Source organism: Spea bombifrons, chromosome 7 (assembly GCF_027358695.1).
Source record: "Spea bombifrons isolate aSpeBom1 chromosome 7, aSpeBom1.2.pri, whole genome shotgun sequence".
Taxonomy (NCBI): Eukaryota; Metazoa; Chordata; class Amphibia; order Anura; family Pelobatidae; genus Spea; species Spea bombifrons.
In genome coordinates this window covers 14,825,316-14,969,494 of record NC_071093.1, presented here as the reverse complement: position 1 = coordinate 14,969,494, position 144,179 = coordinate 14,825,316, and the positions used below count along the sequence as shown (strand labels likewise).

The 144,179-nt window shown below is 39.0% G+C and overlaps 3 protein-coding genes across 4 annotated transcripts; 2 read left to right on the top strand and 1 right to left on the bottom strand.

The window, feature by feature from the left end:
- Positions 1-45,884: 45,884 nt before the first annotated feature.
- On the bottom strand, positions 45,885-50,147 carry DUSP19 (dual specificity phosphatase 19). The gene is made up of 4 exons (XM_053471001.1): positions 49,832-50,147; positions 48,454-48,500; positions 48,003-48,155; positions 45,885-46,572 (listed from the first exon to the last, which is right to left on the bottom strand). The coding sequence occupies exons 1-4, from the start codon at positions 50,055-50,057 to the stop codon at positions 46,348-46,350; spliced, it is 651 nt and encodes a 216-aa protein (XP_053326976.1). The 5' UTR covers positions 50,058-50,147; the 3' UTR covers positions 45,885-46,347.
- Positions 50,148-59,704: 9,557 nt separating this feature from the next.
- NCKAP1 (NCK associated protein 1) lies at positions 59,705-104,952 on the top strand. Of its 2 annotated transcripts, XM_053470443.1 has the most exons (32): positions 59,705-60,047; positions 72,740-72,757; positions 73,737-73,847; positions 77,646-77,738; positions 79,336-79,392; positions 79,995-80,137; positions 80,234-80,324; positions 80,811-80,948; positions 82,022-82,070; positions 82,544-82,700; positions 84,031-84,087; positions 84,446-84,542; positions 84,937-85,043; positions 85,786-85,918; positions 87,339-87,420; positions 88,052-88,110; positions 90,320-90,465; positions 92,295-92,427; positions 93,773-93,892; positions 94,216-94,355; positions 95,739-95,870; positions 96,313-96,531; positions 97,656-97,786; positions 98,512-98,609; positions 99,919-100,012; positions 100,242-100,324; positions 101,127-101,207; positions 101,860-101,953; positions 102,260-102,376; positions 102,978-103,087; positions 103,556-103,645; positions 103,979-104,952. In XM_053470443.1, the coding sequence occupies exons 1-32, from the start codon at positions 59,940-59,942 to the stop codon at positions 104,093-104,095; spliced, it is 3,405 nt and encodes a 1,134-aa protein (XP_053326418.1). In that variant the 5' UTR covers positions 59,705-59,939; the 3' UTR covers positions 104,096-104,952. The 2 variants fall into 2 exon arrangements, with proteins under 2 accessions (XP_053326418.1, XP_053326419.1); XM_053470444.1 differs by lacking the exon at positions 72,740-72,757.
- A 25,213-nt stretch (positions 104,953-130,165) lies between these two features.
- On the top strand, positions 130,166-138,327 carry FRZB (frizzled related protein). The gene is made up of 6 exons (XM_053471796.1): positions 130,166-130,634; positions 132,926-132,985; positions 135,386-135,451; positions 135,965-136,169; positions 137,146-137,209; positions 138,032-138,327. The coding sequence occupies exons 1-6, from the start codon at positions 130,166-130,168 to the stop codon at positions 138,125-138,127; spliced, it is 960 nt and encodes a 319-aa protein (XP_053327771.1). The 3' UTR covers positions 138,128-138,327.
- The last annotated feature ends 5,852 nt before the right edge of the window (positions 138,328-144,179 follow it).

The window sequence follows — 144,179 nt, the reverse complement described above, 5'->3', positions numbered from 1 at the left end:
GTTAGACTGTAAGCTTTGACAAGAACTTGAACAAGCCTTAAAAAGAGGCCTAAACTATCTTGAAAGCTTGCACTCTAATTCTTCCTCGCCAATAAAGATATATAAATTTGACTCAACTTTTTTGTATATTTCAGGCACTGATTTAAAGGGAATCAGTCACTTTTCCCAAATCCTATACATTACTGTTCTGTACATTAAACTAATAAGTAATATTTATCTAAGCATTAACTTAATGCTTTTCCCAGTATGCAGTAAATCCAATGTGTGCTACAGTTGAGTGTCTCCTGTCCTAACCAGACTTCGGACACTAGCCTGACCTGACATCAGAAGCATTGAACATGAAGCCAGAGTATTTTCACAAATACAGATGCATTCTGCCATTTATGTGACAATATGCGGCTTGCGTAAAGACTTTGACACCATCTGCGGCATCTGTATTTACATGATTACGTTGCACTCCACTTCGCATGCGGCACAATTGACTTTCAAAAGGCTTCTAGATTGTGAGAACCAGCTTCTCGAATAAAACAGTAAAAACAGTAAAACGGTAAAAATTTTTACATATGGGACAAATATTACATACATATTCCTTACAACCATAAGACAATAATAGAAGTATATAAAAGTATGGCGGAAGTTCTCTGTGGCTCCAGTGGAAGGGTTGCCACCTGATCTATTATAGATAGCCACCTGGTTTATTATAGTAAACATATAAGACAAAGCTATCCCATGCAAGGAACTATATGAATGGGTGGCTTGCCTTACAAGCATTTATTTTTAGATTTGATTGTTAATACTGTTTAAGGCCAACAATATCATACTCCAAGCTACGAACGCTCCAATGTAAATAACATGCTTGGCTGGCCAGAGCTCCCAGTGTTTTTAAATAACAAAGGGTAAATCTCCACCCCCCATATTATCTGGCAACCAATATTATATATATATATATATAAATATATATATATATATATATATATATATATATATATATATATATATATTTTCATGTTTAGCTCCTATAATTGTATTCCTTAATATGCAAAAGGTGACAGGCTCACTTTAATGTTTATATCCCACATTCCCTTTGCACTGTGGTTGCCCAGCAACAGAATTTCAGGAAAATGCTAGCATGCTATGTGTGTATATGCATGTTAATATTTCCATAAACTAGAGCTGTTTATGTATTTCACAGAAGCAGACTCATTGTGAGACAACTTGCAGAAAAAGACAATAACTTTGGAAAAGACATGTACTCCTTTTAAGGCGGATGAATAAATAAATATATTAACACAGATGGGACTTCCTCTTGTCCCTCATGATTGGGGTTAGGTCTACGTTTTACAATATCATAAGTTTCATAAGGGTCAAGTTGCTGGGAACTCTCTGGGTTTGAATCGGAGAAGTGGTGCTGCAAATCCTCCGGGTCACAGGAGCGGGGTCTTAACACGCCCCGCTCCCTGCCCATTTTTCCTTTAAATGGGGATGTTTCAATGGGACTGCTCACTTCCGTCACGGGACCGCCCACCGACATCACAGGACCGCCCGCTGACATCAGTGGGCAGTCCTGGCCGCATCCCGCAGGTATGGTAATTTGACAAATGTTTTGTGTTGGGGCCACCAATGTTTGATCTAAAAGCAGGAGAAGAGTTACAGTAGAAGAGGGGCTATCATGGTACCAGGCACAGGCAATCATTTGACCCAGAGTTTGCGTGCACATGAAAAATGCTGTGGCATCACAGAACATTAACAGAAACAAATACAACAAATAAGACAAATAAAAACAATATTTTCTTCTGTTCAGAGGAAGCCTGTCCATTAAGCAGTATGTTAATGTCTTTCCTCTTTAACAGAATTGCTTGTACTGTGAAAATACTTCTACCTGGAATAGCTGCAGGGATGGCTCCCAGCACAGAAGCCATTGTGATGCATTGTTGAAACTTTAGCCCTTTTGGGCCAGCCGTATAGCGCATACATAGCTGGCATTAAAGTGTTATTTAAAAATAAATATTTGTTTAAAAATAATTGTCAGGATGCAATCACGCCCTCCACCCCAACACCAAAAAACCCATCAGAAAATCATAAGTACTTGCATACTGATTGCAGAAAATGAGGAGGTCTTTCCTCCTGACCTTAGCGTGACTCTGTGTGAGAAGACCTGATGCCATGACAAATAGCAACAAGGAACAAGCTTCTCAATCTGAGAACTGTCCCCTAAAAAATGGGGACATCTGACTATGACTACACCCTAAGTATGTAACACACATCTCACTGTTTCAAATGACCAAACACTGACACTTGTTTTAGGGGATGCCTTTAGATACATGGCTAGCTGGGGCAAAGACACTGACAGACCTACACATTTACTGTAAGGAAATCCTGGAAACACACAGTGTAGAGGGTAATAGTGGTATATTTGTTTTCAGACCACACACAGTCTGTTTGAATCAAACCATCCTTAAATTGCAAATACTTTAACTGAGATTCTAATCTTAAGGTTTCGATGCTATCCACAAATCTGCCCCTTCGTTGTTAACGATAGCTATGTAAATATGTCCACTTTTAGATAAGAGAGGTGATGTATTGTAAACATCGGGCACTGCGGTGGCGGCATGTATATTGTGCATGCTTATAATCTATGTTTACCGCAAGGGTACATGTCTTTTCAAGTTTGCTCTAGTACAAAAACGGATACTTAAGTTCCATGAATAATTTTAAAACAACAATGGATATGATATTCAAGATTTCAACCAGCAGTGGTTGTATACTAGGAACACATGACTGTGTATTAACAAAATATTTAAAAAAAAAGAAAATACAGTTCCAGTGTAACAACTGGACAAATGGTTACATAAAAAATTCACATCAGTCTTACAAAGCTGCAGTGTCGCACAAAAATGTGGGGACTCCTTGTTGCTTCTTGTTGCCACAAGTATAACCTGCCCACAATTCCCATCCACACCATGCATGCCCTATAAAAAGGGGAGAGATATTGGGAAAGATGTAGGGAAGAGTTGGGAGAGAGTGAGAATGGGTAGAGATAGATAGCATAAAATAGTAAGATAATGGAAAATTAAAATGGAAATATACAGGAGAGAGATAATGAGGAGGAGAGAAGACGGGAAGAGATAAAGCTGTGATGGGGAAAATGATGAAAGAGGCGAGATAGGGAGAAAGGGGAGAGATAATGAGAAAAGGCAGAGAGAAAGAGGAGGAGAGATAAACAAAAATGGGAGATATGGACAAACAGCTAGTCTCTGCTTCATTGCCCTCAAGCAGGTTGTCTGTACCTTCTTTGCCCCCTCCAACACACACTCTGGTACGGATATGTAAAAACACATACAAAAATGTACACATGCTAACACGAATACACATGCTTACACATACACACTCATTCTAACACGCACGCTCCCTCTCACACCTTATGTGCCTTATATAAACACATTCTTGACATTCTTGCTCACACACAACACATACATATCCACACTAATACATAAACACTTACACATTAATGCTAAAACACACTCCATCTCAAACCATTTATACAGTACATGCTCACACTTACACATATTGGCCAGCCTGGTGAGCAATTGCCCATCTCTTAAAGATATATACATTTAAATATATAGAGATGAGATTACTTCTTATGGCAAGTAATGAAAAATAAATCTAATTACATTTGCATGAAAAAAGTTGCAGACTCACAAACACTTTCAGGACCTCAGAGGTCTACTCTTCTAATTATACTAGAATGCCATCTGAAAAGACCACAAAGAATTTGAAATGAAATATCCAGGATGACATCCAATCAGCTTCGCTGATTTGCACCTTGGGGTGAACCCTCTTCATTTATTTAAGTGTTCTCTATGGTAGACTTGGATAATGATATGCCTACCTCCTGCAAAGTGTTCTTCACTTAGCTGGATATTGTGAAGGTTTTTTTTTATAACTATGGAAAGATCCTTTTCTGGATATCTAGGCCTTTTTGTGTTGCAGAGCTTACCAGTGCATTCTTTTTTTCAGAATGCACCAAACTGTTGATTTGGCTGCTCCTGATGTTCCTGCTATCTCTCTCTAATGGATTTCTTACATTTTTGTAGCCTAAGGGTGGCCTGTTTCACTTGCATTGAGAGCTCTTTGACTGCATGTTGTGGGTTCACAGCAACAGTTTCCGAATGCAAATGCCACACGTAGCAGACCTTTTACCTGCTTAATTGATGAAGAAATAACAAAGGAATAGCCCACAGCTGGCCATAAAACAACCTTTGAGTCAATTGTCAGGTTCCCTTGAATATCTCAAATTAAAACTTTAAGTCCATATTCATTATTTAACTGGAACTTGAATTGATTGTGGTAAACAGACGAAATAACAAAACTTGTGTCAGTGTCCAAATATTTCACTGTAGCAAGAGAGAATATCATTAATTTGGTCTTCCATTTTGCACTTTTTATTTTGAGCCATTTTTATGTAAATCTATATTTTGTTCTTTTCTCAGTCCGATATTGGCTGAGATCCAGTGTCAGGTTGGCTTTGCCTGTGTATGACCCTTCTTTAACTGTAGGTATTATTTTTCTAGCCCTTGTGGAATGTGTTTTGACATTTATGTATTTTCTCTACTGCAGTGAAATTATATTTTATAAACTTGGCTGTTAACTCATTGGGTGGGGAATCCTGCCAGTCAGCCAGTAATATAAACGAAATCATTCATGCTCACAGAGAGCATGATTGAAAATGAAACAAAAGCCACAATAAAACTATAACATAAGTCCAAAAAAAAACGAAATTATATTTGGAATATGATCAAAGAACAACTGAATGTGGAACATTATGGAGAGAACGCTGACATTTGGGAGGTGGATAAAAGATGCCTACTGCACACAGCCCACAGATGGGGTGGATAAGATGCAGACCCTAATCTATATTGGTGGTGATTAGGGCAATTTATTATTACAAGAATAACTTAACAGTGGTAGACCAACTTAATTTGACCACAGTATGGTATAGAACCGTAGTATGTTTTGCCCTGCACAAGGTGAAAATCGTTCATCAGTAGCCGTCTAACTTTACATAACCATCCAAATAGATTGCAGATAACGCAATGACCTGTGATGGAAAGAAGTCTATACCGTTGATATAAATCAATCTTCTTCTTCGTTGTCTTTGTCCTCTCTTGCAATGCAGGAACTTTTAATGAAGACTGCAAAACGCTGAGATTGTGCTGAGTACACCACCAACCAGCCATTCAATTGATCGCTTAAAGTTCTATATAAAGGACACACTGGAGTGTGGGCATCGATTATATAAAACAGCCTAGTGCAATCATTAAACATTCCTTTCCTTGTTTAACCCTTATTAGTATTAAGAAACACAGCAAGAGATGAAGCAGTATTTTGCACAGTACACTGCAATTCAAGTGGAGCCCACTAATTGTACAAAACCCCACTTACGAAAGCAGGGAGAGCGTGATAGCTGTTTTTCAAGATTATGCATACACTTCCGGGTAGTCTGGAGTTAAATGAGATTAACCACAATACCCCGCAAAAATTTGTTATGGGTTAACTGCTGCAATTGTATGATTAATAGTAGCATATAAGATCTGTATTGCTGCATGGGAGATCCCCCTTTAAAGATGTCCAAGGATGTTTGTACCCGGGAGATGAAGACACACACTCAAAATCTCTCATGCTAAAAGAAGGTGCATGTTACAATTTGGGCAGAAGACAGTAATTTTTAATGATGGGCCATAGGATATAAAGGTACTGTAAATTAGCATGAAATGCCTTGGCTAAGCCTTTGGGAGATGTCATATCTGGAAAATATAAAAATAACTGAAAACAAAGAATTAAATAAAATAAGTCAAGTGATAGATGGGTTTTAGTGCTGGATTAAATTATACATTTAAAACATTCATGTTGTTTTGTTGCAAATAAATTGGCCACATACCATGTGCATTTACACGTTTAAATAAGTTATAGATAGATTAGATATGTATATATATTTTTATGTATATATATTTTTTTTCCTTATAATTTATGATTATACTTTTTATTTGCTGTTCTGCATGTTAAATTTGCATTGTGCTTTAACGTTTCAGAGTTCATATATCTTTGAAGTAATTTATTTAGTTAGAGTTGAATTATTGGTTGTAAGTCAAATGTGTAATTTAAAAAAAAATATTTAACAATGTTTTTCTGGGACTGAAGAAGGGTTATTATAGGCTGGAAGTTGACCACTGCTAAGATTAACTTGTGCTATAAATGTTCTAGTTTCTTCTCATTTATTATGCAAATTGGGACTTTAGGCAGACCTTTAGCAGAAAAGTCAGAACGTAAGGATAACTAGGCCCTGACAACTCACGTCACGCTCAGACAGCTTCAAGGACGAAGCATATAATCTACCTGCTGTGGAACACAATAGCTATCACGCTCATACAAACCTTTGACAGAATCCATAATTGTAAACATCTTATTACCAGACCCATGATGGGAGTTGTGACGGGACGCCCTGTACCCCAACTGGGTACTTCCGCCAAATGTTGCTTCCTCCTGCTGGGACACTATTAACCCCGTCAGCACCAGACAGAACCAGCATTGTAGAGAGAAGGGGGGATGCCGCTGCACCGGAGCTGCGTCGGCACCGTGGCTAGCCGAAGCTTAGCTACACAGTGTGACTGTTGTCCTAAAAAGGACAATAAAGTATCATAGCAGCCCACCCCAAGCATCAGACACCACTAATGTTGAGGTGAAAACAAGACTCCATTTATGTGGAAACACAGGGGTATTTAAACAGAACAAGGAGTAATTTACATACAATAGACACAACTAACCACACAGCTCTCCATCAGGTCCTCCTTTGCACACGGCTCAGTATTTGCACTCAACCCACCTCAGCCCAGTAGAGGGTCACTATTGTAGTCTGTGGGGAGCAACAAAACGGGCGTTTCCCTGATTGTTGGGTAAAACCTACTGGATATCAGATCCTGGTGCAAATACTGTCCATGGAGCTCTCTGTCCTGTAGGTCCTGACCTGATGAAGTGTAAAACACCACACATAAGCCCCTTCCCACATTGCAGGTGCCCCAAGTCCGTGTCCGAGCTCCACAGTCTTCAGAGTCTCTGGTATTTGGGGAGACATGGCACTCTGTACCAGGGGTTAGAAATAGTCCCAATGGACCCTGTGTACCCACCTCCCCAAAACCAGAACCCCCTCCAAGGCCAGGGCCCATAGTCTGTAGGAAAAAGATTGTCTGTCACAGTTAGATTTTTACACTGTCCAAGAAATAAAACAGTTAATCTTGTAATACTTGTCTGGAGGGAATATAATGAAGTAATTAAGTATTTTTGCATATGTGTCCATATGGCTCTCAAATATTAATGACCTTTGTCATTAACCAGCTGGATGATTGGTGAAAGGAAATCTATAAACTCAATACATTCAATTTGTGCTGCTCCTCTTTAAGGTTTTTTAAGTGGGAACAAACCACTTGCAGAACCTTATCTGTGCTACATTAAAGAGAAACAGAAATAGAGTAGAATTTATCTTACAGCACCAACTTCAGGGCACTCTCATGTGGCTGGGCATTGAGCAATTTTTTATGTTTTTTTTCTTTTGCACTGTAAACCCGTTTTTGTCACCCTTATTTTCTTTTTTCACATCAAAGCACTGACCTTGGGGCTTTAATGAGCAACAAAAACAAAATGTCTGGCTATAAGGACTCATCTGGCAAACTTGGTTGAGCATAGCAATTATACAGTTATAACCGTCCTTAACTTATTAGGAAATCCCCACACCACGTCTGCCATGGTTATACAGTCATGTACAACCTCAGATGAACAACAACACAAGACATAGTACACTGTGTCATGATTTATCCAACAAAAGCCATCTGTGAAAAACGAAGAGCGCCTTACGATCTGATAGCTGATAGAACCACCTTTAGCACCAATAACTGGAAGTAATAGACTTTATCAGTATCTCACATTGCTGTGGAGGAATTTTGGCCCACTCTTCCTGAGATTTGCAGGCATTAGATTGTGCACAGCTCTCTCGCCACAGCATTTTAATCAGGTTGAGGTCTGGACTTTGACTGGGCCATTGCAACACCTAACTTCTTTTCGTATTCAGCCATTCTGTTGTAGATTTGCAGAATGATCTTGTGATCATTGTCCTACTGGATGACCAAATTTTGGCTAAGCTTCTGCTGTCAGCCTTGCTTTGCAAACCATACTTTTTGTAACTCTACTGTCATGAACTTTAACATTTAACATGCTGAGGCCTATGTTTTTTGTTTGAGCATTGCATGCTCTGACCTTGGGGTGAATTGGTTGGGACCTCCATTCCTGGGAAGATTGGCGAGGAGCAACAACTGCTTCTCTAAGATCATTGCTGATGTCCTTCCTCTTTGGCATTGCGTTAATACACACCTGAATGCTCAAGACCAGCAAACTGCTTAAACTTCATCTTATATAGAGGGTGTCACACTTGTTGATGATCAATTAATGCAGGGCAATTGATTAGAAGCACCTGTCTGCTACTTAGCATCTTAATTCCTTTTCACACATGGCTTCTCAGTTTTGGCTTTATTTTTGTTGAATAAGTCATGACACTGTGTAATATGTCATGTGTTGTTGTTCATCTTAGTGTTGTATTTACATAATTGTTATTATGTCCTGAAATGTATAGGTTGATTATAACACAGGAGAGTCTCTGCTGGGGGCAAAAGGGGTTGCAAGGTCATGGCAATAATCCTCTCTGGTATGCTCCCTAATGTAAATCCTTTAGTTCGGCAGTGAGCATGGTTAATGCCAGACTGCTTACCTTCATCCTTTTTTCCTCATGACTTTGTAAGAGGTCATAACTGTCCACAAAGTAATAAAAACAGCTCATTTTCCCCAGCGCTCTGAATCTCTACTATAGTTTTACAGTTGGTATGTGGTCTGTTTATTATAAATTCCAAACACATCTAAACAATCCTCAGCCTTTACATTTCACAGCTGTATATAGGCACATTGGATTGATTGCAGGAAAGATAATTTTATCGCTGCGGCTCCTTATCTGTTATCACCTATAATACTGTGATCTTAAAGAGGAACTCTAAAAATAATTTTAATTAGTATCAGGTTAAAAATAATTCCAAAATTATACGTGTTTTCAGTTCTAGTTTTTGCATACATTAGTACATTAGTCATTTTAACATGTTCGAGCTATGTTATTTTAGCCCAGTCTACACTTTGACACCATACTGTTATAAAACAATAGACTATCTCAGTCTTAATCACCAAGCCTATCACTAATGAAAGCATGTGGAGCAATTTTACAAATATTAAAGGAATAAACCTAGGTAAAGTTATCTTGTTATCTTTAAAAAAAAGACCCATTTTCTTGGTTGTCTCTTTCATGTCAACATTATTTTAATCTAAAGGGAAGGTTTTCTTTCATCGCATATTTCTAGTTTGATGATATTTGTATGAATATGAAATATGTGAAAAGAGACTCTCATGGGCACCCAGGTCTTTGGTGCATGTGTTGAAGCTGGTGGAGCACATGTGTAAACTCCATAAGGTTGGATACATGTGCAATAATGTTGGTGTGTGTGTGTGTGTGGGTTTACACAGAGGATGGTGTAAGCTGGGAAGTCACATACTACAATGTATCTATATAGAAAGGTACTTCTGGTACCTTTGTCTTTTCTAAAATAAAACAAAAGTAAGTAACAAAACCTTGAATTGGCACAAGGGAAGTCTGACAGGATTTATTTGCTTATTTTCATTCAGATATACTGTATATTAATCCACCTCATGTATGTAGTAATGGGAATCTGGTGTCAAAACCTCAAATCGCTTGACATGAACAAAGAGAACTCCTACACATGACCTTTGTGGTTGTTTTATGGGGCAGAGCTAGATAGTATGCACTGATCTTGTTGCCTTCATATTGTATTTGGGCAATTTGAGTGATCTTGATCCTCAATCTGACAGCTGTAAACCATAGCACAAAAAATATATTCTAGCAGCAACCTGAGAATCTGAATTTTTATGCCTTTCACGTTGTGCGCTCTCCAGTTTTTGTATATTTTGCAGGTTCTGATGAAACCTATGGGTTTAGCAGCCCTCCCTGCCACACAGGTTCCACACTAAAGGTGTCCAGAGGATGCTTTCAGTTGCTTGAGAGTCTCTTTTGGGTTTAAATGCAAAGCAGTCCCACTGATTCAGGTCCTCGATAAACAATATAGCCATGAAAAAAAGATAGGACTCACCAAAATTGGAGTACTTTGACGTAGTGGTGGACTAAGCAAAATATGACCATATAGTGGGACGGAATGCCAATATTTATGCCTCAGATAGGTGTTTTGTGAATGGTGCTTGCTTGGTGTGCAGTGAATGTTTGCTTTGAGTTTTCAACTACACCTTGACAGAAAAGTTATTCTATAAAAGAACTTTATAAAGGTAAATATTATTTTTTACCTAGTGATTCTGAACTGAACAGTGACCCTGTGCTGAAAGTGTTAGCACCATGCTGCTCCCAATGTCAACTCAATTCTATTTTATCTTTTAGTAGGATGGTTATGGCTTAAACTTTAACTTATGAACATTCCATAACAAACTGGAGAACAGACAGTAACATTGTTTTTGACCTTCGGCTATTACGTAGGAAGTAACAAGATATCTAAGCATCTGGGTTTCCAGTAAGATTTGATAAATCCTTGAAAGGACAGTTAAAGTTTTGGGATTATGGAAAACAAACCAGATTTCTAGCCAACAAAGCCCAGCTATCTGTTTTTCCCAAGAGTTGAGCAAATCCATATCAAATACGATGGAGCGACTATAATAGCCTTCAGGGCATGATCTCAAACAACCAAGAACTGGCAGCACAGACAAAACTGAATTTATGGACTTGGTATTGCAATCTTAAGGTACATAAGAAGAGCAATGAATCTGAAGCAGATCTGTCATATACCTAGACAAATGTCTGAAATTCCTGACAACGACCATAAAATAGGACGGTGAGAGGAAATTGAGTTTCGCTCTGGAGAGGCCGATCACAACATTTTAAGCAGGAGATGAAAGGTGTTAAAAAGAGAGAGATGGAGAGAGGGGTAATACATTCCACTTATGATGCACACAGCACCATGGGAATCATTTTAACCAGACAACTGATGTTTTGCGCATAAATGCAATGCTCTGAATATACTTTACTATGGGTTGCAACAGAAATGTGTTTTCCCTGCATATCTGGTGACAAGACAAAACAAAGAGCAATACAATATTTTAGTCTATAATTTAATTTAATTAAGAGAAAACATATATGATGCAATTGGAATTTTAGTGTGGAATTGGTATGGGTGATTGGATTGAAGCATAAAAGCACGTTACCAGACAGCGGTGACTGATATTTTTTTGGTGTTTGCTGCAATGAAAAGATGCTTTCAACAAACATATATTAGTAAACAAGTGTCTGTTCTTACGGATAAAATAATGATTTCTTCATGTTTTTTCGTACTTCGTAAAAGCACTATAAAAATAATCATCCCTGCCACTGCAGAGAATTGTCAATATTTAAAAAAGTAATAGTATGTTTGACAAATGAGACAAATACAGAACCCATGTTGGGGGCAGGCGTAATGTTCTAGTTGAAATATAAATCTTAGTATATGTAAGAATGATGGAATTGTAGTCCACAACTCTTTTATTATTGCCAATAGTCCAATTCACAGATTGGCCAATAGTGCCAATAGTCCAATTCACAGATTCATTGGTCCATTTGGGGGCACATTATGGTGATGCTTTGAGTGAGGGGTAAGGTGAGCACCGCCTGTTTGATGGTGCAGGTAAGAACATTGATCAACTTTACCATATGGAACATTTCATTGCACTTTTTATTATTTTCATTGGTTTATGGCTGGAATATTGTGGATTATGTTTTATGATGCTTGTTGGTTGTGGCTTCTATGGCCTTTTATGTAAATTCTATTTTTTTGTTATTTTTATGTGTGTAATTTTTGTCACTGGAATTGCCACAGTGGAGCAGTGTCTATGAAGACCTGGTTATTGGTTGACTAGTTGAGTTGGCCTTTGAGGGGACGAAGAACAGCCAGACCTTCTTCTAACTTCAGCTGGGGAGTGAAGGAAGTGACCACATGTTCTCAAGGGGCAAATGCAATTTCAGACGATTAAGATTGGCTTCTGGCACTTCTGAATAAAAGCATGAATGGAAGTATAACACCTCAGGCTTTAGAATAAAGGGGGACTTAAGTGAAAATGCCTGTGTTTAAAACAAACATTCTACCATGTTCTAAGCAGAATTGCAGTGCTTTGTCACCATCATCCTTTTGGACATACACTGAAATCATAATAGCCGAACTGGCTTCCTGCACAAAAACTGAAACCTGAATGTAAGGCCAGGGGATGGATACCTTTTATAAATTTTTTATAAATTCCATCTGGTCCTTTTTTCAGACTTGTCCTAAACAAAGTTCTTATCTTACTCCCAGCAGCAATATGCCAATTCTAGGGCTTGGGAAAATCAGCATATGAAAATATACATTCGGTTTTATTAATGAACAATAAACAATGAAATAAGTATAACATTAAATAAAATGAAATAACATACTTTATATGGACAATGATAAATATTGTGGGTTTATGAAAAAGTATGTAAGGCATTACAAAACTAATGTGCAGCCTATAGCAACATATTAAAAAAATGCATTATTAACATTTCACCAAGTGTATATCCACTCCTTTGTACAAAAAAGATATATATTATAATCAGGAGAATAACAATTGTAAACTCACTCACTTGGAAATGTTACTTTAAACAACACAACACTTAAAACATTTAAAACTATTTAATTATAAATCATGTTATATTTTACTTTAAGAGTGTGATTAAACCTGTTATAAATGAATACTCCAATAATGGTGAATTTGATATTGATGTTGTCTACCTTAAACCATAAAATAGACCTTACAATTTCCAGATAATGCCTGGATCTTAAAGTAATGCATCTGGCATGAGTTTGTTTATAGAAAGGCTAAGGGACGTTTATTTTGAAGAAAAGTAAAAATTCAGCCTATCTGTGAATCTCCGGGAATTGTGTTTAATGTTAGGTCTGGTTTCTCAGTCTTGATCCTGGATTTTTGTATTATCGTTTGCCATTGCTCTGGAAGACCCTCTCCGCACATATAAATATTTACATGCTGTTCCCTACCGGGATGAAAAATAATGGTGAAACGCGGTACAGACCAGTACCACAGATCATACAGTTCCAAAACAGTTTGGATTTGAAAATGCATTAAAATCAGCTTTGTGACAAGGTCAGAAATACACCACATTAAATGTGTGATTGAACTCTGCAAAATTATAAACAACTGCGATGGATGGAGTTACTTAAACACTAAGCGAGGAATACATAACAAACTTGCCGTACAGGTAATATAAAAATATAGAAGCAGGCATGATTTGAATTTCGCAAATATGTTTCTGGATTGCAGCACTGCTCTTAAATAGCCTTCTAATGGCATGTTAAATTGCAGGCTGGTTATAAATGTTACCTGGGCAGTTTGACGTGCTAGTGACTTTTGTATTGGTGATAAGGAATAAAAATATTGTCCTAATATACCACCGATTTTCACTATGCTGTCAAAATTTGTTATGATGTGTCAAAATCAAAGGGTTTTTGACAGATACCCTTTCCTAAAAATAAGAACCCTAATATTGAACAGGAAAACATGGTGGGATTATATTTATTAGCATGTTTTAAAACAATAACATTGAGAATAATGGGGCGACATTCAGGTAACCTTGAGACAGTGTGGGGTAGTTTTACAATAAATTAATATCAATAAAATTATAACATGGCATTATAACACACAATTGTTGGTTACAAACATTCACATTCTGGTCCAGTTAGATTATTTTTTTATATTACATAAATTACATTTATATTACGGTATATAAAGCATGGATTCTCTCAAACTAAACAATATAGATTAGCTTTTTTTTATTAATGTCCCAATATAATAAAATCAAATCTGATAGCTTTGACTGGTGCCTCTCTCAATACATACAGAGTAGTTATACGTTTTTATGACTTATCGCTAACTCCATAGTTACATAGGAGGTAAGATTAAAAAAGACAATTCCATCAACCTTCCCTGTTACCTCCTTTGGTTGATTCGTGCTTTTAAGATATCATTAATCTTCGGAAGCCTGGGCTTTAATCTACTCAGGAAACCAAATATTAAATTGTGCTCCATGAATCACTAGCTCATCATGATATCAAAATCCCATGCACAATGGTGCATATAATGCACATGCGATATAGAACAAGTTTATTAGCTTTAAAATTCAATTTCTTTTATACTATTTTTATAGTGGAAAATCTATTATCCTTAATTGGACATACTTATATGGAAGAATTTTTCCAACATTTGAGTTTGGTTCTTAGTGGGTTAATGGGTGCACATTGATTTTTGATGGCCTGATCTTGAAAGCTTTCCTGGACAAAAGCCAGCTGCCAGCGAAAACACACTTTTGGGCAGAACAAACAGAAGCTGTAACATAGTGCGAGGTACAGTATCACTGTATAGTTGTATTAGCTTGTATGCCTTAGAGTTGGAAGCAAATGACAACTCTTGCTGTTATTCAACAATTCAATATCAGCCGATCTCTCAAAAAGCTCTTTGATTTGGTCAAAGCTGGAAAACATCCTGTGCTTTGATTAACGCTTTCTTTCTTTTTTTGCCTAATTGATTAAAGGCCCAGCCAAATTCATTTTTGTTCCATTTCAACAGCCTGCTCTAATATCCCATGGGTCAGTGAAAGTATGAAAGCAGCATTATGAGTGGCATCTTGTCACAACAAATTGTCTGTGATGGTTTTCAATAAATAAATGCTTAGGGATTTCATACATTTAGGCTCTTTACACACACTTTGGAGACATTAGATCGGAGAAATGGCATGAGCCCACTGCCAGGATCTAGTTATGAGAAGGAAATACTTTTTTTATGGAGCCTGGCATACAGAGCTTGAAGGAAAGCATATGAAAAAGACTAGAGAGACATTGTTATATCAATGTAGCAACTTTTAGGGGTGGGCTGACAGGACGCCACATTAAAATCTACATTGATATCATTTCCAGCAAGGCCTTTTGGCTATTACTATGTGCTGCCTGTTGTAGTCACTTTTGCATACCTGGGTACCTTGTTGACCCAGCAGTCCCATTTTCTCTATATGGGGTCGGTAGGGAAAGCCGGTTGCAGGTGTTGGCAAGATAAGCTGCTCATGGGAAGTGTGTTGGGCTTGAATTCTTTAGAACTGCATGTGTGTCCTTCAATCTCTGTATATCTGGGCTATTTGGCTCATCTCACAGGCAGAGCTGGGTGAAAAGTGAAATGCGTTTCCCCTGGACTTACCATGGAAATCTAATGATTTTGTCCCCTTCCATGGTAACTCTCATAGGAACAAAAATACACGACGATAACCACTTTGAAACCTTAAAAATACTATACAGAATAAACTGCATATATATATACAATATATGGGATTATTTATAAATGTTAAACAGAGAATGTGAAAGTATTCTTTATAGTGGGATGTCGTATAAGAGGATGTACATAGTTAGATTCTTATCACTTACTACATATTAATGGCACTTAGCTATTAAACACTCTGACTCAGTTCTGAACAAAATATACTGTGCAAAATTCTTAAATAAAAATGCATTCCAGCTGAGATCTTCAGTCTGCTTTTCTTGTGATTCCTTTTCTATTGTGGCACAAGAGTCCTTTTTTCAATTCTTTAGCTTCTTCTTTTTAATACTTTAATTAAGCTGACTGCCAGCTGCGGCCAGCTATAGTCCAGGAATCTTCAGCCTAAAACACATTGTTCGATCAACTCTTGGTTCAATTCTTCCCTTTATTCAAGGAAGCAAAGACTGCATAATACCAGTTTAACACCACACACAGTAATGACACATGCATACAAAATCACTTGAAAGATAGGGTGCTGATCATGAAAAGAATCAGTGGCTTTATTTTTCACATAATATTTTCTTTGTGAAGAAGGGAATTTTTTAAAATTATTTTTCTGTTTTAACACTGAACAATGGGTATTTAAAAAAATATTTTTCCATTGGATTAAAAAAAATAACACTGTGATAATCACTGCCTTTAATAATTGTCATAAAACATGCATGCCTAAGCTTAACCCAAAAGGTGTAGAAGACAAAATATAGCATGTCCTGTTATATTGTATTATAATACACACTCATTCTTCATGTGACCTAGAAAGAAGAAAAATGTATAATATTCTATATTTATGGTGATGTCAATCAAGGAATGTTTGCTTGAAATAATGACTGTATTATGATAGTATATTAACAATCCAGATTTAGCAAATATAAGAAGGTACACAAAATGTTCTTTGACAATTTGGCCCAGAAGGGGAAGAATACCTTATGACACAATGGGCAGTCAAAATAACCATTGGATCAACACATTTTCAATTATTATGCATCCTCCTGAATACCCTTCCTTGCCATACACAGATCAGCCATAGCATTATGACCATCTGCCTTATATTGTGTAGGTCCCTTTCTTGCTGCCAAAACAGCCCTGGCTGTCGAGGCATAGACTCCACTAGACCTCTGAAGGTGTGCTGTGGTATCTGGCACCAAGATGTTAGCAGCAGATCGTTTAATTCCTGATCGGACTGTGTCCAGCACAGGATTGAGATCTGGGGAATTTGGAGGCCAAGTTAACACCTTGAACTTGTTGTTTTCCTCAAACCATTCCTGAACCATTTTTGCTTAGTGTCAGAGTGCATTATGCTGCTGAAAGAGGCCAATGCCATCAGGGATTACCGTGTCCATGAAATGGTGTACATGATCTGCAACAATGCTTAGATAGGTGGTATGTGTCAAAGTAACATCCACATGAATGGCAGGACCCAAGGTTTTCCAGTAAAACATTGTCCAAAGCCCCACACTGCCACTGCTAGCTTGCCTTCTTTCCATAGTGCATCCTAGTACCCTGTGTTCTCCAGGTAAGCAACGCACACACCAGGACCATGCACGTGATGTAAAAAAAAAACCAGGATTCATCAGACCATGGTCCAGATCATAGGCACTTTGCCCATTGTAGGCACTTTGGGTTTTGGCAGGAGTCAGCATGGGCACCCTGACTGGTCTGCAGCTATGGAACCCCATATGCAACAAACTGCGATGCACTCTGTGTTCTGGAACCTTTATATCAGAACCAGCATTTTGAGCTACAGTAGCTCGTCTTCTGATATGGAGCATTTTAAACTCAAACAAGTTTTAAACATCTTTTGCGTAATGATGTAGAATACGTCCCCATTTCCTTGAAAGGTGCCAATTTTCACCACATTTTAGAAAGTGATCAGATAGTTGAGGCTTGTCTTTGTGTTCATTTTTTTTACTTTCTGTGATGTAAAGCTTTAACTGCAGAAAACAGCTTAGAGCTAAACACTGTTGTTTTGCCTATTTAGCTACTCAGCATTAAATGATTATGTTTTACATAGTGTGTTAGATGTCTATAACGTTGTTTTATTAGGTTATAACAGAAATATTAGACAAACTACAATGTTATTTGGCAGTAAATGATAGAGATTCCTGACCACCATAACACCCTTGATGTCAAATGTAGCAGTTTGCTCACTATTGCTTGTATCAAATTTAGTTTCTTCTGGAGGCGATTGACTATCATTCTACAGAGGATTATCTCACATGGGCATTATCACTGCCTGCCAGCCTGTGTTACTGGAACTCGGTAATTTCCATTTAACACTTGCTGAAGACACTTGTAAAGTGATAGTGAGTAAATTACTGAGACAGGAAATAATTACCTGCTATGCGATAGGTGGAAAGGAGAAGACTTCTTCAGCTACTAAACACCTTTTAATAATTTACTAATTGTAAGAACTCATGCAGTGCCTTGTTTGTAGTCACTGCTGTATCTTATTAATTACAATGAACTGCTTCATTATCAGGAGATCTAAAACGCAACTGATATGCATACAAACATTAACAATATACCCCACCGTCAGTTCATCCAAAACTAATATTCCATAAAATGTGCATTTTGTTGCAGAAAACATAGAATACGCCAATGTTTGAGCAAATATACATGCAATCAGATTTCCAATAAGCAGTAAGACCAAAATGCTTATAATATTAAATTGAAGCAATACCAAGAATGAAATGCTTTCTATCAGCGGTTAAGTGTATGGTCAAAAGCCTAGGAGTAACTTAATTAATGGTTTCTGCATTCTGTAATGGCTGTAGTGGTTATTAGTTCCACAACATTCTGAAAATGAAAAATGATATAAACTTTAGTTAGATGGAACAATACTATTGAGCATTATGGGCTGTATCTAGTATTTCACTAATCTTATATACACTCACTGGCCACGTTATTAGGTACACTTTGCTAGTACCGGGTCGGACCCCATTTTGCCTCCAGAACTGCCTTCATTCTTTGTGGCATACTCTTTACAATGTGCTGGAAACATTCCCCAGAGATTTTGGTCCATACGGACATGATGGCATCACGGAGTTGCTGCAGATTTGTTGGCTGCACATCTATGATGCAAATCTCCCGTCCCACCACATCCCAAAGGTGCTCTATTGGATTGAGATCTGGTGACTGTGGAGGCCATTAGAGTTCAGTGAACTCATTGTCATGTTCAAGAAACCAGTTTGAGATGATGTGAGCTTTGTGACATGGCGCATTATCCTGCTGGACTTAGCCATCAGAAGATGGGTACACTGTGGTCATAAAAGGATTGACATGGACAGCAACAATACTCAGTTAGGCTGTTGCGCTTAAACAATGGTAAATTGGTACTAATGGGCACAAGGTGTGCCAAGAAAATGTCCCCCACACCATTACAACACCACCAGCCTGAAACGTTGATACAAGGCAGGGTGGATCCATGCTTTCATGTTGTTTACACCAAAGTCTGGCCCTGCTATCTGAATGTTGCAGCTGGAATCGAGACTCATCAGACCAGGCAACGTTCTTCCAGTCTTCCATTGTCCAATTTTGGTGAGCCTGCGCAACTTGTAGCCTCAGTTTCCAGTTCTTATCTGACAGGAGTGGCACCTGGTGTGGTCTTCTGCTGCTGTAGCCCATCTGCTTCAAGGTTCAATGTGTTGTGCATTCAGAGATGGTATTCTACAAACTTTGGTTCTAGCAGGTGGTTATTTGAGTTACTGTTGCCTTTCTGTCATCTTGAACCAGTCTTCCCATTCTTCTCTGAACTCTGACATCAACAAAGCATTTTTTGTCCACACAACTGCCGTTCAATGGATATTTTCTCTTTTTTGGACCATTCTCTGTAAACTCTAGAGAGGGTTGTGTGTGAAAATCCCAGTAGATCAGCAGTTTCTCAAATACTCAGACCAGGCTGTCTGGCACCAACAGCCATTCCACGTTCAAAATCACTTAAATCCCCGTTCTGATGCTCGGTTTGAACTTTAGCAAGATGTCTTGACAACGTCTACATGCTTTAATACATTGAGTTGCTGCCATGTGATTGGCTGATTAGCTATTTGTGTTAACAAGCAATTGAACAGGTGTACCTAATAAAGTGGCCAGTTAGTGTATGACATAATTCAGATATTTTTTTTATAAAACCCAATTCAGTGCCAATTTTAATTGCTATAATAAAAAAAGTTCAGGACAGCAAAAAGTTTGGTAGTACAAGTTAAAAAAACTTTGTAAAAAACTTTGGATCCTAGAAAGCTTCTAAAAATGTACCTAAATTATTAGAATACACATGGAGTGGTAAATGTAATAAAGATTTCTAGTATGTCTGAAAGGTATTAACCTAGGCGTGTCCAAACAAATTATTGAGGGACATCAGCGGTATATTCTGATGTTAGGCGTTAGGCTTAGGGTGGCACTAAAGGTTAATATGGTCCTGGGGAACAAGTGTTGTGGATTCCAAGATGGTGGAATGGGCATCAAGAATTTACAAGGATAAGGCTCAACTATTACTAATCAGTTTGGTAGTATTTATACATGTAATACATATTTGCTAGATTTTGTCATAAAATATGTCTAGTCATCTTTCTTTCCTTTTCCCCCCCTAAATTATGTTTAAATGACCAAAGGGCAGCACAATAGCACTGCAGGTCTGATTCACGCCAAGACTGTTACACCAAGAGGTGTCCTTTAAAAGACCATTCTTATTTTTTTTTGTAAAGGTTCTGTTATTTGTATGGTGTTCATTTTATTTTAAATTGTATCTTAAGCTGTACTTAAAATAGGTTAGAGATGAATCTATAAAAAACAGATGTACACATTCAGTGATTTTCCTTTATTATGTATGAGGCCTCAACATCTAATTTCATTTTAGTTTTGTAATTAACGTCTTCATTGCCAGAAACATTATCAGCTTGATCTATATATCTTGGTAGGGACTTTGTTCTGAAACATAATTGTCAGTGAACAGGAAGTGACCACATGGGGGCACCAGTATTAGCTCAGAAAACTGAAAAAAATGAACACCCTGATCACGTAACCATATATCGTTATACATTTTTTCTTTCCAAACAAAAAAATACATTTCACTTATTGTTTAAAAGAATACATGTTCAACACAACATTTCCCAAGAGAGAATGAATGTACAATATACAATGTAAGAAATGTTATTGTATGGAATGTACTGTACATAGAGGTGACTCTATAAAGGAAAATCTGGTTTGTTTCTCAGCTCTGCAAATATCTTCATAGAACAATGTGGAATATAAACAGGAGGTCCCGTATAAATGGAGACTGTAAATCACTCGCACACGTGAGGGAAAACAGGCACCAGAGAACAGACTGGGAAAGTTATTGTCAGCCTATAATACTGGATGAAAATAATTAAAGCGCACACTAGCACTGATAACATAAATGTGTATATTTGTGATGTATGGCAATGTAACTGTTAATGATGCACTGAAAGGATTGACTGAAGAAGTACTGTCTGCTTCTCAGTCTAGATCCCCATGTGGATATATGTGGAATGGCATCTAAAAATGCTACTGCTGGTTACAGATTCTCAAGCCCCGGCAGCTCTTATGTCTTCCATGTCTTCCTGTAGCAAATTCTAACTGACTACCCTGTTGATGATTTATGACAAATATATGTATTACAAACACAGATCTGTACAGGAACTTTGGTTTGGTACCCTACACAGGACTCAGGAATCAGATTTAGCATATCCAGATGAAACTAGGTGGACCTCCAGGACAGAGGTTTGGTTAAATTACATGCTGCTACCTACTAAAAAACAAACTCACTCAAAAACATTTTTCATCTTCTTCATTACCTCTTAGTAAATAAACCCCAAGCCATTTAAGGGATCTACATCCAATGCACATCCGTATTCACAGAGGAACCATGTTTTTTTTCTAGCATAGTGATATTTTATTAAGTGGAATCATAGAATAGGGTTGGGTTTTGGCTACCTCCAGCTACTGCAGACTGTGATTCTGATCACCCTGTCATCCTTCTACTGGCTGATCAACAAGAGAACTCCTGCAAGCATCGTGCTATTTCATAGCCATGTCACCAATACAGGCTGAAATCAGACACAAGTGAGAATTGCTTTTGTAACACATTATAGTGTTATTCCCTTTGTTCCATTCTCAATATATGCAGTAAAGACAATGTGATATATGTATCATGTGTTCGACTCACTATGAGTTCCAACGCTTGTTTTAATCTACTACACGCTGCAGCTTCCCGAATTAATTCAGCCCTTGGTTTACCTTGGCAACAGTTTTACTTTGATTAATTTCTGGCCCATACAAGAATATACCATAGATGCCTGGACCTGCATGTGGTAATGTCAGAACCTTCATTTCAAGCACGCGTGGTATTTAAGAGTTCTTTTATAATGTTTTTAAAAACTAACAACATTTTTCAAATTGGAAGAATTGCTTTCAGTAGTTATTGGACAAAGCTCAGTGGGTTTCTCATCAACCAAGTGACAAAAGACTATGCCTACAATTCTGGTGCTTTTCAGCCTCTCTCTGACGTATGCATTAATAGTACAGGATTGGGGTATTTCCAGAGGCCATAATGAAGAATCACCATGAGGTCTTACACAAACATCTGGCTTTATTCCAGTTTGGGGATGTACTGCTGCAGGCTTAGTGCTTCTGTTTGTGCCCTGTTTTGTCCGCTTCTCTTTGATTTCTCCATCTGATCTATTGTGTTGGTGATGTTAGAGGCCTGAATTGTATTTTTTTTTTAAAAAATTCCTGTTCCATTATTTTTGCAGTCAGACAGCTCCTATAGTTTGGTGACAAATCATTGCTGGACGGCTAAAAACATTTTCCATTGAAACCATCCAAAATATTGAAACTACTATACACGGCACACATACTAAATTCATTCCTTTAGATGCAGTTTTGCAAAAATGTAAGCAACAAGCAAAAAAAAGAAGTATTTGACTATTCTGCATAAAAATGCACCTCTTTGATGTTCTGTCTTTAGGAGTAATTTTTTTATATATCTAATTCTTTTTTTAATTTGCATTTTAAAAAGAATTACAAAATCCAGACAGTTACTCGCATTAGTTCAAGCACAGTTCAAGTATTTAACAGTTTGACATTAATTTATTAACAGGCTGTAGACAAACACATGTAGTCTACATATCCACTGTATTTTTGTATTGTAAAATGATGTAATCTTCTGTATTAGACACATCATTAATGGATATTTTCCAATTATCTTTCTTTTAGACCATGGAATGCATAACAAAAATCCATTAGACAAAACAATATAAATCAATCAACAAAACAGTAAATGTCCACCCATTACTCCCTTTTGTCTTCTGTCCAGTCACTTTCACCTCAATCGTATCCCAGTTAAAACCATCCAAAGCCCACGTGACATCCTATGTTGCTGATAGAAGTGGTCTACCCCTATTCGCTCTAGTTCAATACCTGTCAGTACAGTAAAAGATCAGTTGGTGAGTATTGCCTTTTCAGTCCTAGTCATATCTGCACCACTTTTCATACTTTAACCCCTTAATGACCAATGACATGCCTTGTACGTCACATAAAAATAGTCAGTTAATGACCAATAAAGTACCCGGCATGTCATGGAATTAAATGAGCTCTAATGCCTTAGGAAACAACTTGACAAATTTATGCATGAGTGGTATCACTGTAATTGGGAGATGTTACTGAACACATTTTGGGGTGTAATTTGTCAGTGACATATAATAACAGTTATACCTAAAGTACAATGCGTGTGAAAAAACACACAAAAATTACGATCACAAACTTTGACAAAGGCTGGTAGAATACATGCATTTAAGAATACCCTGGGGTGTATAGTTTTCAAAAATATATGGCTTCATGGGGTAGGCAGAATTGGGCAACTTTAAAGATCTCCCACAGATCAAAATTCCAAGTTGAAAAATGCAAACCTCCTAAATGTGGCATTTTAGCTTCCAAACAACCCGTCAAACCTATGCATAGGTGGTATCCCTGTACTCAGGAGATGTTGCTTAACAAATATTAAGGTATTGTTTGGCAGGGACATATACCAGGAAAATATACCCAAAAGATTAACAACCCCACCCCCAACAGAAAAGGCCTGCACTATACCATTCTGTAATCCATTTAAAAGACCTATGGGGTTCAAGTGAACTCCATCAGTACGATTGGGGGGGTCATTGTCACCTTCCAGCTGCCTGTGTCAGAGTGATTGGAGTTGGAGTTCTGGATATTAAACGTGATGTACGAGTCTCTGCAAGCCTCTGTGCATCACATGATAATTTTTTGGCCTTCTTTTGTAGGCCCCACTCTCTGTAAATGCATATACCATTGGGTTGGCTTTTTTTAGGTACTTCTTCCACCGGATTAGAAGGGCTGAGCCGGGAAGACTGGGATTCATTTGGAATTGAAGCCTCAGCCGGAGGTGTTGCAGATTGTCCTGGAATTTAAGACAGAATCTCCTGCAGCCATCCGTAGCCATCATATGGAATTTTTGCTGTGATGAGCTCAGCCAGGTCAGACATTGAGGAAGAGGTAAAGAAAAACAAGAAGAAAGGCAATATTTCCCTGCTATCTGCACCTCCTCACACGGACCTGGCTGAGGAAAAATAGTCACAGTGTCTCCTCCCCTTAGCCTGAACAGGCCAATCAGCTTTGCCTTACTTGCCAGTTATGTAGCCCCTCCCTGAGGTTTCCAGGGCTCCCATCATAGTAGGGGAAATGTTAAGTGAATATAGCTAAACTGGATGTTTAGGAATGCGGGTACCCACATAGTCATACCTCGGCACTCTCAAGGTTTGGCTCCAGGAGAAGCACCTGGGTTGGGGAGTGGGGTCCTGACACGCCCCACTCCTTTCCCGTGATGTCAGCAGGGATGCCCACTGATGCCGGGAGGAACGCCCCCAACATCAGTGTGACCATGTCTAGAAACTAGACATGAGCCAAAAAACTATTCGGACAAATTTTTAGGCAATACAAGTTTTAAGGCAATGATTTTCATTCCCTGCCCATTCAGTTCGGCTGAAAATTCGGGAGCAAAATTTGTTGCCCAGTGCCCCTCACACTCCCACTCTTTTTCTCGTTTTCTCTCTCTTCCACTCCCTAAATGTTTCCCTACCTTCTCTGCCGACCACTTCCACCTCTGCATCTTCTTTACCAAAATTTGTACTAATCCAAAATGCACAAGTCTACTAGAAACTACTGTGACCCACGGCTGTCCTCACCAAAACATTGTAGTATCATTGTGGTGGCAAAAAAGTCTGTAGATGGCTGCAATTTTACACCTCGATTCAATAACGTGATAAGTCTATATAAAGTGACCTTGGTAGGATACTTAGGTTGTTTTGGTAAAGAATAGTGTGGATTTGTGTAAACAGGGTAAGGGAGAACAGCAGTAAGGGTGAACTGCAAGATGTGCATTCCACAGCAGCTGTAGCAAGAATCCATAATGTTATAAAAAAATAAGCATCCCAGGAAAGTAAGCGCTCAATAACTGGAGTTTCAAAGGTTAAAATATCACACTGGCTAAGAGTAATGGAAATGTAGTCTCAACAGCAGGAGTATTAACTAACCCTAGCTACAATACATGTTTGAAATAAACTACCTTGTGTCTGCAGCATGCAAACTGTGTCTCTGGTCAGACAGGCGGTGAAGGAGCAGCTGTCAAAGTAAATCGCAGGAGACCAGCTAGAGGGAGAGGAAGAGAGCAGACTAAACCACTCTAACAGCAAGGGGTGTAAGGAATTAAAGAAAAAACTATTTTTGCACTCCCCTGACTATCAGGTGTTTTTTCTGCCTCTATGTCTAGTTAACCTACTCTAAACAGCCTAATGTTTCTCCTTCCCCTTCTGCTGCTCCAATGGACATTTTGGAATTTCCGGAGGAGCCAATTATCCCCTCTTCCCTCTTCCAGATGGCCATGTGTGAGTATACGAGGAAGTTTAAGGACACGTCTGTATGTTGAAGACAATAGTTCACATTTGAGTGCACATATACAGCTTGCTGAAAATCACAGTGCTACTCACTATCTGACAGGAATAGATACAAGTAGAAGGGGTACGCCAGCTTTAATGCAGCACGCGCCGAGCCAGACCCCAGGCTCAGCACCGATGCGCGTTCAAAAAAGCCAGACTTGCCTGAAGAATAATGGAGGTTCAAAATACAAAGTAAGGAGGATTCGTTTGAGCTGGTCCTGGTCGAGCTAGGCTCAAGCCCAAAATGGCTCTCTCAGCTATTGTAGGCAGGAAATCAACTGGGAGAGTGCCATTATTTGCTCACATTCTTAGTCTGATGAGGAATCACCATACATGGTGATATGTCTAGCCTACATTTCTCTATATTTAGACTGTGTAAACTTTGTTGCAGTTCCATAATAACTGTGCTTACCTTTATCACTAGGGGTTAATACATGGCCATACTTTGTATTCATGGGAGGGTAAGTTTTACCACACAGGGACCACACAGCTATCATATGCATCAACGTGCATGTGGTATTATTGTATTACAGAAATCTATGTGAAATTACCTATCGTTGCCTATACTTTTGTAAACGCAAGTCCAGAATAAAAAGTGTTAAAGCATAAAGTGCATATGATAGCTGGAGGATACCAAAGCAGAATGAAGCTAGTTTTTATACATATTACAAAGACAGCAGCAATAGCGGGTACTGTGACAGGTAGATTGAAATGCTCTATTTAAATATTTATAGATTTGTTTAGATATATACTTTATGCTAACGTGGGATGGTGTTTTACTGCAGAGCAGACCTTTGCGGTTCTGTTACTGTTCTAACAGGAAACAGTTGTTTAATCACATAACTTGGCAGTATGATGACTTATTGTATAGTGCTTTCCAAATGTATTCAGTGCACTTCTAGACCTGATAGGATTAAACTACGTTAGTGATTATACCTGCTGTATGCTGTGATTAGTGAAGGCTCCTACAGTGTTATTGCTTTGAGGTGTCTTCTGCACCACTGTATCTGTCTCAGGCTGCCACACAAATTGTGTTTCCTTGACATATTATACTGGTTTTTTCCTCGACATTTCTCCAATTTGATTGTGCAGATGAGCTTCTTCTGTCTCTATTTGTGCTATGATTTATTTTTTCTTTTGAGACTTTTGTTCTATATTTCGCAATATACCATATATGTAAAAGTACTGTATCTTTTGGTATGTAAAACTCTTTTGGAGGTAAAATGTTGGTTTTACATCTTAAATAACAAATAAATTGTTCTACATTATATTTTGCTTCTTAAACATTTGGCTTGCTGCTTATCTCACTCTACCTTATTACATATAACAATACTGCAAATATATCTAGGGATACCTACCCTTTTTAACATATGTCAGATATGTAACACAATACAACTAAGTAAACTAAATATTACGTGTATACAATATGTGAATTTCACATTCACAGCACATCTGTGTGTGAGTTTAAACATATATTTATGAAATTATTGGCAAATTGTATTTCTACCATGAAAAATGTGATCAATGAAATTGTCTTACTCTTCGTATGAAGACATTCTAATAAAACAAATTGTAATAATTTCTCTGGCCTGGTTTATACCACAATAAAGAGGAGTGATGGTTGTTTTAACCTGAGAGATATGATTATTACAGCAATATATCTTGCTAAATGATATTTTATTTAGTGCTTATTTTCTAAAGACTTGCATCGCTCTGGGGTGGGCTATAATATGTCATCTCAGATTCATCTTGGATCTTTTTGGCCAACGGCTTTATTCAGAATGCAATAAAAATAACTATTACAGTTACTAAACTGTGGAAACAAGTTTCTTTCCTCGCAAAACATTTCGAGCCGTCATGGTAACTGTGAGTATGGAGTAAATAATTCTGAGATCTTTAAATTGAATGTAGAAAAGAAAGTAATCACAATTGCAGGATGTGGGTTTGATCCAAATTCTGACTTCCACCCTTTGTCCTGAGGGGCAGCCAAATTGTTTGGCAGGGTTAGACTCACTGACATCTTACAGTGACCTTGAGAATAAATAATTAATGTTTCATTTTCTGTTATCCTGTACATTCAGACTAAATCTCCAAACCCGTCATACTGTTATACATAAAGGGGAGCGAAGGGAGAATGGAACATGATATCTTACAAAGTTATATAAAATGTTTTCTGAGCGGGCCTGTTTTAAGCAAAAGGGTGGAATTATGCTAAAATGTATTTGCTAAATGTTTGATCAACTTTGCGTACTGTTTTCAAGTATATATTTGCCATATATTCTGTACTAGAATGTCAAGGTCAGTAGAGAGGTAGAAACCTACAGGGTTTATTTTCTAAAACAAACGTTACCAGCCTATATGACTTTGGCTCTTCACTCGGCATTGTTGTAAGCTTACTTTCCCCATTTGATCACTAATGTCCTATATTCTCTGGATTGCAGGAATAAACACCAATGTCAACTGCAGCCCTTGTCAGGCTGTAGGCAAGGCGTCATATTAACAGGATGTTGTCAAGGCCCAGTGTTATCTCCAATGGCACTCGTCAGGTATGCCCTTTGTCTCCTTTATTATTTATCCTAACACTAGAGACGGTTATGGAGGTGATTAGGCAATGCTCAGCCATATAGGATCACACTAGGAGAGTACCACATTAAAGCATCAGTGTACGTGGATGATCTGCTTTTGGAAGTGTCTCAGCCAGAGGTATCAACCATATTACAGTAGTAGGACTCACCTAGGGTATTGCGTACAGTTCTGTCAACCTCATCTCCAGAAGGACATTGACACATTGGAGAGAGTTCAGAGGAGGGCTACAAAAATGGTAAGTGGTTTGCAGTTTGATAAATATCAGTAAAGACTAAGGGATATATGTATAGTTTGGAGGAAAGAAGAGGGAGGAGATGTAATATGAACATTTAAGCAAAGTGCAGGATGCAAGTTTATTTGAAAGGAGAAGAAATTTTAGACCAAAAGGTCATATTATAATACTAGAGGGACAGAGGCCTAGAGGCAATGAAGGAAGTTCTACTTTACTGAGAGTGTGGTAGAAAAATGGAACAATCTCCCGTGGTAGAAGCTAATACACTGAGGGAATTTAAACAAGCATGGGATAGACATAAAATAATCCTCACTATGGGACCAGACTAAGGACTGATAAGGGTTTGAGTCCTTTACATCAGGAAAAATCGATGGACCAGATTTTTCTTATCTGCCGTCAGATTCTATGTTTCTGTCTTTAATTTTAATCTTTCCTCTAAAAGTTTAATCACATACAGTAAAAACAAAACCGAAACATATAAGTAACTTTTTTTAGTTTCTATGGCACTAACCAATCAATATCTATTTTTGCAAAATGTTGTTCTGTGTTCATAGAAAGGAATCACTTTGTATTAATGTGTAATTATATTCCAAACTCATCTAGCCTGTGAGAACAATAGATAAATAGATAAAGACCGAGAGAGAGTGCATCACAGTATGTACTGCAATGAATCCCAACAGCCTAAACCTATGATATTAATTAGAGGGATTGTATTGCTGATTAGAACTTCGATGCCTGCGTTGTCTGCAGTTTGACATTTTATTAAATGATGCTATTTGAGGTTGAAATACATTCAATAAAATGTATGAGTCAACTGGGTCTTTTCAAGCCAGAACAAAAAAAAAACAAATTCCCAAATCTTGGCACAATTCAGTGTGGAAAACAACCACTGGAAGAAAGAAATCTCTGGCAGAAGGAAAGAAACCATGAGTGTGTATTTAATTAAAATAATATATAAGTATTCAGCAACGCTGCTTGGTCAGCAATAGAGTAAATGTAATCCCATTTTCTCAGCTATGGGTTATTGATGCACAGTTGTTTAATGTTTTAAAGTCACAGCATTGGATAATATATGTGCATATCTATCAGCTGGTACAGAAAAGAATTATCTACATATTTGTCACTGTTCCATTTCCAATTTTTTTTGCAGTAAAAGGTCCTTTACCAACCCCTTGAGTGCCAGGTGTAAAAACAACACAAAGCTTTACAGATTCCTACAATCTTTGCGACGTTAGGTGACCTGTTTCCCCCATGCACTCTTCTGTTTTGTTGGCCCGTTAAGCAGCACCTCAAAAAACTCATTACAAAAAAAAAGTATCCTGGTGGCTAGAGGAAGGCCGCCAGGAATTATCACTGTGGTGAGGGGGATGTAGAAAGGCTTTACAGGTTAAAGATGGGGGCTGTATGGGTGAAAGATGGGGCGGTAGGAAGGCTGTATGGGTATATTAACTAAATGCATAACATAAATAATGATAACACTTGCTATATTACCTAATAAAGATTACTTTAGTATAGTTATTTAGAATTAAATATTGTTGGACCTATACCACAGTGTATTAATATTTCTGCTACAGCTTTCTGGGGTTGGAGCTTGGAGGCCCCCACCATCAGTCTCGCCTTTTTTGTTATGCCTCTGGCACTCAGGACAAGGAGAGGCCCTTCAAGGACAAAGTGTTGAAAGGGACTTTAATTGCCTGGACAAAGAGAATGAAGTCTTGGGGACGTTTTCCAGAAATTGGCTTAGTTGAGTCTGGCTAGAAGGTAGATTTAATGGAACATTTGGGTTAGCCAGCCAACACCAGCCAATGTAAAGGCGGACAGGACGCCAGTAGGAGTTGAGCTTTATTTTTATCTATCTTTTTATCTAGGGAGAAAGTAGGTTTCAAGGTGCACATCTGTTGCCTGCTCCCTCTTGGGCTGTGCTTGTTGTGCTGAATAATCCCAATCAGTTGCAGTTCATGCTTCCTCCAGCTAGTCAAGAGAAAGACATACCGTATTGGCTCGAATATAGGCCGCACTTTTCCCCCCCACTTTAAGTCTTTAAAGTGGGGGTGCGGCCTATATTCGGGGTCTAGCGCCCGACGCCCGGGACTGCATATCGGGCAGGCAGCGGGGTTAGGATACAGATCCCCCGCAGCGGTGCAGGGGACCTGCATCCTACTCCCCGATACGCTCAGACAGCCTCCCCTGCCAGCACTTCCCACGGGGGGGGGGGGTGCCGGCACGGGAGGTTGTCTAAGCGCATCGTCCGCACGATGCGTTTTACCACCCCCCCCCAGGACTTACCGGAGCAGACTCCCGGGTGTCTTGCGGGGCCGGCGGGGGACATCTACGCAATACGCGTATACAACTTCCGGTACCGGCACATCCAGTGCCGGCACCGGAAGTTGTATTGCGTAGATGTCCCCCGCCGGGCACGCAAGACACCCGGGAGTCTGCTCCGATCACCCAAGAAAGCACTCTGCTCCCTGGTCACAGTGGGACATGCCCCTTCTCAGTACTTAAAAATGTTCAAATACAATATTGTTGAACCCCCTCTTCTGCTCAACATAACATTTCATTTTGTTTTGTACAGGAGTGAGTTTTCTGTGCATGTTATAAAATACCTGCAGAAGATTTACAGGGGTTATTGCATTACTTGACTGGCGAGGCTCCAGCTGAAATGTCTTTTTAAAGTTCTAGCCTGCAGAGTGGAAATTAAGCAGATTCATCAATGTGTCCACAATGCTTTCCCCTGACATTGTGAGTCATAGAAGTACCGAGTACCCAGTAACCAACCTATCGCCTGAGAAATGAGCCATTTGAAATTGAAGTGTTCTCTTTACCCAATGCACACTGTCCACAGAGCAGTGGAATTTTCCCTCACTGTATCTTATTAACATTTCTTGACACTTTAAAGCACAGAGGAATATGTTAACATGATTATTTTACGCGTGGTAAGTTGACCTCTGATTATAACCATGAGCCCATGTGACCGTATTAAGTGATTACCTAGACGCAAACTGTCATAAATCAGAGGAGCCCTGCAAGGGGTGAAATCCTGGGCAGGCCGGCATGACTGGGGCAGGATAAGGCTTGGACAATTTTGGTATGGTAGGGGTTAATTCTAGGATGCTTGGGCAGTCTGTCCTGATAGGTAGGGTTAACTAAATGGCTGGAAAGCAGGGAGGGGGAAGTTTTTGAGCTCTTTCTCTGAAGAATTTAACCCCTTAAGGAAAATGGGTGGTCCCTAAACCCATTGAAAACAATGCATTTTGAGCCCATCCATGTACGGGCTTTGCCATTAAGGGGTTAATTTAACAGCGATTGTATTAATATTGTAAGATTATATTAATATTGTATGATTCAATGTACACGTAACTAGACATGAAGTGTAGTTGCTTTAGAACATTGCCTGGTAGTAAACAACGTCCTCACACTCTAATAATTCAAGAGAGAGATTTGAAGATTTGGGCAACTGACACAAAGTTGGTTTTCTCTTTAATTTTCGTTCGATCAGGATATCTAGCATTAAGACTTGCAGCCAGCATTTGCAACCTGTCTGGATCATACCTGTGCTCCTTTTGTTTATTGTATCTGGTGTCTCGCTTGGTGACTGTGTATTGGCCATGGCTAAATAATGTGTGTGACAGAATGACCTGTCATACAGGGGCCCAAGGTAGTCAGAGATGGCTCCAGCCTGGCTGCCAAACAGGCAGGAACTCCATTGTTTAATTAATCCCATCAATAGGATTGCTGACTGGGGATTAAAGGTTGGGTTGAATACATGTATCTGTTAATTTATGTTAATGAAGTTCTGTGGCTATATCAGTCTATGTTTTACTACAATAAACTGTTCATTCCTGCTGTACTCAGTTCAAGGTAGTTGTGTCTACTTATTGGGTACACATAGCAGGGTTCCAAGGTGCGCATGCTGACTGGTGCTGGAAGTGATTCCGGGGACAACAGGAGGATACATGTGGGTGATCTCTGGGAGTTACTACAGCTCTCTTGGTGAACCCGTTACAATGTGAATGGAAGAACATTGCATATTTTGGTTGCTGCTACATTACTGGGCCATTTGGCCAGGCGTGCCAGCTCACCATCTCCTATGGTGTATGATATTAGGTATGATATTAAGGTGTCCCTTTAATATTCACAGTTCTGGGCACATGTAATATAAATGGGGATAAAAACAATCATCTGAATGTTCCTTTTCTAGAATGGTATAATTATTTAAACACAATCTATTTTTGAATCAATTTTGTTAATCTAAATAATGATGCATATTCTGTGCTGTGATAATAAAAATATTATTACAGACATGTTCTCCATCTGCTGTGTTTTCTCTTAAGTTCTCTAATTGCTTTAGATTTCTATATAAGAAAAAGAAAAATATTAATATGGAAGAAGCACGTAAATGAGGTATACATATGGAGACATTTAATAAAGAAAATTCTGCCTGGTTGGAAAATATTATTAATTCCCAAATTAATATTTTTTTACTTAATTTGACACTCCAATGTCCCAGGCAGCTTCCTCAACAAAGAATGCAAATGAAAAGAATACTTTAATACGTATTTACTGCAGCATTCATAATAAAAAAAACTACTTTGGGAAAAGCTGCATCTCCAGAGCTGCAACTCAATGCCCTTCACTGCAGTCTGATTTGTCATGTCACTGACTGATATCACACATAAAAATATCGAAGATTCACTTAATGAATAATCAGAAAAAAAGGATCTGTGCCAAACAAGGCACGGAACCATTGCTTGGAATGGTTAAATTGATGCTCAGTAAAAAACTAAGATATATCCCTTAATCCCGATATTCTGTAAAATTATTATTCTTAATACTAAATAGATTCAGACAGATTGATTTACTGGAGAGGACAAAGCTTTGTTTCCTCTGCTAAGTGTTCCAGACACTCTTTTCATCTTAATATTTTTCCTGTTTTAGGTCTATGCCGTTCTTGTTTATTTAATAGTGTAAGAATAAAGTCTCTCTCTACTCCCTTTTACCAACTGGTAGAAATGCAACTATTATTCAAAAATAAAACAAAATGTAACAGGTAAAATACAAATATGCTAAGGCCATATAAAATATATTTTATTTTCCTGGTCCATAATGTTTAACTGTCTATAAAATATTATTATCATTATGGATGAAATGTTTGATTCTGAATAATAGTGTTAATAATCAAATTTGCCTTTTCTTAACATTATTTAGTATCTAAACTTTAAATAACAGTTTTCAAAATCAGCCATATTGTATTCTTCCCACAGATAAAATGTATTGCACTGTACAGCAGGTTAATTTCCATGCTCCTTCTTCTACAGTACAGAGGGGGGCTTCTACATTAAAGATGATGCCTATTAAGTCGTTAGCTTCCAGTGAGAGGAGAGGACAGAAAAGCCTTATTTACCAAACTGGAGTATTAAGCATATCAATGGCATCAATTACTATCATTAGCCATTGCAATTAGCCTATAACTACATTGGGTCAAAGGAAATAAATGCAAAGGCAAGAGTTTACATTCTGATCATTCTGCTATTCAGACATGCAAATATTTTTCACAAAAGAGAATTTGTACATAAAATTGTGCTCATCTAATGGTGTAAATACTTTTAACACTTACACCAGAGATGCCGTCTTCCAGGCCTCCACACCCTTTAGGTTTTAAAGGGATATTAACTCCTAGATTGTGTTGAAGCAGGGTCTTCTTTACCCTTTGTCTCTATAAATGAAAATTGTTATATTATGCACTACTCGCTATGATCTGTTTCCTAATTGTACAGAGCTGTGGAATATGATGGTGCTATGTAAATCAATAAATAATAATAAAAGGGCATTGTCCAAGGTGGTCACCTCGAGTACGCATATCTTCTGTAGGCAGGGGTGTAACTAGAAATCACAGGGCCAGGTTTGAAAATTGTCCCGAGCCCCCAACTTCACTGTCCTACAGTGCCACCTTTGCCTCCTTCATTTGCCCACAAACAGCGTATCAGTGCATCCAAACAACCTGCCTGGGCCATCTTTGCTCCAGCTTGTCAGTGCCCCCAAACAGCTTATCTGTGCCATATTTGCCCCAAACAGCTTGTTTGTGCCATCATTGCCCCTTGCCACCTCCCCAACATACACTCTAGCACACATATATAAACCCACTTACACAAATTTATACATGCTAACACACACGCTTACTCATACTCACTATTATACACATACACACTAACTCTTACACACACACTCTATCTCATACCACTGACATATCCATGCTCACACACAAACACTTATACATATCCACCCATGCTCACATGAGCTTATACATAGACATCCATACTCACATACACCTCTAGATAGACATTCATGCTCACATACACCTTTAGATAGACATCCAGGCTCACATACACTTATACCTAGACATCTATCTTCACATACACTGAAACATAAAACATTCATGCTCACATATACATAGACATCCATGTTCACATACACTTATACATAGACATTCATGCTTACATACATAGAAACATATATACCATATATGATATATTTACAATAAGGAACATTCTTTGTTAATTCATATAGGGAAAGGCTGAGGTTTAGCTTCCCTTGAAAAATATACAATGAATCTGTAGAAGTTTAAATTACAAGAAACGGAATTTAATTTAACATTGATTTTCCCTTTTTCTGAGAGAATCCCCTATATCTGGATTCATTATTGTTGCATTAAAATGTAACTGATAAATTGTTTATTGTATGGATTTGTACTGCTATGGAGTTCAGGGAAGAATGTTCTGTATCTACATGACTTCGCACTAGTTCATCTGTGTTGTTGTTTTGCTTTCGTTAAAAACCCGAGGATGCAATTGAAATCCTCATTATTCCTCTGACAGCAAATTTATTTCAGAGTGTAGTGTTGCTGAGAGGCTCCGTTCTTGGCTAATACATCCCAGGGGAGGGCAGGAAGAGGGAAGTGAACCTCAGCCACTCATATATAGCAAAAATACACACTAGAGCTATTGGAAGTCTTTGAACAAACAGGAACACATATAAGAATACAGCAGCCTACTTCCTCAAACAGCCTCACCAACGACGAATGCTTATTAAAGTGATTTGTGAATAATTAAACTTGAAAAACATGCTTACTTTGCTAAAGAGTGTCAGTTCCAGTGCTGTAGCACACTGCTAGGGTTGCCACCTTTTACCAAGCCATTTCCTGTACAATCTTTGAATGATTGCACCTGGGGATGTGGCCAGAGTGTGATTAAGGTTGTGGCTGGGGTGTGGTTTTATTTATTTGATTGATTTAGAGCAAAAAATATCGAGACAGGAGACATAATAAAACAAATTAAAGATACTTGATAAGAGAGACGGTGACAAAAAAAAAAGAAAAGATAAACAAATAGAAATGAGAGGAAAAACGAAAGGAGACAAAATAGAAAAAAGACAAGAGGAAAGGGGGAATGGAAGGAAATAGGAAAGAGAGATAAGAAAGACATGAGGAAATGGAAAGGAAAAAGGGGGAAGAGAAGAGACAAAAGAGAAGAGAAGGGTGGGACAAAAGAAAAAAAGGTAAAGAAAAAAGGGCAGAGAGAAAGATAGAATATAGAAAAATGAGAGGAGAGATGAGTGAGTTACACATCAAACTCTAATGAAGTAGTAAAAGTATGACCGCACCTCTACTCTCCAATATCCCTGTCTGGTATGGCTGCTGGATATAGCCAATCACTAAAAATGGATTTTCCAACAGGAAAATTATTCCATTAAAATCAATGGGCACACAAAATACACATACGTGTGGGGAAGATCTTATTAGATTGAAAGTATAGAGAGACTGGCATAACTTGGACCTGCCACCATGGGCCTAGTTGGCCAAGGCCAGAATATGTCACTGAATTTGATTCTAAACACTCAACAACAATCTGACTGCTATAAAGATATTTAGATTGGCAGTAGCTGGTAAGTGGGCAGGGAGATTTCTGGAGGGGAAAGTACTATGTAGGGTGTGGGTGAGAAGGTGGATGGATAACACTCGTGAAACTTGCACAAACCCTATTAACATTAAAGACAACCCTAGTAGACAGCCACACATGGATTGGAAGATAGTTTCATGTGATACATTATTGCAGTATTGTGTGGGTACAGATTATTGAAGTTTTATTTTTGGCAGACAAAAAAAAATCTCTTACAGCATCTTCTCCTGATGTTTGAAATTTAGATTTTGTCCTTGGCTTTGATCTTTGAAATGTGTCAATGGACCTGTGCATGTGTAACTTGATCTGAGAATGCAACTCCCTAATTTCCTAGCTCTGCCCCCAGAATTTGTAAGACACACTGACCTTGAAACATGATCTCATGCTCTGATTTCATTCTAACAGCATTGACATGATTCTGTGTATTTGAGTTAGGACACTCCAGCAGCAAACCAACCACATGGTTATAATCTGTGGTTATGTATGTCTTCCCCTGTGAAATACAAACAGTGCAAAGAAACCTGTCTTCAGGCCGCCATGCTTTCATTGAGGGAATAGAGGTGGTAGAGCTTGGACGCCTGTGGAATAGAGGTGACAAAGCTAATGAGTACATAAAATGTATTGCTCTATTACTATTGTCAGTGGCTTATTTAACTTAAGCCCTGCCCTAGGACTAACCCAGGGCACCATCACCTGCCGCTACCTCCATGTTACTGTCCTTTCTACTAGACGCGTCGGCATATGGCGTCATATCCCACCACCAGGAATCGTGGTGTGAAAGGAAACTATGGAGGACTGTGTCAACTTTGTTGTTAACTGCCCCATTGAGCAGTGGAGTTACAGGGAGCCTGATCTCCCAAATAGGTTTCCTGTTATCTAAAAGAGGGGCTGCCTCCCTAAGCCTCTGCCTAGTCAACCTAGGCCAGAATACACCACTGACTATTGTAATAGAAGTAGTGGGACTAGAATGGCACAAAAAATAGATATATGTACATAATGGTGTCCCAGCAGTTTTAACTTCAGCCAGTCATGAAAATGTCATCAGTTAGCAAATTTGAACTTGGTTCAAGGTTTATACATTGGTTCATATATTTTATTACAGATCGCTTTAAAATAAATTGTCATAGCCTTTTATTTGAATCCCTCTGTGTCTTTATTTTAACATAACTTAGTTACCATATTGACATTGTCCCCGTCAAGATTTCTCTTTGGAACCTTGTTCCTTTAATATCATGCTATTGAATTTATAAAAGAAAGACCTTAACATTGCAGCTTTTCACACAAACACTGGCAATTTTCTCATCAATTTTAGTATCTTAAAAAATGTGAGATATTAGTGCTGGGTAATAATTTGGAGGTGGCTCATATGCAAATACTGTCTCTATGGATTTTTTAAGAACCCAATCGGTGGAGTGAGGTGAATTGAGAAGAGTAGCATCTATAAATAATATATATTTTTAAATGTTGGCTATGATAGGGATCAGCCAGGCACCAAAACAGCTCTAAATGCCCCTAATACCAGGATCCACCAGAATAATGCAGGTAATCCACCCCTGGTGTGAGTAACCAAAATGTTTTACTTGTAACTCATAGCTGTGTTCATAGAGTGCACATCAATGACAAAAATGCTGATCATATAGTAAAAAGTAGTGCTGGTACTATCAAAGTATCCAAAATACAGGAAATAAAATATTAGTAATAAACACACACTCGAATATGATTCATAAATAATATACCTTTTATTTATCACAGGAACAACAAACAAAATACTCAAAAAATATACAGAGAGACAGAAAGAAAAATGAGCACAAGAAATGTATTTAATACATATTAATGTGAAAAGAAATCCTTTGTGTTTTATTTCATTTAATCTTACATAGTGTATACTTATCAACGATATTTTAATCATAAGTGTTAATATTAAGTATCTGTTTAAAATGTTGGGAAGCTTCTTCTGCAATAATAACAATAGTTTAATAGTAAGATCATGGTTCATGCAGTGCTACTGTTTTGCCACTAGAGGACCGAAAGACTACTGAGTGCAAAATTCCAAAGAACCAGAAGTCATGAGACCTATCGAGTAAGTCTGATACTCTGAACAATAACTCTCAACATAAATAATGAAAGTCGTATTTCAAAGTAACTGGGGTGTGAGGCACCACTGGAAGCCATTTGCTTTACTTGGAGATTTATCTCATACAGTGCAGTCTAAGCAGCGCAGTACCACCAGCCTCCTAGCAATAGGACTAAACTGCAGCAAAAAAAGTGTATTTAAACTGCACCAGACAATAGTTGATCCAATAATCAGCACAATTGAAACAAATGGCCCTCAGTTTAGCAGCCCATTGGATATTTACCCTGTGTGCCCTAAGCTCAGCCTGGGCTTGTTATCAGCATGCCAAAATATTTTGTAGGTGGTGAAAATCACACCGCAGGTTATAAGTTTCTCCACTAAAAGAAAAGCAGGAAACCTCACCAAATCAGCCAGATACTGACAAATGATTATTTTATTAATGACTTATTTTATAGGTAATATAATCTTGGCAAATACTAAATTCTATTTATTACGGGATCTCCTTAGATTATGTCATTTTCTCAGAAGCCAGCAGTGATTTTGCTATGAAGCATATCTACTTTCATGTGCCAGATGTTCTAGGGTATAATGTTTGCAGAAGACATATTAAGAATTTGAACGTGTTTGTGCTGCGTGAGTGTAGCGGATAGCTTATTGGTAAGCCGGCAGCACCACCTAGTGGATTTAAGCTACTACTACTACTGCATTGGGATTCTAAAACAGATTTGAAGATGGAAGCGCTTTCTTTAAGAGCTACTGTAAGACAGGTTTTCAGAAAGTTTATATTTTTTATGAGACAAAATTAACAGAAAACGTGGATTTTTTTTAAAAAAAAACAAGTATAGTAAAGGGTGTTTGGTTTTTAACCATAAAAATCAGTTGCATTTTATATTGCACACTTTATGGTGATATCCACAACTCAAACAAATAGATTTGGGGAAGGACCTTGCGCAGGTCCTGCAATAAGGTAATTTATATACAAATCAATGCCTTAATAGTAATAATGCAAAAAATGTAGATGAAAAAACCTTTATATTTCAGCGTTTAAAGCTGCGCAGCATCTCACAAGTCATATGTCTCACTGCACAAATCCTTGTCCAAATGAACACATTTATATCTATACTGTGACCGAAATACAGCTGTATTTCGGTCATAGTATAGATATAAATATCTAGTATAGATATAAATGTGTTCATTGACATGTTTGCTCCTTATAGGCATCCTGAATACCTGAACTAGCAAATATTTTAGGAAAGATTCTAAAATCTGTCTTTCAGTTTTCCAGGTTTAAAAACATATCCTATCAATATGAAAGACACTAAGTTCGAAATATTGTTTTTTTGATTGTACTTTGTGTTTAACTATTTATTTATAAATGTGTTATAAATGCTTGTTAAAAATGCCCCCAAAATACCACAGGTCTCTAATCACAAATATAAGAAAACAATTAAGCAGAGGTAATGAAACTCCTTCCAGAATTGGCTGCATTTTACTCTTGAAATTCAATCATATGCACATTAATGCTTAACTCTGAGAGCAAAGGAAAACAGATTCAACATACAGCTATGTGGCTTCCTGCTGTGAAAATACATACAAGACATATACTGTTTATTTGTCTCACTACTGAGATTACCCCCTCCTTTCCTGCATATATACATAATCTGTGTTTATTATTGTAGGATCCAGAGAAATAATGTGATGGATTGTTTTTGCTTTTTTTCCACCCACCTGTAAGAACAAAAAATACACAGCTGGATCATACAGGCAGTTTCCCTGCTGGCCCCTGATGTTCCTGCAGGTGTAAGTCCCCAGGCAAAGATTACAATGTTTTTCTATTTGCCAGAGAATAAATACACAAAAGACACGAATTGGGCTCAGGAGGATTCCATGCACAGAATTCCCAGTATCTTTATTACACTTTGAAAAAACTCATCCAACTACAATGTAATAACTGTAGACTGTTTAGAGGATCATGTTAAACAATATGTGATGTTATATATGTTTCCCACCAACTTTAAAACAGTGTACTTTGTATAAGATTTTTTTTATTTACCACAATAAACTATAGGAAGCAAAGCTTATGTGTTTACCATATAGTAAGCCCTTGTTTGGAAGCATTTGAAACAGAGCGGAGAAAATCATTTCCATCAGCACGTCAAATGTTCAAGGATATCAGAGGTGTCTCTCCAAGCAAAGAGTGCAAAGGTTTCACATGCAGCCTTTTGCCCTTTTTTGCTTTTAGAGAGCCCCCGAAGTATCTCAAAATGTCTTTTTAATTGAGCTGACTTCTGAATTGTTTGAATTTTTAAGAAAGACCTCTTTATCCATCGGGATTGGTAGTTCTCATGTATAGAGGATATATGCCTTGCTTTTCAGTCTTGACTATGTTTACAGGTAGAATCAACCTGACTGAACTGTTGCCTCCCGAATCACAGCAAGTGTTTTCAGATGCATCTGAGAGCGGACAGATTATAAAGCACGCTAACATGTTTTGACACTAGAGTTAATCTAGTTTCATACTAGACTTGTGCACAAGGCCTAAAATCATTTCGGAGAAATTTGGCATATCGTTTTTGGTTCATTCATCTTCGAACAATTATTTCTTCTCTCTATCTATTCTCCACAGACTTCTCTGCCCACCTTGCCCTGTCTGTGCTCTTGCATCTGGCCCCTCACCTGATCGCTCACTCACCTTCTCTAGCCTTTGTCTGTTCTCCTCTGATTTCTCTGTGCAGCTGCAGAGACAATACTGAAAGCAGAGGTGGGGAGAGGGAGGGAGTTAGTGTGTGTGAGAGAGTGTAAAGCAGCAGAGAAGATACTGACAGGAGTGATGGGAGGGGGAGCATGAGAGGCAAGGGATGGGGTCAGTGTGTGAGAGGGTGAGACGAGAGCACAGTGCCTCCAGTAGAGGCTGTCTTAAATTATAATTAAATTATTATTATAATTATTATATTATAATTATAATTAAATTATAACATTCTTGTCTGTACAGGTAAATTAATGCACAGCTTTTTTTTTTTTTTTTTTCAGGCACTGAAATGGTTGCACATTGATCATGCTCTGTTAGGTAGTTTTTATAAGATGTTTTAGTTTGACAACATTTGTTCCCCTTCCCATAAAGTGTATGTGTCAGGAACTGCCTTCATCCAGACTTGAGCCATGAGTTCCTTGTGACACTCAGCCTTAAGCCTTTCCCAACCTGTTCTCCATAGCTTAGCCTCAGCTCTGGTAACCAAGACTCCACAAGCCTTAATATGATTGCCGATTCTCCTCAGCTGTGTCTGCTCTCTTCCTATGAATAACACTTCCTGTGACTGTGTCAAATTATTCTGGTTCCTGTTTGCCCTTTAACTAAGGCCACCACTACTGCTATTGCCTCTCATACTTATCTGTTGCTGATTCTAGACTGTCTTACCTTGCTGCCTTCTCTTACCCACTGACCTTGGATTGCATGGCTACACTCACTACCAGGCCCGGACTGGCCATCGGGCATTTGCCCGGTGGGCCGGGCCGGGGCCGGATTGACTTAGGGGCTAATGGAGCTGCAGCTCCAGGCCCCTACCTTAAAATAGGCCCAGTCAGGACCGGACTGACTGGGCCTATGCGGCCGTCCTTAACGCAAGGCAAAAGGGGCACCTGCCCCTTAAGCCCGCAGGTCCGCAACTCTAGCAGCGGGCCCGCTACTTACCTGGCAGACGCGCGCGAGCAGCGTCTCTTCTACCGCCAGGGGGACGCAGAAATACAACGGAGCCATGTGACGTACGACCCTGCTGCGCGTCTGCTTCCCCTGTGCAGATCCGCGGAAGTCTGCGAGCAGCACGTACATCATCAGTTCAGGTAAGGGAGGCTGTATGGAGTATGTGAGATTGAATGAAAGAGTGAATTTATGAGTATCTGTGAAGGAGTGACTGAATGAATGTTTGTGAATGAGTATATGTAAATGAGTATCTGAATGAGGGAATTAATGAGTATCAATGTATGAATGAATATCTGAATGAGTGAATGATTATCTGTGAATTAGTGAATAAATATTTGTGAACGAGTGAATGAATATGTGTGCGTGTGATAGCATGGATGTGTAAGGGGGGCAAAGATGCAACAGGCAGGCTGTTTTGGTGGCAAAGATGCCACAGGCAGGCTGTTTTGGTGGCAAAGTTGCCACAGGCAGGCTGGTGATGTGTGTGTGGGTGTCAGTGTAGCAGAGCCTGTCCTGGTGTGTTTGTGTATGGGTGTTGGTGTGACAGAGCCTGTCCTGGTGTGTGTGTGTTTGGGTGTCGGTGTGGCAGAGCCTGTCCTAGTGTGTGTGTTTGGGTGTCAGTGTGGCAGAGCCTGTCCTGGGGTGTGTGTTTGGGTGTTGGTGTGGCAGAGCCTGTCCTGGTGTGTGTACGAACACAGAAAAGAACCCCAGCACTTCAATCAGCTTTCAATCCATAGGTTACTTTATTCAAAGAAAGCAAAACAGAAAAGCAACGTTTCGGCCAAACAGGGCCTTTGTCAAGCTCAAAAGGCCCTGTCTGGCCGAAATGTTGCTATTTTTGTTATACTTTCTGTTTTTGTTTTGCCCTTTTTTCCTGCTAGCTCCCAGCTTCCTGGGAGTTGAGTGCTGAACCATTTCTTTTTTTAACTGTCCTGGTGTTTGTGTGTTTGGATGTCGGTGTGGCAGAGCCTGTCCTGGTGTGTGTGTGTCTGGGTGTCGGTGTGGAAAAGCCTGTCCTGGTGTGTGTGTTTGGTTATCCGTTTCCTTAATTTACAGTAGGAACTATTTCATTTTTACTTATCCAGAGATAAAATGCCCTCCTGAATTTGTAGTGACTTCAGGGGACAAAACATTCAAGGCCCTGAAATCATTTAGTGGAAAAGATAAGGTATTGTTATTTACTCTATAAATATCTATTTCAAGGATTAGTCACACTAAATTGTGGCTTCAGGCTTCCCATGTTGAATGACCACGTATTATGTATATGTATGTACATATATGTTTTCTCATAAAAATGGGCTGCTCAGTCTGAAATGCCCGGGCCTATTTTTTGTCCCAGTCCGGGCCTGCTCACTACCCTTCTGTTGCAGCCACCCTGCAGACCCAGCTGCTGGACTCCAAACCTTCTTAACATCAGTATGTTTAGCTCTAATACCCAGTATTATGGAAAGGTGTACCTACCTCATAGGAAACTGTCCCTGGAATTTATAATGTTGTTCCTTTTTTTTGTAGCGAAACATACAATAATTCACAGCAGACAAGGCCCATTCAGTCCAGCCTGTTTTATCTGCTGTAAAAGCTCAAACATTTATCAGTCTATCCTATGCATGTTTACATTTCCTTACTGTATTCTAGCCATGCCTGGCTCACTATATAATGATAGGAGACATGCTGTATCACTGTCAGTGTCTGCATTATTGTATAATTGTAGGAGCCTGCTATACGACTGTCTGTGTCTGGATCAGTGTATATTGATAGGAGTTATGGTGTCCCGCCATCTGTGTCTGGCTGGCTATATGATGATGAGCGTTATGCTGTACCACTGTCAGAATTAGTATATATTGATGCAAGTGTAAGTAAGATTGCGTTAGAGCATGAGTTAGAGTCAGTGAGAGAGTGTTAGATTGAGTGAGTGTGAAAAAAACAACAGAAAGCAAACAAAAATTATGATGATAGAAAATAGGAGTATTGCTGGACCAATGTCATTATATAGTGATGGGAGTTGTGTTGGACCACTGTCAATTCCTGTTGGAATTGGTAGAGAGGTGACATGGTGGGGTTACCTGTAGTGGAACAGAGTTGCATTATGTGCACATAAGGTTTGGTGTGTCCTTTTATCAAAATTATGTGTTTCTTCATGCAGGTTAACAAATCATACATATGAATTTTGATTCTATTAGTCTCTTGCTTATGGAAACAGTTTATTATTATTTAATTTGGTTCCAGTAAACCTTTATATTCAGACCTGGAAGCAGCTATTGTAGATAGTCAAATCAGGGGCGTACCCAGAGTATTTGGCACCTGGGGCGGATCTTGTATGTGGCACCCCCCCACACACACACACTTTAAAACTGCATAGCTTCTATCATTAGGCAAACATTGACAGGGGTACAACATAACAGTTATCATTATATACCGAAGCAGACATTGACGCTGGTACAGCATAACACCCATCATTTTATACTAAGGCAAACCATAACGGTGGTACAGCATAACTGTTATTATATACTGAGGCAAACATTGACGGTGGTACTGCATAACTGCTATCATTATATACTGAGGTAAACATTGATGGTGGTATAGGATTACTGTTATCATTATATACTGAGGCACGCACTGACGGTGGTACAGCATAACACCTATCACCATATACTAAGGCAAATATTGACGAGGGTACAGCATAACACCTATCACTATATACTGAGGCACGCACTGACGGTGCTACAGCGTAATACCTATCACTATATCTTTAGCCAGACATTGATGAGGTATAGACCTACCACTTCAGTGTCTGGCTTAGTATATAGCAGGGATGCACTGAAATGAAAATTCTACACCGAAACCGAAAATTCAGCATTCACTTAACCAAAACATGCCCAGGTTCTAGCATGTACTGGGCTGCCTGGGCATGATAGGAGTGTGATTGCTGTTAGCAATCATATATATATATATATAATTAATATTGTTATTGATTTTTTCTGTCCAATTTTGGTGTGTTACTTACACTTAATAAAAGTGTGGACCAAAATTGGACAAAAAAATCAACAATACTAATATATATATACAGCAATCACACTCCTATCATGCTCAGGCAGCCAGTACATGCTGGAACCTGGACATGATAGGATACAACCTCCCTATGCCATGCTTACACATCCATGCTATCACACACACACTCATTTACATTCAGCATAAATTACAGCATAACAACCATCACTCTTACACACTTACTAATTGACTCTCACTGAATGTTTTCCTACCTTTTTTCTGCCACTTTCCCTCCTCCTCTTCCTTCTTCCTCTTGGCTCTTCTTCTTCTCTGTCCTGTCCTTCCGGTGCAGTGAGTGCGGAAGGTGGTGGGCGCGGCTTCAGTGTTGCGCGCCACATTATGACATCAAATCCCGATGCACTCAGTTGCCACACGCGTTGCTAGGGAGCAGGCTCAGAGGTCTGCATTAACAGACCACCTTTGATCTCCCCAACCGAGCCTGCTCCTCTAGAGATGGACATTACTGTCCGTCTCTGGAGGGGTGCCGGCGTAGTGGCACCCCCCCGATCAGCAGCAGCCGATGTTTTCTCCTCAAACACCACACTGAGCTGATGCTTTATAGCAAAGCTAATGAAGTTCTGTTCACTTTACATAATTTCCTCTACAGACTTTCATGAGCACAGTAAGTGGGTCCCTCTCCCTGTGTGTTATTAACACTTATTGTTAACTGCATGGCAGTGGGAAAGGCAATCGTGTATTCATCTCTTAGATTGAACAACGATTAAACACATTTATACATATCATATATACAACTGCTTGTTGTGGAATATTGCTTTAAAACTAAAATCAATACAAATGTTTTAAAAACTTGTTTTAATGGTATTCTAGCAATAGAAATGCTGGGTGTTTAAAGAAGTATTCACATCGATATTGTTAAGCAAGAGACACAGAGACTGCAATTACATTATCTTTTGATAGTACTTATATCAAAAAGTTGCTAATGTTGAAAATGGGCCTTGGTCATTATTAACCAGAAATGTAAGTTAAACACGCAAGCAGAATAAATATGCTAAATTACATAGCATTCATTCTAAAGTGTAGAACGTATAATATAACTGTCAACTTTCAAGGGCAGCTCTGTAATATTACTGCTAAAGCAAGGGGTGTAGACCCTGCTGAAGGATATATCTGAGGGCTTGAGTTTGTCTTAATTAAAAAACTATAGAATCACTGCAGTTCCAAAAAAATTCTGAAATGATATTTCATACTATGGATGAATTTCAATCAGGCTATGAAAACAAAGAATATGTTGATTCCCATCAGTCTGTCTTCTCATGTACAACAGCTGTCTGTTTTCTCAAGTAGTCTTGGTACTTATGAAGCTGTTCAATGAAACCAGGATTTGGACAGATAGCAGGTCTAGAATTCTTCACAAGCGAAAAGGCTCTGGCAAAACTAAGTTTGTCTTTGTGCATTAGAAACCCAATAATTAGTGCTGGTGCACGGGATACTCCTGCATTGCAATGTACAAGTACCACTCCTTCCTGCCAAAATAAAAACATTAATTAGAAAAACAAAACGGCAATTCACTTATACAGCGCTTTAAACCCCCCGCCCCCAAAAAATTGACTATTTTGGGAAGCTGCACCCAAACTTAAAGCAGATCTGCAAGGGAGGACTGTCACATTCTTGCCGTGGGCAGCATGTAAAGCCAAGCCCCCCCCCCCCCGCCAAATGTACCTAACACACACTTGCAATTATAACCAATCTCTATGGAACTGACACCCTTTTCCAATGCCTATATTTTACAGTTCCATACATTAAATAAATCCATGTATAATGTTTTTAAGTATTACTGAATAACATATGTGTATTTAACAAAAACAAAAAAAACCCATTAATATACTATGGAGAAACGTATTTTAACATCCTTTACTCAAGTCCCACACGATTATTGCTTCTTAGCCCTGTTGCAACCCTCAAAAATAATATTTCTCACCTTAATGGCCTAACCATGTTTTGCTATTTTAACAATAATTTATTTTTTTTATGGTAAATATAACCACACACATTTAGTACTAATAGCAAATTTGAGAATCTGGATGTATAACAAAAAGTTGTATCATGTTTTCTGTCTACACTTTTTTTTTTTTTTTAAAGATTTGCTACATATCTGGAGTTATTTGTAAAATGCAATAATAATGCTCTTAACGTCTGTCGAGTAACATGTTTTCTGCATACAATAGCCAATAGAAGCTATTTGAATGCATATATACTGAGTGATATACTCAATGAATGTGTTTCATATAAAATGGAAACTTATTTGGAGTGTTAACAGCAGTATGAAACCTGAGTGAGGTCACTATGCAAACTAGGGTTCAGGTAACCCGTAATGTATTCTTTGAAAGGGAAGAGGATACCCCACACAACAAAGACTTGTGCAACACTATCTGTCACGATCTTAACCTATAATAAATAATCCAAGGTGGATCTAAAGCTGATCCTGTATGAAGACATGTTGTGTGTCTGCAGTACTCACTAGGAAATTATTTCAAGTTAATTTTAGGGGCAATGAAAAAAGTGCCCATATTGAACTTTAGAATAACTCATACAGAATTCTGGCTAATCATTAGATCAGGTCTGTGGCTGCCAGATGCTCAAGATTTTCTTTATCATCAGGCGATAAACGTATGTTTTTGAAGATAAAGGGGAAGTGGAATTTGAGCAGGAAATATACAGGATAACATCACAACTGCGATTAGTATTACGTGGTTTTTACATTTTTCTTAAGTTTTAATGATTTCTTCTGTTCTTCCAAGATCATTAAAACCAGCTTTATTTTGACAAGGTTAATTATATTCTCACCTTTAACCCTGTATAATCCTATTTGTTTGCTATGTCTAAATATATTGTTTGCTGTAGTGAATGTTATATGGCGGACCCTATACTTCACAAACATGATGTTCTATTATACCTGCATCTCTGCTTGCTCTATGAAACCAAAGCATTCTGGGAAAAAAGATGCAATATCGGTCTCCGGGAGATCCAAAATAGAGATTTTCTTATAAGTGAATTCATTTGGAAAAACATTTTCTACTCCATAAGCCACGTTCAAGATATGTGTGACCTACAAAACAGAAAACCATGTTAGAGACCATTCCTACATGAAATACTGAATTTCTTATTGACAGCCAAACGTAACATTTTATTAAAACGTTTAACCTTGCAGCAAACAATGTACCAAATAAAGAATGCCGCAAAGAACAGGTATGCACAAATTTGCGTTTTTTCACCAATAACAAAGATATTATGTAGCAACATTATCACAGCGCTATGGTAACCCTCTACTAGCATTTAAGACCATAAAGAAAAATGATAAAGCAAACCAAGCTATGGTAACGTTATAATATCACAAACATATATACCTTGTATTTTTTCAATACATGCAAGTCCTGTGCAACATCTTGTGATCCTATGAAAAACAAGCCAAATAATAAGAAAGCAAAGATGCAACAACATGCTTAAATGCCGTTTGGATATGCAGCAATCTACGCAATCCTGAAATATATTTTTGTTGGCTTGTGGAGAATATGTACATGAAGTGTTCTTACCGTGGTCATTAAGTGTCATCCATTGGAAGTATAAAAGTACCACCAAGATGTCCGTAAGGTAATGCATACTGACTACGCTTGGCTTCCAACTCTTCGCATTTTGTTTCTGTTAGTCCAAGTAACTAGCTCTGATTTTCAGGGTCACATCAGGACGAGAACCCAGTTCTTTCACTAAATAATGCATATTAAAGTACTCTGCCAGTACTCAAAATATATATTCTTAAAAAAAAAAAAAAAAAGCACTTACCTAAGGTAGAAGCTGCAGCCGCCACTCTCTTACTAATTGAGCACGAAACCTGGTACTGCTAAAATTATCCACATGTCAACAGAATCTGTTCTCATTATATAAATGAAAGGTAAGATTTATTTTTTCATACTAGGGATGGTCAATAATTTTAGAACCCCTTTCTTTTGACGGTCTTGGCTTGGAGCCCCTGGTTTGGTATGTAGACGGCATAGCCAATGATTACTATATAATTTAAAGAGCCAGTAATGCTGTTAATTGGTATATGTAATCTCCCTTTAATTATCCCTGTTCATTAAACCTCATCCTGTAGAAGTGCAACTCGGTATCTATAAACTTTGTAGACTTACACCGATTCATCGCAGTTTACTACAATGAATTCACCACGGACCGTGAGCATGTTTTTCATGCACTTAGCAAAAGTGGGACATAACTCTATGAAGGCAAAGAAAATATTATGGGGGGAAAAGTGCTGAAAATTATCAAACAGCCTATCAGAAAGTTTCACTAAAATCAAAATTATGATCAGTTGCCAACAACTCAAATTAGGTTTTGCTGCTACTAAGCAACACATGTACTGAGACCAAAATGAGAGTCAATTGTATTTATTGACCAAATCAGCTTGTTTTAATTATGAATATTTTTGTTAATATTTATTTTATTACTTTTTACTGACAGTAAATGTACTGATGGTCGGTTTACTCTTATCTTAATATAGGTGAAACACCCCTTAATAATAAGTATTCTAGAGCTGAAATGTAAATCATCTTTCTGTTTTTACAATGAGTTTTGCTAAGGTCCTTATTTAAAAAGAATATATTATATATAAATCATATTCTCTATGTGGATTTAACCTACACAACTCATGGAGTGCAATCTGACTGCTATATCATGGCATCATAATATGCTATCAAGTACTCAGAGTACCTTCATGCTCTTCATACTCACCAAGCAACAGCCATGGCTTAATAACCCCAACCTGCAGGTCCACACTCAGATCCTGCACATAGCCACATCCAGCTCCATCAGTCTGATCTGGGTCATCCACAGTATGCACCATAGAGTCCTTCCAGGTCTCTATGATCCTTTTTCCAGATAAGGTTGTCACTCGGGTGCATTGTTTCCTGAGTTTATTCTTAGAAAATCCTTTGATCTCCTCTCCCAGCGAGTGCATCACATGGGTGTTAGTTCAGTCTCCGGCACGGGTGATTTGCATCTGCTGCACTCGCAATCTTCACGCCTCTGATCCTTTTCGCTCCCTGTACAAACGGGAAAATTGTGTTTTTGCATAGACACGTTAAACTTCTTTCTATTGGTCAATCTATGAGCAGTTCTGATTGGTTTCTATTCTAGACCAAAAGTGAAGGAACAGGCAATGCTGTACCCCTCTTCCTCAGGTGCGTTAGGGATAAATAGATAGCGCTTTTATTTTCGAATCGTGACCGGAGATGGCAGGTGGACCGGGTGTGGTAGGATTTTTGCGCGTGCATAGAATGTTCTAGAATGTAGAATAGTTAATATAAATGTCAATGAGGAGGAGGCCAGCTTCACTATCTGTTCTCCAGCTAGCGAATTTTAACCCCTTAACGGCCAGGCTGTTTTTTTTTTTAGTTTTTGTACCCTTCGTGACCAAGGCAGTGCTCGTGTTTAGCGGTAATCTTCTCCTCTCCTATATATTGGTTTTTTTTTAGGACAAGAAAGGCTTTCTTCAGATACCATTTTGATCATATTATTTAATTTCCTATGAAAAATAATAAAATCTGATAAAAAATTGAAAAAAAGCATTTTCACTTTTATTTGAGAAATCTTTTACATATCTACAAAAGCTAATGAAAACACTTGCTAAATAGATTCTACTATTTGTCCTAGTTAAAGGGCAAAAAGTGCATGTAGCGTTTTGCTGTTTCAAACCATTTTTCAAAATCTGGTCATTCTGCCTATTTGGGACATCTTTGAAGCTGGCCAATGCAATTTACCCCCATCAAGCCATATATATATTGGGGAATATACCCCAAGGTATTTCAAATGCTGGTATTTTAACCCATTCCATGCACGAAATTCTACCACCAGCCTTTGCCAAAGTTTGTGTTAGTAATTTTCTTTTACTTTTTTTCACACAAATTATAATTCAAGTGTGGATTTATAGCTTCTGATATACGTCACTATCAAACAACACCCCAATATTTGTTCCGCAACATACAACTAAGTACAGCGATACCGCTCATGCATGGATTTGTCTGGTTGTTTGGGGTCTACAAGGCCAGATTTGGGAAGTGTGTTTTTTTTCTCCATTTTGGTTATTCTGTGCCTATGCCTTATTTGGGACATCTTTGAACCCATGCAAGACACGTCATTGTTTATTAAGTGTTTTTCTGTGAGATGCCTGGCACATCACTGGCATACCTGGGAACTTCTCCCAGGTATGTATAATCCCACATACTACAGGGCAGCTAGCTCCTCACCAGCTAACTGCTGTGTAGGAGAAGTGTTTGGCAAAACACATTTCCATGCATATGATATACTCACAACCAGTCATTACCAGCACTTACTCAGGAATGCCACAAGGGTCTGTTCAGGTCCCTGTGCGCGTGTTTGGAAAGCGCTCCCATTAACTTAAATAGCAATGCTTTCCTCTCTTCTACTCACCTTTTTAAACTCATACAAGTTCTTGGTAATCTGTTTCTCAGCAGAAACTAAACTTACAAAAGTATTGTATGATTGAAATATGATTTCAGTGCTGAAAACCTCAAAAGGCACATCTGCTTTCTTGAACTAGCAGATTGATTTTGTAGTTTGGAATGTTAAAAGCCAATAGGCTCTAACATGGGCAGCATAATTGCAACACACTAAGCCCATTATGTATTATGAAAAACCAGCCCACAAAAATAAACAGTAAATAATTTATTAAACATTAACATTCTATTATAGTTTACTTCTTCTTGAACAGAGGCGTTAAAGATCTTAAGAAAAATTGAACGCAGATGTGTTAATGCAACATGGATTTTTGAGCCACAAGATGGAGCCGTACTCACATTTTGTAAAGCCAGGCCATACTCATTGAGTGAAACAGAGACTTACCTATCTTATAGGAACTCCTTACTCAAAGAACTCATTAAGTTTTGCCCACTTGATAAAATCTCCAACTAACTTCAAGTATGTCATGGGGTCAGGTAGCGAAGGCGGATCCAACTATGCAGATATGCACTGTTAGAGAAGTCCAGTAAACAGTCCGTGATTAAGGGCAATGGCAGGCAGTGAGGTCAAACGTATCCGAGGTCAAGGCAGGCAGATCAGAAGCAAAAATGGTTAAACAGGTCCGGGGTCGTAGGCAGGCAGATCAGAAGCAATAACGGTTAAACAGGTCCGGGGTCATAGGCAGGCAGCGAAGAATCGTGGTCAAATAACAGGCAAAGGTCGGTACACAAGGCAATAGAGAAATGGCAGGAAACAGCACACCCAAAAAGCATAACACTTTGAACAGGTAAAGACTGGGGATACAAATGGGGCTTAAATAGGAGACGGTACTCACATACAGGCCGCGGCGTTGCGTGTGTGGCGTGCGTTGCGTACGACACGTGACGACGCGGCCGACGCGGACCTTCGATGCGTCATAACCGCGGTCCCTGCGGTACGCGCCTGCACGCCGGATCCCGGCCGAGGGTGTGGAGGCAGGGCTGCCCTGCCAACGTCGGACGCAAGGCGTCGGCGGCAGTGACGGAGGTGCCGGGAACTGGCGAGCCGACGCGCCAAAGGTACGTGCCGCGGCGGCGCGTGTGACAAAGTAACACAAGAACATATGTTTATACCACCAAAGGCCATGTCAGATCCATGCCTAGTCTTCCCTTAGAACTTACTCTTAGCTCTTATGATGAGCCATAATTCTCTTCAGAGTAACGAAATTGAGAATAAGACTAACTCGATCAAGAACAGGGAACATTTAAAACCATGTTATTTGGTATGTCCTCTTTCTAGCAGCATCTCAACTGTTTGCTTACTTACAATTGTAGAGCAACTTATCAAAATATCAAACCAACCCAACCCTTAGGGCAGTCCTGGACTAACAAGAAATCAACCCCAAAGCCATATGCAACAGGCCTCCAGGGGAAGCAATTAACATGTCTCTGCAAAGAGTGATCAAGGCGTCCCTATCAAGACCACTCTTGATATTTACTTGTTTGAGCTTCATGTCAGAAATATAAATCTAAATTAGTGAAACCCTACTTTTAAAAGAAAAGTGTATGAAGATCTGCCAAGGGCTTTCTTCAGATACCAATTTTGATCACACCATCTAATTTGAAAAATATTTTACTCATCTGCAAAAGCTAATGAACAAAACATGCTAAATAGATTCTGGTATTTGTCCTGAGTTTAGAAAAACCCAATGGGGTTATGTTTTTTTGCAATACGTACAAGCAGTGCTTTGTTATTTCAAAACCAATTTTTCCCAAATCTGGTAATCCTTTCCCCATGTCCTATTTGGGACATCTTTGAAGCCGGCCATTCAATTTACCCCATGAAAACCATATATGTTTGAAAACTAGACACCCCGGAGTATTTAAAATGCTGGTATTTTAACACTTTCCAAAGACAGGGGAATTGGGGTCTATTGTGACTCTTCTGGAGTTTGGAAGACGACCTGTCCTCAACAGAAGCAATGCAGGGTTTGGGAAAAAGGGAGACAGAAGATACCACTCTCCCAACAGTTTTTTTGGTGGTAAGGGGAGCAACAGTGGCTCTACTGAAGCCTCAAGGTTTCAGGGTTTGGGCTAGGCCCCTTATTTCCAGTGTAGGGTATTGTTAACATTACTGCATGCAAAGACCTCTTAGACCATTGTTTGCTTGAGGAGGACCCATTCCAGTTTCAGCATGACTGTGACCCTGTGCACAAAACTCAGGGGCCTTCACTAAGCCCTCACCTTAACCCAATTTTACACCTTTGGGATGAATTGGAAAGCTGATTGGAACACCAGTGCCTTACATAAATACCGTATTTGCTCGATTATAAGACGAGGTTTTTTCCAGAGCAAATGCTCCGAAAAATACCCCTCGTCTTATAATCGAGGTCGTCTTCTAATCAGACCTCATTCTGCTTCGGCCGTGCTGCTTACGGGGCTTTGATCACGAGCAACGTCTCTGCTATTAGCAGCAGGAGAACAGGAAGCTGGCACAGTCCTCACATAACTCTGCCTCCCCCCTCCTTCCTCTGGGGGCGGGGCCAGAGAAGTTGCTCGCACAGCCGGGCCCCTGCAGAAGTCTGCGAGTGGGAGATCTGCAGTTCAGGTAAGGGGGTGGGGGGTTTGAGCATGTGTGTGTATGTGTGATTAATGGAATGAATGAGTATTTAAATGTTTGTGAATGAGTGTGTGTGTGTGTGTGATAGCATGGATGTGTAAGGGGGGTGGGGGTGGTAGCATGGCATAGGGAGGCTGTAATCACACTTCTAACATCCCCAGGTTCCAGCATGTACTGGCTGCCTTGGCTTGATAGGAGTGTGATTGCTGTTAGCAGTATATATATATATATAAAGTCCAAAATTAACAATTGCACTCCAAATGCCAAATTTCTGCCCGGTGCCAAATAACTGCAGCAGTAAATAATATAAAGTCCAAAAATAATTACCGGCACTCCAGGGACTTTCCTGATGAAAGTCTGTAATAAACAAGACTGAAACGTTGACTTAAAAACCGAAGTTGTTTTTGTGGTCATTTGCAAAGTCCCTGGAGTGCCGGTAATTATTTTTGGACTTTATATATTTATATATATATATATATATATATATATATACCAGAGTGGCATAAAGGAGTATAAGGCATATCATGGGGCAGAGGGGCATATAGGGGGTTAAAAGGCATATCATGGGGCACAGTGGCATATAGGAGGGTATAAGACATTTCTGGAGGCAGAGTGGCATATAGAGGGTTAAAAGGCACATCATGGGGCAGAGTGGCAAATAGGGGGGTATAAGGCATTTCTGGGGGCAGAGTGGCAAGCCTGGGGGCAGATGTGCATAACTGGGGGGGGACAGGTTGGCAAATAAAAGGAAATAATAAATATATTTCTCTCAATCAATGCTTTTATTAAATATGAAAATTAGTTTACATGAATTAATATTTACTAGTAAAACTTTTTTCCTATAGGGTAGTCTTATATTCAGGCTTTTTGTTTTTTTCCTAAATTAATATTTTGATTTTGGGGAGTCGTCGGTACTCCCTTGCCTGAGTTGGGTACAAATTCCCACAAATTCCCACAGACATACTCCAAAATCTTCTGGAACAGCCAAAAAGGAGTGGACAGGACTCCATATTAATGCCCATCGTTGTGGAATGGTATGTCCAATAAGCTCAAATAGGTGTAATAGTCAGGTGTCCATATATTTTTGCGTATATATCAATGAGCATACTTTTAATTTAATTTTAAGCATGCCGTACATTTTGTTTTTACACTTTAGGCATATAAACTAGTTGGAATTTCTAGCAATAGAGACTAGCTAATGTGTACTGTTCTCCTCTGTAAGGACTGTCTTGGAACAGATTAATTTGCCTTGTATGAGTGCCAATAACCCTAAACACTCTTGGGCCTTGTCAGTAAAATGTGACTAGTATGTCCCAAGGCATAGTTAACAAAGGGTCTACATCTGGATGACCTTTGCTTTTTTAAAACTAAGAAATAGCTCCATTACACAGCACTTTGCAACCATATTAGAAACAAAAGCCGAAGGCCTGAGTTTACATCAAATTATTATTTTTTTGGTCGCCGTGGTCCTAGTTCTTATTATAGAGTTAAGTTCCAGGTGTGTTAATTAATCCTCTGTGACATCCTAGGGAGTGCTACAAGGAATTAATTATTTAGATTCTAAATAAGTCGCAGTGTTATCAATGTCAGAAAAACAAGTTTTACATTGTTTAAAGTTTAAGAACTGGGTGTGGGCTGAGCACATCCCTTGGATACAGTACAAGCAGATGCTGTCATTCTCATCAATAGGCTTTCTGATAGAATGCTTAAAATGTGTACACATGGAATAATTGCATGCAAAAACAGTCTGGAGACAGCAAAGCACTTGCAGCAAGCATTAGTTATTGTTAGTTATAAAAGTTCTATGGCAATACATTGATTTTAGATGCATAAGTGAAAGTGTACTTACAAAGTACATTATTATGCATATTTCTTTTGTGCTGCTGTATGGGGCACTAGGTTGCCTCTTTAAGAAATAAAAAAAACATTACACATACAATAGCAATAACAAAATATAACTAATCATTAATTCATGTCATTTTTGTTGCATAAAGGATGAATGTAAAGTAAAAGAAAATGGATTAGACAATGCTGAACTGATAGAGATGATTTATAGAATCGACTTGGTTTGGGTGCGGTCCCCAAGCTGTGCAAGTTGTAAAATGGCTTCATGACCTCTTGGGCAGTGTCCCTTATTGTCCCGATTATTGGCCACCCCCAGATAGCTCTGTGGTATTTTGAAGAAATGGTAAACAAGAAAAAAAAATACATTAGTAGAGGGGAAAGTATTTTATTATACTCACTCTTACTCACACTCCATTCAGTGTTTTCCTACCTTCTTCACTGACACTGTCTTTCCATCTTCTTTGTTCTGCATTCATCTGCTTCTCCCTGTGTCTTCTCCTCCGTGAACCAGGCCCCACGCACACTTCAGCAAAAGGGTAGAGCCTCTGAGCGCACCCTCACCTCTCATTGGAGGAACGGGTAAGGAGCTCTGGCCGTGATGCTGCTCTTTTGCAGAAGTACTCTGATTTGTGGAGAAAGAGAAGCGGAGACAGCTTCTCCCCATTCCTTCAAACTGGTGAGAGGGTGTGCCAACTAAGAGGAAAGACAGGAGAACATGAAGATGCAAGAGAAGCAGCAGGCCTGAGGGAAAGGAGACTGGGACATTGTGAGTGGTTGGCCTTAGCTTCCTTAGATAGAGAGGTCTCCACCCAGTCTATCTGAAATAAATAGAGCTTGAACCAGGGGTCAACTGCAGGATCCCTGGCCATCGCTGCCGCATTCCTTGTAGTGTGAGTCAGCTACAGATGGATAGCTACTTTGGGTCTCAAAGTAATTGTGCTCCTCTTGGGAAAAGTCTCACATACGATTCCTTACCACCAGTAACAACAGTTACACTGTGCAAGTAACTGTTTATTGGATGGAAAGCTTTTTAAGGACAAAGACGACACAGATTGGTTCATTCTTCATTATCTTTGGCCGATAGGGCGTTGCGTGTGACAGGGGAGTGTCTGTTGTCAATGTGGCCACTACATTTGAACTTAGGGAAGGTGAGACATGGAATTTATTGAATGGTGAGATTTGTATGCGGCACAGTAGAGATCACAGAAGTGTGGTTATATGAGTGAGGAGTGCACCTGCAAATGAGCTCCAATACAATATAATGCTGATAACAAAAAAATAACAGAAACAACATGCAGCAATTATACAATAACAGGAACATCATGACAGCAACAGTGCATTAACAGGACTGGGTTCTGTTAAGTAAAACAGTTGTTTGTTCAAAGTCCACCAAAGTTGCTGCTGTCGCTCATCCAGTGTTGTCAATAGTTTCTCTTGCCACTGGGGTGAAAATGCATGTTCACTTTGCCATAAATGTATTCCAAAACGAGCAGTTTATGGTTTTAGAGAGAAATTACCGTATTTGCGTTGCTCAGTCATAGAACCCCCGGAGGAAGTGTCGGGTAGCAGTGCAGGTTGCGCGCAGACATCCACCGGCTGCCCCCCACTTAACACCCGGGATTCAAAGATGCAACAGTAAGTTGGGGGGGGCATATAGGGGGTATAAGCATATCAGGGGGGCAGATTGGCAAATGGGGGGAATAAGGGATATCTGGGGGGGCAGAATGGCTTATAGAGGGGCAAATTGGCAAATCAGGGAGGCAGAGTGGCATATCAGGGAGGTATATGGCATATCTGGGGTGCAGAGTGGCACATAGGGGGGTATAAGGCATATCTGGTGGTCAGAGGAGCAAGCCATGGGGCAGATGTGCATAACTGGGGGACAGGTTGGCAAATAAAAGGAAATAAAGACAAAAAATGCACTTTTCTCGATCATAGTTTTTATTAAATATGAAAAAATAGTTTACATGTGAATATTCAGGCTTTTTCTTTTTTTCTAATTGAATATTCAAATTTGGGTGGATCATCTTATAATCAGGGTTGTCTTATAATCAGTCGCATGACACAATATGTAAGCACCCTCCAAGCGTGGATGGTTAACCCCCAAGTTCTGCTTTGCTTGCTGTGATCTTACAAATTGGCTGATTTTGGTATTTTTAACAGAAATAGCCACAATAATGTAACGGCCCGCTTGGTCAATGTCCAATTAATGTATACTTATACTGGAGCAATTTGTGGAGTCACAACTCTTGCTTTTGTTTAGTATGGAACTGACAGGCATGTAGATACCTGTGAGTCCTTGAGAGTAGCTGCATCAGATCTCCATTGGGTTTCTTGAGGTAACAGAATATCCTGCTGTTTACGTAACTACGTCAGGACTTTATATCTCTTCGGCACAGGGTTCAGTTTAGCACGATAAAATCCTGGGGTTAGCAGACATGTCCCAAGGCTTGTCCAAACCTAGAACGTCCTTGGGAAGGGGTTGGTGGTTATTGAGGCACAGCAGGAGCGAAGGTGATTTACTCGAGGATGTAAAAGTCAGAACAAGCGAAAAATGTGGCAGTATATAGTCCCCTTTGTAAACCAGGGGTCTGCTCAGAGACGGGATAATTGGGTAGGGCATGTAGGACCGCATTGCCTACACGTTGTTGGCCTGAAAATGCTGGTCAACTTCTGAGTAAAGGGGGGGGGGGTGCTGTTACTCAATTGAACCACAGTGGGGCATTAAACCAGTATTAGAGAAGGTCTGATTTTGCTCAAATAACAAAAGACTTAATTAAAGGAGCTCTACACTTTTTTTAAGTGTAACAGGCGTTCACTGATCTCCCACATAAAGGCCGGGAATCACCCTGTCCTAGCAGAAAACACAGGACTTATTATAATGTCCATAACAGTCATCTACATTACTGTGAACTTTATGGCTCCAACTGTAAGGAATCCACTTATATGATGCGGGTAGGAGGTCCCGCTGACGTTGTGGGACACACGCAATTGTTAATGGAAAAAGGGGTCGGGGAGCGCCGCAACATCGCTCCCGCGACCTGAAGCTTACCCATAGTGAACCCGAGACACAGAGAAGCGACACTTCACCCAGAGTCTCCAGGCAAAACCCAGAAAGTTCCCAATTATGGCCATCTAGAATATGTTCTAATGTATACATCCTAAGATTGCAAAGGGGTATCTATATATATTGGGGTAACAGTAGTACTTGGCAGATCTTTTGCAGTATTATAAAGGGAATACACTAAATAGTCGTATAAGAAGAGTATTCAATTATGACGGGAATCAATAGGTACATTATGAAGGTATTCTCTGCCCTGTAGAGTTTACAATCCTCAACTCTGAAGCAAAAATATGATTTCCCACGCATTATATAAAATATTAATCCCTATCCCTTTTACGCATACAAGAAAAAGCAACCCGTGTGAAACGCAACAACCATAAGACGGGGTAAATGCTGGTGACGTCATGAGATCGCTGACTGATGCGCGCAACCCCTGCTGCAAAGCGCCGTAGCAGCTAGCGCGCGCCCGCACTACCGCCAGGGGTACGCGCAAATCCTACCCCCAGTGTTTAGGCAAGGGTACGCGCCCGGACGTTCCGTCGTTCGCAAGAGCGACGCTATTCGTTCCACCCACGGAGGGGAGGGGCCCCGAGCTCGGGAAGCCACGCCCAGATATCGGCAGGAAGGGAGGGGCCGGCGGCGGGTGGCAGGCAGGCGTGTCATCGCGTTACACTGCGGAGCATGGGAGCCGTGTAGGGAGCCCCCACCCCTCCCCCTTACAATAACAAATCACACCGGCCCATCGACATTTTTGCTGGGTCGCGATACCCCTGATCCTCTCCGCTCTCCCCGTGAGGCCCGCCCGGCGGCGGATCCTAGCAGCCAAGGCGGTGGTTGTCGGAGCAGAGAGGAGGCATGTCGCGTTCCGTGCTGCAGCCCAGCCAGCAGAAGCTGGCCGAGAAACTCACCATCCTCAATGATAGGGGGATCGGGATGCTCACCCGCCTCTACAACATCAAAAAGGTAAACGGTGGCAGGGGAGGGGGACAACGCCAGCCTGTTCTGGGGTCGTCGCACTGCTGCTAAATGGGTAGTCATCGTTGCAGGCCCCGGTAGCCTCAAAGGGCTCATTAGGCTCCCAGCCTGCCAGGATTTATAGGGCAGAGAGGAGGGTGAGATAGTGCCTGGGGCAACCAGGGGGTAATGGCATAGGCCTGGCAGCCAAGTGGTTAATCGGAAGGGGGTTTTGAAGGGTGGCAGAGATTCCCTGGGCGGTGCAGGATGAGAGATCCCAGCTGCAGGGAGTGGGAGGAGGAAATCCTTCATAATGGATCGCAGGGAGGCAATCACTGCCGCTCTCAAAACCCTCGGTACACACACATGTGTATATAATATGTAATATATAATATGTACGTACATACATGTTAATATGAGAAATCCGGCGTGTAAATGATGCTTTTGAGGCCTTCATAATTGAGCTTAGTGAAGGTATCGCTGTTACGGACTTCAGTATAACATTTCATGTAGACAGTAGAGTTGAAGGCTAGTCTATGCTTGTTTGTGTGAATGGTTACCTTCCTTGGGGGGCTGCTGTCTGATGAAGACATCTACTGATTGCTTGTATGATCGCTCACTGATCAGCTGTCTCTGCCATCACACTTATGTGTGGGGTATCCTGATTCTCTTTTTAAATAAGATATTTAATGAGGACATTGTATTTCCTGTGTGTAGCAGGATGCTGGGACACTGCATGAGATGTGCACAAGTGGGGTCATAAAGCTAGGGGGTGGAATTTCTTGTTAGGGGTCTTACAGAACATGAATGAGTAGCCAGTCATGTACCGTACATTGTGACAAAACCAAATCCACAATGAATAGAAACAGTACATTAATATCATGCGTTGGATGTACACATACATTCTATGATTGTTTTTAATCTCATGTGTTGGATGTGCACACACATTCTATGCTTGTTTTTAATATCATGTGTTGGATGTGCACACACATTCTATGCTTGTTTTTAATATCATGCGTTGGATGTGCACATACATTCTATGATGTTTTTAATCTCATGCGCTGGATGTGCACATACATTCTATGATGTTTTTAATCTCATGCGCTGGATGTGCACATACATTCTATGATGTTTTGAAAATGTTAACTTTATGTTCCATACTATATAAAACATTCTTATGATTAAGTCTGTCATTTGTTACTATTATCTTTTATTCATATAGCGCCAGCAATTTACACTGCGCTTCTTACCGTACATACATTCGAAGACCAAGACAACCCAATGCATTAGGTAAAGAGGGTTGCAAGGGTACAGATTGTTGCAGTTTCTGGCCGTATGTTGGCAGATGTTGATAATGCACAATTTTTGGTGGAATGATTCAGAACAATGGCTGACTCATTCATCATGTTATATTTATGTTAACCTTTGCCTTTTTAAGTTTGTTTGCTGTGCTGAGATTAGAAAGCATGCAGTTCATGGTCCTGTAAAGTATCTTTAATAATTGTAGTAAGGTTATTGTAGCATCCAAAGTAATGGCACACCTGACCATTACACTCGTTTCATACATCATTAATATGTAGTTGGTACCCCCTTTGCAGTTGTAACAGTTTCCACTCTTCTGGAAAGACTTTCCACAAGATTGTGGAGTGTTTCTGTGGGAATTTGTGCCCAGTAGAGCATTTGTGAGGTTATACATTGATGTTGCCCGAGAAGGCCTGGCTCTTAGTCTCCGTTCCAGTTCATCCTTAAAGTGTTCAATGGGGTTGAGGTCAGGGCTATGTGCTGACCAATCAAGTTCTTCCTCACCAAACGCATCCAACCGTGTCTTTATGGACCTTGCTTTGTGCGCTGGGGCACAGTCATGTTGGAATAGAAAAGGTCCCTCCCCAAACTGTTCCCACAAAGTGGGAAGCATAGCATTGTCCAAAATATCTTTATAGGCTAAAGGGGACACCCTCTATTCCAGCATGGCTATAACCCAGTGCATAAAGCATGGTCCATAAAGACACGGTTGGATAAGTTTTGTGTGAAAAAACTTGTCTGGCCCACACAGAGCCCTGACCTCTATCCCATCAAACACCTTTGTGATGAACTGGAACGGAGATGGCAAACTAGGCCTCATCCAAGATCGGTGCCTGACCTCACAAATGCTTTACTTGATGAATGGAGAAGAACTCCAAACTCTTGTGGAAAGCTTTCCCAGAAGAGTGCAAACTGTTATAGCTGCAAAGGGGGAACTAAGTATATATTAATGTCTATGTATTTAGAATGCAATGTCATAAGTCTTATTTGGTTCAGATGGTGTCAAGCGTGTGTGGCGGCAACCTGGTGAGGAGTACGAAGACAAGGGTGACTTGCCTAAAGTCAAGCATTGTGGTGGGAGTGTCATGGTCTGGGCCTGCATGAGTGCAGCCGGCACTGGGGAGCTACAGTTTATTGAGGGATCCATGAATGCCAACATGTACTGTGACATACTGAAGCAGAGCATGATCCCCTCCCTTCAGAGACTGGGCCGCAGGGCAGTATTCCAACATAACGACTCCAGACACACATCCAAGACGACCACTACCTTGCTAAAGAAGCTGAGGGTAAAGGTGATGGACTGGCCAAGCATGTCTCCAGACCTAAACCCTACGGAGCATCCTCAAACGGAAGGTGGGGGAGCACAAGGTCTCTAACATTCTCCAGCTCGGTGATGTCGTAGTGGAGGAGTAGAAGATGATTCCAGTGGAAACCTGTGAAGCTCTGGTGAACTCCATGCCCAAGGGGGTTAAGGCAGTGCTGGAAAATAATGGTGGCCACACAAAATATTGACACTCTGGGCCCAATTTGGACTTTTCCACTTAGGGGTGTAGTCACTTTTGTTGCCAAGGTTTAGACATTAATGGCTGTGTGTTGTGTTATTTTGAGGGGACAATAAATTTACACTATTATACAGACTGTACACTCACTACTTTACATTGTAGCAGAGTGTCATTTCTTCAGTGTTGTCACATGAAAAGATATAATATTTACAAAAATGTGAGGGTTGTACTCACTTCCTGTACTTGGCATATATGTTGTATCAGTTCAAGTGTTATGCTTTGGATAGCGATCCAACTGGCTTTGGTGTCGGTTAAATCCATCTGTTTATTGGTAAAAATAATATAATACATTTATTCAAGAAGCGCAGACAGTTTTTGTTTCTTGTATACATTGTACAGCCAATACACTGTTTCTTGCAGCATGCTTACACCTGTTTGGTAGGCCTCGTATTACACATTTGTATTATTTGAGCCTGTGACTAGCTTAGCGCACCGACATTTTTTCTTTTCCCTGTTTGCATTTATTCTAGTAGCGCCTGTAGCCATCATCCATTATGCACATTCTAAATGCTATCCGGTCTATATGCCAAAGGGAGAGGTAGATTAAAGAAAATAGAATGATCATGGAATCCCGTGAAGAACACACTGGCCCTGAAGTATTCGAACACACAAAGTAATGTCATTCTCTTATTTTAGTCCAGCCGTCCGTAGTATACAATATTGGTAAAACTATTTAGGTTGTTGATGGGATTGAGATACAAACAGAAGAAGCTTTGATGGATGTTTGATAATCTTGGATTAAATGTTGTTCTAGAAATTCTTAGCCTTTGGGAATTTATGTAGTTTATGTCACATTGGAACAAGAGCTGAGTAAAATATGTGTAAAATAAAATATATCTTAAACCTGATGAGAGAGCGTGAGAAATCCATTCAGAAACTCAGTTTTAAGATCTTCTATTTTGCAATGTAATAAGCACAAATTGTCTATAAACCACAATTCTATTGCTGCTCTTCAACCGATGTATATTAAATATATGGTGTTATTGAAAAGCTTAATATCGAGCCCTATGGGAATAGGATCCCTGTTTTAAATCGCTGCCATACACTGCTACATTGAGCCATATTTATAAAATGTGATCTTGATGTTTGAATTACCATGGTTACCATGTTGATAAGACCACTTTACAAAGATTATTAGGATCACTTTTTATACATGACCCCCCCCAGTATTGCGCTGTGATTTCAATGCTTCCTTTCTTGTATGGGTTACATTGGTCTATTTCTGGTACTTGCTGCTGGTATAATAGGTGTTACCCACATCAATGGTTGATATAAATAGTGTTTCTCTGTTGACTTTTTGTTCTTCATGACAAAATAACCAGCTACATTTCAGTGGTTTGTCTTTCAAGTATGAACACTAAATAGATATAAACACATGCAATGTGTAAATAAAAATAACATTTAAGACATTTTGGTAAATCAAACTTTTAATTTTTTTATTTCTATTAAAAGTTCTTATTCATACGCACAGTAAAAGCGCAAGAATTCTGTAAATGACAATATGATAGAATGGCCCCCAAGTCAAACATTACCTTTTTCAATCGACAATACAATGGAGCTTCTTAATAACATATAGTAATACATTCTAACATCAGTGTACTAAAGTAAAAGTAATCAAAGTCATATTAAGTAGATTAGGCATGTGTGATGGTGAGAGGCGTCTGATGACTCCTTTACATAGCAAAGGGCACACCTGAAGATCTCTCTCGTAAGGACTATAATCACTATGAGCCGACTTGCCTGTCATGCTTCTTAGTTTCTCGTTACCCCCTCCCTCCCCTCACCCCCCCAACATTTTTTTTAATTGATCTAAACTTAATTTGCTGAATTATGAATACATCTAAAGTTGAATAAGGTAATGTATTAATAATCAGGTTCTTTTGGGAGAATCTGGATCTTGCATACAACTTAAATGATGCCCCATTTATACTACTCTTCAAAGGTTCGGGGGCACTTAGAAATTTCCTTGGTTTCCATGAAAACAGCTAAATGTAACATAATTGCAAAATGGTTTTCAAGTGATCCAATTAGCCTTTTAAAGTTAAACTTGCCGTTGGAACATAGGAGGGATGATTGCTGATAAAGGGCCTCTTTACGCCCATGAAGATATTCTATTAAAAATCATCTGTTTCTGGCTACAATAGTCATTTACAACATTAACAATCTCTACACTGCATTTATGATCAATTTTGTGTAATTTTAACGGGCAAAATTAGGTTTTTTGTTTTTTTAAAAAAGGACATTTCTAAGCGACCCAAACTTTTGAAAAGTACAGTTTGGGTATCTGAAAATCTTTCCTGAAATGCTATTTTTTTCCTCAGATAAAGGATACTAATGACTGAGGGGTGGGGAGGTGTCTGACCTCTCCTGTAGTCAGTAGATCCTCCCTGCTTTCAGCTCCGTTGTTCAGGCTTCTCCCCACAGTGCCAGAGCGCTTCCGATCCCTTTTTCCGTACCGGATGTGCTTTGGTGACAACGGAGCGGACGCAGGTGAGAAGGCAGATCCGTTGCCCAAAATAATCCCTAATCTGAAATACTTCTGGTCTGAAGTATTTCGAATAAGGAATATTCAACCTGTAGTATATGCAATAAAAAAGTCACCCTTGTGTTTTATGGTTTTTCCGGTCTGGAAATGGAACTCCATGATTTTGGTTATTATTACTCTCCATCTTTCCTCATTTTTAGTGTTTTATATTATCATTCCCTTGGCTATGTCTTCCTACTAAGCTTGGTTTTCATGTCTTATCATAGAACCGTTGCATTACACTGCTATCAGCCATCAAACACGCGATGATGATGCACATCTAATCAAAGCTCGTGGGCAGCTTAGAGGTTTTGTGGTTTGACTAATTGCCAATATTAAAAGCCGAAATGAGGAAGTGTTGATGTTTTAAGAGAAGTCCCATGGGAAAAATGTTTTTCTCCTTAAGCCTAAAATAGTGCTTTTCACGTTAGTTTAGGGTAGCATTGACAAAATCTTGGCTTTTTTTATTTTGCTTCAGTAAACTTTGAGTTTATCTGCAGACCTGGAGGCTGCTGCTGTTTTCAATGCCGAGTGCATTCTTTATGGCAATGCTAATAAAGTCCTGCGTGTACAATGAAATCATTTCCTCCATAAGCTCCCATTAGTCAGTGTCAGGCTAGGTGTTTTATACCGAGCAGTTGTATTGTTTATAACAAGGAGGTATGATAAGGAGCCAAATAATAATAATTTGACTTTCTACTACTAAAAAAATAATCTGTGGGGGTTCCCTTTTAGGATATACATCTCTAGAGACGGTGCTTGTCATAGTCTGACCTAAAGTTCAGTATATCTGTAACTGGGTCTAAATATTTAAGGCCATTTTGGCCCTATCTTTAAGTAGCAGTTGGCAGCTCTCCTGCTGTCCATCATTACCAATTCATCTTGCTCTGTCTATTCTGCACATCCTTCCTCGGGCTCCCGCACTACTGTCTGCAGTACATCAGGATGGCCCAGTGCTACTGTGTATCGCTTGTTTGATTCCAGGCCACCAAAAGGGGTGATTGGCCTTCCTCTTCTCTTTAATATAGTTATGACCGAAGATGGAGAACTTGCTAGGAAGCATTACTGATAGATGACGTTCTCGTAATTGCCCATGTGATGACTTTGGCCTTTCTGCTGCCCTGCGTGTTGTGGGGTGTCCTTAATGACACAACAGGGTCAGTGGAAACGTATACATTGAATTGATGTAGAAAATGCTTTTTTATCTGTAATACTTTGACTACAGGTTGTAAGACAAACGTGGTACACCCTCTGTCCGTCTCTGGCTCCTTGCCCAATAACATAAGATTTAATTATATTACAAGGTAATTACTTCAGTCAATTAAGGATTTCCCATGGCTAATAGCATGCTACAAATTAAATAATAAAATAAAAATAGGACACGTATTGTGCTCCATAGTAGGTGTTATAGAGGGACACTCCAGCCATCATATGTATCTTAACGCATATGATAGCTTAGTGGTCCTTTTATATTTTTGTGATGTCCCCTTGCAAAAGCATGCATTTGCCTGCCCCAAGCTTTTTATATTTTAATGCAATGTAATATACTTACCACCAGTTTGCTCCAGCGCTGGCTTGGCAAACGTAATGAGCCCCCCATGCACAGAAAACAATCCTGTTGTTTTCAATGGGAGTACTTTACTGCCACTGATTGGACGACGGAGGAGGCAGGGATCTGCAGCTTCTGCTGCAAGTATATTTTATTTTTTCCTGGTTTCGTTTTTTTTTTTATTTTATTTTTTTTTTTTTATTAGAGCATGCATATTAAAGTTCTTCTTTTGTGAAATTGTCAAAAAAGTTTTAAATTTTTCTACATTGATTGTTGATAGTTAAGAAAAATGAATACTCCCCTTTGAGGCGTGAGCTAAATGCCTGACCATGAAATTGTACTTCAATTAAAGTTGCGTAGTAAGCAGGCCAGATACCTTTTTATATGGGTTTTGTGTTGAGTTTCAACACGAGAGAGCCGCAAACAATGAAACGGCTGCATTGCAGTTAGTCTGAATTCACAGCTCCCTGCTGCAATAAAAGTAATTCAGCAATATCATGCCTGATTTCAAATTGCATGGGCTTTAACTAAAAGAAAAAGAAAACATAATATACATCGTAATTTTATTGAACACGCCGGGTTAAATGTGATGACATCAGTAGAATGTAAAGAATTATAAAAGTGTCACAGGTTTAGATAAGTGACAATACAACAATCATGCATTTATTTTTCAAACTACCGTAGTTTCCATGCTGGCCATTTGCATTTCATGATGTGATTTATATTAACAGTTTTGCCATTTTTTTCTTCAAACGTTGTACAGAATTAGTTTCTCATGGTTGACACTAGAAGGGAGGTTATACCCTATTTTATATACAGAATAACTTTAGTGTCTAGTTCTTGTAGGAGATTCAGGCGGTCATTATCCAAAACGCATATTACCGTATTTGCTCAATTATAAGACAACCCTCCATAATTTGAATATTGATTTAGAAAAAAGTAAATATTTACATGTAAGCCCCCCCTATTTAATAATAAACTGAGAAACCCCCTATATGCCACTCTGTCTCCCTGATATGCCTTTTAACCCCCTGTATGCCACTCTGCCCCCCTCGGATGCCTTATCTCCCCTCTCCCCTGACTTACTGATGTATCCCTTGACTTGTCCCCCATGCTCCAGACTCCCTGGTGTCAAGTAGGGGCAGCCGGTGGACGTCTGCGTGATGCCCTGGCTAAAGTGTCGGGTAGCAGCGGAGGTTGAGGATCCAGGTCCCCAGCAGCGCTGCGGGGTATCTGGATCTTAGTCTTGTATGACCACCTCAAATCTAAGACGAGGGATATTTTTCAGAGCATTTGCTCTAAAAACAACCTAGTCTTATAATTGAGCAAATACCGTATGTAGGTACTGCAGTTGTTTCCAAGGGGCCGGACCCCTTGGCTGTTAGCTGGGGAGGATCCGAGGTTTTGCAACACTGTTTATGGCCCCCTCAATCTGCCCTGTCAAGGACACTGGTACAGAGTTTTACATGAAAAAACATGTTGTTCCCCAAAACATGCCATTCATACCACACCTCCATTTTGTCCTTATCACATTCCTTATATTTTTGTGAGGTTCTTGACACCAAATATGATGCCTGCAACTGCTGGCAAAGTAGCCCTTCCAATATCTCAAAAAAGAAACACATTTCCATGGGTATGTTTGGGATTTATCAAAAGAATACAACCTGGTCATTAAAAACACGTTATACGGGCAAAACTTTTCAGACACCCCTGTTAATTATTGAATTCAGGTGTTTCAATCAGACCTATTGCCACAGGTGTATAAAATAAAGCACCTAGTCGCGAAGTCTGCATTTACAAACGTTTGTGAAAAAATGGGTCGTTTTGAAGAGCTCAGTGAATTCACACGCGGTACTGTGATAGGATGTCACCTTTTGCAATAAGTCAGTTTGTGAAATGTCATCCCTGCTCGATATTCCCCCGTTGAACTGTAAGTAGTATTATTGGAAACTAGAAGTGTTTAGGAACGGCAGCAACTTGGCTATGAAGCATAAGACCACGTAAACTCACAAAGCGGGGTCACCAAGTGTTGAAGCGCATGGTGTATAAAAGTCACCAACACTGGGACCTTCATGGTATGGGTTTCAATGGCCGAGCAGCTGCCTTACATCGTCAATTACAATGCCAAGCATCAGATTGAGTAGTGTAAAGGACTCTGGAGCAGTGGAAACGTGTTCTGTGGAGTGACTAATCGCACTTCTATGTTTGGCAGTCTGAAGGGCGAGTCTGGGTTTGGTGGATGCCAGGAGAACATTACCTGCCTGACTGCATTATTATTATTTGTTTTATATAGCGCGATCAAATTCCGTAGCGCTGTACAATGGGTGAACAGGACAAGTAGTATGTAACATAACATAATTTGACTTACAGAGACAATGTTGTGCCATCTGTAATGTTTGGGGGAGAAGGGATAATGGTATGGGGCTGCTTTTCACTTCCAGTGAAATCTTAATGCTTCAGCATACCAAGACATTTTGGACAATGCTATGCTTCCAACTTTATGAGAACAGTTTGTGGAAGGCCCTTTTATATTCTAGCACGATTGTGCCCCAGTACACAAAGCAAGGTCCATAAAGAAATTGTTGAATGAGTCTGGTGTGGAAGAACTTCAGTGACGTGCACAGAGCTGCTAAGGGGGACCAACTTCATAGTAATGTCTATGTATTTAGAATGTAATGTCCCTGCTGCTGTAATTGTCAAGTGTCTCAATACTTTTGTCCATATAGCGTATATATTGATGTTGAACCCTTTTACTTATATACACATACATACACTTTCGCCATATTTTATTGTGACAGGACGCCCTGTACCGCGACTGGGTACACCGGCCAAATTGTGCTTTCTTCTGCCGAGACATCAAGTTGTCATAGCAGCCCACCACAATCATCAGGCGGAGCGAATGTTGAGGTGGAAAACATGAACTGTTTATCAGAGATGGTAGATGAGCTTCAGAGATGGTAGATGAGCTTCAGAGATGGTAGATGAGCTTCAGAGATGGTAGATGGGGGGTAATTTAGGAATAGATGTGTCATATCATATTTTATTCATTTATTTTTTCAGTGCTTCATAAGTCTCTAGTGTATTTTGAGAGACCACAAGAGGCTTTTGAGATCTGGAAAAGCTTGTTCATAGTATATAATCTTTCCGTCTGATATTATGCAGCATTGTAACTAGCACATATGTGTGTTGGTGATAACCTTCTCCTTACTGGAATGTGTTGAATCCTGTCCTAAGCCCTTTGAAGTCTGTGCATGTTTATTTTATTATTTTTAACTTGGTAGTTACCGTACCGCCTGTGCTTTTGTACCTACCTACACCCTATATAATATGTACTTTTAGTGTAATTGATGAAAAACATATGCTCGAGCTAGTACGTTATAGCTCCAGTTTCTTACATATTATGTACGGACTCCATATGATCCTTATAAAAAAAAAAAAAAAAAAGCAGGGACATCACCTTGTTTACAGTGGGAGTTATGGCAAGCCTGCAAAAAGGGGCCTTTGGACTTGCGCTTCCCAGCTGTGACCTTGCAGCAAGCGCCTGGCTGGGTAAAGATCCTGCCTGCTGTAGGAACACAAACTGCACACACAGAAGCATGATCCCAAAACGGTGAATCCTAATATTTGACGTGAAGGACATTTTGCATCCTTTTACACAGCATGGATGCCTTTTGTGGTGTCATTTTCCTACTTAACACTTCCACCATTTTTTTACACCATTAAAAATGATTTTAAAAAAATATTGTGCTGTTTTCTTTTCTTAAGCAGTTGTACATTTTAAATACTGCTACGCTTTCGATATCTGAAAATTATTTGTTTGGTATCTCTGTTGTCTACTGCCTTGTGGTAAAGAAAAGAATGACTCTGTCTTAATAACCCATACGCACCCTGCACCAAAGAAATGGGTATTATGAGACTTTGCAGAAAAGTTGTGGTATCTGCTTTCTTACTTTACTATTGACAAAGGACCAACACTTGTATGATGCATAATCTAATGAATGAAGAGACATTGAAGGAATCTCCCTAGTTTTACTCGGCATTCCTGCACTTATTGCACCAGTTGCTTCCGGGGGGGGATGTAATGGCAGCCTCCAGGTCTGCAGATTCTAGAATATCTTTTTAAATTATGTAAATTTTTGGGAGGGGTTGTCAATATTCTATTCTAAAACTAACCGTCCTGCCCCAAGTCTTATTGTGCTGTACAGTTGGGTCTTTGCTAAATTCTTGAAATCTGCTGCTAGGAGAGGAAGCATGGATGCCCAAAGCCTGCGCTCATTCTCTGCGCCGGAGGTTACAGTAAATAAGACGTTGGTCTCTGGCGTGAATATGCTCGTTTAGCTGAGAGAAGCATTGGTGAAGCAAACCTTTGTTGAATTGTTACTTTCCACATAAGCATTAGGACCATAATTATGTAGTGGTGTTTGTGGATTTCACTTTTAGGTGTACATTCCTGGTTGGCCTTGTTTGTCATTTGCATGATCTAGAAAATAATTAACTTGTCGTAGTTATTCTCAAGCTGTGATCTATTTATTGGAACAAGCTTACCTCTTATTCTTTTTTTTTTCTTTTTCATACAAATTAAGGATCTGCTTTGGGCTCTGAGCCATTCTGTATTTTGTGTAGGAGGGAATTGCAGGGAAGCTGACATTTTATGAAGCGTAATAGGAACTGTCAGTTTCTTTCCCCCAAATCTTGTGCAGTAAACGTAATGAACCAAAATCTGAAATCACGGTATATTCATGTATTAGAAACAAATCGTACCATGACAGCAGTAGCCCTACAGGGGCCACCGTGCCCTTTTTTTTTTTTCCATTTTCCAGGGTTACGAAACCAGGTACTAAGCATACGTAGTAGGACACTGTCAAAGAGTAGCGTTCCTGGTGAGAAGAAGCACATTTATGTCATTATATCAGAATACAGATATATAAGACTGCAGGGTGCATGCATGATATTTGTTTTTCTCCAAAAATGATATTTATAATATTGTGGTACTGTAGACCACCAGCTTGCTGTTTCAACCCCCAAAAGGACCTTGATAAACGTAAATTTGTAAATCTAGTGGTGTTGAAGTGACCTTCAGAAGATTCTGCTACCCTTGAGCAGGATAAGCTCTTGATGTGGATAACTTAGTATTTACTTCCATTTTAAGAAATGCATTCTCTTAACCAAAGTCACCATAACCTAAATTAAGCATTCTTTACCTGCAAAGGGATGGGGGGGGTTAAAAAAGTAATTGTTTGGAGGGACTCTATGGGACATTATACTGAGCCTTTGTGTGTCTATGTACTGTATGTATATATTATATATGTGTGTCTATCGTTGGGTTCCAGTAAGGAAATGTAATGAAAGTCTCTATAATAGGGTTACATTCCTGATATCTACCTGTCTTACACAAATGACAATATACTACAAACTGGATGAGGCCTATATAGCGCGTTGGACAGTGCAGTCCAGTTACTCAAGTAAACTGCCTTATAATAAATTGGTGTAATAAAAACATTTCCTATAACCTTGTGGCAATAATGCAGCAATGTCGATGTTAAAATGGGGCAGAATTCAGTAATGTGAAAACAATATAAAAAAGGCAATATAATGCTTTGTAAATTCAGAACAAAATAAGATCGTGTGAGTGTCGGAATTCTCTGACCAGATATTAGCTATGCTATGTACGGGCGCAGTCTTAGTCCATAAGGAAATGTTTGTTGAAGTTTGATACTAAATGTCTATGTAATTGTTTTTCTCTCTTTATTTAAATGCTTCCCAGCAAGGACAAGTTTGGAAGGTTTGCATTACTTTTCACCTTCCCTTTGCCCGTTTTGAGACCAAACTCATTTCTCCATGACCTCTTTCTCTCTCTCTCTCTCTCTCTCGCTCTCTCTCGCTCTCTCTCTATAATAAACCGCACGGCCATAGAAATCTTTGACAGAGCATAGTAGTCATTAGTGGCTGTGTTATTTCTTTTCTTTACTAGTTCCTAAGCATACAGCATGAAGGCTGCTCTTATGCATGTAGCACCCGCAACTTTAGTAACATCTTTGAATTTTTTTTTTTTTTTTATTACCATTTTTTGGTAAATATATATTTCTTTACAAGTATGTCTCTGTTAATTCACAGCGTGAACCTTATGTCTTGACAGTGTGATGTGGACTAGGACCAGCAAAGCAATTAAAAATAAATTGCTTTTTCAGCCTGTTAACATGCCATGCTTTTGTTTGTGTGCCTAGTAACAATGGGACAATACAGAAAAAAACATTAAAATTAATAAAATTGAACGGGTATTCTTGATCCCCCCCCCGCATATTATTAAAGTACGTGGCCATTTTTGTAGTGTATCCAATGGGAACATTTTTTAAGGGGGAAGACTTCTGATCGGAGAAATCCTTTCCTATCTTTGACACATTTTTGATTTCCTAGATGTTAATAGAGCTGCTTTCAGAATCCCCAAGCCTGAGTTAGGGGATATATTTTTCCTTGTTTAGGACTGATCCTTCCATCTTTTCACTGCTCCCTCACTTTCAAAGACTTTAACATTCTTAAACATTGTCATTCACTCTTCTTTTCCCGTAGGAGAGCATCTATTACCTCTTCCACCACAACCCAGATTTTCCAACTCTGACAGCCCTCGCACTTTGCCTTTTCATTTTTTTTTTAAATTTATTTCCTTCACTCTGAAACCAAAACATATTTTACATTTGTTTGCTTGAGGGTGTTTATGTTGTATAGAAAATCTTGAATTGATTTTATTTCCTCTTCTTTTCCAGGCATGTGGGGATCCCAAAGCAAAACCATCTTACCTGATTGACAAAAACCTTGAGTCTGCTGTTAAATTTATTGTCCGAAAGTTTCCAGCAGTTGAGACCAGAAACAACAATGTAAGCGTTCTTCTTCTTTTTTTTTCTTTTTTTTTTATATGAACTTACATAAGGAAGTGATTTAATTATTTGTAAAGATTTGAAAGTAAAAAGTATAATAATAATAACTATAATAATAATAAAAAATAAAAGTATAAAAAATGTCTATAGTATGATCACATGACTCAAAGTGGAAATGACTTGTGATTTCGTTATGTACTATGGGAGCTCTTACAAGGCAATTTTCGTCTGTACCTTTACAGGTACATGGTGGGACATTGACATTTATGTTCCTTAAGCGCTTGTTTCATCCGTTGCAATTCAACGAACCCAATTGCTTAAACATTAGACACCTAAAACACTTTTTTTTTTTTGCCATACCTTGAATATCAAGGTAACATTCCTTGAATTATTGTCCATGTTTGCACAAGTCCATTGAGGAACTAGTTCTATGTTTAGGGTCGTCCAGTACGTTAATCATTACTGAGTAATACAACTGTCATGGAAGCGCAAGCAGGATAAATGTCGTATGTCATCTCGTTACACACAACAAGATATATTTTCTTACACTCGTGGTTAGATATGCATGACTATCCACTATGATGGATTGAGAGCTCTTAGGATATTTTAATTTTAATGCTCTGTCTCTTTATTGCCACTGTATAACAGTAAATTATCATAAACCACCATACGTTCTAAGATCTGACTGAAACAAACCTATACATTATTGCTTCCATACTTACAATTACACTTGTTAGAATGTTAGTGTCTCGTTAAAATGTACCTGCCTGGCAGATATTCTTTGCTAGTCCCTGCAGCATAGAAACAAATTTATAACTCTAACTATGAGAAAAGACCAAGATTGCGAAGTAAAAATGATAATAAATAGTAACTTGTAGCCAACCAGAATCTCTGCTTGCCAAAGCTGGTGAAGGGTTGCAGTTGAAATACTTGACCATCTAGGTCAGCTGTTTATGATGAGAAGGGTCAAATACATTAAGTAAATCCTTGCTTGAGTCATAGGTTGTAGTGTGAGCTGCCATTCCCATATTGACTACATTACTCAGCTGTGCACAGGATGGTGTCCCATTGATTGAACGTGTCTGCCTGGCGCAGTTCATGTCTAGCGATCTGTCTAGAGTTTTAAGGTTTCTTTGGTCAAAATGTCATTAACTATGTGTAATGTTGGGCAGTGTGGCCACCATTATGAAGCTCAACACTCCTATAATTGTGAGAAAACATCTGCGCGTTTTGCACTGCAATGGTATATTTAGGAAGGCTACTGGTTATATACAACTAAACTGATCTTCTGCCAAGAACTTGTTATTAAAGCAAGTGACAATTTAAGCCGATGCATTTTCAGTACTGCTGTTAACACAAAAAAGCCTTGTTTGCGTAGTTTAACTTATTGGACCTCAGCTACGTTGTTGGCTCTGTATGGTGTGTAGAAGCTGCCGGAATAGCAGTTTAGTTATTAGTTGTTTATTTAAAGCAACAACTTATTATTAAGGCTTTGTCCGAACCCTCATGTTCACTTCAGTATATATAGTTCTGTTGGCTACTTGGGGCGTGGATACAGTTTAGATTGATAGTCTTCTGATTATCTCCTGTAGACCTGCAGCACAGGAGAAGTGTTTGAATATAACAAGCGTATGCACGGTGTGTCATGAACACAGCTGATAATGTAAGCTTGTTCCTGGAGACGCCTTGCTGATCTGTAGATTTCCCGGAGCTTTGTGAGCGTATGGTCACCATTTGGGGAACGTTTTATCAAGAGATTACAAAACAAGTGTTACGGCAATTGACACAGTCAATACCAGCAGTCTATGTATATTTTGGGATTTTTTTTTCCTGTTTTGGTTTCGCTCAGTTCATGAGATCTGGAAGTTAACAAATTATGTTGCTATGGTAACTATCAGAATCTTGTCACATTGAAACTTGTGGTTGCAGTAATGTTAAATAGGAGGTTCATAAACATCATATTGCTGACATCTGTGTTCCTACATTCAAGTAGAATAAGTTAGTGTAGAAGTACAAAAAAGACTCAAGTACACATTAAATCCTAAAAAAAATTAAACTATATGACACAGGGGAGTCCTCTTTAAATAAAACTTTAAAACTATAACAAAATCAAATAAGATTCACAGTGCCAACTTAAGAAGGGCAATTTCACGGTCTGTCTTATTCAACGAGGAAGCAACACACAGAGAAGCCAACTTCCCTAAGATGGTAGAATGGCCAATCACTACTATTCCTCTAGCAGCATCCTGATCTATTGTTGGATGGGGTAAGCAAAACATTCCTCCTAAAACTCTAAAAGATCCTCCTGTCAAATAGGTGCGTGCCCAAAGCACTTCTCTTGATCTTTGTAGATAGAGGTCAATGAATATCTCAAAACCAAAGCAACCTTATGCTCTTTTCGCCGTTCCAGCCAACATACTCGGGTAGTTGCTGTGTGGATTTTAACTAAACAACCAGAAACAGTTTTTTGAGTAGTGGGTTAGTTTATGTCTAGGAAAAGGGTGATGCAAAAACTTAGTTAGCTATTTTATTTATTAAACGGCGCGTTGACACACTTCTATCCCTCAGTGAAAACCCAAAGTCTGTCCTCCCTACTACACGTACAAGTATAGACAAATGTCAAAATTTCTTCAGATTAAATATCCCATCAGTGCTCCTATTTTTCATAAAATACACAAAGCAACATCCCAGCCACCCCACCTCTTACCTCCGTGGCAGCTGTCTATTATGCTGAGCACTGGGATATGAAGTCGTATCCCAGCACATTTCATGTGGTCATTATGGAGGTCACACTCTATAGTGTATTTGGGCCACTTATAAGATATACCTCTGATCTTCCCAACCGGGCCAAGGAGAAGTGGCTTCCTCTGGCACCTGGTTATGCGGCAGAGGTGCGGCTTGACGACTAACCCCCCCCCCCAGTTGATCTAGTCAAGAACAGGTCACTGTGTGTGAGCGTTTAAACTCTCTTATGCTAAGTGTGTTGCGGTCAGCACCAGTGTCGGTTTCCATGGTGATTTCCTTACATGCGATATTTTGCCTCCAGAATTTATTAATGAGGGAGTATGTTTTGTACCCGTTATCCCACAGATTGCTGGTAGCCTTTCAATACTGTGGCCAAATCCAGTGCCACACCATAAGTGAAACTACTTTGTACTTTGCTTAAATGTGCTCTTGCATCATTCTCTTCTTCTAACTGTCCCTTTACTATACCTTTACTTTCTAATCTCGCTCATTCTTTTGTGTCTAACACGTGTTTGCTTCTTTTTATGTTTATTTTTCATTTTGGTTGCTGTTGTATCGTGTTTGAAATCGAGTTGTAGATCATTTTTACTGTATTTTATGTTTGTATCTACATTTATTTTGCATGCGTAACGTGGCTTTGCCTGGATATTCTGTTTGGTAAGTTCAGAATTTTGAATGTCTTCTTTGCTTCTTAATTGGAGAATGTTGTCTTGCTCTCTTTCTATTAACAAGAACTTCCTTTCATGTTTGTCCTTCTTTTGGACAACTGTGCTTCCTTTTTTCTTCATCCTGTGCCTTTAACATCTTTATATATATATAAATATACACCAGTATTTAATCTGTTTTCTAAGCAGGGTGAGTAGCAATGCAGTCACTAAATATTTTATCATTTTAGTGTCTGGTCCCAGGAACAATGCAGATTAAAATATTAATAAACTTTGGGCGTCCAGCCAGAATTTTGTGAAATTGAATCTTTTCCACTTATCGATGAGTTAATGCAGTAATGTCTGCTCCACAGCGGAAGGTGTGTCAAATAATCTTTCTATTTTACAGCAACAGCTCGCACAACTCCAAAAAGAGAAATCCGAGATTCTGAAAAACTTGGCTTTGTATTACTTCACGTTTGTGGATGTTATGGAATTTAAGGTAAGATTTTCTTCTTCATAATCTAATACTCCGCCACAATGGGTTTTCTTTAATTAATGATACTTCAATGAAAAAATGTTCATAGGAATTGGATTTTAAAATTAAAAGCTACAAAACCCAAACCGGAAAACTTGTGAATCTTGAATAATGGTAGCCTTTGGTCTGAAGAACAAACCTATTGCTTGATATTTCATGGCGGCCGGACTAGTGTCTGAGAACTAAACGTTCTTTTGCTTGTGGGTCTGTATGCAATCTGGCAAATTGAAGATTATTTTTTTTGTTCCGCGACGCCATGTTGTAAAACGGTAGAAATCCCCCTCTTGGTTTAGTACATTGGAATTTGTGAAATGGTCTATCATACATTCCTTCCTGAGGAATTTCACATGTATTCAAATTAAATTTCGTCCCTTCAAAGCATTTATGGATATTTCTGAATATCATGACAGTCTGCTCTATGTTGGTAAGTTCAGTGGAGCTACCATTTCAGGCTTCGCGTGAGGCTTTGCTATTTATTCATGAAGGTGAGTAACATGAGAAACCTTGTGATTTGTTGAAGGTGGATCACTTCTGTCAGTTGGCCGGACAGAGGAGATCAGAGGATCTTCCCAATCGGCCTATGATCACCACTGTTGGCAAAAGCGGGACCCATAAATTAGTACAGTCCCATGGAAAACCGGATACTAGGTCCCTGCATAACTTGTCGGTTGAAATGTAAAAACCTCCATTTTAGTGGAGCTTTTGTTGTGACAAAACGTGTTCTTGAAGAATATCTGTAAATATTATATAATCTCATGTGGGGTTAAAACATTTTACAGACATTATTTTCAAGACAAAGCACTGTTTCTTTTTAGTTTTTTATGTTTTTTTTATGTGTTTTGTATAGTCACATTGTTTACTGCATATTCATCCTGTGTATCGGAAAACAATTTCTCAAATCCCGAGAGCTATTTTTATTTCCATTTTGCTGTAATAGCACTTAATCTCCCCCAGCTGTAGCTTTATAGAAACAAAAAGGCTGCTATCAGAAGTGTTGTTCTGGTTTATTCTGCATAAATCACCGGTGCTGGTGAAAGGACGTGCTAGTCGGGTAATTGTGCCTCCTATATTTGGGGCTTCACAGGCTGAGAGCTATTGATAAATTAGGCCTGATAACGTGGCTTGCCGGTACCCACGTGTATATCTTCCCCTGTGATGCCTGTTGTGAAGTCACATAAATTGTGCTGTACTGACCTCTGGAGAGGACCCGTTATGTCAGGGCTTTTTAATCTTGCAACAGCCAAATGACACAGAATTTTAAAATATATGGTGTTCGGAACATAGCACGTCGTGCATATCTCCACGAACAGCGCTACTCCAGAGCCAGTGGTGCTGCTACCAAACAGGGTCACCCCTAAAATGATACATAAAGTATCTATGGTATTAGAAATGAGTAATAAGGTCATCTTACATAGCTACCAATTCTTTTTCCGCCTGTCTCGCAGACTTTTATAATTGTAAGGCGTTTGCGAGTGATGAGAGTACCGGTGTGCCAGACCTTCACATATTGGATGGACTCTTGTAGGAATGTTTTATCTTTTTTTTTTTCTCTCCTGCTTAGGATCATGTTTGTGAACTGCTTAACACCATTGATGTTTGCCAAGTGTTCTTTGATATTGTAAGTATAAGAAAATCCGGAGTCATTTCTTTTAAACATAAATCGGCATTTGATCTGTAGGGTTATCTCCCCGCACAGGTGTCCTTTTGGTCTATAATACATTAAAATATATCTGGGTGGCATATGAAAACTCCAGGTCTGTAAGATGTATATAAGTGTGTGTATATCATAAATATATCATGCGTGTGTGTGTGCGTAGGTATAGTGGGAAAAACTCAAACAAAGCTGATGGAAACAGTTGAGTAAAAAGTGGAATTGTTCTTAAAGTAAAGCATTAGTAGACCCACATGGTTATTTGCATAACCCGCAGCAATATAATGTTTTTTTCTTTGATGTAGAGAAAAGAATATGTATGCAAGACAAATGGGTTAAATTTAAGTCTCTTGGCTTTCAAAGACAGTTGTTACAAAAAAATCTCAATTTGAATGAAAATAAGATGGAAATCCAAATGTTTATTCTGAAGTAAAGCAACGTAAAATACCATTTTTCATGCATCAAACAAGAGGGACAAAGTTCAAATTAACCTCCATTTTATGAACTTTTTGTTTCCCACTGAGGTTGTTTCCCACTGAGGTTAACCACCTTTTTCTTTTTTTCCCCAGACTGTTAACTTTGATTTAACAAAGAACTATCTAGACCTGATTGTAACCTATACAACACTAATGATAATGCTATCACGGATTGAGGAGAGAAAAGCAATTATAGGTCTCTACAATTACTCTCATGAAATGACCCATGGAGCAAGGTATTTATTATCTACTTACACAAAAATGTTTTTACCCTTTTTGAAATTATTACATGCTAAAGCCTTGTTTTTTTCCCCTGATGCAATATAATTTAGTGACAGAGAGTATCCTCGTCTCGGACAGATGATAGTGGACTATGAAAACCCTTTAAAGAAGATGATGGAGGAATTTGTTCCTCACAGTAAGGTACGTTTTGTAGGGCCTGATTTTTTTCTAGGGATGTTCTTTGATATGGTATAGTCTTTCACTTGGTGTTTAATTTGCTTAGTACACAAATAATTCTTGCACATGCCAGCCTAATGGGTTAACAAGAAATGAGAAGAAAAGGTTGCCATCGTCATGATGAATGTTACATCTGTAAATGGAAATATGTCCTATATGATGTTTATGTTGTTTCTGCAGGTAAGTAAAGACAATAGCAGACCAAATTCTGCTTTTTTAAGTAATAAAAACATTTCTGACCTTTGCATTAAACTATTTATTTTGGGCATAGCATACTGTAATTTGTGCAAGGGCTTAGTGAAGGGTTGTAGCTTCTGAAAATGAGCCTGATTTAATAGCGCCCTTTATGAGAATAAATTGGACCTTTTGTAACTTAAATCTTTATTCTGATCTTGCAGATTAGTTTGCTACATTTACACTAAATTAAAAAATATTTTTTTTTCTCTCAAGTCTTTGTCAGATGCGCTCATTTCACTCCAGATGGTCTATCCCAGAAGAAACCTTTCAGCCGACCAGTGGAGAAATGCCCAGCTCCTGAGTCTCATCAGTGCACCAAGTACAATGCTGAACCCGGCGCAGTCCGACACGGTACGCTAGGGGTTTGTCATATTTGTCCTTACAACTTTAAGAATTAAGTTGTACTAGAGGGGCGACGCATTGGCTTCGCACACTTCATCACATTGAATTTGCAAGTGAAAAATGTCTGTATAGAGCGACACTAGAGCAATAGTTGTTTGCAAGCATTTAAAGCCTACGTTCTGTTCTGGTATTGGAGCAGGCTGACTAGATGTGTTTCAATGAAGATTAACTGAAAATGGAACACTCTGTTTCCCAAAATGTTTTTATTTTTTAAATCCTTTTACATGAGTGCCAATGCATTTTACTGGATGAAAATTAGAGGTATTTTTATTTTGTTATTGAAGTTAGAAATCCGCGTTTGTTGCTTCTGCTGAAACCAGCAGTATGTCAGCTTTTTTGCACATGCAGAGGAGCACTCCCTTTGAAGCAGGATGTTCCCATTGCATACATGTGATTAGTTGTTACACCCCTTGATTTAAGAAGCGTACTGCAGTATATTCCCTGCTTTCCGGTGAGGCAGCTCAAAGAATGCTCATACGGTTCTGCGTGCTTTAAAATGCAAAATGGTCTCTAATATGGATTTAACAGGAGACTAGGGCTGAAGTGTTCCTTTAAAACCAGAGGAGAGATTCAACGACCGCCTTTAACCTTGCATTTAATGTCATCTTTCAGTACTCCTTCAGCCATTGTAACTCAGTGGAAAATTTTTGAGAACCAACTGACAATGTGCCCATTGATACCACGAGTCCAATAATATGTTATTCACTACTTCTACAGAGTAGGGTTTTGTAAAGAAATCCTGGCTTTGGTTTGCATTACCTCTCCTCCTGGCTCAATTGCCTCTTATTGCCTCTGTGAGCCCATAAATACACATGCTCCTTGGTGATTTATTCTGATTTAAGGTTCCACCTGAACTGTTGTTATAAAGGCATAGCATTATACCATGTTAGCCATGTTACAAGCTAAATTCAATGTTAATAATGTTAGTAATGTTACTCGAGTTAGCCAGTGAAGGTATCATCTTTGCAATATTGTCTTATAACTCATCTCAATGTGTTGCTGAAACTCTATTTGTTTGACAGATGCCGTGTGAATACCTCTCACTGGACATAATGGAAAAATGGATCATATGTAAGTATTCAGTATAGATAGTTATTGCATTAAGCTGTTGGTTGGCATCTCACCATTTTTGCCACGGGCTTCTTGCTGGCAGTAAAAATAATTTAAAAATTGTTTGTTTTGCTTGAGTCGCGGGGCATCTAGCAGGAACGCTACAAAGAAGACTTTTTTGGTTTAAGTGATGGTTCAGGCCTTTTGGGCACTACTGGTTTCTCTCCCAGGATTAAGACCACTGAGGTTCCATTGGCCTTCTGTCGTGGGAGCCCTGTCCTTCTTGTAGTCCTGTTGGGTGGTGTAGAAGACAGGCTCAGTCAGCTGCCCTTCATTATTGAGTGTGGGCCCAACCTAATTCTTGAGGTTTCAGCAAAACACCATGGCTTAAAAAAAATCTTCACTTTTCCACCTGTAAAATGTCCTTGTGTGTGTTTAATGAAAATGTTTCAGGGTCAAACTTTCTGACTTTGTTTTTTTATATATTTTTTCAGTTGGATTTATTTTGTGCCATGGAATACTAAACACCGATGCCACATCTTTGAATCTCTGGAAGCTTGCCCTACAGAGCAGTTCCTGTCTCTCGCTTTACAGAGATGAAGTTTTCCATATCCACAAAGCTGCGGAGGACCTGTTTGTAAACATAAGAGGGTAATTGCTAATTGAGCTTATTGTTCTGATACTATGTTTAATTGGGAAATTAAAGCTCCTTAAAGAATTGGCCTTAAGTAATGCATAGACCGGGGGGATGGGAGTGTAACCATAGGGGAGAAGTAACCATGTAGATCCAGAGGGAAAAATTAGACGCCATTCCATATGGTATATATGTATAAGGCGGATGTTTAACCCCTTCAGGCCCGGCATTCTTGTACTGCGTCTTCCCTTGAAGACCGCAGTTTCTTTTTTAAGAATATTTTAATTCCGTGCTCGTGATTCACTTCAAAGCGATCGCTTGCATGGAATTGAGGGGGGAGTGGCTGCTACGGATCGCTGGGGACACCCAGCGGTCAGTAGCAGCTGCCCCTCGCGATCCCAGCGTTCAAAGCGACGCTGGATCGCGCATCATCGATGATGTACCTGGTACGTCCCGGTCTGGCGGTGACCTTTGACCAGGAAGTACCAGGTACGTCCCGGTCTTGAAGGGGTTAATATATAATTCCACATATCATGCTGGTTTTAGTGTATAGAATTGTAAAATATAGGAGTTTGGAAAAGTGACAGATCTGCTTTAACTTGGCCCCTGAAACTAAAGCAGAATTCAGGGTTTGCACCTCTTGCAAAGTGCTTGCTGATCTACCTGTGCAGCAAGAAGACTTATCCTTGGCCCTGCTGGCCCATCCATTAGCTCATACCCATGGAAGAGTATTGCAAGTATTGGAACTCTTGCAAACACTACTGAGACAAGGAACAAGAGCATAGAAATATAAACAAGTGACCCTAATCATCTTATAAATGTAATACAATGCATTATACAGGATACATTGATTTCAGTAGGAACACTCTCATAGAGGTGGGTGGCTGTTTCAAGGGGCCAGACCTAGTGTCAAACAGAGTAGAGGGGGCTGTTTTTCATCAGGTAAGTCCATCTGACAGAAAAGAGGACCCCTAAAGGTACATTAATATGCATTGTTTGCTGGTTAAGCTGTATGGGTTAACACCCTCCCATACCTTAAATAGGAAACACATCGATAACCGAGTTATGGCGTATGAATGAAGGAAGTTTACTGTAACGTGTATTGGTGAATGATTAATTTATACATTCACATTTCTTGTATTCGTCTCATGTAATTTTTAAAAGTAGATTTAAGGGGAACATTCTGGCATGAACGTGACCCTGTCACATGGGAGGTCAGTGTCAAATATAAATTCTATAAATGTTTGCAGATGTTACACAATTTCATCTGGGATTAAGGTAATAGCTTGTATTCCTTTCAATTAACTGTGTACATGTCTCATACATTGTTAAATGATTGTCTTGCAGGTACAACAAGCGTATTAATGACATCAGAGAATGCAAAGAGGCTGCGGTTTCACACGCGTAAGTCTAATTTTTGGCTTTGTTCTTAGTTTTAAGGCAATTCATGAGTATTTGTTTTTAATACATGTTTGATACATGACTATTTTTGCACGTGGTTCTCCATGTAATTTCTGTATCCTGTTGGCCCTTGGTTCGGCTGCGTTGGTTCTGTTGTGATTGATATTCCATCACAAGCACACAGTATGGGGGTTTTCTGTGACTACAAGAAGTCAGAAACCTTTAGTGTGTAGAACAGCTTGTATGTGAAAAAAACTTAAATACATATGCATTATGAATTCATTTGCATTGGGCAAGAATACGACAAGTGGACAGTAATTTACATTGGCAAGAAAATAGTTAACAATTTTATTCTGTGCAGCGGTGCAACCCACAGAGAGAGGCGCAAGTTCTTACGCTCCGCTTTGAAGGAATTGGCAACTGTGCTTGCGGATCAGCCCGGATTACTGGGACCAAAAGTAAGTGATTTGCAAAAATGCAGATTCACAAAAAAACACTTTCATTCATTCAGAGCCTCGTTTTCAAGGTACTATTTATTATGGCAAAGAGGCTGTCCGTTGGCATGTATGTCCACCTATATGATGGATACACACCAAGTCATCTTTGGGGGAGGTGTGTATGTATGAATATTATGTGTGTGTGTGTGTGTATATATATCAAACAATCATTGTATTATTTCAGAAGTAAACAATTGATGTTGATCTTTGTGATTTGTGGGAATAGTCTTATAGTGTGTGACAGCCCTTCCATGATAAACAACTGCCAGGAATCATAAGACTCTGTGCCAAAGCCAGAACAAGAGAGAATTACACTCAAATAATATGGTGCTAATTTGTACATTTCTTTTTGTAGGCACTTTTTGTTTTCATGGCATTGTCGTTTGCCCGCGATGAAATAATCTGGCTCCTTCGCCATGCAGATAACATCCCAAAGAAGGTTGCAGATGACTTCATGGATAAGTGAGTCACAGGTTATTTGTGTTCTTTTTCGTGACAGCCAGGAGTGAAGTATTTTCCGTGTATTTTTTTGCTAATAGCACTTAAAATGGAGTAGTTCATAGGAAAGTAAAATATTTGTTCTTTTAGCTATTTTTTGTGAAATATGCCTGCTGCATTCTCGTTTTTGCCTAATTACACAAACTGCTAGCTGAATATTGCCGTCATTCTTGTGCAGCAGTTTAGCGGTCGTTTAGCTGTAATCCTGGTCCTTGAAGTGATAAAATATATTCTCCATTTGACCAAAACTTTACTGCCCTAGCCTGCTGGAAGTAATAAAAGGGATATGGAGGTGTTAAAGTAGACATCTCATGGAATGGTTATCTGTTGACAGCCCTGATATTGAATTTGCTGTGTGCCCGGTCTTAAAGCTTCGTATCACCAAGAGTTTCAGCTTTAGATTTGCTTGGCGCAGTGGTAGATGTGACTGAAGCTACTACAATACTTTAAAGTAATAAGGCTTTATCCCAAGCATTCCGCTATCTCCAGATTCCATGAAACCTTGTTGATGTCGTGTTCTCCTAGAGCGTGCAGTGGAATCGCTGCCTTATGGATCACTTAGAGCCAATCATAATTGTCTGACCCAATTGTCCTCTGTTCCATCTTTGCAAGTGACTTTTGGACTACAAAATGAATTTCAAATACTGTACTGCATAGAACGCTTCTGTTTGTATAAGGTTGACATTTTAAACCATTCCCTGTGTAGGCACATCGCTGAACTTATATTTTACATGGAAGAGCTGAGAGCACATGTGAGAAAATACGGACCTGTGATGCAGAGATACTATGTGCAGTATTTGTCTGGCTTTGATGCCGTAGTCTTGAATGAACTTGTTCAGGTAAATAAATGTGGTTGAATGCTGAGAATTCCATTTTATATCAGTTACACTGTTTCGAAATATCCTTTTCTTTTGGGATTGTCCTGTCAGCCTGTATCTGTCAATGTGGAACTCAGAATGTTGAGCTGCTCCAACTTGGTGCCAAGCTAGGTTAGGGAATGAATGTTGTGTGTGCGTCAGCATGAGTGTATATATGTGTGTTTTAGTGTGAGAGTGTAAGTAAATATGTGTGCCAGGGTGTATGTTGGTTACTGAGGGGGTGAAGGGCCACTTGGCTCTCCCTGCCTCCCTCGCTAGAAGGTGCCAGCCATCCCCTGTTATGCACTATTTGAAAATCTAAACTCTAGTTTCTGCTTCAGCTACAAATATTTCCTGTATTACAATGTGAGTTTTGGGTAAAGATGAGAATTCCAGGTACATACTATTGCAGGTTTTGGTAAAGTGTGTCACATTTAGAATGTAAACATATTAATTGTCAGGCTGATGATATGCTTTGGTGTGCTAAAATGTGTGGAAAATGTTTTGACTTAGTACACAACTCGCACACCAAAGACCCAAAAATCCACATTTATGGAGTGGAGGCCAGGTATAGTAGTAATAGCCATTTGAAGCTGGTTTCTGTGAATATGACTACGTGTACGGTATGTTCCCATCACTAGAGGGCGCTCCGGGATTGCAGTTGGCACAGGTTATCAAAACGGCTTCTTTTGGAGCAGCGAGGGGGGGGGTGTCCTGTTTGTTTACACAGATATTGTGAAATGTTATGTTTTTACAATTAGAAAATATTCTTGTCGCTAATTTGAGTTCCTATGCAGAATCTACTGATTTACAGAATGTGCTGAGAGGATGATTTGTAAGAACACATTGTCTTCAAACTAGAGCCCTGCGCGGGACTACTTTTTTAATCCCGCCCGCTCCCGCGGTTTTTAATCCCACTCCTGCCCGCTCCCGCAATGTGGGTGTTCCGCTCCCGCCCGCTCTCGCCACTTTTGTGGCCAATCCCGCCCGCTCCCGCCACATTTGTGGCCAATCATGCCCGCCTCCTTACCTGATTTCCCGCGCAGTCCCGCGCGGCTGCCCTCGAGTTGTTCCCTCACGGCGTCTCTTCTCTTGCTCCGCCCAGGAACAAGGTGGAGTCACAGGAAGTGACGTCACATCACGTGACTCCGTTTTGTTCCTGGGCGGAGCAAGCTAGGAGACACTGTAAGGGAGCAGCAAGAAGGCAGCCTTGCGGGACTGCGCGGGATTACCGGGACCCGCAGGTACAGTGCCTGACCGTCCGCTCCTGCCCGCAGCCCCAGCAAGACCGCCCGCGCCCGCAAGTTTTTTGGCGGGTCCCGCGGGACCCGCCTCCCAGTGCAGTCCTCTACTTCAAACCTTTGCTCAGTGTACTTTTTTTTTTTAAAATATTGTATTCTAGAATCTCTCTGTTTGCCCAGAGGACGAATCGATCATCATGTCATCTTTTGTGAACACTATGACGTCTCTGAGCGTTAAGCAGGGTAAGAAGTAAACTGTGTGATCTTTGTGCTGTGTGCGCCTCCGCTAACTTCCCATATACTGGCCTAAGGCCGACACTTTTTACCCTAGGGAAGTGGTTATAGATCTCGCTAGGGAGCAGGGCTTTAACGAGCCCTTTTAATATGACTTTGCAATCTGGTTTAATGTCCTGAGTAAGACATTTAGAATAATTAGATAATTTACTTTCATTTCTAAACATATTTGCAGTCCAGGGCATCCTCCTGCTTAGAAGTTTGTAGAGCATCAGGCAGTACACAACGCAGCAGCGTACGACCTTTGTGGTGTAGAAGTACTGACAAAGGAGGTTAATGAGCTAGGTCTATCCTTCTCACTGATTATACTTTCCCGAGACCCCTCACTGCATCACACCCATCGTATCGGTTGTCCACACGCAAAGCAAAATTGAAATCAACTGACTGTACCCACAATTGAGACAAAATATAAATTGAATCAAGTAGTTGGATGGAGATTGTTTGCGTTATATATAGTTTGGCTTTTGTAAATGTATATTAAGATTTATAAGATTATAACTCATGGTTATATTTTCTATTCTTAGAAAATAATAGAATTGCTTGTATTCTTAAACATGTCTTCTTGTGCCTTGATTCCTAGTTGAAGACGGAGAAGTTTTTGACTTCAGAGGCATGAGGTTGGATTGGTTCCGGTTACAGGTAATTTATTATATTAATCCTGCCATTTTTAAAATGTTTAGTATTCTAAAAGATAATTGGTAGGTTTGCAACACCCTTCCAGTTATCCCAACATTTAATCCCCGACTAGTTTCACTCTAGATACATAGAAGACTCCATGTTCTAAAAATATTGGGGTCACTTGTTTATATTTCTATGCTCTTGTTCCTTGTCTCAGTAGTGTTTGCAAGAGTTCCAATACTTGCAATACTCTTCCATGGGTATGAGCTAATGGATGGGCCAGCAGGGCCAAGGATAAGTCTTCTTGCTGCACAGGTAGATCAGCAAGCACTTTGCAAGAGGTGCAAACTCTGAATTCTGCTTTAGTTTCAGGGGCCAAGTTAAAGCAGATCTGTCACTTTTCCAAACCCCTATATTTTACAATTCTATACACTAAAACCAGCATGATATGTGGAATTATATATTAACCCCTTCAAGACCGGGACGTACCTGGTACTTCCTGGTCAAAGGTCACCGCCAGACCAGGACGTACCAGGTACATCATTGATGATGCGCGATCCAGCGTCGCTTTGAACGCTGGGATCGCGAGGGGCGGCTGCTACTGACCGCTGGGTGTCCCCAGCGATCCGTAGCAGCCACTCTCCCCTCAATTCCATGCAAGTGATCGCTTTGAAGTGAATCACGAGCACGGAATTAAAATATTCTTAAAAAAGAAACTGCGGTCTTCAAGGGAAGACGCAGTACAAGAATGCCGGGCCTGAAGGGGTTAAACATCCGCCTTATACATATATACCACATGGAATGGTGTCTAATTTTTCACCCTGGATCTACATGGTTACTTCTCCCCTATTAAGTTGGTATACTTCAGGTAGACTTTATAAGGTTGGGGCTGGGGAGAAAGGAGAACATTTCAGGAAATGGCGTGAAATCCATTGGATGGATGGATGGAAGGAAATGGATTGATACTCACCTCATCGTCCGTGAATTTACTTCTCTGAAACGGTATCACTGACTGCCAAACAGAAAGCACAAGCTGCACATAGAGTTTAGTGATACTAAAAGCCTTTTAAAGAAAACTGTAAGAGTGATAAAGTGTCGACAACTATTTCATTAGTTCAAATGTATGCCTCCAAGAAATCTATTCCAACTACCAAAGCCAACCCCCTCCACCAAAGACTGGATCTCAAAGTGGATAGAGATATATGAACTAGTCTCTCACACATTATACATCTACATGCTGTATAATTTATCTTTGTTTAAAAAAAAAAATTGGCCCGTTTTGTGTAACACATTGTTTTACAAGTATGACATTAAAGCCTGTCGGATTTGGAATCCGATGCATTGGCTTTAGATTGAATATAAGAATTGCACTAACATCTGTGCAACGGTAGCTGAATAGCACTTTGTCTCGTCTGACCCGAGAATGCTTTGATGCTTGCAGAATGGCTTCCGCGTCTATTATTTTTGGCAAGAGAACTAGAAGGCTGTGCAACAAAATGTATTATGCTTAAAAGACAACTGAAAAAAGGCAGCTTGTGTTTTCTTAAGGATCTAAAAAGTTAAACCACTTTTAAGTCAAGATATCTGGCCATTTTGTCTTTGTTTTGAGATAATGGTAAAACCGGCCATCAAAAGACATGCTGACATCCCACTCGCATTGGGTCATGGAAATGTGGACACTTTAACAGATTCATAGCTCTTCAAAATGAAACACAGGGGCTCTTAAGCTTCGGAATTTTCATCAGAAGTTTCTGCCAAACTTCTTCTTAAGCTGCTTTTTGAGACTTTTTTTTTTTCTTTAGACTCTAAGCTTTAAACTCTAAAGAATGGTACTTTAATCCTACGTGATTTAGTTGTCAGAGCTGCCCAGTAGTTCTTGTGCAGTTATAAGTAGTCTAAATATTTGCAGCAAGGAAACCATTTTGCCCAAAATTGACATATTTAGCTTTTTATTTATTTAATGGACATGTTAATTGCCATGAATTACCTTTCTAGCACAAATACAGAAATGTTTGTTTCTATAGTCAGCCATAAAAGCAGTACGTGGACTAGTTTGTATATGTTTTGGGTCATGATATGCTCACTACATGAAAAGATTGGACTGGATGGTCTCTGGGGCATCTTTCGGTGTATGTGTAGATTAAACGTAAAAAAAAAGTAATTTCTATGGCGTGGTCTTCTTGCTTGTGCTTTTATGTTTTTTTGTAGTAATGGTGTTCTGTTTTTGTAGGCTTATACCAGTGTTTCCAAAGCTTCATTGAGTCTTGCTGACCACAGGGAGCTTGGGAAGATGATGAACACTATAATATTCCATACAAAAATGGTAGATTCCTTAGTGGAAATGTTGGTGGAAACATCGGACCTCTCCATTTTCTGGTAAGCCCTTTTTTGTAATCTAAGTTGAGCTGATTGTGCTTCTCTTCTATGCTTAACTGGTATGGCTGCTCTGTTGGAAATATGTGCTCACAGGTATGAAGGAAAATAGACATTTATATATGTCCTGGAAAAAGTGGCTGATATGGCAACTCTACTCACAAGGAAGTAGCTCTCATGGATCTAGTCTGAAAGGGTGTCATTGTGGTACTAGGACATACATAGTGAAAATTAACAGGTTTTAGGTCAGAGACATCTTTTACAGGACGGATCCATAAAAAGGATCTCCATCTTGACGTATGCCTACAGCACTTTTATACTGCATGTTTCATTGTCGCCTTTACAGTTTCCATTCGTTTTTCTTGATAATGAAAAACATTTTGCTTTTGAATGTAATAAACCACAGCACAATCTTGACTCAGACCTATAAGATAGTCCTTTGGAATTACTTCATGCGGTTATACGTGTATTTAACTGCCCTTGTGTTCTGTAAATGTCTTGGTTACCGACTACACGGGCATGAGATCTTCTCTTAAGTTTGCTCTTCATTTACTCATTTTACCATCACCAGGTAGCAATGTTCCCAGGTTGGTAGGAGAACCTCATCTATGGTTTGACATTGCTAAATGGCCCTAGTGGGAATATGATTGCCCTGGAAATAATGCAACTTAAAGGAACTGGCAAATATAACCATTCCATTATGAAAAGCATCTCTTCTCTACAGTAGACGTTGGATCTCCCTGTTAGAAGAGAATATGCAGTGTTAGTGTGCCTCGGGTATGGTTTGGAAACCACTGCTCTACAGAATGTTTCCCGATTAATTGGTCTGAAGAGCTGCTTGGCTCCACTGCCTGGGTTGATAGCCCTGCTTTTTGGTCCAGCATATACCGTAAAGCTTCCCTGTCCATACACCTGAGGGGCTGCCTGCCAGGACGTGCACGGAAGTCACTCTATGAAATGTAAATAACTTAGTATTTATCGTTGCATCCAAATGGATAAATACTATCTTGCAGAACTGGATGTAGGGGTTTATGATTTCAACAAAGGTGTTTTTTTCTTTCCCCTTGTTTATGGATGTCTAAAATTGTATGGAAAAAGTGAAGTGAGCCAATACAAACAGTAAAATAAGAAGGAGCCTCAACTCTGTGGTGAAAGCTCATCCAGGCCACAAACAAAATGATTTATAGTGTTTAACTGAACCATGAAAATACTAGGCTATTGGGACATGGCGGTTCCCCACAGTGCAATGCCATGGATTCCAGCGCAGAAATGGCACCATACTTGCTATAAAAATGTTGTTTCAAACAAGAAAATAGCTACATGTTGCTTACCACACATAAGGAACGGGGGCGCTAGGGGAGAAATTCAGAAAAAAGCTGACATGGCAGGTTTCAGATGGTGGTCATAGTCTGATCTCTAGGCTCCGGTACAAGCTTCTCTCTCTCTTCTTTTTCTGGTATCCTGATAGGTTGTATTAGTTTTGGTGCAGTGTGCAGATTTCAAATATTTTTGAAAGTATGTAATACATGCATAGCTTTATCTAAACACTTAATCTAATACTTTATCTAAAACCTCTAAAGTTATTTAATTGCATGATAAGATAAGTAAAATTACTCACCTACTCATGATCCTCTGGCCTTGCACGAGGAGGAAGAAACCAAGATAAGAAATCTCACTAATCTGCGTAGCAAAAGAACGCGTAACTCGCGTATGATGCTTACTTAACGATATAATATTGATATGTGACACGGGACTAATTATCATGTCGTGTAAGTATTGGTACTGCTGACGTAAACTGCTTCGGGGTTAATCTAATTGTTTTTACTTCTTAGCTTTTATAGTCGAGCATTTGAGAAGATGTTTCAACAGTGTTTGGAGCTGCCTTCCCAGTCAAGATATTCAATCTCGTTCCCCCTCATCTGCACTCATTTTATGAGCTGCACCCATGAGCTTTGTCCTGAAGAGGTATGTTTCATGAGCGTTGTGTCCTGATGAGGTTCCATTAATAAGTAATTTTTTTTTTTCCCTCTTTTTTTCATACACTGGTTGTTGAGGATGTTTTGTCTTTTTTACCTATGTCCAATATTAGTGGTGACCAAGTTTCTTGCTTTTACTGCTTTTGACTATTTTCCGTAGTTTTTAATAAAATCAAGGACCACTTTTTAAATAATCGTTGAACTGCAAATTGCTACATCAGAGATCAGTGCAGTTGTGTGAGTGATTTGACGGGACCGGGAACTACAAAGGCAACGTTGGCTGAAGTCCAGTGCATTCTTTTGCCTTTGGGCAGTTGATTCTTTTGCCTTTGGGCAGTTGATCTTCATTTGATTTTGGGAGGAAAAAAAAAAACAGAAATCTTGCAGTAGAGATTAAGGCCATTTATCTTCTCAAAGCCTGCAGTGTTGTCAGTATCAGTATGTGCACAAATGTTAAATCTCCTTGTAGATGTATATTAACTGGGGTTAATAAGCAGATTCTGAACCCTATGATGGACTTGCACCACTTAGTGTTTTAGTTTGGGTGCTGTGACTGGGGTGTATCTGCCCATCCACATAGTAGTTATATTCTGTGCAGCTATTTTTGTCAATTAAAACATGAATTGTATAGATATTTTGGGAGCAGAAAAATATTGCCAATATGTATGCATGGATATCATATGTATTCTGGGATTCAATCTTTTTGAAGCTCCAGCTATTTATATACGCTAGCATTGCACAAGGTGGTTGCTTGGGAAACACCGGTGCCAGCTTACACCTCCATGATGAGTTATATGCATTACATCGGTCTTCAGGACTGTTCTTAGTGGTGCCCTGTCTGTGCCATTAACACACTAGCCTTCACATAGATGTTTTTAGGATGGTTTTAGTACTCTACACACCGAGACTAATGCGTATTAGGAAGAGTCAAACTGGTGTGACTGCTTCTCCAATGTTTCCCTTCTGACCGAATTAAACTTGACGTTTTATCAACGGAGCCTAATAAAGCTGCATATCTGTTTTAGAGTTTAACACGTGGCAGTTTTAAAAGTAATTTGCCTTAAGCATACGCACCAAATAATTTCTGACTTCTCTGCGCAGAAGATAGTGGATCCCATCTGGCTGTTACCCCCTTTCTTAATTGGTCTTAAGCTTAATTTCACAACACAGATCACAGATTTTTTGCAAACATGTTTAAAATTGGTGTTCAAGATAAAAATCCTTTTTTTGTGCTTTTAATATAGTTTTTTTTATATATATATATATATAAATTTTTTTGACAACCGTTTTACCATGGGGTTGATGTATTTTCCTTTGTTTTTGTATGTTACCAGCGCCATCACATTGGGGATCGAAGCCTCTCGTTATGTAACATGTTCTTGGACGAAATGGCAAAACAAGCTCGAAATCTCATCACAGATATTTGCACAGAGCAGTGTACACTTAGCGATCAAGTAAGATTCCTTGATTTCACATTAAACAAAATCTAGGCTATTATGCCTAATGTTACCCGTGTGAAAAGCTCTTCTGTTGTTGATGCATAAACTTTTTGGAGTGTAATGTTTTGACATTTTTTTTAAAATTTGAAATAGTGAGATCCACATTAAAACTTATGTTTAAAAAAAAAAAAAAAGTGGAGAATCAAACAAGGTAAACCTGACTCCACAAATATATACTTTTTATTAAATAACAATGGTACCATGGACTGCCCACCTGAACTCTTGTTTGTAAGATTGCCATGGTTACAGGGACACTTTTTTTTATTCTCTTCTTACAGTTATTGCCAAAGCACTGTGCCAAAACAATCAGTCAAGCAGTGAACAAAAAGTCCAAAAAACAGACCGGGAAGAAAGGAGAACCTGAGAGGGAAAAGCCTGGCGTTGAAAGCATGAGAAAGAATAGGCTTGTGGTAACAAAGTAAGGCTATTCTCGTGGATTTTGTATTTTGCGTATATAGAGTGTGCTGCTTCGGTGAAATTTAATGATACCGTTTGCAGTGTTGGCTCAATGTATAGAGAAATATATAACTAAAATGTATTTAAAAAAAAAAAATCCACAAGTGGAATGGTAACACAGTTTTTATCTAATGAAAAGGAATGCATGCATTGTAACATTTTTGGTATCTATTATGCAGTTAGACCGCATATGTTATATACAAACAGAAATTTGGAAAACTAAGAGCCATTTTAAGGTGCCCCCACCCTAATTCATAATGCACCTTATAGATATGCCACTCTGCTCCCCTAGATGTGCCAATCCCCCCCGACTTACCAATACACCCCTGGACTCCCTGGTGTCTAGCGTGGGCCACAGGTGGAAGTCTGCACGATGCGCATAGACGACTTCTGCTGCTTCTTGCCACCGGGGCTTCTATGCCGGCGCTCCATCATAGAAGCCCAGGCGGAAGTGCCAGCAGCACAGGGCCTGGATCCTAACCCTGCTGTTTGCTCACAGCAGGGCTAAATGAAAAAGAAAAAAAAAACCACCTGCCCAGCGAAAGGAACTGCATGTCCCAGGTGTCAGGCGATACGAACTGTGCATCCTTGCGCTAAACCCGATATACATAAATTGGGTTACTGATTAGCAGAGGCACCTACTGTATAGAATAAATCCTAAGTGAATCCCCCCCCCTTAATCTTAGTAGAGGTTTTTCACATATCACTCATAATTATGTTTTATATAAATTAAAAATTGTGTAGACTCCATCGAATGATGTCCAGACCATCAAAGACTCGCCTACAAATGTTTCCATTTTAGAAAAACAATCGCTGTTCTTATATTAAATCACACTGATTGATGGTCGCTGGAACCCAAACACTCTCTACAGTGACTTTCAAAATGGAGTCTCCATTGTAGCATAGCCTCTTTACTTGTTGGCTCCTCTACCCATTGTCTCAGACACGATCGCCGTAAAGAATTTCTGATGTCCCTACTCCTGACTGACCCAGCTGTTTTTTTTCTGTCCACAATGATAACCTCATATTTTGTTGATATCTTAGTTATTTCTCCAACTGATAGATGATCATGAAGTTACCCAAACAGTCTTTAGCCTCCCCTCCTTACCTGTTATAATGGTGGAACTGGTTATTTGCCCAGTGTCTGTCTTCATGCTGTTAACCCAACATCCCCGACTTTTACAAATGTTAATTTCGCTGTCTTAGGAAATGATTGCTATTTATTGTCTCTTACTATATAATATTTACATGGCTTATTTACTTATTACTTAAATTGCTGCTTTTAGTCGGTAAATAATATTGAAACCTATGAATAATTCAGTACGGCCACAATTTCTTCCCCCAGCTTGGATAAACTACACACGGCACTTTCAGAGCTCTGCTTCTCCATCAACTACGCACCGAATATGGTGGTTTGGGAGCACACGTTTACCCCACGGGAGTATTTGACCTCACACCTGGAAATCCGCTTTACCAAGTAAGACTGACGATTGACTTTCGTTTTGTATGCTGTAAGCTTGTGTGCTTTAAATCCCGGAACATTAGTATGCCCAGTGTGTCGCTACGTATTTGCCAATGAGCATAAAATTACTTTTGAATAAACCATTTAACGTTTTATATAAAAAAAAAAGATTCTTCTTCTGTTTAGGCAGCATACTTCATTTATAAATGTTTATAGTTTTAAAAATCTTTATGCTATGCTTCCATAGAATTTTCCAACATTTGGTGCCTTGGTGAGAATCTTATGTATTGTTACAGTTTACATACAGTATAAATTAACCATCTTTTAAAGGTTCAACATTGTCTCCCATTAATTTGTCAAACATTTGCCGGAGTTATTTCACTGTGATACATTTTAACATCTTAATTGCATTTTTGTTTTCATAAAGTTTTCTTTTTTTTTTTAAACTCCCTAATAGGTCAATTGTTGGCATGACCATGTACAATCAAGCCACACAAGAGATTGCAAAACCATCCGAGTTATTAACGAGTGTAAGAGCCTACATGACCGTGCTCCAGTCAATAGAGAATTACGTGCAGATTGACATCACGAGGGTTTTCAACAATGTTCTTCTCCAACAAACTCAACATCTAGACAGCCACGGAGAGCCAACAATCACCAGTTTATACACTAATTGGTAAGAGCTTTTTGCTGAACAGATTTTGGATGTAAAGGCTGCGTGAAGATGTAGTTGTGATTGCTGAGAACTATTTTACTTTTTACATGCCGTGTTGATGTGGCAGAAACTATTAAAGTAGATCTTTATTCGGTTTTGGGTGACTAAATCAATGCATATTTGTACATAGTGATATTTAATATGAAATGTTCTAGCTCTGGAATGCTGGATGCCACAGGATCTTCATTTTCCATCTGGTTAATAACATTTCTGTCATGCACTGGGAAACTCGATGGTATATTTTCCATTACTGTCTAGTCATTTCCCAGGATAGTAAAACTTGCTAGAGGTCCAAACAGCTGAGCCAGACTAACTGCTCTTCAGAGTTAACGGTTTGTTCGCTATTGAGAGTGATTGTGAAATAAGTCTGGACCACTTTGAATAGACCGGCTTCATCACAAGTTGTGAATTGGCTTCTTTTCTTAATATAGCTTGAACATTTTACTATGTTTTTAGCAGTGGAATTCTTGATGGCCGGCTCACTAAATATGTACACGTTGGGAATCTGCTAATGGGTCCTGCGCTAGGGTTTAGATCCGAATCCTTGTTGATGTCGCTAAAGTGATGGCATGTTTCAGTTCAGCCTTTAAATGGCTGCTCATCTTTCTGAAACCCCTTGACAAATAACTCTACTATGTATGTCACAGAACAACAAAGTGACCATCCTTAACAGCCAGGTAGTTTTACATATGATGTAGGACTAGATAACCATGCCAGTGTAATGCGATATATTAAACATTTAATGTAGTATCGTGTGTGTGTGTATTTTCCAGACTTAAATCTATGTAATTGTTCGACATCTATCATGGAACTGATACTGATAAGTTTAATGGCAGCCTTGTATTTAAAGATAAGAACCAGGAGAAATAAGTAACCGTAGATAAGGTATATGTTATTATTATTATTATTATTATTTTTTATTTTATATAGCGCCATCAAATTCCGTATATATGGCTTCTAGTAATCTATTACTTTTGTATTATACCCATCTGAACTCTGGAAAATTACATGTTATTGTGGCGTACTGTGAATGAGGGATTTGCTGGCGTTGTGCTCACCACACACACTCTATTTCTCTCCCGTAGGTACTTGGAAACACTACTGAGGCAAGTTAGCAATGGCCATATAGCATATTTCCCTGCGATGAAAGCCTTCGTAAACCTTCCCACAGAGAATGAATTGACCTTTAATGCCGAGGAATATTCCGACATATCTGGTGAGCTCTATAAATTAAAATTCAAAGTATATTATTATCATCAAAGCGGTACCTTATGAATTGTGTTGTACACACTGTGTATCCTGCTTAATTTGGATCAATCAGAAAAACACCCATTTACATTAACACATAAAAGGTGTCTATATGTTGTGAGATAGCTAAGAAGGGTAGATACATTTAATCTCAATTACTTGATTGTATAACCAATCCCCTTCCTGTTTAAACAATTTTTAAATCGTATATATTTTTTACATGAATAATCCAAGACATTCTTCCCTGTCCAATGGGGAGCTAGAATGTTTAGACTTTAGAAGCCTTTAGTATGTGGAAGTATAGAACCTTAAAATGTAAAAAAGGAATTGGTGATTGTCTACAAAACTGGGCATCCGGTTTGGTTGGAACTGCTATAGGAAAATGTTTTCTCGTCTGTTTTTTTATGCGCTTCCATAAATGTACAAGAATTAGAGGTTAATTATGATGAGACAGTTTGAGTCTCATAAAATGACCATTATTGAAGATGAGATTGTGTTTGTAGGTAATCGGTAACCACAATGCAGAAGTCAAGACAGGTCAACAAGACCAGAATCTAAACAGATTTCCCAAACTGTAGACTGTTATAGATGGTGGAATGAGATGGCATCTGCTCTGGCCCCTTGCATTTACAGAAATTCACTATTTTTGTGTTCTGTAATTACATGTGTATTCTATTTTTCATCATTTTATAGAAATGAGAGCACTGTCAGAACTATTGGGACCATACGGCATGAAGTTTCTAAGTGAAAGTCTCATGTGGCATATTTCCTCCCAAGTGGCTGAACTTAAGGTAATTTTCTTTCTGTAAACCAAACAAAATACCATGTTTTCCTGAAGTAATGCCTTTTTATTTTTTCATTTGATTAACATGATCCTGCACAGTTATATGTCCAACTTTGCGTGTTCGTACTGTAGATTAATATTACTCAATCCTTTTTCACCGTGGATGTTTAACATCCATCGATTTCTGTAGCTTGGACTTTCTGTCCAGTTTTGACTTGAGCCGAAGCATTGCATTAGATTTAGACCTTCTTCGCTTGCCGAAACCTGTTTCTTAAACCAAGGGTTATACTGCTGCTTCATTATGTTGGGAACTTAGCCAAGGTGCTGTCATTTTGGGCTTAATGAAACTATTCTGTTCTCGGTATTTTATCCAAAGTTCATTCTTCACGTTGCAAGGATTTCATTTATTGGATCTGTCTTTCAAATGGAACGGATAAAATCCCCATAAATGGCCCTTTTTCTGCTTGACAGAACTTTGTGCAGCTGCTTTGTGAATATGTCTTTTCTCTTTTGTAGTCGTTGAGATGTTTGTAATGTAAAGACACAGAACTGGAAAATGCTTAACTTTAGGCACAATATCCACTTGAAGTTTACTGTGCGCTAATACAAATGATGACCACGATATTTTATTTGTGTGGGTACTTGGTTTACTTTGGTTATGACGCAAAAGGCTTTACCTATCTACATGGCTTTCATTATCCAAATGGCATGTCACGCCATACTACAGCAAACAATGACATTGATTTTATATGTTTTAATTGCCTGTCGAAAAGTTAAAGGGACAACCCAGGCATTGTATGCACTTGAATGCTACATATGATAACTGCATGGTCCCTATAAATTGTACTGCAGAATCCCCCCCAAATGTGTTTGCCCCTCTTCTCACTCCCCAGCTAAATGCCGTGCAGTAGACGTGTTTAGCCAAACGCGTTTCCCTGCACGTGATATAGTCTCCTCCAGCTGTTTTGGAAGAAAGTGTATTAAAGTACTCACAGAATACCTTTATAATAAACGTTTGTCTATAGTAGGGGTGTCAAGGACATTATATACTGTCCTTTTTAAGGTTTTCTCTGCTTAGGACACATTCTGTATCATGGTGGCCACCTCTCCCGATGCATTTTATGGGCCATCTCGGTAGTGTTTGTTGGTATTAACACCTTGTGTTCAATGAGTGTGCGATATATTTTAACGCTTTCTTAACTGTAGAATGTGCGCACACTAGAAGAATAAGTGAATAGTATTTAATTCCAGGTAGTCCTCCTTTTTTCCTGCTGCATGCTGTCGTTTGTACAGTAATGATTCTTATTGCTTTCCAGAAACTGGTGGTGGAGAATGTTGAGGTTTTAACACAAATGAGGACAAGCTTTGATAAGCCAGAGCAGATGGCGGCACTTTTCAAACGATTGTCATGTAAGTGATGCTTAGCTGTTGTGTCCCAGTGGGCTTCGATATGGTCTTTGCTTTAACACAGACCCTTGTGTTTTATGCATGATTGCATGATTTGATAAACTTTTTTTGCATATAGCATAAAATCTTTAAAATGAAAGACTATTTAAGTATCACAACTATTTGTCAAAATGTTGTATGCATGCTTTATTTAGATGCCAAGGTCACTTTTGTACTCTTTTTACATCTACAGCAGTTGACAGTGTCTTAAAGAGGATGACCATAATCGGGGTTATTTTGTCCTTCCGTTCTCTTGCACAGGAGTCCCTAAGAGATGTAAGAATTTTACTTTTCCTCCTTTTTTTTCTCTTTTGTAGCTATGTCTCTATAATTATGTATGATATATTTTCAAAATAAATTGTCAGACTTCTTCTGGCAGGGGTAGGGGACAACATGCTGTATCAAATATGTTTTAATGTCCTATGTGCTTCTCATGCTTCCCAAAGCACGTGTAGACACAGAACTAACAATACAGTTCACGGTGCAGCTTCTTACCATTGGCTTTAGTGGCGCTGAGATAAAACACTATTCCTTAATATTTTTAAATTTATAATACCAAAAAGATTCTTCATAGTTTGAAGACTTCCCATTCGCCAAAGTCCCTGTATTTTGTTTCTCACTTATGATGCTGGACTCCCTGCTTTGGCATGGGTAGATGCCAGTGTCTCTTAGAAGCAGCCTTGGTGGTGAAAAGCAAAAGATTTGTGTCTCCCAAATCCAGCTTCTTGGTGCTCTTGAAAGATTTTTGTGGGTCAAAAATCTTCCCTGACTGCAGGACTGAGCTATACATTACAACATGTCTCATAGTTGGCATGAATAGACCAGAGTAAGTCTCCAGACCCATTAAAGAAACTCTTCTTTTCAGAAAACCATTCTAATAATACTGGGTTTATTTAAGGGTTTGCTCTAGAATCCTCGAAATAATATTTTTTTTATAGGAATTTCTGTGATAACTTTCATATTAAATATCAGAGACTATATTTACAAAACATGGTTTGAAGAAATGTTGAGCCAAAATATATGATTTGTTTAAATAGGTGTGATAATAAAAATCGTCATTTTGGGTTTTCTGTTGCAGGTTTTATCTTACCACATTCCTTTCCTTGTGAGCTCGGTTGAGGACTTCAAGGATCACATTCCAAGGGAGACTGACATGAAGGTGAGGTTTTGATGTAATCCTAAGGAACTTTTACTTTACAGTTTTTCTTATCTGCCAGTGAAGTGCGTCCGGTAAATGCAGTGAGATGGAATTTAAACATGCATGGAGTAGACGTTAGGCTATCCTAAATCTAAGACAACACTCGGAAATGTCAGGTTGGATGCTTTCGCAGTAGACCGTATTGGACAGGCTAGATTTTTGTTCTCTGCTGGGATGTATAGTTATTCTCTGCCCTGTTGTATACCTGCTAACCACTGTCCAGGCAGCAAAGGGGGCTGTAGGTATGCCAATTACTTGAGGACAAGAATTGGTTTGTATGGTTAATGATAGTTTTGTCATGCAGACACAGGTCCATGACATGAACTTTAAATTAACAAATCTTCAAACATTACAATAATTGACAAGTAAAAGGCACAAGATATAGGTAGTGCTAGGAATGCCAAGAGTGTAGTTTCCGTTTAATACCAGTTTTTTCAGGGTTGGATGAAATAGCGTATAAATCCGTTCTCGGTAGAAGTGCATGCGCAAACTTGTGGCTTGTACTTTAATGACTCTGGTTCCACGTGTCAGTAGTATTTGAATGTGATGGGGAAAAAGCAAGACATGGTATTTTAAGGAAAAAGAAAACTGTTGATCTTTACTTTTTCGTTAGGTTGCGATGAATGTATACGAGTTGTCGTCAGCTGCTGGGTTACCATGTGAAATAGATCCGGCTCTGGTTGTTGCATTGTCGTCTCAAAAATCCGGTAAAGCATAACATTTATCGTTGTTTACTCGTCATTGTGTCTTTACACTATTCATTGTTATAAAAGACATTCATGTAATATACATGGTGGACCTCTTTGGGGAAAAATGGTCTTTTAGATTTGAGTTATAAATCCATTGTGTGTTCCTCTAGTTTTAACTTAAAACACCTTGTTCATGAAGTAGTAGATTGTTATATTTAAAATTACGTTTTCTACAGTAAATATCTGCATTTACGACATTATCGTAATAAGAATAAAATATTCCATATGTTTCATGTATTTTTTGCTATTGTTTTTGACTTCTAGAAACAATTAGTCCAGAGGAGGAATACAAAATTGCCTGTCTCCTTATGGTGTTTGTTGCGGTTTCTTTGCCGACTCTGGCCAGTAACGTGATGTCACAATATAGTCCTGCGATTGAAGGTATGATGTTTCCTGACCTTGTGTAAAGCAGATTGTCGTTATTGTACTAATGGCTGGTGATTGCCCGGTGGGCACAGTCCACAAACCACTATATTACAATGCCTGCTGCCCCGATGTGCACAGTTCCTGGTAATTAACATCATTACAGATATAATGTGCCAAGTTTTGTAAGATTGTGCACGTGGGTTATCATTTTTTAGTAAAGCTAAAACACTACTGATTCTTAAACATATCAAATATGTAAAATGACTTCTGTGTTGATTCAGATGGTTTCTGTTGCTTTTCCCCATTCACTTTTTCTGTCTTATAACTAAAATGTAAGTAACAAATGTAGAAAATGAAGCACTGACAAAAGAAACCTGACCTCCCAAACATACTTTTTAAATAAATACATTTTGTGAAAAGTAACTTGATTAAATGCATATCGTATTGGCCGTTCCCATCTCTTTATTAAGTATTTGAGATTTTTCTAGTGTTACCAACGATTACTAACAATGTTGTGCTTGGATCTTTTCATTATTTAGAAAGAAGTGTTGATTTCAAAAGTAATCAAAGTTGAGATGTATAAATTATATATCTTTTTTGTTTTGTTTTGTTTTAGGGCATTGCAACAACATACATTGTCTGGCAAAAGCAATTAACCAGATTGCAGCTGCTTTGTTCACTATTCACAAAGGGAGCATTGAAGATCGTCTTAAAGAATTCTTAGCTGTACGTAAAGTTTCTCCTTGTCTTTTGTTGAAAGTTAAAATGCATGTTACCATTATCACCCCAAAAGGTTATACACTTAAGTTGGCAACTGATTTTTACATTCGATTAGAATTATTATGTGCATGTGTTTGCATGTTTTTTTTCGTTCACTAAAATGCCATGATGTATGGCCTTCAATCCTTCTACGAAATTATATATTTGAATTTGCAGTTTTAGGTAGAAAAGGGAATATTTGTACTAAGTTTTAGAAAGTAGAATTGTGGGAAATTTGAAAACATCAAATGATAAAGACACTGACATAATTACAGGTCAGTTATTTAAAAAAAACAAAACTAATGATGTGAATGAATTTCCCTCTTAACGTGTTATGAGAATTAACCTGCCAGCAAAAAGCAACAGCCACGACTAAATTATTTTTAGAAGCTAGTCTATAAAGCTAGTTTATATATTATTTATTGATTTTTACAGCTGGCATCATCCAGTTTACTGAAAATCGGTCAAGAGACTGACAAGACTACTACACGGAACAGGGAATCTGTTTACCTGCTGCTAGACATGGTGAGTTTCGGAGCGTAAACCTTTTCATAACTCTGCTAAGCTAATAAGATTTCACACACGCAAACTTTACACGTATGATACACTTAAATATAAAGAAACAGTGCTTAGTTATTGGCTGTATGTAACTATACTATTATTATTTTTTTTTTTTTTGAGGAAAGGTTGTAGTTTTCCCCTTTTTCTACCTCCCAAAGTTAATGAAATGGTGAAATGTATTCAGGTTCAGAAGTACATGTTACTACATGTTCAAGGGTGGTCAAGAAACACTCCAGACCAAAACTATATTGTGTATTATGTGATTAACCATTGATTACATTTGTTTATTTTTGACAGATTGTACAAGAATCGCCATTCCTGACCATGGATCTCCTGGAGTCCTGCTTCCCGTACGTCTTACTGAGAAATGCGTACCATGCTGTTTACAAGCAAAGTGTTACATCATCTGCATAAATATTTGTTTGTTATTCCCGGGCACGCTTTATGTTGCCTCAGTCTTACCTGGAAACTGTGGAGTACTTCTTCTTTTGGTTTGGAAAACACAACGGTTTTGTGACTTAAACCCTTTCCCTGTTCCATTGTTCTTATTTTGACCAGTGGTTTCTTTATGCAGTTGTACTACCAGATAAGCTTGGTTGATTGCACTTCCTAAACAAGGTTTAGCTTCTGAACAGTTATATTGAAAAAAAATCATAAAAAAATGCAAAGAAAAAAAAACACACTACTTTGACTCTGTTTTTGATATTTGATCATGCAAATTATTGCTTGTTTATTTCAAAAAAATGTATTTAGTGATTATTTTAGATGGTGGTATAGGTGGCATCTGTGTGTAAATTATTTCATATAGGGAGAGTTATGATCTGTACCTTTTATGTTCTTATTGATAACAATTTGAATAGGTGATTCTGTGATTTCTGTGGAGTACTTGCACCATTTCCTATATTTTCTTCTTTTGAAAACATCCTGCAAATTTAGTTCTGAAAAAAAAAATCCACGCAATTAATATTTCACAACATTATTGTACTTTTCTGCATTTACAATACAGAACTCTTCCCAATATTTTTAAGCAGCAGCAAATGTTGTTTGTAAAAAGCATAGTATAATTTTTTTTAGACTAAATTTCATGATGCTGTCTTGGCATTAACACTACCGTTGTACCCTAATATATATGGTATGGAAAAGAAACATTCTTATGCATTTATCAAATGTTGATACATTGTTTTCCCTTAACCACTTTTATATGTTTTAACTTTTTGAAATTCAAGTGTAACTTCCATAACATACAACAATAAACACTAGACTGTATCAAATAGTATGTTCTCTTGGAGTGTGAACTTATGGGGCATCACGCATGAAGTACAGCAATGTCAGACTGGACTAGCCATGACTTCAAACATTTGTTGACTTTTACTATGTACCTGGTTCCTAAAACTTCATGTATGGATTGTCAACTGTACACAGATTTGTACCCCTGCTCTAACTTGGGTTTTTAGAGGAACTAATGTCAGCGTAAATGTATTAATCATTATTTTTGTCAGTTTTGATTTTTTTTTTCAGACTTAACTTTCTGAAAACAGCATACTGTAAATTTAATTGCAATGCTATAAGCAAATTTAAGCTGCCAATATAGTTCGATGTTTTCTGCAATGACTTTTAGATTACTCTGTATGTGAAACGGCCAAAGTTTTTATTTTTAGTAGACTTGTTCATTTGGCTTTGTATGAACTCAATTTTAATGAATTTTGTCTAATTTGTGCATTCTTACAAAGTTCTGCAGATGAGGGATCTTCAAAGAAACAAACAAATCGGAGACCTCTAAATATTCATTTTCTTTGTCCATTTAAGCACTCTTTTAGTAGGGCTTATTAGAAGGAACTGTGTGTAGAAGGTTTCAGAATAAGTGATGGACATACAATCCTGGCATGAAGTGGAGTGTCTCACTGACTATGGCTATGATTCATGGGCCTTATGGATTATTAACTAGCATATGTGCCCATTGAAATAATGTGGCCAAAAGTATTTTTCGCCCTCTCTTTAATGCTCCTATTGTTTCCTGATTTTTCCCGCTCTCTCCCTCGACCCTGCCTTTTTTTATCTTCCTGCTATAAATAAAAGATAATAAAAATGCATTAACCTCTATATGATGGTTTGGTGTAGTCCCTTAAATCACTTGGAAATTGCCCGAGATTTTCTTGGATGTCATGCAACAGTCAATTAACTCTTGTTACCTGTTTTCAGTCATACTTCCTACTGCCTGATGCTCTCACTCTACAGGCGCAACTGCCTCAGAGCATCTCAAACAATAGATGCAGATTATAAATAACATGTTTATAGAGCAAATGGATTTCTTGAAGTAAATCTGCCCAAATTTATATTTCACAGCAATCAATTCTTAACCCCTTAATGACAAAGCCGTGCATGCATTGTTTTCAATGGGTTTAGGGACCGCCCATTGTCCTTAAGGGGTTAAAATGCCTCCAATTTTTGTATACATGTCTAATAACATGTCCTATTGCCCTACTACTGCTACACCTTCTGCCGCTCTACCAATTTACGTGCTCTGAGGGATCCGTTTTAACAATTTCATAGAAATTCAGTCCCATGGCGTGCCGCTGCATGTGTCTACCCATTGGTGCAGTGGGGTTGGTCCTGCAGTGCAAAATCTAGTCTGGACCTCTACCTAAGGCCCAAAATGCTGCTGCTTGGAGCACATCTTATTGAAATTAATCCAGAAGGTGGCAGGCACATCCCCCATTAAAAATATTGCACCATTGTTTTGAAACAAGAAATCCCTCCAAATTTTATTTGAAAGGAAACTAAATTGAAAGTGCCCAAGTCTATCTACATCCATGTGTTTCAAGCCTTGGTTTTATTGGGTTGTTGTCTTTAAGCACTGGGCATAACAGATTACTTTTAAAGAATAATGTACAAAAGTGAGGTTTAAATACAATGGACACTTTAAATGAAAATGGAAACTGCTTTAATGTCGGACCATGGAGGAGGTGTTCCACTGTAGCTTCTTCTAAAGGTAACTACTTCCTGGTTGCAATATTAAAAGGGTTTCTAGTTCAATTCTTTGAATTATATAGTGCTTTGTAAAGGTATACAGAACCATTACCAGTGCTCCCATGTTTAGGTGTCATTGGTATTATTGTGGGAACATTTTATTAAGAAAAATAAATCAAAATATATTTGCATAAGCATAGAGCCCTCACACATTAGCATTTGAGTGTATTTTCACTGTGGAAACACCTGTTTGGGTAATTACTAGCTTTGCAGCTGTGAAAAAAATGCATTAAAAATAACTTGTCTCTTTATCATTTATCAAAATGCAAAGTGAGTGAACAGAAGAAACCTCTAAATCAAATCAACATTTTGTGTAACCACCCTGTGTCTTCAGAATAGCACTAATACGTACATTTGCACACCATTTTGCTATGTTACAGCGTGTCTCATGTTTGCCCTCCCTTGTTTCCCGCCTCTTTTATTCTCTTCCTTCCTCTGTCCTTTCTTTTCATTTCTCTACTTGGTGGCCCTCTTCGAGGCTTAGCTGGTACGTTAGTTTTGGGATGCCTCAGACCGAATGGCCCTTTCGTCATTATATCTTCGTTTCACTGATTATGTTCATTTGCCTCAACCACAACCTCAGTTGCTTCTCTTTCGTGTTAGAGATGATGATGATGATGATGAGGTATGGGCTCTGTGGTGGCAATACCCTCACCCTCGACACTCCTTGTCCTTTACCCTTAAGATAGTTCTTAATGACTTTGGCTGGATGTTTGGGGTCGTTGTCATGCAGAATACATTTGGAGCTGATCAGCTGCATACCTGATTGTATTGCATGATGGATAAGTATCTGCCTGTGCCTCCTGGCATTGGAAAGACCATTAATTCCTACCATATCTCCAGCTCCATTTGCAGAAATGCAGCCCAATACTAACACTTGTACTGCTTTTCACCCTTTGAAGAACAAACTGCCTTCTGCTACAACGAAATAGTTTTCATTTTGACTCATCAATCCAAAGCACCTGCTGCCATTTTTCTGTAACACAGTTCCTACATTTCTGTGACTAGCTGAGTCACTTGGCCTTGTTTTCACAATAGAAGTATGGCTGTTAGGCCGCAAGTCTGACCAAACTTCTGGACAGTAGGTAAGTGTACTTGGTCCCACTGTTTTCTGCCAATGCTGAGCTGATGGCGCAGCTAGCCATCTTCTGATTGTGGACGTAACTGGGCATGATGCTGCCACTACAGTAAGCTTTCGTGGCTGTCTACAGTCCTCAACGTTGCCCTTTGTTCTTCAAACAAGCTTGGTCAGAACATTTGAAAACCCCTGCCTGTGTTTAAAGTTCTGCCTGTGGGAAACCATGCTGATGCAGTATAACCATGTACAGTATAAGTTTTGCCATGGTGTATGACTTGGCATTAAGCTGTCTTCAGCAACCACACCTAATGAGTTTGGCTATTGGTCTAAGTATTTCAGAAAGTGCTGATCTACTGGGATTTTCACGCACAACCATCTCTAGTGTTTATAGATAATGGTCTGAAAAAGAGAATATCTAGTGAGCGGCGTAAACAACATGAAAGCGTGGATCTATACTGCCTTGGTGGTGTAATGGTGTGGGAGACATTTTCTTGGCACACTTTGGGCCCCTTAGTACCAATTGAGCATTGTTTAAGCACGACAACCTTACTGAGTATTGTTGCTGACCATGTCCATCCCTTTATGACCACAGTGTACCCATCTTCTGATGGCTACTTCCAGCAAGATAATGCACAAAGCTCACATCATTTCAAACTGATTTCTTGAACATGACAATGAGTTCACTGAACTCCAATGTCCTCCACAGTCACCAGATCCAATCCAATAGAGCACCTTTGGGATGTGGTGGGATGGGAGATTCACATCATGGATGTGCAGCCAACAAATCTGCAGCAACTGCGTGATGCCATCATGTCCATATGGACAAAAATCTCTGAGGAAAGTTTCCAGCACCTTGTAGAAAGTATGCAACGAAGAATGAAGTCAAAAGGGGGTCCAACCCGGTACTAGCAAGGTGAACCTAATAAAGTGGCCAGTGAGTGTATATTGTATGCTCAGATTCAGCCTAATGCAGCAAAGTTGATTGAATGGTGATTCACTTTAGAGATGACCCAAAACATTCTGCGAAAGCAACCCATGAGTTTTTTAAGGCAAAGAAGTGAAATATTCTGTGATGGCCGAGGTGATGATCTGATCTCAACCCGATCAAGGCCGAAGACAAAACTGAAGACAAAGTCAAAGCATCACAAAGGAGCAAATCCAGCATTTAGTGATGTCCATGTATTCCAGATTTCAAGCATTAATTGCCTGCAAATGATTCTCGACAAAGTATTAAAAATTAACATTTTATTTATGATTGTGTTGATTTGTCCAATTATATTTAAGTCCCTGAAATAAGGGGACTGTATACCGTATTGGCTCGGATATAGGCCGCCCCCTAAAAGTTTGGTGCTTTTTTAAAGAAAGTTTTTTTCTTTAAAAAAGCACCAAAAACATGCTGCCACTCTGTCCTCTCCTCCCCCCGAGATATGCTGCCACTCTGTCCTCTCCTCCCCCGAGATATGCTGCCGCTCTGTCCTCCCCTCCGAGATATGCTGCCGCTCTGTCCTCCCCCCCCCGAGATATGCTGCCACTCTGTCCCCCCCCCGACTTACCAGAGTAGACTCCCGGGTGTCTTACGGGGCCAGAGGGGGACATCTATGCACATCGTGTATACAACTCCCGGTGCCGGCACTCAGCGGAAGTGCCGGCACCGGAAGTTGTATAGGCGTATTGCGTAGATGTCTTCCGCCGGCCCTGCAAGACGCCCGGGAGTCTGCTCTGGTAAGTCGGGGGGGTTAAAATGCATCGTGCGGATGTTCACCGGCAACGGCGCATCGCCGCTGCCGGTGAACGTCCGTGCGATGCGCTTAGACAACCTCCCGTGCCGGTACTCCCCCCGTGGAAAGTGCCGGCAGGGGAGGCTGTCTGAGCGTATCAGACAGTAGGATGCGGGTCCCCTGCACCGCTGCGGGGGATCTGTATCCTAACCCCGCTGCCTGCCCGGCGCCCGGGACTGCATTACCCGGGCGCCGGGCGCTAGACCCCGAATATAGGCCGCACCCCCACTTTAAAGACTTAAAGTGGGGGGGAAAAGTGCGGCCTATATTCGGGCCAATACGGTATATATAAAAAAATCCTAAACGTTTCATACAATATTTTTGTTCAACCCCTTGAATAAAAGCTAAAAGTCTGCACTTCAATTGCATCCAGTTGTTTAGTTTCATATCCATTGTGGTGGTGCACAGAGAAAATTGTGTCAGTGTCCGAATATTTCCAGACCTAACTGTATAAATGTTTTTGCTTCTATGTATGTATATATATATATATATATATATATATATATATATATATATATATATATATATATATATATATATATATATATATGTGGCAGTCTATTCTTTAAAACTATCTATTCTTTAAAACTTCGGTTTAGAAGTTTCTGTTTATTTCCCTGTCATTTACCTTGTAAAGTTTCTCTTCAGTCATTTTAAAATACTGCAATACTTTACTTTCTTACTTGCACATCACATTTAAACCCCCTTATCTTCAGAATTTGTGGTATCTTGGGTAGATAGCTAGGGACATTTGTAATCCTTTTTTCAGCAGTTATATTTATTATCCTAAGAGCAGTCTATTATATTTATGGAACATTTACATGGTTTTGACAACTTTACTGACTGGTATTGTAATAAAACTTTATCCTTTAAGTATTTTTGTTTATTGAATTATTCTGTTAGCTGCAATGGCTTGCTTTACACATTTTGAACCAGAATAACTTTGTATTTATAATCCTCATCTTTCTTTTTTTGCTGTAGACCATTTTTGATGCGGAAGGGAATTTGTCACAAAGTTCTGCCTTAACTTGGCATTATTTAGAGCCCATCCTACAGAGGTCAGCAATCCCCTCTGTCCACAATTTCAGACATCTTTATTACTATTGACAACTCCACTATTCAACCAAGTTTGCTGCCTTGGTGTCACACTTGACCCCGCTCTCTCCTTCATCCCTCACATCTAATTCCTCACAAAATGCTGCTGCCTTCACCTATAATAACAACTCCCGAACCTGACCATTCCTCACAAATGAAACAACAAAAATATTAATTCACTCCCTTGTTATATCCTGTCTGGATTATGCAACACTCTACTAACTGGTCTACCCCTCTCCCACCCTTCACCGCTCCATTCCATCCTCAACCCTGCAGCTAGACTAATCATTCTCTGTCACCGTTCCTCATCTGCTGCCCCACTGTGCCAATCTCTCCATTGGCTCCCCATACCCTCTGGAATAAAGTTTAAACTATTGACCCTGACATACAGAGCCCTTAACAACTCCGCACCCCCCTTCTACCCTCTTATTCAAATATTCCTCTTAGCACTCACTTCGTTCCTCTCATTAGCTTTGTCTCTCTTGTAGGTCATTACCTCTTCTCACTCCCACATTTAGGATTTCACCCATGCTGTACCCCTTCTATGGAATTCCTTACCTCGTTCTGTTAGACTTTCTCCCTCGCACATGACATTCAAAAGCTCCCCGAAAAGCCACCTTTTTTTGAGAAGCGTACAACCTTTCTTCCTAACACTCTCCAACATCCTAATCAAGTCATCCGAAAAACCAAGAACCTCTACAGATCATCCTGACTCAACTCATCCCCATCCAAGCCCTCTCCTACTGTTTCACTTCCCCCTTCCCTCTTTTCCTTTTATACCAGTTTGTTATTGTATGTGATTACATTCAGGCTTTACTAATGTGAGTTCACTGAGAGATGTAATTAAAAGTTTTTTGGTTTTTTTTTTATTATTTCGGCCACACTGGCTGGCATAACTGACATGATTGGTTACTTTATTTGATCTGAAAGCTGACCAGATGGTTTAAGCTTTGATCACAACCGTTAAAGTGGGCTGTGGACTGTTCTCAGTCTGGACATAATACAGTGCTACAGTGCTCCTGCATGGGTTGTATGTAAACACTTAGCTTTTTTTTATGATGAAAGAAAAGAAGCTCTGTGCTTGTCTATTATAAAAGCTCCCTGTGTTCAGAGATTGAGGGAACAAAACATGTTTGTGGGGTGAGATGGAAGCAATACAGTGTTACAAATTGCTTTGATGTTGCCCTTTGTTTAATACATAAAACTATGGCTCAAGTTCAGTGCAAAAGGAATACCGGTCAGCAGAATAGCGATCTGAGCACCCAGGGTTGTTCAGTGGGTTTGTGAAGTTTCTGGTCTTCAAAAGATGCACAATAAAGATGCCTTAAAGGGCAAGTCACATGGATTTTTCTCCTTAAGCATCCAACACTTTGCTGTATACAGTAATGTTATTTACTATTTACAAAAGTTAGTATTTTAAAATTTTAAAAATTGCTGATTATTTATGGCAATTCCAGTGGTTTGTTCCTTCATAGACATTCAGCAGAGTATCAGGCTTGTTTATTAAGACATTTTCTGGTTTACCACAGGCAGCACTCAGATACCACAGTGAAAAGTGATCTTCTCTTCTTTTGTAATATGAATATAAAACATAGTGCCTGCTCTACAGTTTTTCAGTGTGTGAAAGGGAGGCATTTCTAAAATGTCTTTTAGTATGAGGAATGCTGACCAATAGTGATTGCTGCATGATATCTACTCTATTGTCCACTCCTAGTACGTTGACCTGTGATGTTTTTTGTTAGTGTGGCTTGGTACCTGAAGGTGTCTTTGTTTTGGACACCACCATCTGTAATGAATGACAGTTTTGTCAAGTACCAATAAGTTGTTGGGGGTCTATACCACGAAGATACACAGATGCTCAGAAGACTCCTGGTCACAATTTGTGTTGCTAGAAGTGGCCACTATGTTTAAAGATTTCTGTGAAGGATATTGGTCTACCCAAGTCTGAATTAAGTTGTCAGTCTCGAGAAATTAAAATTAATATAGGATATGCCCTGTGACAGAGACCCGTACTCGGACTGAGTAGCTCCACTGTAGAGATCTTCCTTGCCGCTGAAAGCTAAATTGCTCAAAGGATTAACCCTTCATATTCCCCCAAGCACTAGCTGAGATTTAGTGTGGACAGCACAGATATGTATACAGCAAACATGATAGGATTAAAGGTTTAATCCCATCAATTACCATCAACTGGTAGCCCAGAGCCTCCATACTGTTCTATGGCCAGCAATGCCCACCCGACAAAGAGTCACTATTTCTGGGTGATCTCGAGGGAGCGGCGTCAATCCCGGGGTAGCAATGGGGAGCTCAGGGTCCGAAGATATGATCCAAAAAGTGACATGATCTGACATCGGGATCCTGAGCGACAGCGGGGTGGAAACTTCCCCAGGAAGCCAGGCAGAGTTCCATAGCCGCGGCTGGGTAAACCCCGATCCTAAATATTGGTAATAAAACCAGGGTTCCCAAACAAGCTCCCTCTCCGTAACCACCAACGAGTGTTGCCCATCACAAGCTTAATGTAACCTCAAAAGAGCAACGTGGTGGGGCAAAGAGCATCCATAGCGGCGCTGTTCCAATTGCCAGCGGGCATCGCCACGGTTCCTAGCCACCGCGCAGTTCCATGAATTTGTGGCTAGGTCCTGGTCAGTTGCATCGAGCGTTTCCTGGCATGTAGAGCCCCCTATAGCCGGCTAGTTCATGGGAGTCCGGTTCTGGTAGACCAGACAGGGTTTCCCGGTCACCCTGTGTCCCCCAATGAGCATAGCGTTAGACATAAGAAGGGACTGGGCAGGCAGGTAAGGAGTTTCCCCAGAAATCCACCAGGGCCCCCCTCCCAAACTCAAACATGCCCCCCTGAGTCCTCAGACTTAAAGGGTTACCATGACACGCCCCTGCTCCCAAAATTGGAATTAATTTTATGAAGGTGGAAACATACCAACAAATGTAGGTTTCTTCCTACAAACCTACCCACAAATGCATTCAGTCCCAGACTTTATGTCCAGATTTATGGCTGTTTTGAAGCTTGGCTAGGGATGCAGATTCATCAATACTTTTTACATGCTGTTCTGACCTAGTTTTGGCTGTTTGTAACTTGTTTCAAAGAAGAATAAAGTATTTTAATTCTGCAAGTTAATAAGCACATTTTCTGTTTATATCCATATTATCGAGCTCTTAGAACACTGTGATATGTGTATACCCAGCAAACATTCTCAGCTCCTAGAAAAAAGGGACAGAGGGATTTGAGTCTCACACCTGCAAGCTATGGTATTATAAGGACAACTTGAACTTTGCATTGAGAATAGTGTTGATGTCTCTCTTTCTCATAACACCTGAAAGTGAAGTAATTGTACACTCAATCATTAAATTAATCTTAAAACAGACTGTCACCAAATCTCCAGGTGGTAAACAGGATGCTACAAGAAGTGTGACAAAGCAGGCTATTGTCTTGAGAAAAAACAATGTCTTGTAAGCTTGTTTGTGCATGGCCCCCTCACTTTTTGTTTGTGTTATCGCCAAGATTATAGTACCAAACTCACTACACAGTACTCTTATTTTTAAAAAAATGTTTTTAGTTTGAGAGTACAAGAGTTATATTTAATATTAGTATTTAATTTTTTCAACTGGAGGCTACAGGGTGGTTTAAGAAGTTGTATCATTTTTATAATTTTTTTAGATTTTTTTAAAATGACCTTTTGCACTAACAGGGTCTCTTTAGATATTTATTGTAATTGTTGTACTTTTTCAGCTTTGTTTCTTCTTATTTTCACACTGACCTCACTTACTGGCAGATGCCCAAAATGTATTGCAGTATCAGTGTTGTCAGGTTGCTTCCATCTCCACTAGTGTGACCATGTGTCCTGTACTGCACAGAACATTCTTAAAATCAAAGGCCACACCACTTGTCCCCGAATCACAATTATAAATTGTGGTTTACAATATCTTATTTATTATTTTTTAAGTTCAAGGAATCAGTAAAGATGACAAAACATGAAACATGTTTTTTGTTTTGTTTTGAAATTGTAGTTCATTTGAAGCTGGATATATCCCTGCTGCTTTATCTCAATCCCTAGAGAGTTCTCTAAAGCCTAAGCCCCCTTCAGTTTTCCACCTGTTATGAAAGCTAATGTTAGAACAGGAACTGGAAGCTACTTAATTTTTATTTGACTGTGGGCCACCAAAACCCACAGTCATGGTCTCTGTGACACTGCTCTTTCCTGGTTCACTTCTTGCCTTTCTGATCATACCTTAAGCACCCCCCCAAGTAACAATTCCCCTATCTATTGGTGTACCCAAGGCTCGTTTATGGTACCCCTTCTGTTTTCATTTTATACTACCTCACTTGGCAAACTAAATTCAACCTTTGGCTTTCAATACCACCTACATGTGAATGACACAAAGATCTGCCTATCCTCTCCTGCCTTGCCTCTGTCTCTAACTGGATGTCTCCACAATTTCCTAAAACCCAATCTCACCCATTGGTTTACCTCTCCCCTCAGTCTCTTCACTCAGGGCTTGACAAAGCCCAGGATTTTGCAAGGCTGCCGTGAGGTGCCCAGCGGGGTGACATAATGAATTGCTATGTGACCCCGCTGGGTGCCTAACGTCACTTGCTTTACCAAACACCTTCAGGAAAGCATAGCATACCAGATTCACAATGGCAAAGAGATAGGCAGCGGCATGGCAGGCATCTCGCCAAGTCCTTTCCATGCATCCAAGATGGCCAACCTACATAGTCAACGGCTTAATTCCCATTCACGGGACACAAAATAAAGCAACATATGCCCTATTTTTCTTTACCACTCCAATAAACTGTAGGTGGGGTTTTCTTCAGCCAGTGCCATTTAGTATCGACCCCGGATTGTCCTAGACCATTATTTGCCTGCTCCTTACCTCGACCTCGTTGTTCCCTGGTCTTGCACTTATACTTAATTGAGTTCTGCACTGTGTATTCGCTTCTATAGACCAGTGCTTTTCAGCCTTCTCCCCGAGTCACACCTAACAGTCCAGGATTTAGGTAATACTCAGGTGTGTCAGGGTGTCTTATGTCTTTTATATCTTTTTTTGTCTTAGCTTTTACTTATTTTACAATTGTATTGTGGTATAATATGTCAAGTGGGATGTATAGAGGGTTAATTTATGATGTTATCCTGCTATTATGTCTCTTCAACATAGCAGACAGATAATATGAACAACATCAAAGAGTCACATTAATTATTGCTGCATTCCATAAATTCACACAGTTCTTTCTGTTGCGTGCCCTGGAATGTGTATTACTGGAAAGGTTAAAAACTTTAGAAAAGGATCTAACAGCTTGAGATGGAATATTTTTAAACCAAATATTTTCAAAACAATGGTAAAACTACATATATTGTTATGCTAAAAGCTGCGAGATGATATTGTTTTTTTGTTTGTCTCCACTGGAAACTAGTGTTTATGCTCAATCTAGATGCTAACATGACTATGAAGCTATAGGAAAGTAAAAACAAAATTCAGTACGAGCTAAATAATAATGACCAGACTTACACCCCTAGTTTCTCCCTAGACTCCAGGAGGATCACTAAGTACTGTGGGCAATTTGAATGTGGGATAGGAATAAAGCGAAGTCATGTTTTTGTCGTTTTGTCATTTCTGCTACTACTATAAATAGTAAGACAGTCAATATGATAGTTTAATGTAGAAGGGCTGTTACCTAAACCAAAATTTGCTGCTTCAGCGAATATTTCATATCAGTCCTGCACCGCAGCCCATGAAAACTTTGTCTTAGCAATAAATCTCCTTTACTGATGTTTACACTGGCAAAAATAACCTGACAGTGTGTCTCACTTGATTTCTATCCAAAAAAAACACCCATATATACAAAAACATATTGAGTGTATTGTGCGCATAATTTTCCTCTGAAAAATTTTAGAAATAAAAACCCAAAATGCAGAGCACTCATTCAGTCTTTTGTTAAATAAAATATTAGAGGTATTTATATTTCTTCAGTGCCATAAACGCAATTTACTTAATTAATCAGAACAAAGTAATCAACTAAAAATAATTAATGTGTAGGCTATAAAGGCAGACTCTTTGCATGCAGCCTACCAGGGATTTGAACACAAGCACACAATTCCTACACTATACAAGCACACAGTTCCTACACTATACAAGCACACAGTTCCTACACATCATTTTGCAGTCCTTTCTGCTAAATCATTAACTGCTGCTTACATGGCGGATCTAATTTTCCCAATACCTATCATAGATCATTCTTAATATTTATTGTGACCTGGACAATCTATAGTTCCTTATCTGTTTTCATTCCAGCTGTTTCTGTAGATTGCTCAAACTCAGCCCACACTAGTCACTTGTTACTTTTTTTTTATTCCTGACTAAATGCAACTTCACCTCATCTGTTCTAGAATTTTCCTGTTGCAATCAGCATTCCTGTCGGAGTCATACTATTTGGTACTGAGGGATCCATCATGAAGTCATATGACTACATAAAGCTTTGAGTTCAACTGCTGAGTAAGAGTGTTTTACTTGGTGAAAAATTCAACCTTGATCCATTGGGTTAAAACATACTTTTTGATGGTCCATCCCAAGGTCCTCCCTATTAAAGGGGAAAGAAAGAAAGAAAGAAAGAAAGAAAGAAAGAAAGAAAGAAAGAAAGAAAGAAAGGAAAGAAAGAAAAGAAAACATTTTGAGTGATCTAGATTACTTCTGCTGATTTCAAAATAGTCACCTAGGTTATTTGTCATTAACTACAGTGGACATACACAGCTTCAAAACATAACTGCATAAGAAGTGTATGTTGGGGGGTGTTAATGATATTTTAACATGTTTTAAAAATTCCATTATGTCTTTAGGACAAGTCGATTTAAATGTGCAATTATGTTAATTGTTTTTAGAAGCCATTTAACATCATTTTTTTTTTATCAGTCTCTAACATGTACACGGGGTCACCATCAGGAGGCTACAGCTGGTACCTGTTTACGGGGCCAACCTTCCCTGATCTGTCATGGTTGAACTCACTGGCCGTTCTGGCTAGCTACATATTGTCGTTGTGGGCTTTGGGCCCCATATGGCCCATTTTTGGTAATTCCATTAATACTTGTAATTGGCTTTTCCCAATTCCTACAGCATGTTTAACCATGTATCGATTTTTAAGAAAGTCATGACAAATTTGGAAATTAAATGATATAGTTCTTCAAATCTTTTTTCCTGGCTATCCATGGCAGCATGAAATATGGGTAGCTCCTCCCCTCTCAGCTGATAGGACAGGAAAAACCCAATGCTCATCTACGTCTTCAGTCTTTTTACTGCCCTTCCAGACTGACAAGGTGTGCTGCCTCTTTAGCCTTCCTTCTTTGGCTTCCCTGGTCCCTTTGACTGTGGGAGTTCAGTCTCTCTTCCCTGGAAGCCCTCAGTACACAGTTACCGTGCCAAGGGAATCTACCTGAGGGATCCTAGTGAGCTTTATAACACTTCCCTTTAGGTAAGCAGGTTCTGCATCTGTCTCATCAGGTCTGCTTGTATTCGGTCCCATTTTCTGCATTCCTTGTACAGCAGGTCTGGTGTGGTCACTGGGCCATCAGGTCCTCTAACTAGTTTACCAGTCTTCCCGGGGTTGTTCGCAAATCTCACAAGATTGATATTGTCACCGGTGTCTCGTGCACTATTGGCATTCCTTGCCCTCTTTCTCTTTGGCTTCCTGGTAGCGTTGTGTCATCATGACACTCATTTCCTATTGGTATAGAACTATTCTTACTTTATAGACTTCCAGGTGCCATTTTTCCTGCATTCAAACAGGCTTTTTGGCTTTCTTTGGATTCTGATGTCGGTTTCCTTGTTGTTTACAGCCTTGTTGGTGTCTGTGTTTGCTGGTGAGTTAGTTTTTCTCTTTATTGTCTTCAGTGAGAGTTTTTTCTGCCTAGCATGTCTAGGTCCATTTCCCCTGCTGCTTCTCATAGAACGTCACAATGTGCAGTTTTAAGGTAATCTGAGTAGGTAGTAGTTAAGAGTGTGCTCTGTTGAATTAACAGTACATCTCTTGTACGTGTTTAGTTCCACGAAAGAACTTCACAATCCCATTCTGGGGAGCATACCAGTAAATCTTCTCATTATAAAGGATGTGACAATTGAGCCCTGGCCCCAGATCTCCTCTTAGGGCTGCCCCCTCTTGGAATCTCCCGTTGGTTCTTCAAGCCACTGGAGAACGTTTCTCTGTTTCTACTCACCCTGAATATTCTTCTCCTCATGGCAATAACCTCAACTCAAAGGGTCTCTAGAATTCAGTTGTTCTTGTGGCAGGAGCCTTACATTATTTTTTAATGTAACCTTCAGACCTAAGGTTGTTTCGGATTTCCATATGAACCAGGAAGTGATTCTACCTTCCTTTTTTCTAGACCCTTTTAATGACGATGAGGTTAAACTTTATTCTCTGGATTCGGTCAGATACCTCAAGACATATATTTGCAGGACAACTTGAGTCAGATTATTATTAGGTTATTCATTATCCCTTCCAATTTCCATAAAACGTACACGGTTTCTTCCTGCACTCCTAGCAGATGGTTTGTTTTGGCAATCTCTAAAGCCTATAAATACCAAGGTGTTCTGGTTCTTTCAGAATTGAGAGCTCCTTGTACCAGGGCCTTGTAATCATCTAGCAGTGGCTATCTGCTCCTCGACTTCCACCTTTGCCAAGCACTATAACCTTGAAGCTCAATTTGGGAAAAGTAAAACACTGGCAGCTACTCATCTTTCATTTTCCTCTCCTATTAAAATTTTATATTTTTGTAGCACTTTATGGTTGTGTAGTTTTTTTGCTCAGGACCCACCCCTTCTTTCTGATTGCTTGGGTATTATATGTTATGCTGCCATGGATAACAAATCTTGGGCTATGTCAACCAATGAACTCCTAACGAGGGATGCAAGCAGCAGAGTTTGGGGGGCAGTCTATCGAGAGAAATATGCTCAAGGCTGCTGGTCACCAAGAGAATCCATGCTTCCCTCCATTTGACTTGAGACGTTAGCTGTGGAAAAAGCTCTACATCATTGGCTGACGCACATAGAGCATCCTAATATGATCTGACATTCAGTCGGTGGTGGCCTATATCAACAAGCAGGGCGTTATAATAAGTCCCCTTCTTCTATGTTTCTCCCTAGAATAGAATAGAGAATAGAATAGAGTAGAATCCAGACCCGTAAGGCAGACTTCCTAAGCAGAACGCCTCTTCATTCGGGAGAATGGTCCCTTCATTGCAAAGTTTTCAATGTAACTGTCCACTTATGCTCAAAATAGACCTAATGGCCTCCTGGCTAAATACTCAAGTCTCTACCCTTTTTCTCTTAATTTGCAAGACCTACTGCTAGCTGTGGATGCTTACTTAAACATGGAGTTTCTATCTTGTATATATTTTTCCTCCCTTTCCTCTCATCTCCTGGCCACGCAGGCATATGTGGTCCACCTTAGCTCTCAGGCTCCTCTGCAGCTGCCAGAAGATTTCCTTTTCCATGGTCCCATATTCCAACCTTTTGAAGAACAAAGGGAAAGAAAGTAACCTCTCTCCGATATTTGAAGAACTAGAAAAAGTTTTGTTCCTGGTGTGAGTTGGAAGACCTCAAGTGGACTAAGATTTGATCCCCATAAGCTTGTCGTGACTGCAGAAACAAACATAAACCCTTAAAATAATACAATTGGATTGGGTAACAGGGGAGGATCAAGGATGATCCCTACAAGCTTGTGGGGGCTGAGGACACAGAACATTAACCCCTAAAGTGAGGGATCACGACATTAAAGGAGTGATTGGTCAGCAGGGAGGGTCGGGGCTGTTTTAAGGCAGCCTCTGCCAGTTAACTCCCAGCAAGTAGCTTTGTGCTCAGGAGCACCAGCTACGTTTTAACACAGGACATATATGTACGTCTACATGGTCCTCATGGTCCATGTTTTGTAAGACGTATATATATATATATATATATATATATATATATATATATATATATATATATGTCCTTTGTCGTCAAGGCGTTTTAATTACAAGCACCAAAGGCCAGGTGGACTGTTCCACAAAATATCCACCCTGTCCCATAATTTGCATTATATCGCTAAGGTTTATGCCTCACTGGCACACATGCCAAATGGTGGGTAGGATCCAGGCTTTGCGTGCTTCTGTTCCTCCAATCGTGTAGACGGTTTGCATGAAGGCTCCGTTATCTTGAGATAGACTGCTCCCCACTCCCCACCAGCCACAAAAGAAAAAAACACTGGCACTGCATTGCAAAAGAGAGCTCATTACCGTCTGGGTGGCAACCCTAGTTACTCCTGTCAATCTCATGGTTGTGTTTGACCACTTGCCCACAGAAAATACGCAAAATAATAGTCATAAACTAAAAATACTAAAATACTTTATATTAGTCAGTGACATGATTGAAATTATCTGCACAAATGGGTTACGACTGCTTTTTATCACCTGCGTGTTGCAAATAGATCTATTATCAACAGAGCATTATTACTTTAGTTCTCAGACAAATTTGTGACATCCCCACTGAGTGCCAAAAAATAGCACTGCTAATTCCTAACCTCATCTACAAAATAAGACTTCAACATTCTTTATAATCAAAATCACAAGAATGTAATTCAAATGAATAGTATCATAGGTTATTACATGCTAAAAGATAATTCTAAACTTCTTTCATGTGGATTCCCTTTAATTACTTTAATGTGGACTAAATTACTGTATAATTTAAAAGTAAAGTGATCTGGTAATTAAGAACAAAAGCAAATACCAGGCAAATTGAAGTGGCATTGTATGGTAAGCTGCATTTAAATATACATTACAGGATAGAGATAGAAAAAGAGACTCTGCTCTACGCCTCTAAACATCACCATCAAACAGAGCAAGTGAGATTTCATGCGTACAGAACACAGCTTTTAGTACCTCTGCATTGTTGATGCTAAAAGCTCAATTATGTGTAAAACGATGAGTAAGAAAATATGCACAAATCTTAAACAGCTTCTCTGTTCTAGAAGAACTTCTCAGTTTACATAAAGATTGTTCTAAACAAAATCTTCTAAATGGTGTGAATAAAACAACATGCATGCCTCATTAAAACAGTCCAAATTTCTATAGAATTAATTATACTATGTTAAACAGTATTGGAATAATATTTAATTTTGAAGCAGCTACCTGGTAGCACACCAACTGATATGGAAATAGATCCAGTTGTTCACTAAGCATAAGTGCACTCATGTTCTTTTACTTATGTTGGGTGAAGATATAGGAGTTGCAGTTCTTCAACAGTTAGGAAGCTATATGTTGACAACCACTGATTTTAAGATTCACACAGGACTTGGTTTAATGATGAGATGACCATTGACTCTCCAATGCTTCATCTACTCCATTGTGCAGTGCTACGGAATTTGATGGCACTATATAAAACAATAAATAATATAATACTATCCTCTTCTCGTTACGGCTCATTCCAAAGAGCAGAGATTCTCAAGAATACCAAAATGCAAAATACCTCTAGATGGCACCATCTCAGAGGGATAAAGAACAATAAACTATGAGCTATACCTTCCTTTAAATAGTTTTCACTTGCACATCACATTGACAGTTTTTTAACACTTTCCAAAAATATATTAGAATATGTTTTTGATGTTTTTGCCTTTTTGAAAGCACATATTAAAACAGATATATACACTATATTTGGTGTATTGAAAAGAAATGTATCCATGATAAGATGCAATCCATTATAAGCTTGTTTTGTCTGAGATGTATACATAACCTTAGGAAATACTAAGGCATCCTGAAGAATGTGGCAGGAAAGACCATTAAGGGCATCGTTCCTTTTATACTGATACCACAGGAGGTATGACATCACAGTGACAGAGACACTGATGGTACAGACCACATTGTATCTTGTGATTCCTCTTCAGCTAAGAATCAATGTAAAAAATAATTACAAATAAATATTTTGTTTTTTTAAATAAACCCCAGTAATGCCATCATGACATCATCATGGGTACACTGTGGTTGAGATAATTCCTGGAGGTCCACAGAGGCCAACGGATCCCTAGCCATGTTGCACTGCTCTCTGATAAAGAATAATGCTAACAAAGTACAAAAAAAGAAAAGGAAGCCACGCAACGCAAACTATAAAGGAAAATTACCATATGTAGTGTGTACGGGGGTATTTTTGCCATATATCCAAATGTGGGATATTCATGTACTCTGGTGACAGAACCGGCCCTGGCTCTTTAAGGCTAGTTGCTGGTAAATTACCGACGTGCAACCACTTGATAAAGGATTGTTTCGCCTTGCATGTAGTAACGGTTACTTAGAGGCACTGTAAGGCATTTTGCCTGTTGGGTTATATCTCTGAATGTAAATTGTTTTTTAACCAGCTGCACCAATCCTGTGGAGGAAATCCTGAGCAAAATTGCGACCATTTTGAAAAGGGATATTTTTTGAGTTTTTGCACAATTGTGTAAAAATATTTTAGCCCAAATAAATGTATGTATGAGTAGAGTCTCACAATAAAACCCTATTTGTCCTCAAAAACAATATATAGTCTGTGAAGGTACACTAAACACGAAAATGGGGAATCGTGGCTGAACAAACACATTGAAAATGCTCCAGTCTTAAGAGTAACAAATACCTTCGGTCATGAAAGTGTTAAATAACCTTTATCACATGTAATATTATTTTTTGAGTACTTTACAATAAAATAAGTAAACTTTCTATTTTTCAGAGCGCAAAAAAGTGGCTCAATATATACAGCTGAAAATATCTTTTAAATGTCATTTTACATGGTAATTATCTGTATTGTACTTATAGATAGGCTTAATATAAATTTGTTATATAGTCATAAAAGCCCATTATACCTTTCCAGCAATTATCTAACACTTTGATCGTGCCAATTACAGGTAGGAAGACAAATGATAGGATTCTAAAGACAAAACCATTCTTCAAAAGCAAGGCTTACACCGCCACACCCACATCCTTCTTTAGAATAAGAAGACATTTGCAATTAAATTATACTATCAGGTTCCTTTCCTGAGTATAATATAATTTGTACCGCCAGCTAAAAAAACACGTTTCTCTGAAATGAAACTTTTCACAGTGTTTAATAAGCTTTTTAAGTTATCTTTCACAGCAATATTATTGAGCTGACTACACAACTATGTGCCTTATCATATGACAACAACATGCCTATGGTGTTAATTCACAACTAATAAAATAAATGTGAGATTTAGTTTTGGTGATTTACTTTAACTTTATCAGATATGACACTGATAAAGGTGTGGAGGCAGTTTAAACTAAGTCATATAAATTATAATAAATAACAAAATACTTTTATTTTCATTTGGCCACAGAAAAACTACAAAAACACACTAAAACACAACACAAAATTATTTAGAAAAGTAAACTAAATCTGACTGTAATGCATATTTGTTTGATCTGATCTTCTTGAGGTTGTTACTTATTCCTTTGGAAAATAATAGCAATAAAGCACAAAAAAGTAAATAAAATATAAAATATATGGATACAATATTCTTGTAGTAGTGTTGTGGTGAATATTCAGTAACACATGTAGTGAATACAGCAGTACCCCAACAAGCACTTTTTAGGATAATGCAGGTAAATTATTATCGTAACTATCAAACGTCCCCGGCACAGTCTACAGGGAATAGATGTTGGTCATTTCGAGCCTGCGTCTCAAAGTCTTTTTGAATTTCAGCTTTGTGATGTCACTGTTATGGTATATATGTCAGTAATGGTGTGCGTGATACGTTTTTAACCATGACCAAAGGCTGTATCAACCAATGTGAAAACCTTCATAGTTTAGCACCTTAACAAATGGCCTAATCTACAAGAATGAACCATTTGAACTATGTGGTCACAACCTGAGAGATTGTACAGCCAACACACTGTATTTGCAGCATGCTCACACTGTTTGGTAGGCCTCCTATTATACATTTGTATTTTTTGAGCCTGTGACTAGCTTAGCGCACCGACATTTTTTCTTTTCCCTGTTTGCACATATTTGAGGTTGTTGGCTCCTCATCAGTCTGGTTGCAGCTTGCTGTCCAGGGGTTAATAGGGAGGAGGTTTAATTGCACCTCCCCCAACACATTAATAAGGTTTTGGTAGCAGTATAAACTGCTTTGTGTGTCCACTATGTAGGAGGTGAGAGTAGGTTCTCACCCTATTGAGAGTGTGCCTTGACGTGGCGGGTGAGCTTAATTATGCTTTGGCCAATTCATATAACCAAAACCTCTCATTTATATTATGTTTATATATTTGTTGCCAACTTTATTAGGGTGAGAAGCGCAGACAGTATTTTGTTTTTTGTATACAATCTGAGAGATTCACTATATTTTGCATTGTCTGCTAGTTGAAGTAGGTGATTGAAGTGTTGGATGAAGCAGATAATCTGAGCACCTCAGACTCAAAACATGAACAAAAATGTGCTAAATTTTATTTATAATTCACAAGGACAAAATTGTCTATATACAAAGTAGAAAGGACCAGCTGTTTAGAGGTCAACCGCTACCGTTACCACATTTAACTTCATGTAAGAGTGGTGTATGGACTGTAGTAGAAACATGATTCCACACTCCGCGTGGTGGACCTAATAAAAAAATACAGAGGTACTAAAAATTGTTCTTCCCACTGTCCGCACTAAGCCATTTTCAGCATTTAGGTGATTAAGTGAAGAACTGTGGCCATGTTTCCTATACTATTCAATAGAACCTTGGTTTAACTTTTAGTGGATTTCTAAGTTATCTAGGCTATCTAAAGTTATTATTGAGCAGTAGATCTCCAACACTAGTATGTGTGACTTATGAACACTTAATGCAAGTTGTTCTGGGTGAGAATTCCCAAAGCAATACCATAATATTGCAAATGAAGTACCCTCTAAATTAGTAGTTTATATGGATATTTATGCCCTCAAACAGTATAGCTAAATATATATTGTCAATCACTTAGCAGGCTTTGAGCATTTTCATTATAACCACTGCCTGAACTGTTCCACAGTTTATTGAATGGATCCAGTAAGTCTAACGTACCAGGTGAATGCAATTTTTAGGCATTTCCTGTGGGTTCTCCCCTAGTGGCTGGGGGTTATAAGAAAGACCTGTATGATACACACTTACCGTATTGGCTCGAATATAGGCCGCACTTTTTTCCCCCACTTTAAGTTTTTAAAGTGGGGGTGCGGCCTATATTCGGGGTCTAGCGCCCGACGCCCGGGACATGCAGTCCCGGGCGCCGGGCAGGCAGCGGGGTTAGGATACAGATCCCCCGCAGCGGTGCAGGGGACCTGCATCCTTCTCCCCGATACGCTCAGACAGCCTCCCCTGCCAGCACTTCCCACGGGGGGGGGGGGTGCCGGCACGGGAGGTTATCTAAGCGTTTTACCTCTGCCCACCCCCGACTTACCGGAGCAGACTCCCGGGTGTCTTGCGGGGCCGGCGGGAGACATTTACGCAATACGCAAATGCAACTTCCGGTAACGGTACCGGAAGTTGCATACGCGTATTGCGTAGATGTCCCTCGCCGGCCCTGAAGACACCCGGGAGTCTGCTCCGGTAAGTCGAGGAGGGGGGGCAGAGGAGGACAGCGGCAGCGTATCGCGGGGAGGGAGGACAGCGGCAGCGTATCGCGGGGAGGGAGGACAGCGGCAGCGTATCGCGGGGAGGGAGGACAGCGGCAGCGGATCTCGGGGAGGGAGGGCAGCGGATCTCGGGGAGGGAGGGCAGCGGATCTCGGGGAGGGAGGACAGCGGCAGCGTATCGCGGGGAGGGAGGCCAGTGGCAGCGTATCGCGGGGAGGGAGGACAGTGGCAGCATATCTCGGGGAGGGAGGACAGTGGCAGCGTATCTCGGGGGGGAGGACAGTGGTAGCATATCTCGGGGGGGGGACAGTGGCAGCATATCTCGGGGAGGGAGGACAGCGGCAGCGTATCGCGGGGAGGGAGGACAGTGGCAGCGTATCGCGGGGAGGGAGGACAGTGGCAGCATATCTCGGGGAGGGAGGACAGTGGCAGCGTATCTCGGGGGGGAGGACAGTGGTAGCATATCTCGGGGAGGGAGGACAGAGTGGCAGCATGTTTTTTTTGGTGCTTTTTTAAAGAAAAAAAACTTTTTCTTTAAAAAAGCACCAAACTTTTAGGGTGCGGCCTATATACGGGGGCGGCCTATATCCGAGCCAATACGGTATATTTAAAGTCGTTTAATAATCTGACCTCAAATAGAGGCTTCTATGATGGAGCGCTGGCATGTCATGACCTTCCGGTGCTCCACCCTGAAGCCCCAACGGAAGTACCGGGTAGCGGCGGAGGTAGCATCGCACAGACATTCACCAATTGCCCGCACCAGAAACCAGGGAGCATGGGGGACAAGTCTGGGGATGCATTGGTAAGTCTGAGGGGGGCAGAGTGGCATATAGGGGGGGTATAAGGCATATCTGGGGGCAGAGTGGCATATAGGGGGGTATACAGCATATCTGGGAGTAGAGTGACATATCATTTTATTAAATATAAAACATAGTTTACATGTGAATTAATATTTACTAGTAAAACTTTTTTCCTACAGGGTAGTCTTATATTCAAATATAGAAATGTTGTGGGGTCGTCTTATAATCGAGAAAATGCGGTACTTTACTACGAATTGTTCTTTAGTTGGGCTGTCAGGGACTGTAAACTGTTCCTTTACAGAAAGAAATCTAACCATAATACGTGTAATAAAAAACATTTTCTCTGATATAAATATAACAAATGTTTATCTTCATGAGTTTTATTCAATAAATATTCAACTGCTTTGGTAAATATCAGTTAATGGCATCTAAAACAAAACCGCTGCTTTTAAAATATGGTATCCTTAGGGTTAAAGTGGCTTTAGGAGAGAATCTGATCACCCTTCTAGGTGGGTACCAGTACGTCATAAGAATTATCTGTTTTTGTAAGTAAATAAGCCAAAACTGAAATTTCTGAACATATGGCAATATCATGAAATATCATGGAAGGCTAAAGTGGGGTCATTTCTAACTTATGGAAAAGGATCATGATCATGTTAAGACATGTACGGGGGAATAATGGAAAGACTAATAATATATGATTTACCTCTTTCACTTGTCAAATTTATAAAACAGCTGGATCAAACAGTTCTTACCTAAAACCCAATCCACGTTCCTCTGTTCCTATTGTGTTACTAACTACAACAATGACAACTCACATGTAATGATCGCTTTAACACCCATGGCTGTGTTTTTGTTTACTTTTACAATTGTTCTGTCACAGTATGGAAATGCCTAAATTTGTTCTTCCTTCGGAAGATTCAATTAATCAGAGGCGAGACAACGTCTCCCTAGTAGTGTGAAATTTGGAGGAAGAGAAGTCTGTCATGAACTTAAATTTGTAAGCACTAAATGTCAATTAGAAGACAAAGTGTGTGTGTTTGTGTGTATGTACACAGTTTATATATATATATATATATATATATATATATATATATATATGTATATTATTATATATTATATATATATTATATATAATATAAGGTATATAATATAAGGAATATAATATACCAGAGGTGCAGACTCGTACTCACAGAATGTCTTATTCAAATCAAAGTATTTATTCAGAGGTTACAATGTTTTGGCTAGCATGGCCCTCTATCAAGATAATCTTTTCAGATAAAATACAATGTTTGTTTTATATAAAAATCTGAGTTTTTAGAACACTAATATTTAAAGGGTCAGTGATGTTTAAACATTTTGTTTTTATTTTATCCTGTTTTTGCTTACAGTTGAGGATTACGGTCATCAGACTGAGATTCTAGCATATGATGAACATTAATATGAGATGCATGTTCCCACAACAAAAGTGGAAAATGTAAAGATTCCACACACACTGCTTTCCTAAAAGTCTGGTTAACATACATCGCGCTGCTTTATACAACATTCAGTGGGTGTTTAACAGTTGCATATATAATGCCCAAAATACTCCACTGAAAATTCCAATATAGGTAACAAACCCCCCCACATATATAGTGTAGGATCATTAAATGCAAAATACAATATAAATGAATATGGTTTCACTCACAACGAAAGCTCCATGACATGAATCTGTGAGTGAAATCATATTTATTTATATCGTATTTTGCATTTAAGGATCCTACACTATATAGGAATATTCAGTGGAGTATTTTGGGCATTATATATATATATATATATATATATATATATGCCATTTTTATTGTTTGCTGAGCATCAATAATGACCCGTTTTGTAAGTTATACCATTCTTTTATTTTTCATGTTGGATTTGGCTTTACACACTTGTGGGTCGTTTTTGCGCAGGGTTACTCATTATATTACAATAATTTTGGAGGTGGGTTGTATATCACTTCTTCACTCTAGCATTATTTTTTTTAATTATAATTTCATTATAAATCTTACTTCTTACTCACCTCTTACTCACTTTTTAGGTATTAATCAGTCCTCGATCGCATCTTAAATTCAGGATAGCATTATGACTACTCTATGCATGTTGAAATCCCCTCTTTGTATTAACCCCTACCAACTCTCCTCAGGAGCTGTTCCACTTATCTACCATCCTCTCAATAAACAAAAATGTCCTTACATCTAATGCCCCGACCTTCTAGTTGTCTCTAGGCGTCTTTTGCTAACATTTCCATTAATTTGTAAGAAACATCCCACTTGAAATTAAAACATAAACTGCTGTAAAATGCAATCCTTGAATCTAAAATTCGAATGAAAAAAGGGCTTCATGCAAACAGGTGGATTTTGTTTAGGATTTCTTTGTATGCCGTTTACTGATCTGGTTTATACAATGTGACAGCAGTTTGGTGCCCACAGAAAAAGGATTTCCTAATGACTTTTAGTTTACAGTAACAAATGCATCTGGTTTTCCAAGTGAGATCCTTTTCCAAACACATCAGTGCTTGATTTATTTGCAGTTTTCTTTGGGGAAGTTTAAGTGTTAGCTGGGAGGTTTGCAGAATTTGGAGTGTGGTGCAGAAAAAAAAAGAAAGTAGTCAACTCCACAACCCCCCCCCCATGATAGATAGGGGGAGGGCTGAGGAAGGCACAGGGGAGGGGCTGTGAATGCACAGTGAGAGGTGGGAGGTAAAAAGGGGCAAGGGCTCCCTGACACATTTATTTCATACTTCTGCTCTGGAGAAGGAAGAACAAGGGACACTTTCACAGAAATCCTGGCAGAGGTGAATAGGCAGCCACACGGATTAATCTTAAAAAACTCATTTTCTACAATTTCATTTTACTTTTTCCTTCCAAAAAACCTCCAAAAAGTAACAAGATTTTCCCATCAGTATGGCTGGTGATGACAGACTGTAAATAGTTAATGCTTTACCAAGCCAATTATTGTATAGTTCTTTTTTTTGTAAACTGCATATTTTTAAGATCTGAGACCCAGATTATTACTTTTTAGTTAAAAAGCTAGGTGTAGTTCCATTTTTTGTTGAAGGAGAAGCTCAAGGATGAATCCTGCAGGGGAGTTTGGGTCAGGATCTCTTTTGGCAGTTTTGGGGATCTTCTTCATCTCCTTTCCCAGGACACAAGGTGCATCTTGTGAGCCGGTAAAGATCCCCATGTGCAAACCCATGCCCTGGAACATGACTAAAATGCCCAACCACCTTCACCACAGCACCCAGGCTAATGCCATCCTGGCGTTCGAGCAATTTGAAGGCCTGCTTAAAGTTGATTGCAGCAAGGACCTGCTCTTCTTCCTCTGTGCCATGTATGCCCCGATTTGTACCATCGATTTTCAGCACGAGCCAATTAAACCGTGCAAATCGGTGTGCGAAAGGGCCAGGACCGGCTGCGAACCGATTATGCAGCGATTTGGACATAGGTGGCCAGAAAACCTGGCATGCGAAGAGCTGCCGGTCTATGATCGAGGGGTCTGCATCTCCCCCGAAGCCATCATCACCGTGGAACAAGGAACGGGTGAGTAGTAACATTATAAACCATATTATATATTATATTATATATTATATTATAAACCATTATAAACCAGAAACAAAACAAACACAAAACCTCACAATATGTACAACATTTTCACATGCGTTTTACTGTCCAGATATTAGACTGAACATCATTAATTCACCTGGCTTGGTGGACCCTTGCAATCAGCATTCGGTTTCTTCAAATGTAATTGTAATCACAATGAATGTGATTGATGACCTGCGTTTAAGAGGTTCTGCAGCGGCTGTGGCTTTACTCCACTTTATCTTTGAGCATTAATAGACATCCCTGTAAAGAGGCTCATTTTTGCAATTCCAAATGCCACCTCTCAGTGGCCAGTGGTTACAGGTGTGGGCCAATGTCATAAATTGCATATGGTTTTTTTCTGTAAATTCTTTTTTTTTTAGTAATCCTTGAAATGATTGAAAGCTCCGGCTGAATCCTAATGGAAAGTTCCTTTCTGCATTGTCCATAGTCTGGCAGACATTGGTTGCATAATTAGTCCTGATGAGCTATTTAGCCTAATACACAGTGTCAGCCAAGAGTCTTTGTTTGCCGGACCTAGAGGTTTCTTGAATAGAAAGGAAGGACCACAAAAGGGTCTGATTTACTTGGCTGGAAGGAGAATAGGATACCGCCACTGTGTGACAAATCTGTTGCTAGTTAAGGGACAGTTGGCTCTGAAGAGCAGCAATTGTGTTTCCATTTTACTGACACGAATATTCAATTTATTAACCCATTAAATGATTGTGACCAACACTTTCATTTTTGGCTTATTTTGTGGGACAGATTATCTTGTTTTGATTTTAATCAGTAACTGTATCGCTTTATTGTATTAAAGCATACCCATTGATAGTTTGTAGAAGTAGGATATTTTGTGCTGACAAAAAACATATTCCATCATAAAAAGTTTCTATAGAAGCCTTTCTACCTGTTGAACTTTGTTTGTCTTGGCAAAGCAAAGGTACTAAGATTCCTGGTATTATAAGTTTTTTAAAAATAAATTTTTTAACTGAATACAATAAACTGAAATATTTGAAACTTTTAGTCCTCCAATATTTGTATATTTGTATGTTCTGGCAGAACTCTGATTTCTCCAACTTGCTTGTGGAGCAGTTGAACACCTGGGATCCTGAGCTCCTGTCGCTCCAGTTATTTGATAGTGGAGCGTAGTTAGCCAAGGCCAGAATACATCGCTGCCTTCTGTAGATGCACTGTAGAGCTTCCCATTGAAATCAATGGCAGTTCAGCTGCCATTGTTTTCAACCATACATTGCATGTTTTAAGGGTAGATGTAGTTGGGGAGCCACCTGTTGGATACGTCAGGAGCTGAAAAGGCTTACTCAAAAACTATCCAGCCCATTGCATTTTATATATTTCTTCCGAAGAAGGAAACAAGTATAATTAGTTGGTGTTTTATTACTAATATGTGCAAACCAAAAAAAAGCTGTACCTAAGCTAGACAGGCCACCAGCATAGCATAGGTTACTGTGGAACCTTTATTAAAGTGGTCGAAGCACATTGTGCAGTCAATACTGCAAGTTTTTTTTTTAAGCCCAGTGAACGCCATATTAACAGTGCACTTTGTTGCCATCCCATTTTTTGGTGGTGCTCTTACAAACCTCAACTGAACATAAAGCAGATGTTCCACATTTACCAAATCCTACACCTCACATTTCAGCAGAGCTGTTAACTAGGGGTCCTGGTGCCCTGGGAAGGCCAGAGGTTGTGCCCCACATTGATGTAACATCTGCTTCTGGAATTGGAGGGAAACACAAGGAGGTGCACGGGTGTCTTCCCCACAGTGGTTACGGCAATGCATTTCATTATGCTAGTTTTCTGTCAGAATTTTTGGCGGTATATAAATAAAAGATAATAATAATAATAACGTTTTTAACTCCTGGACCATATTTTCTGGCTACTTGTGTTACAAGTGGTTATGGGGAACTAGCTCCCTTTTTAACACCTAAGATAGATTGAATGAAAGAACCATCTGGACCTCACAGGCATCCTGAAGGATTTATGCAACTCATTCACTACCCAAGCACAGCTTGAATGTGGAGTTTTAGCCTCGTACTAGAAGATGAAGGGCTAAAATAATTTGCTGTATTTAGGAATATGCTGTACATCACTTTTCCTTTAGCGTCCGCATGACTCCTGTGTTCTTATATAATCGGATGCCTTTTTAAATGATTTTGAAGTGATAAATCTGACGTTGTAGAGTATAAATTATACATGGAGTTCTAAACTTTTTATGTGTTTATTTCTCTAAGACCCAATGCCAGACTTTCCCATGGATGCAAATAATGGAAATTGTGGTGGAGCTGCAAGTGGTAAGTTTGTTTTGTTGTTTTATTATTATTGTTATTAATATCCTTATCATAATGTAATGCTTTTTATAACAGCTATAGTGCAAGAAATGAAGTTCTATTTTTTTTTGTCCAGGTCGCTTCAAAACACATCGAGTAAACAGTCTTTGCCTTATTGCTGATTTTTATATTAGATGTTAGATACCTTCTCATTCCAGCAAAGTGATAAAAATGGTGTGATAAAAAAGGGAAATCTTTCCTACTCTCTGAAAGACTCCAAACATGAACTTTCATTTTTATATTGTTCATTTATACCGTAATTAATAATTTTTTATACATTCAATAGTATATAACAGAAGCAAAACATTAATAGTTATTTTTAACTAACATTTCTAGAGCTTCTTAGGTTAATTTTGAACAGCCCCTTGAAAATAAATCTGTTCTACAAGCAGGGAAGATAATACTTCATCAGCCCAATGAAATTGCTAGGATTATATCACACATAATTTGGCAACGTAGATTGCTACAAGGTCAAAACAGAGCAGCCTTGAGATATTATTCAGATGACGTCTCACTAAATCTGAGACTGCAATTTTCATGATGGGGAAAGGAAGTGGTCTGAAATCCAGAGCAGCAGAAATCCAGGATTACAGTTTCCATCCAATATAAACTTTTTTTTTTATGCGTTTATAATGCTCTCTTTGTTCATTCATTTCTACATACTTGCAGGTTAAACATTGTACCCATTTTTGGTAATTTGGCATGAAAACCTGCATGAACCGGTACCCAAATATGTGTGGCCCAAACAGCCTGCTTTTTATATGTAGTATAAATCCGTGGTGCTATACCATTATATGACCTTCTGAGAAACACGTCAATAAAATTCTGAGAAACGATTCTGGTTCTAATAATGTTATGTTTTGTACGTCAACTTAAATTATGCAAAATGAGCATACAGAAAATGTGCTGCATTTCCTTACCCCGGTTGTTTTTAGTCACTGATGTTACAATCTTTTGAGGTATAAAAGTAAAACCAGCAAAATGTGATTGGTCAGGGCAGCCATATTGTTTTTTTTAGTTAAAACGAACTGGATCTTGCACTGTAAAGTCAGAGACCACATGAGATACTTTGCAGTTGGGATATTTGGAATTTTGCTGTGTAAACAAGGCGATGAATAAAGTTGTCTCTAAAATTAGACATCATATTACAACCTCAATCAGTGGAAACGCTCTGCAGAGCTTGGGCCCTTTTATTAAAATTAAAGGAACAGATATGTATCAAAATGAGAACTGTTCCTGTAATGTATTGTTTTAATATAACAGTCTTTTTAATGCAAAATATGCATAAGGAGAAATGGGTTATTATTATGGTACAGCCATTTTGTTATTTAGAATCTGTTTTATACTAGATGCATTAATTTTTTTTTAAGTTGGAGTAGTCAACTTATCTTATTTTCAATTTTTTATGGCAATAGAAAATAAATTGCTGTCCAAAGAGGCAGCAGGTGAACATGAATCAGTTCCCACAATGTGTTTGCATTTTATTGTAAATCTAGTTATGTATTCTTGCTGCGTTATAGTTTTTAAGTGTCAATTTATGTATTTACATACATTTTGAAGACATGTTTTTTTTTAGTGGCATGGTCTTACCCAGTAAGTCCCATTAATATCTGTTAGTTACGGTGCAACGCCAGACATATAATTTAAGGTTGGATAGTTGTGAATTGATCTGTCAGAGGGTTAAAGTAATGTGAAAATGTTGGCAGAGTATCCGTGGAAACAGTTCTATAGACATGCTGTTAGCATTGAGAGAATTTTAATCAGCTGCAAAGTTCGTGAATATAAAGTCTTAAAAAGTGTTGAGAAAATACAGTAAAAGACAAAAAAAACCCCAAACAAACAAAAAATCCTGTGCAAATGATTTGCAAATCATGGCATGTCTACTCAGCTAAATAAATGTGAGTGAACACAACTGTTACAGCTGATAAATGCCCATAATATTTACATTTGATTCAGAGCTTGGTCGTCTCTTTGCTTGCATACGTTGAATTATCACCGTGCCCAATATAGGTTTAAAATATTTATTTCCCAACAACACAGTTGAATGTTCTGTATGCTACATTTATTTTCTAAAGGCAAAAGTCACAAAGGCGAGGGAAATGTTGTTATTTCTAGTATGTGAACAGTAATGCAGTAATATGCTATTAAGTGTTATGAAAAAAACTTTGATTTTCTTGTAACAAGTGGCCCTAAATATCCACAGTTACCCCTAGGTATTAATTTCAAGGTTCACTTGGAATTGCAAAGAGCGTAATGGCAACATTATAGCTTTAGACTACCCATTTGGTATAAGGGGGGAGAAGCTTGAGCAGATTAGAGTTTGTTTATGCCTAATAACCTTTGTTTTAATATTTTATTCTGCAGAGCATTGTAAATGCAAGCCCATGAAAGTATCTCAAAAGACCTATCTTAAAAATAATTACAATTATGGTAAGTATCAAATAATAGATGTGCTTCGTCAATGATATGTATGTGTCATGTTGTTTAACTGTAATCCTGCACACACCAAGGGTAGACAGTGTGCGACCAAATTTATAAAAGATCACCCCAGATGGGTACATTAAACACAGTAAATTTTGAATTGAGCATCTGAGTAATATATATTACATATGTACTCTTATATATAGCATGTTTCCTACTCAGACTGAATAAATTATTATTTGGATATTTAATTGTACATAACAGAAATCTGAGAAATCTATTTTCTTACTAAATGCTTTTTCCAATACATTTTTTGCATGATTATAATGCTGAAAAGTACATTATAATTATTGCATTGCGCATTTCTAATGGCAAAAAATATTTAAAAATCTAGCATTGCAGAAACATTTGAGTTCATATCAAGCATTGTGTTAATATGTATTGCGAGCTAAAACAATATCCAGTTATCTATGTATAGATGCTTTTATTCCTGCTCAATGCTGAAACTCTTTCTCTTCCAAGTAATTCGAGCAAAAGTTAAAGAAGTCAAAGTGAAATGCCACGATGTCACGGTCGTCGTTGAAGTGAAAGAGATTATCAAGTCCTCACTCGTCAACATTCCTAAAGATACAGTAACACTTTATACCAACTCAGGCTGCTTGTGCCCGCAGCTTGTGGTCAACCAGGAATATATAATAATGGGTTATGAAGACAAGGAACGTACAAGGTACTCCCATTGTTAGATTCTTATTTATTCTTCAATAACTATCTAAAATTTGATTCCAATTCAATTTATGTGTATTTTGCAATCCGAAAATATGTTTGAAATCTTAAAATGAATGCATGCAAATATAACCATAGCAACTGTGCTATGAATTATCCATAGGGCATCCAGAATTTGCCAAAACTATCACTTAGCGCAGCTTAGAAAATTTGTTTTAAAAACCATGGCTAATTGAAAATTATCTGCTTAACCAATAAGATTTGAAACAAAAAAAATCACTTAAGGGCATTTCAGCTTGTCCAATTCACTGTACAATGTGAAGAGCCAACTCCTGCCAAGCTTTTGCTTCAGTAAAAGCTTGGCTGTCTCTGTATAGTTAAGTCAGTGAGGTTTCTTCACATTAAGATACACACAATATATACACAATATATACAAGCCCAGATCAGCTCTTCTTGCTGGAGAAATGTGCTATTTTTGGGCCTTCAAAATGAATAGTGAAGTGAAGGAGTTAAACCCAAAAGCCTCCTGACTATTCCCGCTTTAGTGAATAAAAATTTATTTCATGTCCACTTGTTAATTTGAAAGGAACGGGCAGTTTTCCCCCCCAAACCAGTATAAACCTTTTACTTAGAATTTAACCTTTAGATTCTTGCACAGCATTCACATGCTACACATTTTATATTATCGAAAACAAAAAGGACTACATTTTTAAACCGGAAAATAAAAATTAGAAAAAAATAATATCTGCTTAGTGAAGAACTTCATAACAATTTGACTCTTGGAAAAGTTTGCAGTACCTTTCATTGTGAAAACATAGCTGACTCCAGATGTTGTATGAAAAATGTTGGACCACTAAAAGGTACTTGCAAATACCACTTTCATGTACAGCTGAATTTGAGAGTGAAATTTCTATATTTTAATTATTGACCATTCATACTTCATTATTTTAATCAAGGATATTATATCTTTTTTGTAATAGACTCCTTTTGGTCGAAGGATCTGTGGCTGAAAAGTGGAGGGAACGTCTTGCTAACAAAATTAAGGTAAGTCTGGAACAGACATCACAGGGGAAAAGAAAATTCTACGAGATTGGTGATTAATATTATAAGGCAGAGGTAATGAAACATAATTGTTATGAAGCAGACCTACTCATCTTAAAGCTACATCATAATCGTATTGATTGCTCCAAATTTAGAGCTTATCTACTGTATACAAGTATGGCGCAATATACTTAATGATGGACTTGGCTCAAAAAGCCTTAAAATCTTACTTTATTTATTTAATCCTATGAATGATATCCATCAATTTGGGCACCCCAGTTGTTGTGTTGTTTGATGCGTTTGATTTGTTGAATTTTTGGGTCAACGTGCTTTCTACTGTCCCGAGTCATGTCCCGAGTCATGTCCCGAGTCACGGTTGTTCAGTTTGAGATATTTTTCTACTCTATGTTGCTTGATAGCATGTGAGTAGCTGGTATTCTATCCATTGCAACTGAAAGGGATTTAAGAGTGGAATTGGCAGGAGAATTGCATTACTGAATACACACGTTGGTCTGAGCAACTCTATTTATCTGCCAATTTTACTCAACTCTTTTGAATAAACTCCTGAAAGATCCAGAGATAGGTCAAAGCACTGATAGTTTACACCTCTATATGAGAGTTCTGATGGTCGGCATCAGCTTTACCCCAAAAAAATTTAGGCAAACCTTAGCCAAAATGAATAACACTATATACTTACAATGTGTTCTAAATATATTAAACTATTATTGGTTACGTTTGTGTTAGAATATTAACGTGACCTGTTCTAACTGTCCATAAGTACAGAAAAACATAGATTTAATCTTTTTTTTTTCTCCTTTACTTTAGCGCTGGGATCAGAAACTCCAGCGTCCAAGAAAAAGCAAAGCTCCTGTTGCACAGAATGCCAATAAAAACAGCAACTCAAGACAATTGCATAGTTAGACTAATGGAAAATTGTATGTAAAACTTAGTGGACCTCTGTACTGAGATTTACAGCGTTGGAGCATCAAAGAAGAAATTGCACTATTGGACCTTATAATCTATTGTTTACTACAAGATATCGATGTAGCTGTTTGTAGTTCTTCTCTTTTCTAATTCTATTTTGCACGATTTTCTAAGCAATAGATGTATTCCACTTACAATGATGTGAGGTTTGACTTGTTCTTACCAATATGATGGCGGTAGAACTTTTTAATATATTCCTGCTCCCTTAGTTAAAAAGGGGTTTAATGGGTTATTCTCATTCATCATCAAAATAATGGGGATATAAATAATAAGTAAATTATTTACTTTGAGCAATGATTGTATTAAAAAAATATATTTTTAACGGTTCCAGCTGGTCAAAGGTAGGCTTTCTATGAACTGAAAGCTTAATACTTTTTTCTGCATTGAAAATTGTAATCAGCTTAAAGCAGCAAGATCCACCTACTGTTTTACTCTGTAATGTATCTCTCCTTTTACAAAATGTGCCTAATTTCTGCTAATAATGAATATGAAGGACATTAGGATCCTAACTTGCAGCAGAAAAAGTATTAGTTTCATTGTAATGTCTTCCGCCATCAGTCTAATTGGGCAGGTGCAATCACCCAGTCTACAGTTAAAGCAAAACAATGTTACCTGGGGCATTTATTTTACTTATATCAGCCAAGTTTAGCTTGAGTGCATTATTAGTTATACAAAAAACTATTGCACATATGGTCTAATATAAAGAAGATTGCCTGTAACTTCTTTGTGGCGTGTTTATATAAATATATAAATATCTATATCTATCTATCTATCTATCTATCTATCTATCTATCTATCTATCTATCTATCTATATATAGATAAATAGATAGATATAGATATAAATATATATACACACACACACATACATATACATATTTCAACTATATCATATTGCAGTTGTGTGGGGTCAGTAATGGTATGGAGTAAATACCATATAGTTAGGGCTGCAATGGATCTCTGGGAAAATCATATATTTTACTAGACTTTAAATCTGTATAGCAAGTGCAAGTCACATTAGCTTGATCACAGGGAGACTGAGCTGGCAAGTGTAGAATTTACAAAACTCGAAGTGTTCATCCTATCATGGGTACTCTAGGATGTCAAATGTATGTTGGGGCAGTGGGTACACATGATGATAAATATCATAAGTGATGGGTGAAACATACATGGGTCTACAACATACGCTGTATGATATTTTGTTGTATGGCCTCAATTTGGCCAATTTTGTGCATGATTTTCCTAATATTAACACATAAGAGATGTGTTCTACATTTATGGAATTTGTTATCTTTAGTTTTAAAGGAACTATTCAAGAAAGTAAAGTTGTATGAGAAATACAAAATGTTGTGTAAGTTTAAATTTTAATTAAACAAGCAAGTCTATTTCAATTTCTATTAACTATCTTATAGACATATGAATGTGTTTCCCCCCATTATTTTAGTGTACTCAGACAACTATTAAAGCTAAACCCAATATTGTCATTGTTTGCCTTGGCCAGCTGTTGCACCCAGGGTATATCAAGCCCTTCTCTTCTGCAACTGGTTTTGCTTACTTGGAATTGAAGAAACTACTAAAAAGGTACCTTTGGAAACAATTAAAACCTGGACCTGTTTTTACCAACATTGAAGAGGGATCGCTGGGTTGGTTAGGTTTCAGCAAAATTCTCATTCAGCTCCTGGTCTTACTGAGACATGTGTTCGATTCAGACTTTAAAACATGAAAAATACAAAAATATAAGCTGTCGATTTGGTACACATACACAGACAGGGCACTGACTAAATCAATAATGGATCAATTGTTTCAATTTTGGTCCCATAATCAAAATTAGGCATATGCAAAGTTAACACCCAACTAAATTCTTATAGATGTGTTTTATGCTTGTATTAGTCTTATTAATGATCTTTTAACCTACTTATGTAACTGGCTCTAGGCTGAATTCCCCATAGTAAATAATTGCATCATGAATGAGGCTGTAAGTGGAGTAAACATGCATGCCTCAGATCAGACTTATTTACAGACATTGTGCTTCATTTAATTATTAGTTTCACAAAGCTTAAAGATATTGCTTTTGGCTTGTGGTAGTATTGGTTAAGACAGTCCCCTTGCCCAAATATATGCAGTTGTCACTAGACTTGTGCATTCGTCTTCGGGCGAACATGAAAACGAGCACGAAGAGGCCGTTTTTTTGTTCGTTCCGAAGGAACGTAGAACAGAATACAGTGCCGGCAAACCGTAGGCGAAGACGAAGACTCACAATCACGAAGAATCGAAGATTCTTCGTGATCGTCTTCGTTTTTGCCGCGCAACCGCCAAAATTTCAAACAGGAGTGAGCTGATCCTCGTCTGTCCAATCAGCTCACTCTTGTGACGTAACGCTAAGGGTCTCGTCCAATGCCTGTGCTGCTGTTTTTTGAATTCTGAAGGCGCCTTTATAAGACCAGAGCTTGCCTGAGAGATCCATTCATTTTTCGCTGTGACTGCTTTGGCAACACTGCTGTGCTGCATCCGAGCGTTACAGAGAGAGATTGTTCTGTTCTGTGTGAGACTGGTAAGCCTTTCTCACAGTGTACTTCATCCTCACTTCAGTGCTACTTAATATAATTAATTTAATAATAATAATTTGATTAATTTAATTTTTTTAAAATTAATTTGTCATCAACTTTAGTGTAAGTGCTGTTGAGTTGACAGTGCACCCAGTGCCTCAGTGGCACTGGGGTGCCCTTGCCCTGGGCTGGCACTAGTGCCTATTGCCTGTCCTGCTTAAATAAATTAAATAGAATTTATAAATTACAATTTAATAGAATCTATAATTTAATAGTTCATTATAATATATATATATATATATTTGTCAGTCATATATATATATATACTATAGTATACTAGTGTAGAGTGTACTGTAGACATTCATCTACTAGTGTCTAATTTAAAATCAGTAATATTAATTAATATAATTAATAATTGAATTCATTATAAAATATATATATTTGTCAGTTATAGTTAGTAATAGTATACTAGTGTAGAGTGTACTGTAGACATTCAGAACATCTACTAGTGTCTAATCTAAAATCAGTAATATCAATAATTCTCTAATTCTTTCTTATCTTAATAGTTAATTAAATTAGCTATAAATAAAAGTAATAATATTAATTAATTACTACTAGCGTATAGTTCAGCTAATCTTATTAGTACTGGTGCTGCAGCTCTATAGTTTGTGCTTTGTTTTAGCAACAGTAAGAGACCAAGTCAATTTTTCTTAATTAATCTTTCATTTTATTTCATTTGTTTTGCTCACCTCAGTCCATCAGTGAAGTGAACTTGTTGGGCTAGTGAGTGCAGCCGCATAAGTGCTGTGTTTTTTTTTGATCAGCAAGCAGTGACGTTAACTGTTTTGCAAAGATTTTCTCATTTATTTTACATTTTATTTCAATTTTATTAAAAGTACCCTTAGTGTTTTGCTCACCTCAGTCCATCAGTGAAGTGAACTTGTTGGGCTAGTGAGTGCAGCAAGCAGTGAAGATAACTGTTTTGCTGTGACATTTTATTTTATTTCTAATTCTTTTCAAGAAAAATTGACTGTGACGAGCTGTACTAAGCAAAGCTTCAAGCTACTAGCTGTAGTACTAAAATAATTCTAATCTTCTTTAATCTTAATCTATAATATATTATAAATAATAATATTCTAATTCATAATCTATAATATAAGTAATTCTAATTCTAAATTCTAATTCATAATCTATATTCTTCTATCTATAATACATAATATATAAGTAAATTAGTTCTAATCTATTAATATTATATAACTTAATATTAATTAATAAATCATATACTGAATCTGATTTAACCTCACTTTAGCTTAGTGGGTTTGAGAGCGTCTGCCTAGAGGTAGACTTATAGTAAGGAAATATAGCTTTAGGCTAGCATAGTAGTAGGCTAAGCTCTTAGGCCCGTGTAAATTCAAATTAAAAATAAAATACTGCTAGTTATTAAATAGTTAATCTTGAGTTAATAATTTAAATAACTTTAGGATTTTGGCAGATTGCACACAGCACAGTGCAGTAGTGCATAGTTTTACTTTTTAAGCAGTAGCACTGAAGAGAACTTCCTCTAATTTTTTTGTCTTTAATTCGTTTTTCCTTTTTTTTATTTTTATTTTTTTATTTTTTTTTTATAGTTTTTTAAACACTACACTACACTACACTACACTACACTACACACACAACACAAAATTTGAAATGGATCCTCCTTTTGGGACTAAGGAGGGACAAGCTCCATCTACCACCACCACCACCAGCACCACCACCAGCACCACCACCAGTTCTAAGATGCAGCCTTTGCGTCAGTCTAGTCGGCCAAGTAGGCCAAGCTCTCGCTTATCATTTGGGGAAGCATTGCTTGAAGGATCATCAAGTAAAGGAAAGGCACCAAAAGCAGGCAGTAGTAGTGCGGCTAGGCCCACAAGCTCTATGGTTTTTTACGGAAAGCCTAAAGCACCAGAAGCACGTTCAAAGTTAAAGGGTAGCACAAGTAGTACCAGCCCAGTGACTAAAAAGAAGTGCCTTTTGCCCCAAGCAGCATCTTCCCCATCCACCAGCAGCATGCAAGGTACCAAGCAGAGCCAAATTAGCAGCAAGACTCAGAGGGGTCCCAAACCAAAGCGATCTCATTCCTTTGTAGGGAAAACCACCACCACCACCCCCACCTCTACCGCCTCTACCACCACTAGTGCTGCGCCTACTGTTCCCACTGGTACCGCCACGCCATGTCCTCCTAGTACCTCTAGCAAGCCACCAAGTCCTTACAAAATTTTTGTAAAGACAGTTAGAGAGAGGGCTACACATAGTGGAACTCCACCTAGCGAGGTAGCAGAGGAGCCTGAGACTGAGAGGCCAAGTGCAGAGTCTATTCTTCCTGCTCGCACTACTACTAGTCACGAGTCTCACGACGATATCAGTCTTAGCTCCAGCCTAGCAGGAATTCCATTCGATCTGGCTAATGAAGAGCTAGACTATGAGCCAGAGGAAGTAGAGGAGATGAGTGGTCAGGAATCAGATTCCTCAGGGAGCAGTGTCCAAATGACTAGTGCACAATTTTCCCCTGAGCCTCCACCTTCTCCGCTACGATCATCACCATCACCACCACCAGCAGCAGCAGCAAAACCTAGCAAATCTAAAGCAATTAGCAGTCCCACTATGGCCAGTACTGTTACCACCAGTCCCACCACCACTAGTTCTGCCTCTGTTCATCCACCCCGAGCAGTAAGAGCAGCACCCAAGGCACACTCCAAGGCTATGCGCGCCCCAATTTGGGAGCACTTTGAAAATGTTGAAGAAGGGCGCTATGGAAAGTGCAAACATTGTGGGAAGCTAATAAGCAGAGGGAAAGTGTCTGGCCATTTTACCAGTGCTAGCATGAAGCATCACCTCAGCACTCAACACAACGCTGTGCTATTGGGGAAAGATGCAGAGGTAAAACTTAGTGCAGGCAGCATAGCTGGTGGCCGTGGAAAAACCCCAACAGCTTCTTCTTCTGAGCCAATAGCAGCAGCAGCAGCAGCAGCAGCAACTAGTGCTGGCAGCCAGAGACCAAGGCAGGTTGGAGCACTGCATGCCCAGCCCACCCTGGAAGAATTTGGGGCATTCCACTCCAAGAGAACGATGCCCAAACAGCAGGCCAATAAAGTAACGCGACTTATTGGTCAGTTCATTGCTGTTGGAGGGGCATCCTTCTCCATGATTGAAGGGGAGCCTTTCAAACAATTGATGGCGGCTGTGGCTCCACAATACACAGTTCCGTCACGTTCCACTTTCAGCAGGAACATTGTCCCCTCGCTGTATCGGTCCTGTGTTGCAGCAGTGAAAGAGGAGCTTTCCAAGGCTGCTGGTCAGTGTGTTCATTTCACTACAGATTTGTGGAGTGCACCTAGCGCCCAGCATGCCTTTCTTTCTTTGACAGCACACTGGTGGCAGCCCGGTGTGTCTAAGGAAGTTG

Excerpts from the sequence above, each read along its gene's own strand:
- DUSP19 (XM_053471001.1), bottom strand. The coding sequence starts at position 50,057 with ATGCACTCGCTGGGAGAGGAGATCAAAGGATTTTCTAAGAATAAACTC. Across the intron at positions 48,501-49,831 it reads TAAGCCATGGCTGTTGCTTG|GATCACAAGATGTTGCACAG; the intron begins GTGAGTATGAAG and ends TGTTTTTCATAG. Across the intron at positions 46,573-48,002 it reads TAGAGCAAGCAGAGATGCAG|GAAGGAGTGGTACTTGTACA; the intron begins GTATAATAGAAC and ends TTATTTTGGCAG.
- NCKAP1 (XM_053470443.1), top strand. The coding sequence starts at position 59,940 with ATGTCGCGTTCCGTGCTGCAGCCCAGCCAGCAGAAGCTGGCCGAGAAA. Across the intron at positions 79,393-79,994 it reads GCCAAGTGTTCTTTGATATT|ACTGTTAACTTTGATTTAAC; the intron begins GTAAGTATAAGA and ends TTTTTTCCCCAG. Across the intron at positions 88,111-90,319 it reads TGGATTGGTTCCGGTTACAG|GCTTATACCAGTGTTTCCAA; the intron begins GTAATTTATTAT and ends CTGTTTTTGTAG.
- FRZB (XM_053471796.1), top strand. The coding sequence starts at position 130,166 with ATGAATCCTGCAGGGGAGTTTGGGTCAGGATCTCTTTTGGCAGTTTTG. Across the intron at positions 136,170-137,145 it reads GAAGACAAGGAACGTACAAG|ACTCCTTTTGGTCGAAGGAT; the intron begins GTACTCCCATTG and ends TTTTTGTAATAG. Across the intron at positions 137,210-138,031 it reads GTCTTGCTAACAAAATTAAG|CGCTGGGATCAGAAACTCCA; the intron begins GTAAGTCTGGAA and ends CCTTTACTTTAG.